General features: G+C 51.5%; 3 protein-coding genes, 3 long non-coding RNA genes and 1 pseudogene across 6 annotated transcripts; 5 read left to right on the top strand and 2 right to left on the bottom strand.

Moving 5' to 3' along the window:
- Window positions 1-9,603: 9,603 nt before the first annotated feature.
- On the top strand, window positions 9,604-10,990 carry LOC132341740 (uncharacterized). Its single transcript, XR_009490297.1, has 2 exons — window positions 9,604-9,716; window positions 10,094-10,990. It is a non-coding gene; the product is annotated as an uncharacterized LOC132341740 (long non-coding RNA).
- Window positions 10,991-23,195: 12,205 nt separating this feature from the next.
- LOC132341735 (uncharacterized) lies at window positions 23,196-25,639 on the bottom strand. Its single transcript, XR_009490292.1, has 3 exons — window positions 25,048-25,639; window positions 24,567-24,684; window positions 23,196-24,189 (listed from the first exon to the last, which is right to left on the bottom strand). It is a non-coding gene; the product is annotated as an uncharacterized LOC132341735 (long non-coding RNA).
- Window positions 25,640-32,749: 7,110 nt separating this feature from the next.
- On the top strand, window positions 32,750-34,448 carry LOC132341737 (uncharacterized). The gene is made up of 3 exons (XR_009490294.1): window positions 32,750-33,174; window positions 33,543-33,660; window positions 34,038-34,448. It is a non-coding gene; the product is annotated as an uncharacterized LOC132341737 (long non-coding RNA).
- A 9,538-nt stretch (window positions 34,449-43,986) lies between these two features.
- On the bottom strand, window positions 43,987-55,808 carry LOC132322445 (E3 ubiquitin-protein ligase BRE1A-like; annotated as a pseudogene).
- Window positions 55,809-70,104: 14,296 nt separating this feature from the next.
- LOC132322444 (serine/threonine-protein kinase PAK 3-like) lies at window positions 70,105-76,438 on the top strand. Its single transcript, XM_059836936.1, has 12 exons — window positions 70,105-70,183; window positions 71,126-71,163; window positions 71,601-71,723; window positions 72,681-72,825; window positions 73,487-73,550; window positions 74,174-74,222; window positions 74,535-74,647; window positions 74,902-75,019; window positions 75,281-75,380; window positions 75,662-75,858; window positions 75,955-76,092; window positions 76,337-76,438. Exons 1-12 carry the CDS (start codon window positions 70,105-70,107, stop codon window positions 76,436-76,438), a joined length of 1,266 nt encoding a protein of 421 aa, XP_059692919.1.
- A 13,269-nt stretch (window positions 76,439-89,707) lies between these two features.
- Window positions 89,708-96,044, top strand: LOC132322443 (serine/threonine-protein kinase PAK 3-like). The gene is made up of 12 exons (XM_059836935.1): window positions 89,708-89,786; window positions 90,729-90,766; window positions 91,204-91,326; window positions 92,287-92,431; window positions 93,093-93,156; window positions 93,780-93,828; window positions 94,141-94,253; window positions 94,508-94,625; window positions 94,887-94,986; window positions 95,268-95,464; window positions 95,561-95,698; window positions 95,943-96,044. Exons 1-12 carry the CDS (start codon window positions 89,708-89,710, stop codon window positions 96,042-96,044), a joined length of 1,266 nt encoding a protein of 421 aa, XP_059692918.1.
- A 23,324-nt stretch (window positions 96,045-119,368) lies between these two features.
- Window positions 119,369-125,702, top strand: LOC132322442 (serine/threonine-protein kinase PAK 3-like). Its single transcript, XM_059836934.1, has 12 exons — window positions 119,369-119,447; window positions 120,389-120,426; window positions 120,861-120,983; window positions 121,944-122,088; window positions 122,750-122,813; window positions 123,437-123,485; window positions 123,799-123,911; window positions 124,166-124,283; window positions 124,545-124,644; window positions 124,926-125,122; window positions 125,219-125,356; window positions 125,601-125,702. The coding sequence occupies exons 1-12, from the start codon at window positions 119,369-119,371 to the stop codon at window positions 125,700-125,702; spliced, it is 1,266 nt and encodes a 421-aa protein (XP_059692917.1).
- The last annotated feature ends 13,604 nt before the right edge of the window (window positions 125,703-139,306 follow it).

Genomic DNA, 139,306 nt, shown 5'->3' with positions numbered 1-139,306 from the left:
CCATAATATCCTGCTGCTCAACTTCCTGGAGAGAAGCTGGCATTTCTTTACAAAAGGGTTCTTCACTAACACTTGGACCCACAAGTGGCTCAGTGATGTCCCTCTAATTCCCAAGTTCTTTCACATCTACAGTTGCCTTTCAGGGATAGACCCTGATGCTCCTCTGATTTCTGTGGGATCCTCTTTGCCTGCCACTTTCAGGAATGAGCTAGAAGAGGCAAGAAAAGGTTCAAGGGAAGGACTTGTGTTTCCTACTTCATCCTGGGTCATTTCATTTAAAAAGTTTTAGACTTGGATTTTCAACAGTGATTTGTCGTTGGCCCAGCCTTCAAAACCTCTCGCCACACTCGTGTTTTCAACACGAAAGATTTTACACTCCAAAATAGTACCTTTCACTGAATTTTAGTAAAAAATGGAATGGGTGAAGAGCCCTCCACTTAATGTTTTTGCTTCATGAAAATGCCATATTGATCCAGAATAAAGTAGATTTATTTGGATACTCCTGGAAACTCCAAGCCTTCCTTCTCCCCTTCCTTTGCTCAGTGCAAGGAAGACCAACATTTCTTATGTTGTGATATTCGTTGCCAACGTGTTTGTTTGAAGATCATGCATTTAGTAATGCAAGTTAGTTAAAATCATCTGATCTGGAATCCCTTCCCAACTTCACAACCCACACACTTCATTGGTGACCCCAGCTGCAGCAGACCTAGACATGTCTTTCACCTGCTTTCTCTGTCGTAATTGACCAGTCCTTTCTCGCTTGGATCACTGGTTTGGTCAAATAAGACTGAAATGCAATGATCCCTTGGAACATGGTGATCTAGTCAGCATATTTTGTATTTTCCCATTCATTAGGCATCAAGACTTTATTCTGACAGGTAATAAATACAGACCTTCAGCATTAGGAGGCAGAGGACAGGAATTCCATTCAAATTCGCTCCTTAGTATTTATTTTATCTTCAGAGTGACTCATGAACCCCTTCAAGTTCAGATAAGCAATTAATGTATCAGTGACTCTTACAGACAGGGAAAAGATGATTGTCAGCAAGCAAAGAATGGCTTGTGTGGCCACACAGCAGGCCCTGCAGTTTCAAAAGAGAATTTCATTACATTTGGTGAGTTTTAGAGAAGCAAACGGAGAACAAAAATCTTTACATGTTTGCAAGTATCATAGATAATTATGCAAGTGCTAATGTGAGAATCTACAGAGTGTCCTGTTAATGATACATGTAGTTGTGCAGGTTTTTCATTTGTTCATGGGTATGTTTGGGAAATTACCCACACGTAAAGGAATTGTTCTAACACTTTGCAGGAATATTTCAATGGGAGGTATATTTATGCTCTAAGCTCTGTGTGCTGTGGCAAGAACACTGATGCCTATATAGCATGGTTTGCTTTTACAAAACACTTTTTTCCCACTCATTTCCAACTTGTTCCCTGCTCTGCTTGGGTCAGCAGAGCAGTGCCACTCTGTCTCCACCTGGGATTTGTCTGTCCCTTTCTTCTTCCTGTTCCAAAATCACCCTTAATCCCTACCTCCCACAGCTCTGCCAAATGATAAAGAAGTGCAGCACCAGTTCATGGTCTCCACACCTGGGCATTATTTGCTGCCCTTTCTGCAGAACCCAGCGGAGATGTGTGGGCTGTGCAACCACTGGGGGATTTCTGTATTTTCACATCCCCATAATCATCATGCATTTAATGCTGCTTCTTCTCCTGAAGTCTCTCTATGTCCATTTACCTACTGCTATTGCTCAGGGTACCCGGTGCTTTTCAGCTGGAGCAGAATTGTTTTAGCAAACATCTGTGTGAATGCTCCTGCAGATACAGTGTGATAGGGGCTTAAGAGAGCTGCATCACACAAAACAACCACAGTGGGCATTTTCAGGAGAATCTGAAGAAGAGGGGATGTCGTTCTTACACACTGGACAACAGCTCAAAGTGCCATACCAGTTACAGAGCACCCTGCAGATCATCCTGTGCTCCTTTGTGCTCGGCCTGAGGTGCCAGTGCTGCTCTCTGGGCTTGTGCATGGCCAAGGAGATCCCTGTGGAGGCCACTCCACAGCCTCATGAATGCACAAGAACTTTAGGACACATATGAGCCTCACACACATGCAAAAAACTCCAAACCCAACTCAAACACCACAGCATACCAAAAACCCCCACACAAACAAAAAACCCGTGGAAATTTGTTTACAGGTTACAACTGATTGTCTCGTGTCACCTCCATTCTGTTTTGCAAACCAGTCTCAATGTTCAGACAGAAGGACAAAGGGAGGTTTTAGCAGGACTGACCAAGTTTTGGTATGGGTGGAGCCTGCTCTCCCCCATCAGAGCCCACTGGCACTGCCTTCCTGCCTGGATGGATGGCACAGCCCCGGCCGTGGCAGAGCAGCCTCCTGTGCCCCCGCAGTGGGGCTCAGCTGCAGTTTAAGCCACTCTTACCCTGCACTGCCCAAGGGCTGCTCTGCCAGCGTCCTCAGCTCTCTCGTGCCCGCTTTCCCTCCATGCTGCCCTGGCAGCTGAAAGCCGAGCTGGCCCAGGGCGTGTCTGAGCTCTCAGCCACAGTTGGCTTCTGCTGCTCCCAGCCTGGAGCTGCCACGCTGGGGAACCCACAGCTCAGAGCTTCACTGCAGTGCAGCAAACAGAGGGCCTGACAGGAGGGGAAAGGGCCCTGAGGTCAGGCAACAGATGAAGGACAAGGGGAATGGAAAAGGAGAGAAGAGAGAATTCACAGGGCTTGAGAGCTGAATCTTCCCTGCATTGTCCTGGATTCCCAAGAGATCAATGGTGTCTGAGTTTAATATGAAATAAAAGAGGTGAAAAAGAATATTGATTAGTTGTCCACCGGCTGTTCTGAGCACTGATGATTTTGGGATCTGCAGGAAAACGGACTATGTCACCACGATAGTAAAAAAAGATACACATGCATATAAAAATATGGGAATCAGAAACTCAAGATAAAAATTCAAAGATCAAATAAACTCTGGCATTTCCTCATTTTGAAAGGAAGGGATCTTGCTACAGGTTTCCTAAAATTCTTCTAGGTACTTTTATATGGAAGACAAGCATACAAAATTCAGAATGGCATTTTCAAAAGCACTACGTCTTCACCGTGTTCGAACAGTTTTCCAAACAGCTGGAGACAACAAAAATATCAAAATTTGGGAAGCTCTCAAGTCCTCTCATCTCAGTCTAATCCTGGAAGAAAATCTAAGTTACGTGTCTTTGGAAAAATAGGTATAATTATATTCTATGAAGAAGGCTTTTGTCTTGTGGGTTTTTTTAATCAGCTTTTTAATACTGGAAAGAAAACTAGATCTTTTTGTGGCCTAGAAAGGTAGCAGAAAAAAGAATTTAACAGACTCTATTCAGAGCTTGATTTTTCTAACTGGTTATTTGTGCTGGAATTGCCTAGCTAGAAACAGCCAGAATTGCTCTAATAGACTGATTTCTTCCAAGGGAGTAAGGAGGACAGGAAAATACAGGTCAGCCAGCTTTGCCTCCATCCCCTGACAGGGGATGGAGTAACTAATCCTGGAAACCATTCCAGACAAATGGAGAAGTTGATTGGGAGTAATGGTTATCCTACCCAATGCCCGTGACAGGACAGCCAGACTGATGGATATGGGTGGAGCAATGGATGATGTCTACCCCAGCTTCACCCAAGCCTTTGAGACAGCCTCCTACAGCAGCCTTAAACACAAACTGCCAAAATGCCCAGCGAGGAAGGCTGGAAAATGGATGAGGGCTGTCATCAGTGGCACAAAGTAGGGCTGGAGGCAAGTCCCGGGGGCTCTGACCCCCAGGGGCTGATGCTGGGGCAGATACTCTTTAATAAAGTCTTCATTCATGGCCCGCCTGGAGGAGCAGTTTACCCTCAGCAAGTCTGCAGAGAACACAAAAGTGGCAGGAGCAGCTGACAGCCCAAATGCTCCTGCCATCCAGAGGCACTTCGCCAGGCTAAAGAATTGGCCTGAGGGGAATCTGATGGAGTTGAAGGAAGGGAAATGAGAAGTCTTGGACCTGGGCAGGAATAACCCCGGGCATCAAGAGGGGCTGGAAAGCGGACGTTTTATCTTCCTTGCCTTGGTGCTTTGGGGTTGCATTGCAAAGCAAAGGCAGCAGGATGACTGCAGCCGGAGAAAGAGAGGGTTTGCGGAGCCGAGCCCGGCCGGCCCCGGAGCCGCCCCGCCCGCGCTGTGCCCGCAGCCCCGGCTCTGCCGCGCTCGTCTCCGCCAAGTCCGGCCCGCGCCGGGGCCGCGCTGGGCGCGCGGGGGCCCGAGCGCAGCGCCCCCCTCAGGCCGCGCGCCGCCGGCGCAGCCGCGGCCGTTGCGCTGCGGGCGTTGCGGCCACAGTCGGCGATCGACGCCATGGCGGAGCTGCCGCTGCCCGCCGGGCTCCGCGCCAGCACCTTCCCCGCCAAGCTCTGGCGCCTGGCCAACAGTCCCCGCGTCCGCTCCGTGCGCTGGGACAGCCGCGCCATGGGGCTGCTCATCGACCGCTCCCTCTTCGAGCGAGAGCTGCTCAGCTCGGGCGACGCCCAGAGGGGCGGTGGCGATGGGCGGGCCCCGCTGCCGCACACCTTCCGGGCCACGCAGTTCCACAGCTTCGTGCGGCAGCTCTACCGCTACGGCTTCCACAAGGTGCCGGGCTGGCTCGGCTCGGCTGCGCCGGGCGATGCCGGGGCCTGGCTTCACTACAGCAACCCCTGCTTTCGCCGCGACCGCCCCAACCTCCTGCTGCGCATCAAGCGCCGCAGCGCGGCCAACAGGCAGCAGCCGGCGGCGGGGCGGGAGGGCCGCCGGCGCCCGCCCTGCGGCTCCCAGCAGCTGCCCGGGGCGCGGCCGCTGCCGGATGGGCGGCACGGGCGCGGTCGCTTCAGGCCGCTGCCCAGGGAGCGGCCGCCGCTGCCGGCCGGGCGCCCGCCCAGCGGCTTCCTGCTGCTGCACAGGGAGCGGACGCTGCCGGACGGGCGGGAGCTGCGCAGCCCCCGGCCCGGCCGCCTGCAGCAGCCCCCCGGGGAGCGGCCGCTGCTCGTCCGGCGCCCGCCCTGCAGCTTCCACCTGCTGCACAGGGACCGGCCGGGGCCGGCCCGGCGGGAGGGGCCGAGCCGCTTCCAGGAGCTCTACGGGGAGCGGCCGCCGCCCGCCGAGCGGGAGGTGCTCGGCATCCCGCCCTGCCATCTCCTCGGGCTCCACGGGGAGCAGCTCCTGCCGCTCGGCCGGGAGGGGCCCCGCAGCCACTTGCAGGAGCTCTACGGGGAGCAGCTGCCTCTGGCCGAGCGCGGCGTACTCGGCATCCAGCCCTGCAGCTTCCGGCAGCTCCCCAGGGAGCAGCAGCCCCCAGCCTACGACCCACGAGGTAGGAAAAGACTTGTAGCCTTGCTTTTGCAAAAGGTTAGGAAAAGTGACCCTTTGAAGTAGTTTTCCATAAGGCTCTCTCATTGTCGGCCAGAAGTTGTCAAGCCTACCGGGAAGGGGCACCTAGGAGGCCAAAAGATTCTCTGCCTGGTTTTCCTGGCTGCTTCCCGTGATGTTTGATCCATGGCAGCACTCGAGCTCTGTGTCTCCCAGCCACATTGTGGAGCCTGACCAATGCGTTTGGATTCTTGTAGCCACCCCGGGCACTTCAGGGCCCAGCGCTCCAGCTGGCAGTGCAGCTTGTGCAGCATCGACGGCCTGCAGCTCAGCACAGAACGCACCTGGGCAGGAGGGATGGTCGCCAGCAGATCTAGGCCTTGCCGTCGAGAAGATGATTCGGGAGATCAGGATGTCCCTGTCTGAAAGATCTCCCTCTGCTCAGGTAATTGCATTGGATGGGGAAAAAGGGGCTGGACTGAGAGCTTTCAAACGTGGTTACATGGTGGAGAAGCAAAGGCTTCTGTAATTGAACTTATTTCATCATGATTTAGTTATTTAATTCTTCTTGCTAAAGAAAGATTTTTGAGAAAGGGAATGAAGAAGAAATGAAAAAGAGGTTTTTCTTGCTGGGAAAGAAGAGAGGAGTGTTTGGAGAATTGCCACTGAAGGCCAAGTGTCCCGTGCAGGGAGGGGCATGCCAGAGGTGCCTCTGTTCCAGCAGCAGGTGTGGGCTGTGCCTCTTTTGGGTGGGAAGGCCAAGGCCAGGCAAGGGCAGGACTGCAGGTGTAGCTGCTGCTGCTGTGTGAGCCCTGCCGTGCGTGTATGTGCTCCCAGAGCCGTGGCTGGGGCTGGGCTGGAGCTGCAGCTCTCTGTCCTTTTGCAGAATATTATACGTGTTGGCCAAAGAATGTCTCTCTTTCTGTTCATGTGCTGACCCTTTGCCTGCAGTACATTTATGATTATGAAGCAGGACAAACTCAAGGTGGGGAGACGGATTTTTTGGATTTACCAATGCCTTCTTCTCAAGTGGCATCACTTTTGTCTTCTGTAAAGTCAGACTTAGCAGTTTACAGAAGCATTTTATTCCGTAATAAAAGAAAACGTTGCAGGTTCAGAACCATCTTTAGGATCTTTAGGGGTCCTGTTGGCCAGACTGTCACAGAAGAGATGAATATTCTGGAACTGGTCATAGTGAGAATATCCTTGTGTCCAAAGGTAATTTGCAGGTGTTTCATTGTGGACATTTACTTCCTCGGTGGAATAGAAACAATACTTGGTTGTCTGGCTTTTCCTGCCTTTTGGGTTGTTATTTTTTCCTGCTGTCCCAATGTCCAGATTTTTGCCCCTGATCACAAATGCGATCCTGGGAATGTCCTGGGTGCATAAATGTTTACCTGGATCATACCCATGGGGCAGCAGCAGAGGGCTCCAAAAAGCACCACCTTGTGCTGGGTTGTGTGAGCGCTTGGCTGGGGGTGGGTGAGACTCCCAGGCAGAAGTGTGTGCTTTGTGTGGGGGTTTGCAGCACCCAGCCCTGGGCAGGGCTGGCAGCGAGCTCTGTCCTTGCTGGCAGCAGGGAGAGCCCCTGGCTTTCTGCTGGCTGATTTCTCCCAGCTCTGGCCTGAGCCAGGGTCAGAGCGTGAGGGCACGTCCCCTCACTTGGTGTCTCCTGGTTTGCTGTGCTCATGTTTTGTCTCAAAGGTCATTTTGTAAGAGCTTCAGTTTCACCTTGGCCACCTGAATCCTGAGTTTAAAAGGCTGCTCATGTGAACCTTGTGTGCAGTGTTCCCTCCTCCGTGCTCCATGTTCTTTGGGAGTGGAGAAGGAGAGTTATCGTATCCCTGATGTGTTTCCAGGAAAATAGTGAGTGATCTTTGGGTTCCTTTCTTTTTGTTTTTCTGCTCAGGACAATGTCAGTGTTGCCCCCGATTCCTCAGGAGGGGAGCCTGTGGACAGAGCTGCAGCAGAGGAAGCTTCATCTGGCACCGAGAGCTGCAGGAACGGTTCCCAGGAGCCCGAGGAGCCTGGTAAGGACAGAGCCCTCACTGGTTTAGAGAGGTGTGAGATGGCTGCTCTGAGCAGGCTTGGTGCTTCCTGGTGCCTTGAGTTCAAATCCTGCACTGGCACAAGCTGCCTTAGCCCTGCCCTCCACGCTTCTCCAGAGGCTCTGGCACTGAGTCCTGTGCCGTGGCAAGAGAGCAGGGAATAAAGCTGACCTTGGGGGAGTTGTGTCACCAAGTCGGGTGTCCCAGCCTTGTGCTGAAGTCGGTGGATAAATCTGCTGCAGGCTGATAGGGGAGGCCAGGCTGAGCAACTCTTGAAGGAATAGGGGAAAAAAAGAGCAAAAAGTCAGGCTAGAAGTCCAGATCACTGACTCGGTGTAGTACCAGTCTGCTGGTATTGGTGCTGACCCACCAGAAAAACAAGGAGCAGAACATCAGAGGCCAGCCAAGTGAAACATCACAGTCAGTCCAGTATCAGAAGGGAAAGCTGGAAGGAGCCCTGATTAGGGAGACCTAAGAGGAGAGAGGGAGCGCTTTGGATCCATTCCTTAGCCAAGCTGGTGCAGCCTGCAGGCCTCGTAGGGAGCTCTGTCCCTCGCAGCCCTTCCTGCCAGAGCCGATGGTCGAGTTGGAGCAGCTGCTGCTCGCTGCAGGGGGCAGTTGGTAGATGGCCCTGGTAATGGAGCTGGTTCATGACTCAGCTCCCAGCAGCCCTCAGCTTCAGGCATTTCAGTGAGGACTGAGGTCTGTCTGTCAGCACAGAGAAAGAACAAGGCTGGGCTTCTTTGTGGCTCCTGGGGCTGTGTGTGTATCAGGCTCTCGTGGGTGCCCTTTGCACTGCGAGTGCTGAGACTTTATTGAGATCCTTCAATGTTTTGAAACACACATTTGAACACTTGGAATGGTCCCTGTTCTTTTAAGGGCAGGCTTCAAATTGCCAAGTGAGAGTCTGCCTTTCAGGCCATCTTTGGCAGTCTCTGATAGAAGAATTGCTGTCCAAGGGAAAGGTGCACAAGGGCCAATATTGACTGAGCGTTCCCTTGGCTTCCCAGATGCCATCTGACCAACATCTCCAGGAGGGCTGCCCTGCATGGCAGGAGGAGACAGAGGAGAGCCCGTGACCATCGGGCAGGTAGAATTCCTCTGTTTGTAAATATGTTTATAGATTGCTATGGTTTTATTTATCAAAGGGTATAATTCTATTTACAGATTAGAGTGTTCTGTTTATATGTGCATATATTGATAGATCTGTAGAGTTAAATGGGGATATGTATTCAGTTAGAGAAGTGATAGATTTTATTATAAATTTATATTTATACATTTTCAGAGTTAAATTTTTATTTGTGTAAAGTTAAAAAAATATATAGATGAAGTTTCATTTAAAAATGAGTATAGTTATATAGTAAGAGGAATATGACTGTTTAGATGTATAGATTGATGGATAGCTTGCTGTTTGCGTAGGCCTAGGCTGCATTTTTACCTCTTTGCCCTCTCAGCTGCCTTTCTCACCTCTTGCTTTTCCCCCTGTGCCCCCTGTGTCCCCTCTCCCTGTGCTGGGTCCGAGCTGGCGGCCGGGCCGGCCAGAGCAGCACTTCCAGCCCCGGCTGTCCCTGGAGCGGTGGGAACTACCGCTGGCCCCAGGCACTGTCCCCTGAGGAGCTGCTGAAGGACGGTGAGACTGAGGGGGCTGAGGGGGCTGAGGGGGCGGTGGCGCTGAAGGGACGGGGAGCCTGAGCTGCTGCTGGGGCTGAGGGCTGTGGGGCAGCCGAGGCCGATGGTGGCACTGAGGTGACAGGGAAGTGGCACAGGCTGAGGGGATGGCAGGTCTAAGGGGGATGGGATGGGATGGGATGGGATGGGATGGGATGGGATGGGATGGGATGGGATGGGATGGGATGGGATGGGATGGGATGGGATGGGATGGGATGGGATGGGATGGGATGGGATGGGATGGGATGGTATGGGATGGGATGGGATGGGATGGGATGGGATGGGATGGGATGGGATGGGATGGGATGGGATGGGATGGGATGGGATGGGATGGGTCAGAAAGGGACTGAGGGGATGAGAGGACTGTGAGGGCCTGAAGAAACTGAAGGGAGCTGGGGGTTCAGTGAGAGCAGGGCGGGGCTGAGGGGATCGATGGAGCCAGCAGGGAGCACAGAGGGCTCCGGGACTGCAGCTCTGCCAGGCCTTGGAACCATTTCCAAAGCCTCCACTTTTTCCCGAGGTGCAAGGAAGAGGTCGAGGACAGCCGGAGACTGACAGGAGCCAGCAGGGAGAAGCTGAAGGCCAGCAGCAGGAGCAGGGAACGGGGACCTGCTGCTGCCACCCTGGAGAGAGCTCGGGTGAGGCCACAGGCCCGGGCAGGCAGGGTGGGGCTGAGGGCGGCGTGGGCTGTGGCCGTGGGCACTGCCCGGCGGGGCAGGAGCGGGCCCTGCCCGTGCTGGGGCCGCTCAGCGCAGCTGCCCCGGCCGGCACAGGGGCTGTCCTTGGCCAAGGCAGCTGTGCCGGCAGGGCCTGGCAGCTGTGCCGCCTGTGCCGGGCTGCCGGGGCTGCGGGACGGTCCCGCCGCGGCTGCGCTCACCACAGCCTGGCCTGCTCGCCTGCTTTTTCTTTCCAGCCCTCCTGGGGAGGCTCTGAGATTTCCTCTCCCCTGATGGAAGTGCAGCTGCTGCCAAGGGAAACGTCCCCGTACTCACTCAGTGTTCCCTTTGCTTGCCAGATGTCCCATCTGCTGTCCCTGTCCAGGAGAGCTGCTCTGCACGGGAGGAGGAGACCGAGGGAGAGGCTTTGAAGATGGGGCAGCTGGGATCCTTCTGCTTTTTGTGCTGTTTAATTATATATGGACTAGCATGGACTAACTAATAATTACATTGATATTTTCATATGTAGCTTGCTATTTGTATTGGTATATTTCTGTATGTATCTTGTTATATTTATTAATGTACTCTCTATGTACGTATGGATATATTCATACAGGTTTGCAGTTACGTATTTGTGTAAATAGGTATCTACTTTTTTATGTATGTTGTAATATCTGTGTTTAGTTATTTTTCCATATGTGTACAGCTTTGTAGGTGTTTATATTTATCAATGTAGTTTTCAGTATATATCTTTTAAAATTAGTGTATTGGTATTTGTATCGGTACAGATGGCTATTTTTATATTTTTAATTGTATATTGATGTATTTGTATTTAAATATATTTACATTTGTGTCCAGATGCATAGCTGTATATTTGTATGAATGCAGTTGGATTGGTATTTAAACTGGTACAGTAATATTTGTATATTTAAAAATAGTTGTGGTTGAAATATTATATATATTTTATATAATCTATAATATTTACTCTATATTTACATCTGTAGATTGTTATAGATTTTTTTTAATATATGTTCATGTATGTATGTATTTAATTCTGTTTAAAGATGTATACTTGCATAACTATTGAATTCTTGTTGGGGTATTTAGAGAGGGAATGCATATTTTTGTATTTCTATATGGGGTCTGCATTTGTAATAATATGTAATAAATTAAGTTGTTAAACTCCTAATTGATCTTTGTGTATAGTGAGTTGTGTATAGTAGAGGCTAGCAATAAATCAAGTTTGGTTAAGTGAACTTGGTATTTGTATATTTTTACATAGACAGGTTGTAATAATCTAATAAATTGCTGGTTTTACCTTAAATTGAGATCTGTTGAGTTCTGTATTGTCAGCATGGGTGTAGCAATTTGTAATGAAGGACATTTTTCAACTGAAATTGATTCTGGTGGATTTGTGGATCAGCAGTGTGACTGTGGCAATCTGCAAGAAATGCCATTTGTCAGCTGCGATGGCTGTTGTGTGATTTGTGCTACCCAAAGCCATGAGCAGATGGAAATGCTGGAGGATTTTGGCCATGGAAATCTCTGGCCATGGCCAGCACATGCCCCACCTGCACTCAGGCTGGGCAAGGGAAGGGCAGATTTGGGCTGGCAGCAGAGCCACGCCTTGGCTCAGAACTCGCTGCAGAGGCCTGCTGAGAAAACTCCGGGACTCCACTGAGAGCAGAACTCCAAGCAGGAGCAACCCTGGAAGGAGCAATCATTCACAAGGAAAAAAAGAGAGAAAATGTGGCCGAGCAGATGTGGGGATACTCTGTGAGTCTGATGAAATGCCCAGAATCACCACTGCCTCGGCACGTCTTCCGCAAAAATATTTTGTTAAAAACTGAACACCTCCCATGAAATACAGATTGCACTTTCCCCTTCACTTCCCTTGCTGTGTGACTGGAGACACTCTCTCCTTATCACTGAGAATTTTTGCCCTTCCGCACCTCCCATTCAATCAAAGATGATGTACTACCTCTTGGCACCATAAATGAAAACAGCCCTGCCCTCGTGGCAGTGTTTGCAAAGCCTTCCCTCCTCCTGTCCCCACGTCTCACGGAACCCTCCCCTGCTGTTGTCCAAACTGTGCCTGAGGTGAGTGAGGGCTCCAGGAGCTCAGGAGGGTGCCAGAGCACCGCCCATGGGAAGGTTTTGCAAGGCTTCCTAAGCACCAGTAAACTCTGGGTTTGCCAATCTTCCCCTGGAATACTGTCCTGCTCAAGAATGATCTTGGAGGGCACTGTGCCTCCAGCTCGCTCAAGTAAAGGTTGTTTTCTTCAAGGCTTGAATAGAGGAAAATGAAAATTGTCAATTTTAGAGTGAAATTTGGGGGTTGGTGCAGCTGGGTTTGCTCCATTATTCCCTGTGGAAATTAGGGAAAAGCTTTACATTCCCAGCAGAAGTTGACTACCGGCCCACACTGACCTGAATGGGGCCCAGGTGGGCTTGCTGCACGCTGGTCCAAGGGAAAAGCTGGAACAAAGTCCCCTTTTACTGCAGATGGAGTCTGCACTGTTGTCTCCAGGGCTGTCTGTGGTAAGACACAGCAATCCAGCCAGAAACTGTGGATATGAGAGTTCCAACAAGCAATCTGCTTCCTGTTCCTGCTTCCAAAGCTTCCTGTTCCCTGCTCCTTGTCGCTTGTACAGGGGACACAAGACTTAAAAGGAATAAGCTGAGCAATCTGTGAACCTTTGGGAATAGATACAGGAGGGAATATGTTCTAACCATAATTTAACAACCCCTTGATAGTCCACATCAATACCCCAGGGATTATATGCAATTCCTTTTTACTGGCAGATGATCTCCCTAACAGAAAAGCACTAAGCCCACCCCGCAAGGGTCCTTTTACATTGGCGTCTATCAGGTGCACAGCAGAGTCCGTGATGGTGACGTCTACTGCGGTGCCCAAGTCCATTCTGGCACTTCCGACTGTTGACTGTTGATTTGAGTGAGCGAAGTCCCCCTCCTCCTCCACGGTGGGAGGCTGAGCTATCCAGGCAGCTCTCCATATTTGTTTCTGCACGCGAGGAGATAATGCATTTCCAAGGTAGTTTCCCTGGAACCAACAATCCTTAGTATTGTGTTTATCTTTTTTGCAGAGAGAACAAAATTTTTTCATAACTGCAAAGCGACACTGACTCTGAACACCCAAAGCACTTAACATTCTTTCCCTCTGCTTTCTTTTGCAGTTTTGAAATCAGTGGCTTTACTGCACCCTGTACTGCAGCAGCTACATAGGATGCCTTTTGCCTTTCTGTAGTCCTAGCCATCAGTTCCAGCATTTCTGTAACATCAGCTCCCTTTTTTTAATGTACCCAAAATCTGCCAAGTTTTATCATTAGCATTGTCAAAAGCCAGCATATTAAACAATCGTACCTTTGTGTCTGAATCCAAATCGGGATGATCATAAATAGCCTCATGCCATCTGTCCACAAATTTATCAAAGTCCTCACTCCCTCCTTGGCAAATTTGTGTAAAAGACTGTGTAACCCATCTGGAAGTGCAAGAATGGCATTATAGGCTAGTTGTTGGCTCATCTGTAAAACTTCATCAATGCTCCTAGCCTGGGCAGTGGCAGTAGCCCAGGGCCCTTTGCCAAGTACCTGTTGTGCTGGTAAACCATACAGAGGATCACCCTGTGCCCGAGGTTGTGCTGCTTCCTGGGCACACTTCTCCTCCCGGCTTTTGTGGAACATCACCTGCTGGTGGGGTGGCATTATAAGCCTGATTAGGGTATGCACATCAGCTGGAATAAATGTGTTAGAGGTAAAAACATACTGCAAAAGTGACTGTGCAAGCTGGGATTTTAAACCAAAATGTGAGATTGCAGCTGTTACCCTCTCTAAAATCTTCCAATCGAAAGAATTGGAAGACTCTACCTGCAGCATTAGTTACTACAGGAAAAGCCTGTATGTCATTTGTGAGAAAAGTCCCTTCTACAATGGCTTCTGTAATAACCCCCTGCCACTTGCCTTTCTGCGCTGCTTCTCTTTCACGGTCGCATTCCAATTCTAATTCCACATTCTTTACAGCATGAGAGGGAGGATTTCGTTTAACCAGCTTGGATGCTGGCTTGGAGACAAAATGAGAGGGTGGCAACCGCTTTCCTGATTGTCTGCCCGAACCCATAATCATTGGCAGATCCATTTTTTCAAAAGAATAGTCTCTTTTGGGGACAACTGAATCCTTTTGTTGAATTACCAATTTTTGCAAATTGTCCACTAAAGATCTTAAATCCCCTTCAACGGAAGTATTTTCATAACAACATCTCCTTCCTTATCCTTTACAGCATGTTTAGTCTCTAAGTTACAGTTATCAGCAGTTTTTTCACTCTGAGTAGAACAGCCTTTTGTTCTGCAGACCCAAAGAGATTTTTGCACTGCGAGTACAAGTATCCTTTGGTCTGCAGACCAACACCTCTGAAGAGGCAGCAGCTTCCTCTTTCTCACGAGGAGCTGGAGGAGCAGTTGGTGTAATGCTGGATGCTGAGCCGAGGGGTTGTGGGCTGCGCGAGGGAGTATCTAAGGCTGTAGAAAACAGTGGCTGAACTGAAGTTGCTGGAAATGCCTGAGGCTTTTCTGACTCAGAGGCAAGGGCAGCACAAGCTGCAGCAGCAGCTTTCCTCTCTGCCTTTAAGGCCTGTAAAACCTCCATGATAGTTTTCCACAAAGTTGCATACTTGGATGCCTCTTTTGCCTCATGCCCCCCCGGATGCAATGCAGTCCCACAACCCTCACCCCACAGCTTCCCATGTCGAAACCTCAAAAGCAGCCTGTGCTCCTGCTATGAGATTATGGTCCCAAGCCCAGTGTAATAGTCCCTTCAAATTGGAAGCATCCTACTTATATTCTCTCTTAGAGAGGATATGTTGGAGGAGTTTGTGAACACCTTCCCTTTCATGTTCAGACCCCATCTCCTCCCTGGCCGCTCACCTTGATCAGGGCGAGATTCAGGACATCTACGACTGGAGCTCCAGTAACCTTTTCCTCTCACCGGGGCAGTGAGGATACTTTTGACCGGCTTCTCCACTCCTCGAAGGCTGGCTCTGATCCTCTGCACAGCAGCCAAATTGCCGTCCTCGAGTCCCTCTCAGGGTTGCACGCGATCTCCCCTGGAAATGTGGGGGGGAAAATGCGGGATGTGGAGGTTCAGGGACATCACACCACAACCAATATGATCATGTGAAACCAAATTTATTATCTCTAAAAAGACTGTATTTGTAATAATTCTCTACTGTCCACACGTCTCTAGCTAATCCATGATTGGTTAACCCTAGCTGTTCACGCATCTAAAATTGGATGCTTATTGGATTATCTAACTTTTCACGCGTGTTGGCTGTGGTTTTCTATCCCACACATGAATTCTCTTTTTTCTTACTTTCCAAGCTCACTGACAAATTTGCTGAGTCCAGATGACTCTTTCTTCTTGTATCTTTTTCAAGGATATACCAACCCCATTTTCTGAATATGTCCATTATTGTTTGTGAACATGTCCATTGTCCATTATCCCAAGCAGGCTGGATTGTGCATCGGCTGAATACGGCCATTGTCCTGCAAAAACTCTCCGATCTGCAACAAATCCTCAACACCTAACTTCAGTGTGTTTGAGCCAGCGCTGTTGGCAGCACTATCTCTGCATCCTGGGACATTTCCTGGTCCCTGTGCCTTGACACTGCTTTCACCTGGGGCTGGGGAAGGAGTTTGGGTCTCTGAACTCGCTGGTGGTGAAAAGCAGGTTCATTTTTGTGAGATGAGGTGATGGTGTTCACGTGTCCCCGTGGCTTAGTGCCCTTTGTGAGCTTCTTACTTGAACTAGAATTTGAGGAGTGTTTAAACCTTGTTGCTTTTTGTTTGTTTTTTTTTTTTTTGGGGGGGGGGGGTTACTACTAAGAGAAACAAGTTGTTGTAGTCCCTGAAATGTTCCGCTTTCATCCTCATGCAAGATAGTGAGGAATAGACTCTTTTCATCCCTTAGGTAATTATTTGCTTTACTATTGCACTGCAGTGAGATAGGATGAATGTAGTATACAAGTAGTAACAGAACATTAAATAAGACAACAATAAGCACAGGAGCAAAAGATAAAAAATGTCTCAAGAATTTACCTAGTAGTTTGAGAATTCATGAATATATACAATGCTTGCAACGATGCTTAGGTCTATTTCTCCTTTCTGATACAGAATGTGTTTTCAATTATTTTGCATACAGGACTCCCTGGGGATGTAAGAACTTGAAGAATTTCAAGTCTGCAGCTTCAGGAATGAGGTAATAAACTTTTGACTCAATTTGTCAACCTGAAAAAACTATTAAGTACCCCACAGCAATTACAACTTCTAGCTACTAGCAGTGCAATAAAAACACAATTGCCCTTTTCCCCCTTAGCATTTTCTCCCTGGCCCTGTAAAATTTTTTTTTGCACCTTGTTTCTTAGTTTGCTTTCCAAACCATTCCATGTCCTCAACAGATCTTGAGAACAGATCTTGAGTAGATCTGAATAATTGAAAATAGGAAATAGGAAATTGAATATAGGAAATCAAATGAGGAATCACACTTCATAAGCTTGGGCTTCTGGACTGAAAACTTTAGATAATTCAAGTAGACATTGCTGAATGCTCAACCTGGTCTGGCAGGCTCCTGTCTCTGAAAGGTGGCAACTGAAACCTCTGTGTTTGCCCAGAAAGGCAAGTTAGGGGATAGCTAGTGAGAGGAATAGCAGATTTGTCTTTACAAACAAGCTGTGGGTCTGCTGGTAGATGAAACTAGCACTGGGAGATAAAAGAAACAATGGGAGGGATTCCACTGAATGATGAATGGAAAAAGAGATTTGCTTTTACAAATCAACTTTAGGTTTGCTGATAAACGAAATTAGACATTGAAAGATGAAAGAAACAATGGGGAAGAAAAACCCCTAAATACCATAAGAATTAAAAAATAAAAGGGAGGGTTATACATTAGAGGGAAATCTTTGGTGTCAGGTGTGTCGGGGAGTCTGTACCTCTCAAGTACCTCAGCCAATGGGGAAAGAGAGAAGGGAAATGGGGCCAGGAATTGAGGATAAAAAGGAGGCTGCATCCTCCAGAAATATGAGAGATCCCAGGAGAATGCCCCATGGTCTCTCTCTTTATTAGAATACAGCCAAAAAGGACTTGTTTGTCTCCTTTTTGGACATAAACCTCTGGTGTTCGGGCACTAGGACCAGACCTGGGGCTGGCATGCTCTGCATTTCCAGGATGGCTCATGGACAGGGTAAGGTGGTATCGGTGCACTCCGGATCAAGCTGTGATTCTATGGTTACTTCAGCAAGAGAAGGTTTTTTCAGAGTGATTCAACCTTCACCCTTGCTATGCTTGCTGTGACATTTGCATCTCTCTTTGGTAAAACTTCAGAAACCTTAATGGTGAAATGTTAAAAACATCAGCAAAAGTCATCATAGTTTGCATGCAAAAATGCATAAGTTTTGACATTTGGGAACTGGAAGGAACTAATTTCTATTGGTGATGATACCAAAGAGGGCAGGTTGGTGTCTTGGAGCCTATGTCTGCTACTCTTGACTGAAAAATACCTTTTGAGGTGGCACCCTATGGCCCTGGATGGCCAGAACCGAGGTCCAGGAGGCTAGACAGGTGTTTACTACTGACTCTTTGACCTTTTAAGCCAAACAAAACTTTAAAATTCTCAGATTTAGTTATTTATAAAACAAAAGAATAAAGGAGAGATGTTGTACACTCTGTGTGTGTGTGACACCTTGAACATACCACATTATAATAACACACTCTCCAAATATCCATTCTTTTTTATGACCATTATCCATTAAGAAATGCCATGTAAAACTTATTTCTTTGTTCAGAAGTACCTCACCTACTGACAACAATTAGAATTGCTTACGGGGCCTCAGTTGCAAATGCAAAACATTCAAAACTCAAACTAATTGGTTACATTAGAAAACACACCTTGCTTTCCTCAAGAGGTTGATTGTGAGCTGTTTCCTGAGCTATTCATGAAAACATCCTGGGGCTGTTTGCATCAAACACTGGGATTTTCTTAGCAGCAAAAGAGGGAAAGTGCCCCATGTGTGGGAAAGTAATTCCCTCACAAAAGATGTGCTTGGGGACTACTTAGGCCAAAAGAATTTAGTTTTAGTTCCATGGGCTGAAGAACTGCCCATCGTCTGCTTTATCAGAAGAAGAGTGTTGAGTCTTTGGTCCCTTCCAGAGCCTTAAATGACTAAAGCTGAAGGGATTTCCCCCAAAAAGCAAGGAGTGTTTTGAGGAGCATGGCCATACCTGTTTGCAGAACTGACCATGGGCTAAGGGAAGGTCCTGCTGCCCAGAGCCAGCCCGAGGTGTCCCTAAGGATTTGTCACATCCTCTGCCTCCTCTGGCAGTGCTGCCACAGAGCACAGCAGGAGGGATTCCAGGAATTTGTCAGCACGGGGAGGCAGAGCGTGAGCTCCTACTGATGTTTCCATCCAGGGCTGGCACTTTCAGGCCCGCAATGACAAATTCTGCAGCTCTGGCTGCACAGTTGTTGTTGGCGGTGATGTGACAGCCTCTGCCACCGAGCAAGAGCGTCTGCAGGGGCAGGATGGTGCAGAGATGCCTCTCAGAGAACGGAGAGAACACCTTCAAACAGCATCTGGCAGAGCTAATGAAGGGCTGGTGAATCCCTTTGAAGGGCATGGGTTATAAAAACCTCTCTCTGTGAAAATAAGAGACCATAGGAGTAAAGAGGGAGTGGAAAGGGGAAGGGAAAGGTAAAAAAAAGAGGAAAAGGAAAGAGAAAGGGAGAGAGGGAGAGGATAGAGTCCTTATAAAAAAAGGATTAGTCCCATATATAGTTTTTTCTTCTTGTCAAGGAACGAGCTCAAATCTCCAGGCAAATATAAAAGGCTACAAGATTGTAGGAGTATGTAAATTACAGTGTTAATGAACCTGACTAGAATTCAGTTTTGACTTCTGAAGAATTAAAGATTGAACAGAGAATGTCACAGCCTCCCCTTTCCTCAGTGATATGTGAAAGGCCAGAAGAAGAAGAGAGAATCTGACTTACACTTACTCTGCTGGTGCCTGCTGAAATCAACATGTACTGAGAAATTATTGCTGTTATTGAAAGACCAGTTTAAGTTACAGGAGGGTCTCTTGCCTTGGTGAGCTCTTGGCCCTCTGTGGTACACCTCACCTCAATGCAGACTTCAGGTGGTTTGTTGTTCTCCTTTTCTTCCTCCAGAACACCAAGAGATCAAAATTATTGGTAAAAACAGGACTTCTACTTTCAGTCAAAGCCAAAGAGAAGCTCTGCAGGGCTTCTTCCTAAATACTCTGATAAAATACTCTGGTGATCTTATCACACCCTCTTCTCAAAACTTTGGCCCCAGATTCTGCTCTGGAACACCATGACTTCCTTGTACTCTGAAAAAGGTAAAAAATCAAACCTCATGAGCTGGTCCTACCTTTAAAACCAGTGTTCCTCCCACCAGAAACTTTTTTCCTGTGCTCTGCAATCCCCACTGTTTATTGCAATAAAATGCATATTTTTAAACTAGGTTTACATAAGTTCCATATGCTTGGATGAGTTTGTATGCCTTTTTATCTATATATGTTTATTACCAGTATCTGCTTATTGCAACATTCCAGGAATCCCTTTTGACTCTTCTCTCCATGTTCCTGCAGAAGGTCAGGTCACTCTGGGTTTCACACCAATAAAAATCCAGGTTGTTCATGTCCTAGGTGTGATGGGCAGGCACAATTTCCCTGCTGACACAGAGACTGAGGACAAACCCCTCTGCTGTCACTGAAAGCAAAAGAAAGGAGGAAGTTTCTGCCCATTGGAAAGTCCCCGTTGGCCTGAAGGACTCTGCCTCTTCTTTCTCAGCAGCAGCTCAGCAGTCGGACACAGAGAAGGACAAGAGAGGGAGGGATGGTTGACTGGTGTGACAGTGTCACAGCACTTGCAAACAAGAGCTGAGTCTGTCAGTAAGATCTCTGCAGAGGCAAGTCCTTGCTGAGGATGAGGAGCTGTGTCACTTGTGCTTAGTTTGCATTGAGTTAAGGGCACGGTGGATTTTCATCCTGCAGGTGTGGCCCCTGTGACAACAGCCTGTTCATCCTTCAGAGGGCTTGTGCCCTCAGGGACAGTGCTGCTCTTGCCAGCACACCACAGTTTGTCCTCATGCCAAAGAGTCCCTGCAGAAATTACTTCCTAAAGTAACATTTTTCTTTTGCTCTCAACCCAAAGATTTAGATTTAGTGGTATAATAGAAACAAATCTTTTTCCCTGTTGTCTATCAGGACAGGAGGAAAATCCTATCGAACCAAGGTAGCAAGGCACTGATTTCACTTTCAGTGTGGAAATGACTTGCAGGAGCAAGTGAAGTAAATTCTGTGCTGGAACAGTGAAGTCCTGCCACCATAAATCAGTGTGGTGCCTGAAGGGTTTTGTAGCAGATTTGCACCTAAGTTGCTGCTCAAGAAGTTTATAAGGTCCAACATAGACCTAAGGTTTGCACAGCAGAGTTTAGGAGTTTAGGCTGAAAGCTAAGGGAGCAGAAATTAAATGGTCTTTCCAACCCAGAAGGCTGGTGAGAAATGTTGGTATTTGTGCTCTCCTTCCTTGTTTAAAGGATAGCAACATGTTTGATGAGATTCTGGAATTGCAGCTAAAAATCATGGCCAGATGAAGTCACGTAAGTGGTTGTTGTGCATTTATAAATGTGGAGGTCAGTATCAGTGTAGCTGCTTCTGGTAATACAAAAAGCTCTTTCAAGACACTTCTTAAGAGAAATGTCTTTTTCCTTTTCACTCTTAACTGGAAAGCCCCTCCAGGATGTACAGCAAACAAGGTATCTTGATGTCTTTTCACAATAACAGAAAACTTCCCCTTTGATCAGCCTGAATTGCACAATTCTCATCACTATTAAAGAATTTCATTTAGTCTCTGCTGTAAATGAGTGATGTCTATGCAACAGGGTTGATAAAGGACAGACCCAAATTAACAAGAGGGGTTTTTGTTACAGCTACCATTACTCATCAAACACTTTAAACAACCCATACCATCGAGCCCAAAGCTAACATGGCTCCATGTTAAACATTTCTGATGGATTACACATCCTTGTGTGAAGATGGAATTAGGATTTAAAGCCAGTATTTCTGCAAATATAAGCATTGTGCAAGAACATTGCATATTCAAAATGGAAACCAAGTATCACCTGTACAAGGTAAATGCTGCAATAACATGAATACACTTCTCCCATCAGGTTCACGGGCAGCTTAACCAATTCTGTGCTTGCAAATCATCTGTTCTGGCATCTTTTTGGGGCCCTGAACTGAGAAAGTCACACCAAAATTCTGTGGGACCATGAAAATTTCTCCAGATACAAACCAGTCTCCAGGTGACATGAGTGACTGCAGCACCCTCCAATATCAGTGGGGGGCCAGGTTTGCTGTGCTCTCTTTGTCATTGTAGGTTTGTAATTCAGACTCACAGAGGGGCTTGGGTTGGAAGGGGCCTTAAAGACCCTCTAGATCAACCCCTCTGCCATGGGCAGGGACACCTTCCACTAGACCAGGTGGCTCAGAGCCCCTCCAAGCTTTGGCAAATACCCAAGGACACCTTTTTCTCTGTTTTGCAAGGTCAGATTTCCATGCTCACCTTCACAGAGGGCTCCAGTTTCACACACAGCATTGCTGGTTGGTCACTCTTATCTCCACAGCCCAGCAGAGATCCTATTTTGGATGGCTCTCCCTGCTCCCAAGGCCCCAGGGACTGGCCACTGCCTCTCCTCCTTCTGCTTTCCCTTCCAGGATCAGAGATTTCCTGCTGCTTCCTCCACGTCTGAGACAACTGGAGGAGATGAGGAACTGAGGAAGTGGCTTCTGACAGAGAGTTGATAACACTAAGCTGGGTATTTTTATCTCCTGCCAGTAAGCTGTCAGGCTGCTTACACAAATTCCTCCTGCTTGGAAAGGGCTGGTGTGAGCAGCAGGAATTGTTGCCGGCTGGAACTTTTCCAAGAGCTGGACCAAAGAAGCATTTTGTGGAAGGCCACCAGCTGCCCTCGGTCAGCAGCATGAGGTGTGAGGTTCCCTTTGAAAGCCATCCCTGCACCAGGACAGCCCGGCCTTCTCCAGAACCCAGAGCACCTTCCAGGCTTTTGGACTGGCCTCGTCCCTCACCCTGCAGAAGCAGGTTGCTGTTGGAACTCTCATATCCACAATTTCTGGCTGGATTGCTGTGTCTTACCACAGACAGCCCTGGAGACAACAGTGCAGACTCCATCTGCAGTAAAAGGGGACTTTGTTCCAGCTTTTCCCTTGGACCAGCGTGCAGCAAGCCCACCTGGGCCCCATTCAGGTCAGTGTGGGCCGGTAGTCAGCTTCTGCTGGGAATGTAAAGCTTTTCCCTAATTTCCACAGCAAGTAATGGAGCAAACCCAGCTGCACCAACCCCCAAATTTCACTCTAAAAATGACAATTTTCATTTTTCTTCTATTCAAGCCTTGAAGAAAACAAACTTTACTTGAGTGAGCTGGAGGCACAGTGCCCTCCAAGATCATTCTTGAGCAGGACAGTATTCCAGGGGAAGATTGGCAAACCCAGAGTTTACTGGTGCTTAGGAAGCCTTGCAAAACCTTCCCACGGGCGGTGCTCTGGCACCCTCCTGAGCTCCTGGAGCCCTCACTCACCTCAGGCACAGTTTGGACAACAGCAGGGGAGGGTTCCGTGAGACGTGGGGACAGGAGGAGGGAAGGCTTTGCAAACACTGCCACGAGGGCAGGGCTGTTTTCATTTATGGTGCCAAGAGGTAGTACATCATCTTTGATTGAATGGGAGGTGCGGAAGGGCAAAAATTCTCAGTGATAAGGAGAGAGTGTCTCCAGTCACACAGCAAGGGAAGTGAAGGGGAAAGTGCAATCTGTATTTCATGGGAGGTGTTCAGTTTTTAACAAAATATTTTTGCGGAAGACGTGCCGAGGCAGTGGTGATTCTGGGCATTTCATCAGACTCACAGAGTATCCCCACATCTGCTCGGCCACATTTTCTCTCTTTTTTTCCTTGTGAATGATTGCTCCTTCCAGGGTTGCTCCTGCTTGGAGTTCTGCTCTCAGTGGAGTCCCGGAGTTTTCTCAGCAGGCCTCTGCAGCGAGTTCTGAGCCAAGGCGTGGCTCTGCTGCCAGCCCAAATCTGCCCTTCCCTTGCCCAGCCTGAGTGCAGGTGGGGCATGTGCTGGCCATGGCCAGAGATTTCCATGGCCAAAATCCTCCAGCATTTCCATCTGCTCATGGCTTTGGGTAGCACAAATCACACAACAGCCATCGCAGCTGACAAATGGCATTTCCTGCAGATTGCCACAGCTGCACTGCTGATCCCCAAATCCACCAGAATCAATTTCAGTAGAAAAATGTCATTTATTACAAATTGCTACACCCATGCTGAAAATACAGAACTCAACAGATCTCAATTTAAGGTAAAACCAGCAATTTATTAGATTATTACAACCAGTCTATGTAAAGATATACAAATACCAAGTTCACTTAACCAAACTTGATTTATTGCTAGCCTCTACTATACATAACTCACGATACACAAAGATCAATTAGGCGTTTAACAGCTTAATTTATTACCTATTACTACAAACGTGGACCCCATATAGAAATACAAAAGTAAGCATTCCATCTCAAAATAGCCTTAAACTAAGAATTCACTAGATAGAGTTATGCAACTACACCCTCTATACATCTTTAAAACTATTTAAATACATACATATAAGCACATATTAAAAAATACATATATAACTAAAAAATATACAGATGTAAATATAGATTAAATATTAAAGTTTATATACAATATATATAAAAATAGATATATTAACCACAACTATCTAAAAATATACAAATATTGCTGTAGCAATATAAACAGCAATCCAACTGCATCCATACAAATATACAGCTATACATCTGGAGACATGTGTAACATTTAATAGAAATAGGTCAATATACATAAAAAAATATAAAAAAAGGCATATCTACTAATAGAAATACCAATACAGTAATTTAAAAAGACATATACTGAAAACTACATCAATAAATATAAACACCTACAAAGCTGAACGCATACGGAAAAATAACTGAACACAGATATTACAACAAACATAAAAAACTAGATACATAATTACACAAAAACGGAACTGCAAACCTGTATGTATATATCTATACGTACATATATACAGAGTACATTAATAAATATAACAACATACGTAGAGAAATACACCGAAACAATAGCAAGCTACGTATGAAAATATCGATGTAAATATCAATGACTGCATGCAAGTCTGTATATCTTCAAACAGCACATGAAGGAGAAGGGTCCCAGCTGCCCCATCTTCAAAGCCTCTCCCTCGGTCTCCTCCTCCCGTGCAGAGCAGCTCTCCTGGACAGGGACAGCAGATGGGACATCTGGCAAGCAAAGGGAACACTGAGTGAGTACGGGGACGTTTCCCTTGGAAGCAGCTGCACTTCCATCAGGGAAGAGGAAATCTCAGAGCCTCCCCAGGAGGGCTGGAAAGAAAAAGCAGGCGAGCGGGCCAGGCTGTGGTGAGCGCAGCCGCGGCGGAATCGTCCCGCAGCCCCGGCAGCCCGGCACAGGCGGCACAGCTGCCGGGCCCTGCTGGCACAGCTGCCTTGGCCAAGGACAGCCCCTGTGCCGGCCGGGGCAGCTGCGCTGAGCGGCCCCAGCACGGGCAGGGCCCGCTCCTGCCCCGCCGGGCAGTGCCCACGGCCACAGCCCACGCCGCCCTCAGCCCCACCCTGCCTGCCCGGGCCTGTGGCCTCACCCGAGCTCTCTCCAGGCTGGCAGCAGCAGGTCCCCGTTCCCTGCTCCTGCTGCTGCCATTCAGCTTCTCTCTGCTGGCTCCCATCAGGCTCTGGTGGTCCTCAAGGTCTTCCATGCAGCTGGGGCAAAAGTGGAGGCTCTGCAATTGGTTCCAAGGCCTGGCAGAGCTGCAGTCCTGGAGCCCTCTGTGCTCCCTGCTGGCTCCATCCATCCCTTCAGCCCCGCCATGCTCTCACTGAACCCCCAGCGCCCTTCAGTTTCTTCAGCCCCTCACTGTCCTCTCATCCCCTCAGTCCCTTTCTGACCCATCCCATCCCATCCCCATTAGACCTGCCAGCCCCTCAGCCTGTGCCACTTCCCTGTCACCTCAGTGCCACCATCGGCCTCGGCTGCCCCACAGCCCCCAGCCCCAGCAGCAGCTCAGGCTCCCCGTCCCTTCAGCGCCACCGCCCCCTCAGCCCCCTCAGCCCCCTCTGTCTCACCGTCCTTCAGCAGCTCCTCAGGGGACAGTGCCTGGGGCCAGCGGCAGCTCCCACCGCTCCAGGGACAGCCGGGGCTGGAAGTGCTGCTCTGGCCGGCCCGGCCGCCAGCTCGGACCCAGCACAGGGAGAGGGGACACAGGGGGCACAGGGGGAAAAGCAAGAGGTGAGAAAGGCAGCCGAGGGGGCAAAGAGGTAAAAATGCAGCCTAGGCCTACACAAACAGCAATCTATCCATCTAAATGTTCATATTCCTGTTACTATATAACTATACGCATTTATAAATGAAACTTCATCTATATTTTTTTTTTGGACACTACACAATAAAAATTTAACTCTGAAAATCTATAAGTGTAAATTTATAATAAAATCTATCACTACCTGAATACATATCCCCATTTAACTCTACAGATCTATCAATATATGCACATATAAACAGAACACTCTAATCTGTAAATAGAATTATACCCTTTGATAAATAAAACCATAGCAATCTATAAACATATTTACAAACAGAGGAATTCTACCTGCCCGATGGTCACGGGCTCTCCTCTGTCTCCTCCTGCCATGCAGGGCAGCCCTCCTGGAGATGTTGGTCAGATGGCATCTGGGAAGCCAAGGGAACGCTCAGTCAATATTGGCCCTTGTGCACCTTTCCCTTGGACAGCAATTGCCCTTCTACCAGGGACTGTCAAAGATGGCCTGAAAGGCAGACTCTCACTTGGCAATTTGAAGCCTGCCCTTAAAAGAACAGAGACCATTCCAAGTGTTCAAAAGTGTGTTTCAAAACACTGAAGGGTCTCAATAAAGTCTCAGCACTCGCAGCGCAAAGGGCACCCACGAGAGCTTGAAACACACACAGCCCCAGGAGCCACAAAGAAGCCCAGCCTTGTTCTTTCTCTGTGCTGACAGACAGACCTCAGTCCTCACTGAAATGCCTGAAGCTGAGGGCTGCTGGGAGCTGAGTCATGAACCAGCTCCATTACCAGGGCCATCTACCAACTGCCCCCTGCAGCGAGCAGCAGCTGCTCCAACTCGACCATCGGCTCTGGCAGGAAGGGCTGCGAGGGACAGAGCTCCCTACGAGGCCTGCAGGCTGCACCAGCATGGCTAAGGAATGGATCCAAAGCGCTCCCTCTCTCCTCTTAGGTCTCCCTAATCAGAGCTCCTTACATCTTTCCCTTCTGATATTGGACTGACTGTGATGTTTTACTTGGCTGGCCTCTGATGTTCTGCTCCTTGTTTTTCTGGTGGGTCAGCACCAATACCAGCAGACTGGTACTACACTGAGTCAGTGATCTGGACTTCTAGCCTGACTTTTTGCTCTTTCTTTCCCCTGTTCCTTCAAGAGTCGCTCAGCCTGGCCTCCCCTGTCAGCCTGCAGCAAATTTATCCACCGACTTCAGCACAAGGCTGGGACACCCGACTTGGTGACACAACTCCCCCAAGGTCAGCTTTATTCCCTGCTCTCTTGCCACGGCACAGGACTCAGTGCCAGAGCCTCTGGAGAAGCGTTGAGGGCAGGGCTAAGGCAGCTTGTGCCAGTGCAGGATTTGAACTCAAGGCACCAGGAAGCACCAAGCCTGCTCAGAGCAGCCATCTCACACCTCTCTAAACCAGTGAGGGCTCTGTCCTTACCAGGCTCCTCGGGCTCCTGGGAACCGTTCCTGCAGCTCTCGGTGCCAGATGCAGCTTCCTCTGCTGCAGCTCTGTCCACAGGCTCCCCTCCTGAGGAATCGGGGGCAACACTGACATTGTCCTGAGCAGAAAAACAGAAAGAAAGGAACCCAAAGATCACTCACTATTTTCCTGGAAACACATCAGGGATACGATAACTCTCCTTCTCCACTCCCAAAAGACATGGAGCACAAAGGAGGGAACACTGCCCATACGGTTCACATGAGGAGCCTTTTAAACTCAGGATTCAGGTGGCCAAGGTGAAACTGAGGCTCTTACAAAATAACTTTTGAGACAAAACATGAGCACAGCAAACCAGGAGACACCAAGTGTGGGGACGTGCCCTCACGCTCTGACCCTGGCTCATGCCAGGGCTGGGAGAAATCAGCCAGCAGAAAGCCAGGGGCTCTCCCTGCTACCAGCAAGGACAGAGCTCGCTGCCAGCCCTGCCCAGGGCTGGGTGCTGCAAACCCCCACACAAAGCACACACTTCTGCCTGGGAGTCTCACCCACCCCCAGCCAAGTGCTCACACAACCCAGCACAAGGTGGTGCTTTTTGGAGTCCTCTGCTGCTGCCCCATGGGTATGATCCAGGTAAACATTTATGCACCCAGGACATTCCCAGGATCACATTTGTGATCAGGGGCAAAAATCTGGACATTGGGACAGCAGGAAAAAAAAAACAACCCAAAAGACAGGAAAAGCCGGACAACCAAGTAGTGTTTCTATTCCAACGAGGAAGTAAATGTCCACAATGAAGCACCTGCAAATTACCTTTGGACACAAAGATATTCTCACTATGACCAGTTCCAGAACATTCATCTCTTCTGCGTCATCACGGCCAACAGGACCCCTAAAGATTCTAAAGATGGTTCCGAGCCTGCAACGTTTTCTTTTATTACGGAATAAAATGCTTCTGAAAACTGCTAAGTCTGACTTTACAGAAGACAAAAGTGATGCCACTTGAGAAGAAGGCATTGGTAAATCCAAAAAAATACCTCTCCCCAACTTGAGTTTGCCATGCTTCATAATCATAAATGTACTGCAGGCAATGGGTCAGCACATGAATAGAAAGAGAGACATTCTTTGGCCAACACGTATAATATTCTGCAAAAGGACAGAGAGCTGCAGCTCCAGCCCAGCCCCAGCCACGGCTCTGGGAGCACATACACGCACGGCAGGGCTCACACAGCAGCAGATACAGCTGCAGTCCTGCCCTTGCCTGGCCTTGGCCTTCCCACCCAAAAGAGGCACAGCCCACACCTGCTGCTGGAACAGAGGCACCTCTGGCATGTCCCTCCCTACACGGGACACTTGGCCTTCAGTGGCAATTCTCCAAACACTCTTCTTTCCCAGCAAGAAAAAAACCTCTTTTTCATTTCTTCTTCATTCCCTCTCTCAGAAATCTTTCTTTCGCAAGAAGAATAAATACGTAAATCATGATGAAATAAGTTCAATTAAAGAAGCCTTTGCTTCTCCGCCATGTAACCACGTTTGAAAGCTCTCAGTCCAGCCCCTTTTATCCCCATCCAATGCAATTACCTGAGCAGAGGGAGATCTTTCAGACAGGGACATCCTGATCTCCCGAATCATCTTCTCGACGGCAAGGCCTAGATCTGCTGGCGACCATCTCTCCTGCCCAGGTGCGTTCTGTGCTGAGCTGCAGGCCGTCGATGCTGCACAAGCTGCACTGCCAGCTGGAGCGCTGGGCCCTGAAGTGCCCGGGGTGGCTGCAAGAATCCAAACGCGTTGGTCAGGCTCCACAATGTGGCTGGGGGACACAGAGCTCGAGTGCTGCCTTGGATCAAACATCACGGGAAGCAGCCAGGAAAACCAGGCAGAGAATCTTTTTGGCCTCCTAGGTGCCCCTTCCCGGTATGCTTGACAACTTCTGGCCGACAATGAGAGAGCCTTATGGAAAACTACTTCAAAGGGTCACTTTTCCTAACCTTTTGCAAAAGCAAGGCTACAAGTTTTTTCCTACCTCGTGGGTCGTAGGCTGGGGGCTGCTGCTCCCTGGGGAGCTGCCGGAAGCTGCAGGGCTGGATGCCGAGTACGCCGCGCTCGGCCGGAGGCAGCTGCTCCCCGTAGAGCTCCTGCAAGTGGCTGCGGGGCCCCTGCCGGCCGAGCGGCAGCAGCCGCTCCCCGTGGAGCCCGAGGAAATGGCAGGGCGGGATGCCGAGCACCTCCCGCTCGGCGGGCGGCAGCCGCTCCCCGTAGAGCTCCTGGAAGCGGCTCGGCCCCTCCCGCCGGGCCGGCCCCGGCCGGTCCCTGTGCAGCAGGTGGAAGCTGCAGGGCGGGCGCCGGGCGAGCAGCGGCCGCTCCCCGGGGGCTGCTGCAGGCGGCCGGGCCGGGGGCTGCGCAGCTCCCGCCCGTCCGGCAGCGTCCGCTCCCTGTGCAGCAGCAGGAAGCCGCTGGGCGGGCGCCCGGCCGGCAGCGGCGGCCGCTCCCTGGGCAGCGGCCTGAAGCGACCGCGCCCGTGCCGCCCATCCGGCAGCGGCCGCGCCCCGGGCAGCTGCTGGGAGCCGCAGGGCGGGCGCCGGAGGCCCTCCCGCCCCGCTGCCGGCCGCTGCCTGTTGGCCGCGCTGCGGCGCTTGATGCGCAGCAGGAGGTTGGGGCGGTCCCGGCGAAAGCAGGGGTTGCTGTAGTGGAGCCAGGCCCCGGCATCGCCCGGCGCAGCCGAGCCGAGCCAGCCCGGCACCTTGAGGAAGCCGTAGCGGTAGAGCTGCCGCACGAAGCTGCGGAACTGCGTGGCCCGGAAGGTGTGCGGCAGCGGGGCCCGCCCATCGCCACCGCCCCTCTGGGCGTCGCCCGAGCTGAGCAGCTCTCGCTCGAAGAGGGAGCGGTCGATGAGCAGCCCCGTGGCGCGGCTGTCCCAGCGCACGGAGCGGACGCGGGGACTGTTGGCCAGGCGCCAGAGCTTGGCGGGGAAGGTGCTGGCGCGGAGCCCGGCGGGCAGCGGCAGCTCCGCCATGGCGTCGATCGCCGACTGTGGCCGCACCGCCCGCAGCGCAACGGCCGCGGCTGAGCCGGCGGCGCGCGGCCTGAGGGGGGAGCTGCGCTCGGGCCCCCGCGCGCCCAGCGCGGCCCCGGCGCGGGCCGGACTTGGCGGGGACGAGCGCGGCAGAGCCGGGGCTGCGGGCACAGCGCGGGCGGGGCGGCTCCGGGGCCGGCCGGGCTCGGCTCCGCAAACCCTCTCTTTCTCCGGCTGCAGTCATCCTGCTGCCTTTGCTTTGCAATGCAACCCCAAAGCACCAAGGCAAGGAAGATAAAATGTCCGCTTTCCAGCCCCTCTTGATTCCCGGGGTTATTCCTGCCCAGGTCCAAGACTTCTCATTTCCCTTCCTTCAACTCCATCAGATTCCCCTCAGGCCAATTCTTTAGCCTGGCGAAGTGCCTCTGGATGGCAGGAGCATTTGGGCTGTCAGCTGCTCCTTCCACTTTTGTGTTCTCTGCAGACTTGCTGAGGGTAAACTGCTCCTCCAGGCGGGCCATGAATGAGGACATTAAAGAGTATCTGCCCCAGCATCAGCCCCTGGGGGTCAGAGCACCCGGGACTTGCCTCCAGCTCTACTTTGTGCCACTGATGACAGCCCTCATCCATTTTCCAGCCTTCCTCACTGGGCATTTTGGCAGTTTGTGTTTAAGGCTGCTGTAGGAGGCTGTCTCAAAGGCTTGGGTGAAGCTGGGGTAGACATCATCCATTGCTCCACCCATATCCATCAGTCTGGCTGTCCTGTCACGGGCATTGGGTAGGTTAACCATTACTCCCAATCAACTTCTCCATTTGTCTGGCATGGTTTCCAGGATTAGTTACTCCATCCCCTGTCAGGGGATGGAGGCAAAGCTGACTGACCTGTATTTTCCTGTCCTTCTTACTCCCTTGGAAGAAATCAGTCTATTAGAGCAATTCTGGCTGTTTCTAGCTAGGCAATTCCAGCACAAATAACCAGTAAGAAAAATCAAGCTCTGAATAGAGTCTATTAAATTCTTCTTCAAATGTCTTCTTCATAGAATATAATTATACCTATTTTTCCAAAGACACGTAACTTAGATTTTCTTTCAGGATTAGACTGAGATGATAGGAATTGAGAGCTTCCAGAATTTTGATATTTTTGTTGTCTCCAACTGTTTGGAACACTTTTCGAACACGGTGCATAAATGTTTGCCTGGATCATACCCATGGGGCAGCAGCAGAGGGCTCCAAAAAGCACCACCTCGTGCTGGGTTGTGTGAGCGCTTGGCTGGGGGTGGTGAGATGCCCAGGCAGAAATGTGTGCTTTGTGTGGGGGTTTGCAGCACCCAGCCCTGGGCAGGGCAGGCAGCGAGCTCTGTCCTTGCTGGCAGCAGGGAGAGCCCATGGCTTTCTGCTGGCTGATTTCTCCCAGCTCTGGCCTGAGCCAGGGTCAGAGCTTGAGGGCACGTCCCCTCACTTGGTGTCTCCTGGTTTGCTGTGCTCATGTTTTGTCTCAAAGGTCATTTTGTAAGAGCTTCAGTTTCACCTTGGCCACCTGAATCCTGAGTTTAAAAGGCTGCTCATGTGAACCGTGTGTGCAGTGTTCCCTCCTCCGTGCTCCATGTCCTTTGGGAGTGGAGAAGGAGAGTTATCGTATCCCTGATGTGTTTCCAGGAAAATAGTGAGTGATCTTTGGGTTCCTTTCTTTCTGTTTTTCTGCTCAGGACAATGTCAGTGTTGCCCCCGATTCCTCAGGAGGGGAGCCTGTGGACAGAGCTGCAGCAGAGGAAGCTTCATCTGGCACTGAGAGCTGCAGGAACGGTTCCCAGGAGCCCGAGGAGCCTGGTAAGGACAGAGCCCTCACTGGTTTAGAGAGGTGGGAGATGGCTGCTCTGAGCAGGCTTGGTGCTTCCTGGTGCCTTGAGTTCAAATCCTGCACTGGCACAAGCTGCCTTAGCCCTGCCCTCCACACTTCTCCAGAGGCTCTGGCACTGAGTCCTGTGCCGTGGCAAGAGAGCAGGGAATAAAGCTGACCTTGGGGGAGTTGTGTCACCAAGTCGGGTGTCCCAGCCTTGTGCTGAAATCGGTGGATAAATTTGCTGCAGGCTGACAGGGGAGGCCAGGCTGAGCGACTCTTGAAGGAACAGGGGAAAAAAAGAGCAAAAAGTCAGGCTAGAAGTCCAGATCACTGACTCAGTGTAGTACCAGTCTGCTGGTATTGGTGCTGACCCACCAGAAAAACAAGGAGCAGAACATCAGAGGCCAGCCAAGTGAAACATCACAGTCAGTCCAATATCAGAACGGAAAGCTGGAATGAGCCCTGATTAGGGAGACCTAAGAGGAGAGAGGGAGCGCTTTGGATCCATTCCTTAGCCAAGCTGGTGCAGCCTGCAGGCCTCGTAGGGAGCTCTGTCCCTCGCAGCCCTTCCTGCCAGAGCCGATGGTCGAGTTGGAGCAGCTGCTGCTCGCTGCAGGGGGCAGTTGGTAGATGGCCCTGGTAATGGAGCTGGTTCATGACTCAGCTCCCAGCAGCCCTCAGCTTCAGGCATTTCAGTGAGGACTGAGGTCTGTCTGTCAGCACAGAGAAAGAACAAGGCTGGGCTTCTTTGTGGCACCTGGGGCTCTGTGTGTGTTTCAAGCTCTCGTGGGTGCCCTTTGCGCTGCGAGTGCTGAGACTTTATCGAGACCCTTCAATGTTTTGAAACACACTTTTGAACACCTGGAATGGTCCCTGTTCTTTTAAGGGCAGGCTTCAAATTGCCAAGTGAGAGTCTGCCTTTCAGGCCATCTTTGGCAGTCCCTGGTAGAAGGGCAATTGCTGTCCAGGGGAAAGGTGCACAAGGGCCAATATTGACTGAGCGTTCCCTTGGCTTCCCAGATGCCATCTGACCAACATCTCTAGGAGGGCTGCCCTGCATGGCAGGAGGAGACAGAGGAGAGCCCGTGACCATCAGGCAGGTAGAATTCCTCTGTTTGTAAATATGTTTATAAATTCCTATGGTTTTATTTATCAAAGGTTATAATTCTGTTTACAGATTAGTGTTCTGTTTATATGTGCATATATTGATAGATCTGTAGAGTTAAATGGGGATATGTATTCAGTTAGAGAAGTGATAGATTTTATTATAAATTTACACTTATAGATTTTCAGAGTTAAATTTTTATTTGTGTAAAGCTTAAAAAAATATATATATGAAGTTTCATTTATAAATGAATATAGATATATAGTAAGAGGAATATGAGTGTTTAGATTTATAGATTGATGGATAGATTGCTGTTTGTGTAGGCCTAGGCTGCATTTTTACCTCTTTGCCCCCTCGGCTGCCTTTCTCACCTCTTGCTTTTCCCCCTGTGCCCCCTGTGTCCCCTCTCCCTGTGCTGGGTCCGAGCTGGCGGCCGGGCCGGCCAGAGCAGCACTTCCAGCCCCGGCTGTCCCTGGAGCGGTGGGAGCTGCCGCTGGCCCCAGGCACTGTCCCCTGAGGAGCTGCTGAAGGACGGTGAGCCAGAGGGGGCTGAGGGGGCTGAGGGGGCGGTGGCGCTGAAGGGACGGGGAGCCTGAGCTGCTGCTGGGGCTGGGGGCTGTGGGGCAGCCGAGGCCAATGGTGGCACTGAGGTGACAGGGAAGTGGCACAGGCTGAGGGGCTGGCAGGTCTAATGGGGATGGGATGGGATGGGATGGGTCAGAAAGGGACTGAGGGGATGAGAGGACAGTGAGGGCCTGAAGAAACTGAAGGGCGCTGGGGGTTCAGTGAGAACATGGCGGGGCTGAAGGGATGGATGGAGCCAGCAGGGAGCACAGAGGGCTCCAGGACTGCAGCTCTGCCAGGCCTTGGAACCAATTGCAGAGCCTCCACTTTTGCCCCAGCTGCAAGGAAGACCTCGAGGACAGCCAGAGACTGACAGGAGCCAGCAGAGAGAAGCTGAAGGCCAGCAGCAGGAGCAGTGAACGGGGACCTGCTGCTGCCAGCCTGGAGAGAGCTCGGGTGAGGCCACAGGCCCGGGCAGGCAGGGTGGGGCTGAGGGCGGCGTGGGCTGTGGCCGTGGGCACTGCCCGGCGGGGCAGGAGCGGGCCCTGCCCGTGCTGGGGCCGCTCAGCGCAGCTGCCCCGGCCGGCACAGGGGCTGTCCTTGGCCAAGGCAGCCGTGCCGGCAGGGCCCGGCAGCTGTGCCGCCTGTGCCGGGCTGCCGGGGCTGCGGGACGGTCCCGCCGCGGCTGCGCTCACCACAGCCTGGCCCGCTCGCCTGCTTTTTCTTTCTAACCCTCCTGGGGAGGCTCTGAGATTTCCTCTTCCCTGATGGAAGTGCAGCTGCTGCCAAGGGAAACGTCCCCGTACTCACTCAGTGTTCCCTTTGCTTGCCAGATGTCCCATCTGCTGTCCCTGTCCAGGAGAGCTGCTCTGCATGGGAGGAGGAGACCGAGGGAGAGGCTTTGAAGATGGGGCAGCTGGGATCCCTCTGCTTGGAGCTCTGTGTAGACATGTCTAGAATTGCACATGAGATGGATTATCATTTGGATATGTACCTATGGGGCTTGCTATTTGTATAGGAATATTTCTGTATGTATGGTGTTTAGTGATGTATGCTGTGTATATATGTATACATACAGATATGTTTGTAATTACATATATGTATGTGTATATATATACAAGTACACATGGATGTTGTTATATCTTTGTGTTTAGTTCTGTTTCCTATGTATACAGTTGTGTTGCTGTTTATTTCTGTTAATGCAGGTATAGGCATATGGGTCTTTAAACTGTTATATTGGTATTTGATAGGTATATATGTCTTTTTTTATACTTTTATGTGTATGCATATGTATAGCTGTATATTTGTATTGATGCATTTGTATGGATATTTAGCTTGGCACAGTGATATTTGTCTGTATTTCTAGATAGGCTTGTGTTATCTATCTGTTTATATATTTTCTTTATAATATGTAATTTTCAATTTATATTTACATTGATATTTTTATCTGTTTGCATATCTCTATGTATTTAGTTACATTTCAACATGTATAGAGTGGTATAGTTGTATAATTCTAACTGTTGTATGTATAATTCTATGAGGTTTTGGTACAGGGCTATTGAGAGGGGAAATGCGTATTTTTGTATTCCTGTCTAGGCTGTATTTCTGTATGTACATTTGTAGTTATATGTAATAAATTAAGTTGTTAATCGCCTAATTGATCTTTGTGTAGAGTGAGTTGCTGTAGAGGTTGGCAATAAATTTAGTTTTGTTAACTGAAGTTAGTAGTTGTGTATTTTTACTCAGAGTGGTAGTAATAATTTAATAAATGCCTGGCTTAAACCTAAATTGAGGTTTGTATAGTTCTGTATTGTCAGTGCAGGTGTAGCAGTTTGTAATAAATGACATTTTTCAGCTGAAATTGGTTCTCCCGTATTTGTGGATCAGCAGTGGGGCTGTGGCAATCTGCAGGAAATGCCATTTGTCAGCTGCGATGGGTGTTGTGTGATTTGTGCTAAATTGGTGTATTTTATTGAATAGTAAAAGAGGCAAAGAGAAATCAAAAGAAAGGAGGAGAAAGAAGTGTGCATGGGTGGTGGGGGGATAGGGAGACAGTGACAGGGCTTTTGTGTGACAGCATTATCACCCATCCAAGGGCCCCAGCCATGTCTCGCTGCTCTCCTCCATCTGCTCTCCTTGGTGGTGAGGGTGCCACACCTCACTGCCACACGTCCCGACGAGTGTGGGATTCCCTGGATTAACAGATGCTTTGGCCAGGTGGGAATGCCCAGGTGCCTCCCTTGCAGAGGGCCAGTTGGACACTGTCCCTTGCTGCACTGGGGGTCTGTGGCATCATGCTGCAGTGCTCTGGTGCAGGGTCTGGGCACCCCTTTGCGGGGCCCTTTGATGGGGCACATCACCCCCTTGCTTGTGGACGAGCTTTCTCCCAGTGAAGGGCCCCACAGCTGGGCTGCTCTGCCCAGCAGAGGATGGGCGGCCACTGCCTCTCACCAGAGGCTTTCCAACACACACCCCAAGCCTCTCTCCCCCCAGGCTTTGGTGCCAGGGTCTGTGTGAACCTGGCAGCTGATAGCCCTGGGGCTCTCATCTTCACCCTGAAGGCATTCAGCTGGTGCTTCCTGAATGCCCCTGAGCTGTTACTTTATCTCCTCTTCATCAGAGAACCCTGCAGGGCCTCTCAGAGCCCCATTCAGGGTGTGGTGGTCATCTCTGCAGCTTTTGTAACACAGTTCTGCTGTAGTAGGCCAAAGTCTTCCCTGAAAATGTTTAAACCACAAAGGATATTCAGTAGTTCAGTCTCTGGCACCACGGAGGACAAATCTGCCCCCCCTCCCACGGGCAGCTCTTTAGGAAGTGCTCCAAGTGTCCCCCTGAAGCTCATCCCAGAGAGCAGAAGCCAGCAGGGATCCGGAGCCAGCTCCGCTGCCTTTGGCAGCACTTTGGCAAAGGAGCTGCAGCAAGGGGGAGGCATCAGTGACTGTGACTGCTGCAGGCTGGGGATGAAGGAAGGGCCATGGCCACAAGTGCTGAGATGCCCCAAAATCCAGGACCGCTGAGAAGCAACAAAGTCTCACAAGCACTGATATGATGGAAGCCCTTTGCGCAAAGGTCCCTGAAGGAACTGCCAGGGGAGTTGCTGCTAAGATCAGCAGGAGCAGAAGGCAGCAGGATCTGCTCCTTTTCCTGGGTCTGTTTCAGGACACAGGCTCTGATGAGCCCCGGACCAAAGCAATCCCATTCTAAAGAGAGGCTTTGCAGTTGAAGTCCACTTGTGTTTAGGGAAAGAAGTTCAGGGAATGAATGATGCCCGTGCCAAAGCACTGGCAGCTAACTGGGGCTCTGAGAGGCAGAGCCTTTAGAGGGAAAGAGAGATCAGGCACTCACATGCCTGAAACTCCTTCAGCTCATTTGTTTAAAAAAGAAAGCTGAGGAAGGGCGAATGCAGTCCTTTGAAAAAATATTGTGTCTAACAAGTCCTGAGGGAAAAAAATGTAGGTAACATTGGCCTTGTTTTCATAGCCTGTCTTCTGCAGAGGAGACATGGCATGTGCAGCTTCCAGGAGCACAAGGCATTGCATGGAACCGTGCACGTGCTCAGCAACTCAACCCCACTGCTGCACTTTGTAAGGACACAAATAGCAGCACTGCTTTTCTACAGAGAAATTCAGGCACAGAGTATAGAATACAGAAGGTCTTTCAGAATGCTACTGGATGTTTGGCCTGACTGAAACCTACAGATGTCAATGTATGTTGTGTTTCTTTGATATTCCTCTGCTAAAGGCAGCAAATATAAATGAGTAAGCATCTCTAAGCTCCTAAGCTGCCTTTCTACACACAAGTGTCTAAAAATGCCTGCAATTGATCTCCTCTGTTCATTCCTTCATCTTATCAAAGAGCACCATGTACGGAACCTCCCTGCACACAGCCACTCCTGGCTTTTGATCTGTGAGCAGCAGGAGAGGCCATGAGTGCTGCAAAATGTTTCCTCCTGCTGCACCCTCCTTGTTGGGTGGAACAGGGGGAGATGGTGCATAAGCCCCCCAGGCAATGGCTTAGAAAAAGATCCATGCAAATACTCTTCCAGCTTGGGAGAGTGAAGATGTACAGCAGTCCAAAACCTTCTGCCCACACAGCAGTCATCCCTCAGCTGTGTGCATGCACACCCACCCACTGTGCTTGCTCTTCTCAGCATCTCAAGGCTGCTGGTTCCACTGAATTGGGATGAACTGGGATGAATTGAACTTGGCAGAGCCACCAGTGGGATGTCCAGCTTGTCATGAACACTCACGTGGCAAGGCATTGATGCCTTGTGAAGGCTGACCTAGACCAGAGACTAGACTGAGCTAAAGAATAAAGCAGGTATTTATTAAGAGGCCTCAAACAGATCCACTTTGGGCAGCACAAGCCAAAATGGCCACAAAAATGGACCACAGGTCATGGGGTCTCATACTTTTATAGGTTTTGGTCCATTAGCATATTGGAGCTAATTGTCCAAGTACAGCTTTAGCCCAGGAAGTCCCATCCTTCTTGTTTCCTCTCTTCAGTCCACTCAACGTTGTTTGTGCTCTTGGGCCTGAGGTCTGGATTGGCTTTCCTTGGTCCCCAGCTGGAGAAGGAATTATTTTGTCTACCTGTTCTGTGAAGAGAGCTTACAATCCCCTAATATGAAGCCTAGACTTACACACTAAAGCAGAACAGAATCTGAAAAACATAAAAGCTAAAACCTGAGGCACCAGCACAAGACAGAGCTCTCAAATCACTTACATTATCAGACGTGCTTGCATTCCTGCTGGGCCCCTTAAGAACTCTTAAAAGCACCAAAGATACAGAAAAGAGGTGGAAAAAATTGGCGTCGTGCTACTGCTGGTATCCTCATGGAGGAAAATCTGTTGGGTTTCTTAAGGTCACCAAAACTACAAAAGCTGCTCAGCAGCAGTAGCCCAATTTAAAATGGTTTTATTGACTCGGTGAAACTGGAGTGCTAACTGTGGACTGGCATTTGTTAAAATCAACTGCCCAGACTTGGAGTCTTCCCATCTTTTATTTTGAAATATGAGAATATAGCTGATCGGCAGAAAAATAAACAACTCTATATACACATCCTTGCTGGGATTCCCTGAGCTCTGTGGAGCATGATCCAGGCAGGGGCTGCTGCTCCTGCCTGAAACCTCCCCTCCAGCCTCTTCTCTCTGCCAGCCCATCTCTTGGAAAACAGCCCCAATCGCCACCTCCTTGAACAAAATGTTCACTTTCCAAGTTCCTTTACTGCAGGCAGGTGAGAAAAGTATCCACCCCTTAAAGCAACTGCTTTCAGCAGTCACAACCCTGAAATATCAACCTCCTTCCTTAACCTGCCCATGGGCAGCTCCCACCAAGAGGCCTTTTGTCCAAGGATAGCCACAGAAGAGCTTGAGGAGGGAGCAGTTTGGAACACAACTGCTTCAGAGTTTAAACCTGCCTTTATCAAAGGAGCACACACCAACCTGTCCCAAAGGGAAAGCAGGCAGGAAAGAGAAGCTCCTCTCCCACAACAGCAACCTCTGTGCTTCCTTCTGTTCCAGCTGGAGAGTGGAGGCCATGGGCTCCACCTCAGTTTGGGAAGGAACCCTGGGAATTGGCCTGATCTGGGAGGGCAGCAAAAGGAAGTTCCCCAAAAAGTAGGAAAAGATTCTCTGGAAGCATTAGATTATGACAATATTTCTGGAGGAAAGCAAACAAACAAACAAACAAACAAAAAAAAAAAAAAAAAAAAAAAAGAGTAATTGAAGTATTTCAAAAAGTCCCCAGATGGAAATTTGTGCCCCAACAGGACAACCCCAAAGTCTCTGTGGTGTGTCAGGAAGCTCAGCAATGAACCTGCAAGGCTTGGATAAACATCACTGGTGTCTGTCCCCCAGAGCACAAGCAGCTCCCCAACGAGACTTCCAGACTAAGGGACAAAGCTTCCCCCTTCAGCTCTCCACAGCAGCTCTAGGGAGTCTCTTTCCTTCTCCGTGAGAGCAAATGCCCAAATCAGGACAGACTAGGAACATGGAAAGGACTAACACTGTAATAAACTTGCACATTGCAACCACAAAAGCTTTCAGAGGCTTTGAAGGACTCAGATTTTCCTGAGCTGCAGCTGAGTAATTTTATTACTGAAAAAAAGTTTTGGGAAAGATTACGTTCAGGGTTCTCTTCTAGCCTCTGCTATGGTCAAATCACAAAAATTTGGTCATTCAAATTCATGATTTGTGCTTTGCAAGAAAACATACTTTCAGGGATAAAAGAATAATATTTCTATGTAACATGCAACAGCAGCCTTATATTTTCCCAGTAGGACGGCTCAGAGTGGAGGTGTGCACACAGACAAGAACAGGCTCTGATGTGGTGTTAACTCTCCTCTCTCTGTTCAGGGCCCATGTGGGGAACAGCCAGCATGCGGTGTGGAACACAGCCAACCTGGGCAACTGCCACCGCCAAAAATACATCTGCACCGATGAGGGGCAAAATGAGGTGACAATCCATCAGCACCAGGACATCCCCCTGCCACAGAGGAGGAGACAGACTCCGCCTTCCTTAACCACCAACGGGAAAGCAGAGTCTCTCAACACTGCGAGGACCTCGGTGCTGTAAGAGCTGACAGAGCTGGAGAAGCAGATCGAAATCATCAAGCAGGAGCTGCAACTTGCCATGGACAGGAAATCAGAGCTGGAAGAGTATGCACGGACAAACAGAACTGCAGAGCCCTAGGCCAGCATATCTGTGCCCTTGCCCTTTTCTTCCTTTCTCCCCTTCCTCTGGAAAATTTGTAACACACTTTTGTAATGCCAGAAAGGGCTGCAAAAATAAACCAGGCAATAAGCTCTTCAGGAGAGCAGAACTGCAGCAGCCCACAGCCACTGCCACCCTCCTGAGTTCTCCTCCTTTCACAGCAAGTTTCTTCTTCTCCTGAAAAACACCAGCCATTCCCAAGGGACAGGAGATACAAGGAGCATCCCAATGAAAGTTCCTCGTTTCTCCCCTTGACAGTACAGTGAGGTTTTACTTTTTCAGCCCTTTCTGTGCATTATTTTAAAAAAAAAAAAAAAGAGAAAAAGATACCAAAGAAAAGGTTTAACCTGTTCATTGGCAGTATGTCCCTTTGTCGGTACATTTTTGTTGTGTTCTGTGTGGCTCTAGTCGCTGTCCATGTGAAGGCTCCTCATGGATGCCTCTTGATGGCAGGTGCTGTTCTGTGTTGGCAGTCCCTTCCCTCCTGGCACAGGCTCACAAGACAAATTCCTGGTAGCAAACCCACCACACACCATTCCCTCAGCTCTGTCAGCACAAACGGAGGTGTGGCTGCTCTGAGGCTGTGGTGAAGGAACTCACCCCGCTTAAAATACCTTGGCAAAACCCAACCCATCACTTCTGTCTGCCTGGGAGCCTAGGCTGGGCTTCCAGCCCCTCCCAGGGAGAAGCCGTGCAAATACTGCACTGACGGGTGAAGGGATGGACTCACAGTGGCACAGGACAAGGATGAGAGGGGAGAGGGGGCACTACTGTAAATCAGTATTTACCTCAAAAAGCAAAATATTTGCCAGTGTGAAACTACTCCCTTAATATTCTCTGTCTTAGGATGACAGTAAGGTCCTTTCTCACAGATGAGGCGACTCAAGGGGCTCTGGACCATGACTTATTCCCATAGCAAGGTCCCATCAAAACCAAAAGGAGTCACCAAAACCACCCTGTGGATGAAGAATGAGAATTGTGGTTTCAGAGGCAATGTACTCAATGGAGCTCTCTCCCTTCTGGGTGATGACGGCAAGGAAGGGTAAGCTGCTCAGCATCTGAATAAACACTGCATCAACCCAACTGACTGTGTTTTTTAAATAGGGTTTCTACCAATTTTTAAAAACCACTTCTCAACACATCCCATATTACACAGAAAAAGAAAGTTTGTAACGCTGCCTCTTAACTGTGGTCTCCCAGATAAATCACCAAAGTAATTTTTACCCTCCCTGTATCTCCAGTCACCTGCAGGGGTTGCCCAGGGTGTTCTTGATTACTTCTGTTGCCTTTCCTTCCCCTCCCTCTCCCCTTTAGATAATCAGATTTCTAGAAAAATTTCTAGCTTTTTCTACCTCACAACCTGCAACATCACTAGTTTAGAACAGATGAGGATTGTTCTTTTCATTAAAACACAAGGAAAAAAGTATTTCAGTCCAATTTTATAATTATTTTCATCAAGGCTTTTATGTCCTTATCTCTACACCCATGAGCCCAGACCGAAAATGGCAATCATACCTTCAACAAAAATGTTGTTCTTCAAAGCTCCAGACACCAAATCCTTCAACAAATCTGACTTCATTTAAAAGCAAAACTAGAAATGGAAACATGTCAACCACCTAATAACTACTGTTCAGCAAGTGTTATTTCTGGTGGTTCTCTGAGGAGCTTCTCCCATGTCAAATGCAGAACAGGGATTGCTCTGAATTACTGCACCACCAGCTGTGCCTTTTCAGAAAAGACCCAAGTGACTGCTGCCCAACAGAGACATATTTTGGCATGTTATTTTCTTGTTCAGCCACTGCTCCAGCCTGATCCCCGGGGGACAGGGGATTGCTGAAGGCCTCTGTGGGAAGGGGAATACCACAGGCACACCAGTGCCTGCAGACTGTGGCACAGGGGAGGATCTGAAGCTGCACGGGAGACTGGAGACAAGGCTCTTCTTTCTTGCCCAAGACACTGAATTTAGAGAATGTTTTCATAAAGAATAACACCACCGCTTCACTTCTTTGCCCCAATACTTACTAGTCCTGAAAAATTTTAAGTGTTTCCATCCATTCTGTTTCTCAGTGGTTTAATTAAAAGCACAGAGAAACTCAGTTCTTTCAGAAATCAGCTTGAAATAAGCTATTACTTTAGAACAAAACCAAGCCATTTTTCTTGCTAAGGGAGGACAGGAGGTTCCAAAAACTCCTCTGTGAAACTGATGCAGATTGTTTGAAGCATCCATTTCCTGCCAGGAGCAGAGGGAAGCCAACCCAGGCAGTGTGCACACTGAGTTCAATTTCAGTAGAAAGGGGATACAAGAGAGGCTGGGGATGGACAGAGGGGCTCTGCAGCTCTGCTGGGGCTGTTCAGTTCAGGCTGCTGCTCTCAGCTGTAAAAGGAACTCTTGCTGCTGTAGCAAAGCTGTGTGAAGATGCAGACAGTTTGTTCCTGAGCCAGGTCCTTGTTGAGATGAAGAAGCATTTGTACCCCAAAATCTACCAGCACCATTACCACACCATTCATCAGCCAACTTGCTGCCAGAACCTGTAATCCCGGGAGCAACTTCCAGGGGAAGGGGAGCAGGTTCTACTCTCATTCCTTCTAACAGTTCTTACACTGTGGCAGGAGCTCTCAGCAGCCCAGGTTCCCCTTGGAAAGGCAGGATGCCGTGTTCCTTCTCACTTTTCAGGATTCCTCATCATTTACAAGGCTTTACTCATATATTCTGAATGTTTTCACCAAGATAATGAATAGTGTAAGAGCATGTGATGAATTCCTTTCACTTTGTATCTGGTATTTCCTGCAGGGAGGGAATGAAGGAAGGCAGGAGATTCCATGCTTCAGGAAAGGGACATCCATGAGACAAACCTCTGACAGGTGCACCTTCCATGCAAGTAAGCTTTACAGGGAAACCACTACACCCTAGGAAGAAATGACACAAATCAACAACTTCCTCTTTTGATTTGAGGAGCAGACTTCCAATGCAGCCTCCAGGTCAGGGAGCACTGAAACTCCAAGCCACATGACATCCCTGACAAAATTCCCAGCAGTCGTGACAAAATGCAGCATCCTGGCGCTCCTGTTGTGTCAGGAATAAGCTGGGGATACAGCCAAAGGGACAAAAGTTGCTCTAGCTGAGCATATTTTGAAAGGAGAGGAAGGAAGAAATCATGTGTCTCTACTGCAGTTTAAAGCTCGTGAGAAACGTTTCCAAGAACTGGACAAAGGATGGGAGAACAGACAGTACCAGAGGCAGCAGTACCAGAAAAATAAACCAAACAAGAGCTTCAGTAAGAATTTGTACATAACAAGGTTAATCTTTGCGGTAAAGCTGCAGCAAAGGAACCACCCAAAGTCCTTTTCTGAGAAGGACAATGACAGCAATGCCTCAGCCTAGGGGAAGGTGAGCACATCAACCAAGGCTCGTCAGTGGAATGCTATTTTCTAAGGGTCTCCAAGATCTCTCCTTTCTCCTCTTCTGGATATTTAGATGTGTGAGTTTGGGCAAGGGTTTCCTAGTGCACCAGCCCTCAGGGGTTCTTGCCCTGGCTCAGGAAGATACACAGGTACCTGAGGAGTTGCTCCACTGAGTCTACAGATTCAGTTCCTTGGCCTCTCTGGGGCCTGTTAATTGGGAAACTCCTCCCTCCCAGGAGCAGTGCCATTCCTTGATGGGATTTAATTAGCAGAGCCCTCAAATGAAGCTCTCACTGATCTCTGCTGCAACTCAGCTTCTATCCCACCTAGGCAGCACTTCAGCTGCATGCCCCCACCTTGGCAGTGTGAAAGCAAGGGATGGGAAATTTCCTCTCAGACACAAAGAACACACAAAAACTGAGGGCAAGACCAAAGGGACAAAGCCAAGAAAGGAATCAAGATCCAGAGCTGTTTCTTTCCAGACCCTGAAGGCCCCTCCCAGGAGACACTGCAGCTCAGGCACCAGAAGCTGAAGGAGGGAAAGGAGGGAAAGGAGGGAAAGGAGGGAAAGGAGGGAAAGGAGGGAAAGGAGGGAAAGGAGGGAAAGGAGGGAAAGGAGGGAGGGAGGGAGGCCGGCTCGGCACCAGCGGGGGCTCTGAGAGGGCCTCAGCCGATGTAGATCCTGTGGAACTCGTTGGCCCCAAAGGCAGCATTGCAATTGGGGCGGACACACAGGGAGACGCAGACACACAGACACACCGACACACACAGAGACACAGAGACACACAGACAGACATATAGACACAAAGACACACCGACACACACAGACACACAGAGACACACAGACAGACACAGACACACACAGACAGACACAGAGACACAGACACAAGCAGATACAGACAGACACAGACACACACGCACGCACACACAGACACACACACAGACAGACACAGACAGACACACAGACACAGACACAGGCAGACACAGGCAGACACAGACAGACACACACACAGACACACACACACAGACACACACACACACACACAGACACACAACAGGAAAAGGACTTCCCACTTTTCCTCACCCACCTGCTCTCCATAGCAGTGAACCCGCAGGACATTGTAATGCTCATACAGCAGCCTCAGCTTCCTACAATGACAGGCCCCTTTGAATCCTGATGCATTCCCAGGCTGGTGAGAGGAACACTCCATCCTGGACTGATTCTGGTCAGGACAGGTAATTCTCTTCAGAGCAGCTCCCATGCTGCTACGTTTTGCATTTTGGAGCAAAACACTGTCAGAAACACAGCACAGTTTTAGCTGCTGCTGAGCAGTACTTACACAGCACAAGACCTTCTGTGTCTCAGGCTGCCCACCAGCAGGTAGGCTCAGGGTGCCCAAGAAGCTGGGATGCCACACAGCCAGGACAGCTGATCCAGCTGGCCCAAGGGGTGTTCCATACCCTACAGTGCTGTGCTCAGCAATAACAGCTGGTGGAAAGGAGGCAGTGGGAAGATGTTCAGAGCTGCAGCATTTATTAAACAACAAGAAGGCCTGATGAAGCTTTGCCTTCCTGGAGATGGCTCGACTCCTGCCTGCCCCAGGAAACAACCAATTAATTCATTTCTCCTTTTGCTTGTATGGACATCTCTGCTTTAACTGTTCAGCTGCCTTTATTCAGCTCACCTGTTTTCTCACTTTGTCCCTTCCGATTCTTTCCCCTTTCCCTCAGTGGGGGAGAGAACAAACGCTTGTGGGCAGCTGCCTGAAATAGATAACCCACACCTCCATCTCCCCACCAGCTCTCATGTCCTCTCTCCTGTTTCCCTATTACCTGTGTTTTCAGTGTCAAAACCTCCTCTGCCAGCTCCTCCTTTTCCTCTTTCAGCAGCCTATGGATCTGGTTGGACTTGATACCTTCTGACATCAGCTGGAAGTTGGCATCATCCTTCTCCCGCAGCTGCTGCATCAGGATGTTCTGCTCTTGCATGTCTTCAAAGGCTTGGCCTGTGACATCCATTTCCAACAGCAGGGCCTCTTCCTCCTGCAGAAGCATCACAGGCTCTGGCCAAACTGTGCCCTGGACCCCCTAGAGTGAGCCTGAACATTTTATTCAGAGACACCAAAGCTAGCGAAGATGGAGGAAGATTCTTGGTGTCAGGGAACACCATTATCCCAACAACCAGGAAAATGAATTCCCTACAAGTCTGCACCACAGCAGAGATACCCTGAAGGTGCAGAGAAAAGATGGTCACCTGTCACTTGTCTGGCAGAATCAGGTTTGACACAGTCCTTGCCAGAGCTGGGCAGAAACCAACACCCAATTCCCAGCAGCTGAACAGCTGTCAGGTAACACCAGGCCAAAAATTCTACATGTGGACAGCTCGACAGCTTCCAACTAACAGGCTGTCGAGCTCCTTCAACTCACTTTGGCCACTTCAGCATTGACAAGGTAGAGCAGTTCTGTTCTACAATAACAAGAATCCAAAGTCTGAGAAAGCACACGTCAGTTCATTGGCTTGCCTCTATCCTGCTGAGGTGGTCCTGCTCTCTCATTGGATTGAGCCTTTTTTAGCAGAAGGATTGTACCACTTCCATGCAAACATATTCACTAGATGAACTGAGGAGGTAGTAATTCTTAAAAAGAAATTGTAATCTCTTTCCCTAATGGCTGATAAAGCAAATTCTCTTCTGTGTGCTTCACCAAGCTCACATGTTTAACTGTTTATTTAATGCTTAATTGTTATCAAACATTTCCCACCATGGCCTGCCTGTGATATCCCAGAGCTGAGGCTGGAGGAGGTTATTTTGCTGGTGGTTCTTTTGCTTGCTCAGTTTTCTTCCCCTTTGGTAAACCAGCACCAAGCTCCCATCTCTGGCCCACACAGATATCAATTCCTTCTCTCTTCCTGGACGTAACCTGAAGGCAGCTCCTCCAGTTGCCCCAGCCAAAAGAGAACTCATCAGGAATTTCTCACCTGCTTAGCCATGGCAAGTTTCTTCTGTAAATATTCAATCTGTTCTTCCACAGCTTGGATCTTGCCGAGGGCATCCTCATCAGCCATCTTCTTACTCTCCTTTTTCTCCTTGTCCTCCAATTCTTTCACCCTCTGCCTCAGTTCTTCAAGCTACAAGAACCAACCAGAAACAACACTAAACACAAGGATATGCCCTGAGCATTGTTCAGAGCCTTTTTTCTCCAAAATTCTCTGAAACGCTCAGGACTGCCTTCAAAGCATGGCAAAAAACCCCAGGTTGTTTTGACAGAGTAGTACAGGCAGATGTACCATTGAGATGGGCTGCAGGCCCAAGATCTTGACTTCCACACCTTTGAAAATTTCACAGCTTCTTTTATCAGACTAGGAACATCAGTCTTCTGCAATTGTACATGGATGGATATGGGCTCAGAGAGCATCTGCTCCTTTAAGGCCATCTGGTCAAGGACCTTCTTCCATACAAGCAGGAGATAACAGGAAAAGGAGGAGGTAAAATAAAACATACAGAGATACAAATTTGGCAGACAAATGGTAAGGGAGGCAGTGATGAGAATGAAACCTGGTCAGTCACACTGACTGATGAGAGCACACAGGAGTGTAAAAACCCTTACTCCATCAAGGTTATCTGAGTGTGGGAGAAGGAGAAAACCCCAAATAAAGTCTACAGAGACACAAACCTGACAAAACAAATACAAAGAGAGGAAGCAAACCTCTCCAGTCACAACAGCTTCCAAGAAACTACAGGAAGCACCTCCAGGAAGGTCAGCTGGGACTTGGTAACTGATGACACTGTAAAGCAGGAATGGCTCCTGAACTGGGACAGCTGTGGCAATCAAGAGCTGCTCAAATCCAGAGCAATGTGCAGGAAAATGGAGACCAAGGATGAACAATTTGGGCTTAGACAGAGAAGGATATAAAAGGAGCCAGTCCCATGGGAAATATGGGCACTCAGTACACATTTGTCTTGCTCAGCCTTGCCCATGATCATCACAGCCTGTCCTGTCCTATCTCCTTGTATCTTTTCCTTACACATTTTCCTAAGTAGCGCCATGTAATTGAACTCTTTACCCCACGTGTGTGTGCTGCACAGAGGAAGTGCTGCCTATAGGTGAGACCTGCTTGTGAAGAAGGCAAGAGGGGCTTGGAACCACAGGGGTCCCAAAGAGAGGGACATGCTGGAACTGAAGGGAGCTGCAAATGGGTCTGTGCTGATGAACCTAGAGATTGTTGTGTGAGTGTGCCTGAACTAGCAACTAGCCCCTGTTTATCCCCAGACCATTCCAATAGCTAAGTGACAGAGCTGAGAAGACAAACAATCCTCAGTTCTGAGGCGAGAAACAACACAGTTCTGCTGCAGAGTACCTGAAAAGAAGTTTAAGTACCACATGAAAAAGAAAAAAGGAAGAGAAATCAGAAATACCTCAGCTTTTGCCTTCTCAGCTGCCATGAGCTGCACTTTGTCTCTCTGCTCTTTGGGGGCAGAGCAATACATACCTAGCAACAGTTTCATCTCCTCCTGGCTCTCCTGGACCTTCCTGGAGAAAGGGAGACAGACCACAGTGAGAACACAGCAGCAAAGCCGCTGTTACACAGCCAGCACCCCAGCCTAGCAATATTCTCTAATCTCCCACATGGATATGGAGTCATCCTTGGGTCATCTTATCCTGCTAATATCAAACAGCAGCTGAATACAGGCTGGAAATAAAACATGTTCAGACACGGGGGTTGAAATGCAAGAAGTGAGCTGGAGATGAAATAGGTATCCTAACAATAAGCTACAAACTATCCACCTCTGCTTTGGGAACCATCCACAAGGGGGAACTGCTGTCTCCTCTATTAATAACCTGCTGCTGTGAACTTCTCTGCTATTGTTATGACAGCAACAAATCAACATTACTTGACCCACACCGTGAAGTATCTGCTTTGGTAATTCATGCTTTAGGCTACTGCCCTGACCACATCACAATCAGATACAGAGGGTGTCAAGAAACTCTCTTGGCTCCAAACTCCAGTCATGCTGATCCTGGAAAAGCAAGACCACGTGAACACCCCAGGCTTGGGCACTGCTCCCACAGGAAAGGGAGAAACAGCAACTCTTACTTGAGCTCAGCCTTCAGCTGCTGGATCACTTCAGCCTCCTTCTTTCTTCCATCTTCATGCTTCCCTTTCTCCTTCTCTTTGGACTCTCTCTCCTTCTCAGATTCCTTCTGCTTTTCCCACTCTCGTTCCTTTTCCTTCTCTTTCTCTTTTTCTTGTTCTCTCTCCTTCTCCTTTTCCTTCTCTCGCTCCCTCTCTCTTTCCTGTCTCTCCCACTCCCATTCCTCTTCATCTCACCTGGCCTTCATCTCATTAACATCTTCAGAAGCAGCCTTGGGAACAGTCCCTTGGGCAGAAGGATCATCAGGCTCCTGCTTGATCTCTGCAGGTTCCTCCTTTGTGTCTTCAGTGCTGGACTGGGACTGGAGAAGAGCACTGCCACCGCGAGAGCGGATCTGGCCTGGAACAGCAAGAGAGATGACCAAGAAAACAAACCTTTAAGTTCTTAGCCAGGAGTCTTCCTCACCCCCTTCTCCCTTGTCTTCCCAGATCCATGCTTCCATGGCCCCTTTTCATGGAGCACCACACAGCTACAGAGGAGCATTTGTTTGGTCAAAGGAAGCAGCAGAGTGCAGAGCTCCACAGAAAATTTCACTGCATCCTGCACAGCGTATCAGAAGGGTTGGTGCTCCTGGCAAGGGTGACAGCATTCCCCCTTCTCCTAAGCACTTTCTCCTCTTTTTTGGCATCTCCTGCTGTGTTACCTTGCTCAGGTCAGACTGGGCCTCTCCCAGTTTGCGCTTGTATCTCAGCACCTCTCCCTTCAGCTGGTGCTTGTGATTCTGGAGGCTGCTGCTGAGGGGACGCATCTCCCGATTAATGGGGCCTGCAAAAGCAGAAACACCTCTGCAACAAACCACACTTCTGACAACCTTCTTGAGGACTTTCATGGAGATGGAAAACAAGCTCAGTGACAATGACAAAGAACAAAATAAGACTATCACCATTTTGCCACGTAACAGAGCAACACAAAACATTTGCAGAAGGAAAGTCATGCCAGTTTTATACGCAACCATCATTCTTTGCAAATTCACAAGCCTTAAGTTCCCATTTCACATTCTTTTTATACCCATGATCCTAAGGGAAACGTGGCCTGTTACAAAAAAAATCTGATTTAAATGCAACTTCAGATGTCATTTATTTCCTCTGATGAAATTTAAGAAATACTGCTTTGCTATCTAGATTGTCCTTACCGACTAGGAAATAAATCTTCCCCCCACAAGTCATTTTTAATAATTCAAAATACCCTGTCATAAACCAAAGCGTTAGCAAAATATATCTATTATGCAGCATCTTATGAAAGAAGTCCGATAACATGGAACTGGCCTCCCGATAAAACAGGTGAAGAGCTTTGTTTGTTGAGATGGGAAGACCTGCCGGAACCAGTATTTAACAGTAACAAAGAATCAACCCATGCATCCCAGTGCACTGTAGCCCCTAATGGACATTGGTGGCTAGGTGGTATTTGTTTTTAGGCACAGCAGAACACCGCCATACCTGCTTGCTCCCTGGCAGCAAGTGTCTGCTCAAACTCTATCCTCAACATCTCATACTCTTTGTGGACTTGTGCCAGGGTGTCCTCCAGCTGAATCACCTCCGTGTGTAGCTTCCTGTGAAGGCTGACCTCATCCCTCTGAGGAGCAAAAAGGAAACAGAACTCGGTGCTTTGAACCTGGAGTATCTCTCACCTCATCAGTATCAGGTACCACCAGAGCTAAATTATTGCCAGCAGCGTCTATTTCCTGAGCATTTGCAGAGGCACACAGAGCCAGCAGTGATGGCTGGGGGCACGACAGAGCTCCCAGGCTGGGGGAGCAGAGGTGTTACCTCCCTCGGCTCCACCTGGCGCTGGTGCGTGGCGCGGGTGCCGTGGAGCAGCGTGCAGGCCTCGTCAAGGTGTGCCTTCAGCTGCAGACTCTCCTTGTACAGAGCAGAAAACTGGGACTGCACGCAGCGGTACTCCGGGCTCTCCTTCACAGCCTCTTCCACTGCCCCTCGCAGCTCATCCTGGGTGGGACACAAGAAAATGCCACAAAAAGGAAAATGATCCCCTTGCCTTTGCATTTGGTTTCTGTCTCTCAAGACAGAACAATAAATCAAGCTGCCACAAGCAAAGACAAAAGTAGAACTTGAATAGCACTGCTGTGAAGTAGGTCCAAGTGATACGACTCAGTACCAACCTTAAAAAGTGTCTGTGCTCTCTTCATGCGCTTGGCTGCTTCTCTCGCACAACCACGAGGGAAGTTTTTCACTCTTGGGTCCTGAAATAGTTTCTCTCAAAGATATGACCTTGGAAAACATAGTAAATTGGAAACACCCAGATCAGTAAAGATGGACACATAGAAAAGTAGGAGAGAACAGAGAAAATGCACATGCAAGTAGACATTAGGTCAGCCTTCTCCCAGTAAAACATAATCACTGAAAGAAAGAGAAATAAAATAAACCCAGAGGTATACAACTGAACTCCTAGGAAAAAAAGTTAGCAAATTATTGTGACTAGCAGCAGTGAAAGAGACACATATATACATGCATTCAGCTTCAAAGTAACAGCAGGGGAAAAAAACCCCTGTAAGCTAAAGACCACTTCTCCCTACACAAACTCATGGGGATAAACAGAATTCAGAGGTGCCTCAAGACAGTTTTCAGCATCAGATCTCTGGATTTAAGTTCGTGAGACAGACATTTCTTGGAACTGGCACTGACCACTAAGATGACATTTGGATTATTCTCTCCACCATATACTTATTTACCACAGCGTCACAGCTTCTTGTGTTACCACTTTTAAAACATCACAGACTCACAGGCTGTCTCCTATTTATCCATCCCCCACAGTGGGGAAGACAGAAATTCTTTGACTCTTTCAAGAGCCTGTCTCCCCACACAAGTTCCCTGATTGTTTCTGTTCTCTGGTTCCACTTGCACAGGACGTGGGGAAAGTGGAAGAGGGATCACTACTTGTAAAGAGATGAAAACAGTTTTAACCAGATCTGGTTAAATGGACTCCAAGGTCAGAACGGGACACGGGCAGGAAACCATCACAATTTCCAGCGCTGGCCACGCGGTGTCACCAACGCACTGAGCTGCAAGTGGAGCCACAGACTCGCTCAATTGTACCTGGAGCAAAGTGGAACACAGCTCAACAGCAGGCTCCAAACAGACGCTGCAATGAGGATTTCTGCAGACACAGCGCTGCAAAGCTGAGGGCAGCCCATCCCACAGAACACCTTCATCCTCACACACCTACACACGTCTCACCTTGAGCTTTTCATTCTGTGTTGTTACTTCCTCAACATCCTGACCTAGTTCCTCCAATTCATGAAGGCGATTCCCAGCAAGCTCTTTCTTCTCTTCCAGCTCTGCGTTCATCTCCTCAAACTGTTGGGATAAACTCCTTGTCAATCCTACTCTTAATGTGTCTCCTGAGAGTGCTAATGAACTATCTGTTCATGCAGTAACAGCAGCTACACCCTGAGCAGTCAGGTAACTTGACCAAGCCAGACAGAGTCTAATTCCACCAGCTGTTTCTTAAATAGAAAACTCATACACTGACAAAATGGCTTGCCCAGAGTCACCCAGCTTTGTGGCACAGGATCTAAAAATTATACAAAATAAGTATCTCAATTCTGTTCAAACTGTGGCCCTTGTTCTCCTTCCATTTACTCTTCCCCTCGCCCACAACCAAGCTCCTGACCTCACATTGCGGGCATTGATGGTGATTGTTCCCCCACAGAGGATGCTCCCAGCTCCATACACCTTGTAGCCTTTGGAATTTATCTGCAAAAAATGCAAGACATTTCCTCGAGACCCAATGAAACACTGACAAGACTGATGCAGCAGGTCCAAGACCAAAGAAGGAGCACTGCAGATTCTCAGCAGTGCTCCCAGCAAAGTCCCAGAGAGGATGTCATACAGCAAAGTCCCAGAGAGGATGTCACACACCAAAGTCCCAGAGAGGATGTCACACACCCGTCCAACACCACCCCCACATCCCAGGGCTCCGGCCGGCGCTTACTCGCTCCAGGACGTCGGCCAGGTGGCGGCTGAGCCTCTGCTCTCTCTTGTGGATCTTGTCAATGTCCCACTGAAGGTCATCAGTCATGGTCTCCAGGACAGACAACCGGGATTCTGCTGTCTCCACCCTCTCTTGCAGCTTGGAGAACTGCAATCAAAGGAGTGCTTCAGCCAGCACATTGCATCGAGCCAGCTTTTCCTGCCACTGCTCTGGAGTCATTTTTCTCTTACTCATCATGTGCTTTTCATCTTTTGCTGTGGTGACAGACTTTTCCGCAATCTGAATTTTACACTGGCTAAATCTCAAGACAGCAACAAAATTAAGACAAAACTGAAAATGGAGAAAGAGCAGGAAGCTGGTAATATCTGGCAGAATACAGAGGCGGCCACCTCAGCTGATTCAAAGCCTTTTTTGGATTTTAATCTTTTCAATCCCTACGTCCATCTGCTCTACAGAGCACCTAAGTGCTCAGAGGTCTAACGCTGTGCAAGACCAGCATAAACACAATTTTTAAATCAACTGAAATCTCTCCAACATATGCTGCTACTAATGGGAATCCTGTAACAGCCAGGATCATCCTGTAACTGATATCATTACACTGTCAAATTACACAGAGAAACCAAGGAACTGAGAATGACAGGAATGTCACCTCCACTGTTCCAGGTGTCTACACAGCCACCTCAGCATCACGTGCCCCCAGTTTCCCTGCTCTCCCCTCTTCTTTAAAAGTTAAATCCATTCAGTTCCCTGACATACTTATATCCTTTCCTTTAGTGATGTAACAAGCAAATCAATCTGATTTCTACAGAAAATCTATCTACAGCTCTCCACAGCAACAACCCTTTTCGTAACTTTCAAACCATGCTCTTCCTGTGCCCCTCCAAGAAAATGAAGTGCCTTCCAATCCATGGGAACCATAAATTATGCTAAGCAGGAGCCTAAAGCAGATTTCTTTCTCTCTCCTGTTTATACCTCCTGAGACATGACTCTGTGCTTCTCCTGAAGAACATCAGCCAGTTCCTGCAGCCGGTCCATTCTTGTGTGACAGGTAGGCATTCAGCTCTACTACTGCTTCTTCCATCAGTGAAATATCTGAAAGGTGCACAAAGAAAAGAAAATTAATGGAAATCAAGTTTTGATTTCTGAACAGCAGGAATTAAACCAATGAAAAATTGTTTTTACTCCTGAACAGCAAAATACAGAGAAATAAGAAAAGAGAAAAGGAGATTTCTGGGTCTAACTTCAGTTTAATTGACCTCTGCCACAGGTGCTTCCTGAGGGCCTGATCTCCATCCACAGAGAGCTTTGACCTGCACTCCATAAGCAAAAGGCTCTGCAGTTTAACAGTGCTGCCCTATTTCTCACCCGTGGGCCATCCCCTCACACCAGAGATCACTTCAGCTGTGTCTGTGCCAGCAACCCAGCATGCCCAGGGACATCCGAATGCTCCCCAAATTCATGCATAAACCTGCTGCAACAGGTGGCCCAGGGTGACACACCAGGCCAACACACCACCACACCATGTGACAACCACAGCACCAGGGTGACAGCTGAAACTAGAGCACCTGAGGACAGCCTCACCTGGCACCAGTGTCAAAGCTACTACCACAAAGTTTTCGACTGCCAGCCAAGGACAGCAACACTTCCCTACACCAATGCCAGACTTGGTCAGAGGACACAGAAGGCACACCGAGCATGAGCTGATATCCCACCCAAGGTTTCTTTCAAAATATTCAAAATCTAACCTTAAGCTAATGCTGTTTTTTCAGCAGCCATCTGAGTCTAAAGTGAATCTGCTACATCAAGTTTTAGAAGACGGTCATTTGGCTTTCTCTGCAGACTCTGCTATGTTCAAAACCGACAGCTACACTAAGTACACCATGCCATGAGATGGGTACAGTTTTGCTTAGGACTCAGCGGGAACTGAGCAGCTTGTTCTTCCTGCCCGTCCTACTAAACCGCAAAGGAGAAGGAGTCCACCATCAGTTCACAATGCTGATTTCACTTCTTTACTTGTAAGCGTGAAACCTTTTATGTCGTGGCTGAGGACAGCTGCCTGAGAAGGTTCAGCTGTGCTCTCTGACTTCTCAGACACATGAACACAGTACTGGCAGAAACAAGCTGCTTCTTAGCCCAACATGCTGGGCAGAGCCCTCAGCATTCAAATACAGAGGTAGATACCATGCACTTCTGGCACATGATCCTTTAGAAGAGGTTTTGATAACAAGAGTTTGGAAAGACAAACAAATTCATTATGGAAAATACATGCACATGAAAAGGATTAGACCTTAATGTCTACAATGTAGGATCAGGTCTAAGGTGGGGGCAGATAGGCATTCTTAAATATCTGCCGCCTTGGTCATACCTCCACTATTCAGCTTGTGAGACAGCACATCCACCTTCTCCTGCAGCTCGTCATACATTGTCACAATCTGGGCAACAGCACGGCGGGAGGACTCCACACCCTCCTGCAGCTGAGATTCTATCTCCTCGCTGGCACTGCTGGCTAGACTGGCCAGGAAGGAGAATGCTGGCCCCAGTCCTTCCCCTGGGAACATAAAAGGTTAAAAAAAAGTGTGTTCTAGAAGGTAGCATATCACTGCTCTTCACAATCACCAAAAAAGTCTCTATCAGCCTTTAGAAATGAACATCAGCATTGTCCACAGCGGAAATCCACTTTTCCCACTCTCCCCAGACAGGTGCCTCACCTCGTTCCCTCTCATCTTTGCACTCCTGATTACTGTCAGAGTCTGGTTTAGGTTCTGGCACCAGCAGTGCTCTTCTTTCAGACAAAAGGTCTCCAAGACCTTGGTCCAGGTTGAAGCATTTAAGGATGATGCGGATCTTTTCATCCAACTGAATGATGGGACAGGCAAGGCAAGACAAGATAAAGAATGGGTGTGAACAAAAGGAGTGCAGTGGTACAGGGAGACAAGAAAACTGTATATGAAGTAACAGAGGCTGTTATCAACCTGATTCCAGTAGCGGTGGATGATCAGCAGAGAGGCCTCGTGGGTGGCCTGCCGACACTCCAGCTTCTCAATGTGCTCCTGCAGCTCATCTTCGGTGGCCTGGTGCTGGTCGAGCATCTCCGCCAGCTTCCGATTCTTGGTCTGCAGGGTCCGGATGTCCAGCTCCTCCTGGGCACAGGCACACAGGCCAGGTCACAGAAGGGCTCATCCTGACCCCAGAGACATTTCTGCCTCCAGATGAAAAAACCTAAAGATGGAGTGGGGCTATGCAAGGAAGACATACCGTTTAAGGAACACCACCAAGTTTAATGGTCTGCACAGCGGTGCCTGAATTTTCAACCCCTGCCTTCTTCTCCGGAGGTGCAGAAGGGCCAGGCTTTCCAGCCGTCTGTTTATTGCCAATTCCAGACATGGTGGCTGAAGTGCACAGATTCCCACCTTCTCCAAGTTCTTCCTGAACATGAAAGAACACTATCCAAAAAAGGCCAAAGACACATTCATGCGGTCAATTTGATTTGGGGTTTTTTACATGCTGATGCATCACGGTAACAAAGAGCCCAAAACAGAGTAGATCATGGAACTAGAAAGATTTTGAAAAAGATTTGTTGGGAGGAATGGATGTAAAGTGGAAGACAGCTAAGGAGGACTGTAAATCGCTAAAGTGACCTTGCAGCTGGGAATAATCCTTGACAAGTCAGTGATCCTCTGGCACAGGCTGACTTGAAGGGTGCCCACATCTCTAATACTGCACCTCTGCCCAGCTGTTGCTTTGGGCATCCCACAAGGAGCAAGGTAACAGACACAATCTACTCCTTGTCTTCTAACTGGGAGATTTTGCCAGCCTGTGCTGACTCACACATTCTGGTCCAACGTTAAGCCGTAAAAGACACCAGCAGGATCTGCACTGCAAGCAGTGACTGGGAAAATATCCACTGCTCTGTAATGCTAAAATTGAAGCACTGTACCTTGTCACCCTCCTTGCAAAAACAATCTTCATCCTCCAGATGAAATCCTCCATCTCTTTTTTGCTGCATTAACAAAAATGATCCAGGTTAGACTTTGGCAAACAACTGAGACAGTGTGTGTGTGCACCAGCTCACTGCACAACAACCAAACTGTTCCTATTGAATCTACACACAAAGCCCGCCGGGCTCAGCGCCAGCACCTTCCCCGCCAAGCTCTGGTGCCTGGCCAACAGTCCCCACGTCCGCTCCATGCACTGGGACAGCCGGGCCCAGGGGCTGCTCATCGACCGCTCCTTCTTTGAGCAAGAGATGCTCAGCTCAGGCAATGCCCAGGGGGCAGGCTCTGAGGAGGCGCAAGCCAGCCCCAGACTCCTTCCAAGCCACGCACTTTGCACATCGGGGGCTTCGTGCGGCAGCTCGACCTCTTCGGCTTCCACAGAGTGCTGGGCTGGGTTGGCTCAGATGAGCCGGGCGATGCCGGGGCCTGGCTCCACTTCAGGAACCTCAACTTTTGACGTGACCACCCCGACCCCCTGCTCCACATCAAGCACCTGACTGGGGCCAACAGGCAGCGGCTGGCGGCGGGGCTGGAGGTGCGCAGCCATCAGCCCAGCCACTTCCAATGGCTCCACACGCAGCGGGCAGTGCCCTCCTTCCCCACCATGCAGTCGCCCAGAGCCGGTGAGACGGGATGGGAGCTGCGGCTGCAGAGGGTGGCGTGGGCTGTGGCCGTGGGCACTGCCCGGCGGGGCAGGAGCGGGCCCTGCCCGTGCTGGGGCCGCTCAGCGCAGCTGCCCCGGCCGGCACAGGGGCTGTCCTTGGCCAAGGCAGCTGTGCCGGCAGGGCCCGGCAGCTGTGCCGCCTGTGCCGGGCTGCCGGGGCTGCGGGACGGTCCCGCCGCGGCTGCGCTCACCACAGCCTGGCCCGGCCGCCTGCTTTTTCTTTCTAACCCTCCTGGGGAGGCTCTGAGATTTCCTCTCCCCTGAGGGAAGTGCAGCTACTGCCAAGGGAAACGTCCCCGTACTCACTCAGTGTTCCCTTTGCTTGCCAGATGTCCCATCTGCTGTCCCTGTCCAGGAGAGCTGCTCTGCACGGCAGGAGGAGACCGAGGGAGAGGCTTTGAAGATGGGGCAGCTGGGACCCCTCTGCTTCGTGTGCTCTTTAAAGGTACACGGACTTGCACACAGACATTGATAATTACATAGTAATAATTGTATATTTATAGATAGTTGTGGTTTGTATATCATTTTTATATATATATAAGGTATATAAGGTATATAATCTCTAATATTTAATCTATATTTACATCTAGATTGTTATAGCTATATATGTAATTTTTTTATATGTGCATATATGTATGTATTTCATTCTTTTTAAAGATGTATAGAGGGTATAGTTGCATAACTCTATCTAGTGAATTCTTACTTTAAGGCTATTTAGAGACGGAATGCTTATTTTTGTATTTCTATACGGGGTCTACATTTGTAGTAATATGTAATAAATTAAGTTGTTAAACGCCTAATTGATCTTTGTGTATAGTGAGTTGTGTATAGTAGAGGCTAGCAATAAATCAAGTTTGGTTAAGTGAACTTGGTATTGGTAGATTTTTACATAGACTGGTTGTAATATTCAAATAAATTGCTGGTTTTACCTTAAATTGAGATCTCTTGAGTTCTGTATTGTCAGCATGGGTGTAGCAATTTGTAATAAATGACATTTTTCAACTGAAATTGATTCTGGTGGATTTGTGGATCAGCAGTGCGGCTGTGGCAACCTGCAGGAAATGCCATTTGTCAGCTGCGATGGCTGTTGTGTGATGTGTGCTACCCAAAGCCATGAGCAGATGGAAATGCTGGAGGATTTTGGCCATGGAAATCTCTGGCCATGGCCAGCACATGCCCCACCTGCACTCAGGCTGGGCAAGGGAAGGGCAGATTTGGGCTGGCAGCAGAGCCACGCCTTGGCTCAGAACTCGCTGCAGAGGCCTGCTGAGAAAACTCCGGGACTCTACTGTGCGCTCAACTCCTGCTCTGTAGATATGCAGGGAATTCAGTCCATGTTTGGTTCTTTTCATACAGATACACACAGAGATATGTAGGCAGCACTTAGAAACCTGTAACATACTCAATTGTGGCAGCTGAAATGGACATTTCTCTGTTTAGATATAGGGTCAGCAGAGTTGTGATTCTGTAGCCACCTTGTAACAGGCAGTGGTCACTGTATCTAAGCAGTTCAGTTCTAGCAATCTGTAATGTATTCCCTTTTAAACAGACATTGGCTTTGGGGCATTTCTCATTTCCATGATGAGTAACCACGTGTCCTGGTTTGGGACAAATTTGGAGGAAAACCTCCAAAAGAGGGCCCCTCCAGAAAGCAAGGCCACACGGGCCCTCCCCCGAACCAGTTTGGGAAAGATTCCTCGGAGAGTAGTGGAAAGAACCTGTTTACTTAACAGACCAAGCACGCCCCAGCACACAAAATGAACAATACTGGACGACACCACTCTTTCACCACTCTGAAAAATGATGACAAATTCAGAAAGTCTCTCTTGCGGCTGCTTGCTCTGTTATCAGTCCCTCCAGCGCTGCTGTAGCTGCTGCAGCCGCCGGGGGCAAACTCTCGGTGTTTCCCAGGTCCCAGTCCGGAGCAGGTTTGAGTAGGTCCAAAAAGTGGAAAGGAGAAACAGTCCAGGAAAAATTTGGACTGCTTAGCTAAACTAATGAATGAGAAGCAAAAAGCAAGAGCAAAGCAGAAGCAAAGCAGAAGCAAGAGCAAGAGCAAAGCGAAAAGCCAAGCAAAAAGCAAAAACCGCACTATGTACTGCCCCGTCTGTGTGTCCCGCCAGCCATGGGGGAGCGGCTGATAGCAAAACCAAAGCTCAACATTCACTCTTCAGAGCCAGTCTTGAAGGTACAGAACACGATATCCAGCATAAACAGAACACACAAATGGGGATACAAGCATCATAACGTCACCCTTGCACACGGGGACACGCAGGGCCCTGCTGCCGTTCTCTTCCGTGCTGTGTTCTGTGCACGGGCAAAGAGGAACAAGGGCAGCTCATGCTGCAAAGGTCCCTGTCCTGCTGGTTCAGTTGCACAGCACCATGGAGTTGAGGGTCGTGCTGAGCACGCTGAAGGTAAGAAGGACCCTGGGTTTTGGAAGAGCCAGCTTGAGTATGCTCTGAAGCCAGCTTTGAGGGATTCCCTGGCAAGCATCTGTGGAGGGCAGAGGAGCTTGCAATGCTGGAAGATTTTTACAAAGAGCTTCCTGAAATCACAGCAATGCTCCATCCATGCACAGGGACAGCAAGAGGGCAGAACCAGAGACCATCATGGTCTAACAGTGAGGCTTGGGTTTGCCTAAAAGCAGCAGCAGCACCAGGGGAGTGGCTGAGACTCAGAGGCGCGACCGTCCCAGTGGCCACCGTGCTGTCCGGCAGTGCCTGCAGGCTCGGTGCGGTTCTGGCAGCTCTGGTCTCCCCGCAAGTGAGGAATCGCAGCCACTGCCTCAGGCCCAGTCAGAAACCAAACCAAGTGAGAGCAGAGGGAGGGGACCCTTCCAATCTCTCTTGGGCATGGCTGCGAAAGAGCCGCTGCATCTTCCTGCCCTTCTCTTTGGTCTGTGCCAGGCCCAAAGCCGGCCAGCTTGTCCTCTCCTTTGCCAAGCGCCTTCTGGGCGGGCAGGAGAAGTGCTGCATGCACGGTGGAGCGTCCCGCAAGGGGCTCAAGAGAGCCTCCTGTGGGAACAGGGCTCTGCTCCCTGGCTGGCAACAGCCTGGCTTGGCTGCCCTGAGCGAGAGGCAGGAGCTCAGGAACGTGCAGAGGCAGCGGGCAGCTCGCCTTCGGAGGGGCCCGGGGCTACACGCCCCAAGCCACGCGTGGAAACAGACTGGACGGAAGGAAGATGAGCTCGAGCTGGAGAGCCTGTGCTGCAAGGAGCACAAGCAATTCAGCCTTGCCAGGGTTTCTTAAGGGTGTCTTGGTGTTCCCCAGGACATGTAGGCATTTGGGGAAATGCCCTTGGAAGGGCGGGGCTTGATTCCCAAGGAAACTGCTTCCCTAGGAGCCCCCAGACAGGTAGGTGCAGCTGCCTCCCTTTGACTCCCTGTGTTTCCTTTAGTCCTTGAGGCCCCTTGCCCTTGGCAGAGGGGCAGGGGAAGGATGGCAAGAGCAGCTTTGGCATCCGCCTGGGCCTGCAGAGACCAAAGCAAGCATCTGCAGCAGGGATTGTTCCCCACCTTTGAGCACAGGCCTGAGCCGGATCCTTTCTGTCCAGCCAAGAGACCCAAAGCTCTCTTGGGGATCTGGGAATTCAAAGGGCTTTATGCATGCATGAATGCCGTCTGCCCTGTCTGCTCTGTTTTAACTCTTGGTAAGATGCATTTGCCTCTTGCTTGCTGGATTGCTGCTGCCGCCACAACACAGAGGAGAAGAACGAGCATGGGAAGGGAACTGCCTGCTGGTGTCCCCGCACTCCTTAGGCTCTGGTCCTGCACTCTTCCATGCTGTCTGTCCTGTGGTGCTGGTGCTCGCTCACTCGCTTGGTTTCACTTGTTTCCTCTGCACAGCTTGGCCTCGGAATGTTTGCTGGGAGCCTGTCTGTCCTACATTCCTATCCGCAGGAAGGCAGCAAGCCGGTGGCAAGGATTTAAGCTGGGCTGCAGCAGAACTGGACCCTGCAGGCGCTGAGAGCTCTCAGCCTGAGCAGGCCACCTACAGGACCGAATGCTAAAGAGGCAGAAGTAGCCAGGGGATACTTTGTTTCAGCCGGAGTGACAATAAAACTCTCAAGAATGCCGAGTGTTGTAAGACTCCCTTCCTTGCCTTGCTCTAGCTAAGTGGCCAGGCCCCTTTCAGAAGCCCAAAGAACGTCCTGAGCCAAGCAGCTTTGCTTGCCTGAACTGGGGAAAGCAAGTGCAGGAAGAGTGGAGAGGAGATGCCTGCGCCTGAGGAGGCCCCTGTGCCCCGCCAGCTGAGAGGTGGTGTAGCCATGACATTTTCTGAAAAATCCCTTTGCCAGGATTTTTCTCCTGAGAGGCTTAGAGGTCTTAGGAAGAAAATGTAAGCAATAACGATCTGCTGCTGTGGAATGCAACAGGTGGCATCTTTGATTGGTCTCATGAGGTTGTTTCTAATTAATCACAGTCAATGGCAGTCCAGCTGTCTCAAGACAGGTGGTACAGTGTAATTGATTTAAAGGATGCTTTCTGGACGGGTCCTCTGGATGAAGGCAGTGGCGATTATTTCGCATTTCAATGGCAAGATCAGGAGACGAATAGGAAGCAGCAGCTCAGGTGGACTTCGTTGCCTCAGGGCTTCGTGGATTCTCCAAATTTATTTGGGCAGGCACTTGAGCAGATTTTGAGTGAGTTTGTACCCACGGAAGGAACAAAGCTTCTACAATATGTAGATGACTTGCTGATCGCAGGGAAAGGGGAAGAGGAGGTAAGGACAAACACAATTGGGCTTTTGAATTTTTTGGGAGAAAACGGATTAAAGGTTTCAAAATCAAAATTGCAGTTCATGGAACCGGAGGTCAGATATCTGGGACATTGGTTAAGAGAGGGAAAAAAGAAATTGGATCCAGAAAGGGTGGCAGGGATTATTGCCTTACCACCCCCGCAGACAAAAAGGGAGGTCCAGCAGCTTTTGGGATTGTTGGGGTACTGTCGGCAGTGGATCGAAAGTTATAGTGACAAGGTGAAGTTTCTCTATGAGAAGCTCACCACAGACAGGATCAAATGGACACAAAAGGATGAAGAAGAGTTTAAGGGGGTTAAGGAAGCGCTCATGGCAGCACCAGTGTTGAGCCTCCCTGATGTCAGGAAACCTTTTCAGTTGTTTGTGGACACTAGCAATCACACAGCACATGGGGTGCTGACGCAAGACTGGGCGGGGATCAGGAAGCCTGTAGGGTACTTTTCCTGGCTTTTGGACCCGGGCAGCAGAGGCTGGCCCACGTGTTTACAGGCGATTGTAGCGGTGGCTTTGCTAGTGGAGGAAGCGAAAAAGGTGACTTTTTGGAGCACTTTTGGTAGTATTTGCTCCGCACAATGTGCGGGGCATACCACAACAAAAAGCAGACAAGTGGCTCATGGATGCAAGGTTGCTGAAGTATGAGGCCATTTTGATTCATTCACAGGATTTGGAATTGAGAACAACGACTGCACAGAACCCTGCACAGTTTCTGTTTGGGGAAGTGGCAGAGAAACTAGTTCATGATTGCGTGGAAACAGTCAAGCTGCAGACCAAGATCAGGGAGGATTTAGAAGAAGAAGAACTAGATGAAGGGGAAAAGTAGTTTGTGGATGGGTCAAGCAGAGTGGTTGAAGGGAAAAGAAAATCAGGATATGTGGTTGTGAACGGGCTGACAGGGAAAGTGATAGAGGCAGGTCCCCTGAATGCAAGCTGGTCTGCACAGGCATGCAAATTGTATGCAGTTCTGAGGGCATTGAAAAGACTGAAAGGGAGAAAGGGAACCATTTTCACCCATTCGAGGTATGCCTTTGGGGTGGTTCATACATTTGGAAAGATTTGGGAAGAGAGGGGGCTGATCAATACAAGGGGAAAAGAACTAATGTATGGGGAATTGATCCGACAAATTCTGGAAGCACTGAGAGGGCCAGAAGGAATTGCGGTGGTCCATGTGAAAGGGCATCAGACAAGAATTCAGTTTCGAACCAGAGGGAACAATCTGGCGGATCAGGAGGCCAAAACTGTGGCACTTATGGTGGTAAGTACCGCAGAGCTTGAAAGAGAAGAAACCCCTGAGGACTCCACTCAGCCCTCCTCAAAGGAAATTAAATGCCATGAAAAGATTGGAGGTGAATTGAAAGAAGGTAAGTGGAGGTTACCTGATGGGAGGGAATTAGTTTCCAGAGGATTTGCTCAGAGGATTCTGCGAAGTTTGCACCAGAAAACACACTGGGGGGCACAGGCTCTGGCAGAGCAATTTCTAAAATTTTTTAGGTGCAAGAGAATTCATGAATTGGCGAGACAGGAGGTACAAGGGTGTTTGATTTGTCAAAAGATAAACAAATCAAGAGCCAGGAAGGCTGCCCTGGGGATTCGCCCCATTGCGTACTGGCCATTTGAAAGATTTCAAGTTGATTTTACTGAATTGCCAAAAGTGGGAAGGTTCAAATTTGTATTAGTGACTGTGGATAAATCGACTCATTGGGTAGAAGCCTTTCCCAGCTCTTGAGCAACAGCCCAGACGGTGGCCAGAAAATTACTGGAGGAGATTGTACCCCAATATGGGGTAGTGAATTACATTGATTCGGATCAGGGAACACATTTTACATCAAAGGTTATTAAGCAAATGGCTGATGCTTTGGGCATTCGGTGGGAGTACCACACTCCGTGACACCCCCAGAGTTCAGGACAAGTGGAAAGAATGAATCAAACTTTGAAGGCAAAGTTATCAAAATTGATTTTGGAAACAAAGATGTCCTGGTTGAAGTGTCTGCCCTTGGCTTTGCTTAATATCCGAACCATGCCTCATTCAGAGACAGGGCTCTCACCATTTGAAATGCTGTATGGGATGCCATACAAGCATGGAATGCCGGTGGGACACCCCAGATTTGAGGATGGTCAGATCCAACCATACCTGGTTGCAATCAACAGAACCTTACAGGAACATTGAAAACAGGGAATCGTGACACAGAGTGCTCCTCTGGGGATCACTATTCACAAAATTCAGCCTGGGGACCAGGTGTTTGTGAAAGTGTGGAAAGAGGCATCGCTCTCTCCTCACTGGGAAGGTCCTTTTCTTGTGCTCCTGACAACAGACACGGCCATTCGGACAGCAGAGAAAGGGCTGGACACACGCGTCTAGGGTGAAGAAATCCAAGCAGCAGGAGGAAGCACCTGACTGGAGGGTCACTTCTTCCCACGGCGACTTGAAAATCTGGCTCCAACGTCCTCATAAATGACAAACAATGAGCGGATCAGTTGTATACTGTCAGATCATGTGTGCTATCCATTCGTGCACTTTAAGTGGGAATATTGTCAAGGGGTTTTTGTGATCCATTGCAGAAGGGGGCAGAGGCCGAAAGGACTGTGCACTCAGTGTTTGGAGGAAGAACTCGAATTGACTGACCGTATCCTGACCTTAGCCACAGGTCTGCGTATCATTGAATTCGATTCTCAGGAGTGGTTTTGTATTTTTCAAAACGGGGTGCGTGGGAAGCTTAGGTCCCAAGCAGAAATTCTAGATGTGGGGTGCCGGAAATCCATCAAAGTCCCTTGCAGTTCCGATGCAGTCAGGGTGTCTCGGTAGGGCGCATTTAAGAGGCGGTATGCGGCTAGGTCTGAGGGCATCTTCCCTGAAGAGTACTCCTGCTGCCGCAAAGATGGTCTTCCTCGCCGCTGGTGGCACCACAGGGGGCGGAGGCAAAGGCAGAGGAGTACGCCTAGTGGGAATCCTGATTGGCCTGAGCCTAGTCATGTGCGGGATGCAGAGACTGAGCACTGAGGTCCCCAGGAACAACGGAAGCTCCGTGGTCGAGTGTGGAAATTGCACTCCAGTGGTCCCAGTCGCTGGGGACGGGGGATCCTCAACATCCCAAGCCCCGGAGGAATGCCCGAACGGAACTAGCAGGTACTCTTGGAAAAATGGTACTCGGGTGAAATTGTGTGAATTGGAAAGCGGGACTTGGTGCATCAATCCCGAGGCAGGGTTAAGGAACAGGCAGTCAATCACGGGTTCCAGAGGAAAAAACGTGATGCAGAACAAATGTCAATCCCCATTTGTCACCAGTGTAACCAAACTGTGTGGGTCGGGGGAAAGACAGAATCAATTTTTATTGCATATCACCAGGTGAACCCTTTGTGCTATGATAGCACAAGGTTGGGGGTATGCACGATGAATGGGAAAATGTATTGGGTAACAACGAAGACGAAATTTGATAACAAAGTTACCGGGAAAAAGAACCCTCTCATATTGGATCTGGCACGAGCAAAGGATGATAGGGCGTGCCTGCAATATGATAGGGTGATTTGTTTTGCAAACAACAAAGATAATGAGGATCCTGGAGGGAAAATGAAAGAAATGATACAAGAAATAAGAAAAAGGGAGTCAGAACTGAGGAAGCAGAGGATTGAACAGGAAAGGTTGAAAACACTGAGTGAACTGTATGAGGCCTTGGAAAAACAATATTCTGATGGGGAATTACCTTCCCCGGACAAGAACTTATTCATTGATCTGATTCAAGAAATAGCAACAGAATTGGGTTTATCAAACTGCTGGATTTGTGGGGGGCTGAAATCTGCTGAGAAATGGTCATGGAAAGGGGAAGGTTTGACTCCTGAGCAACTTCTGAAATGGGATAGCCTGAGGGTCTCAAAATTGATACAGAGGCCTGAGGGGTGGGTTTTGGACCAAAGAGTGATTAGCTCAATTTGTGTCAGCCGGGAAGGGAGAGAATACACTGAAATGGTAGGATACACTCCCTGTGTGTCTACTTTGGTGGTGAATTCTGATTCAAAAAGAAAGGTATGGCTCCCTGCCCCTCCCTTGGGGTATTGGAGTCTGAAAAATGATACAAATTGTGAGTGGGACAAGAGAACAGGATTATGCTGGGTCCAAAGTCTAGGAGCCTACCCTTTCCAATCCTTGGAAAGTGTAAGAGAATTCTGGGGAGACCCAGGGAAGATAGACATTAAATGGAAAGCACTGGATGGGATTTATTGGATCTGTGGAAAGGAGGGATACAGCGAATTACCCCCGAGGTGGAAAGGGTCTTGCACTCTGGGTATGATCAGGCCAGTTTTCTTCACTCTCCCGAGGACGAAAAGCAATCTGTTAGGGGCTCCGTTGTATGAGACCTTGAAAAGGGAGAGGAGGAGTCTGAAGAAGATGATACCAGTGATAAGTGGGGGGCAAGCCTGGGGGGAAGAGGAGTGGCCAGTGGCAAGAATAATCGATTATTATGGGCCGGCCATGTGGGCACAGGACGGAAGCTATGGATATAGGACCCCAATCTACCTACTGAACAGGCTGATCAGATTGCAAGCAGTTATGGAACTTGGATCGAATCACACCTCAGAAGCCCTGGACTTACTAAGTCGGCAGCACACTCAGGTGAGAGCCTTTGTGTACCAAAATCGAATAGCATTAGACTATTTGTTGGCCAAAGAGGGAGGGGTGTGTGGGAAATTCAATGAATTGGAATGATGCATTGAGATTGATGATTATGGGGAAACCATAAGAGGTTTGGCGGCCGAAATTAAAAAGGTGGCCCATGTCCCCATCCAAAAATGGAATTCGATTTTGCAGTCCTCTTGGTGGGACAATTTATTTGATGGAGCATGGTGGAACAAAGTAATATCTCTTGTTCTCTGTTCAGTAGCCAGGATCCTATTCCTACCTTGTCTGATTCCATGTTTTATCAGACTGATCTACTCAGTAGTCAGGGGAATGCAGATTGCAATAGTCCCCCATAGACTCGGAGGGAGCTTCCGGAGGTGATGCATCTAAGATTGTGAGGCTCGGGGAGAGAAGGTATGCCAGCAATGCTGCAGAAGCATTTGCAAGGTTTGAAAGACAATCCAAACAAGAAAGAAGTAGTATAGTATATCAGTCATCCCACAAGATGAATACCGAATAGCGTAAGGAGTACTCCACTTGTGAGGAACCCTCAATGGTGGTGGGTAAAAATAAAAAATAAATAATGTACAAGCATGAATGAAATGGGTAAAATAAATGGAGAGGGATTGTAGTATATGTTGTAGATAATACATGCTTTGGAGATTGTATAAAAATTATAAAGATCCAACCATGCATCTGACCCCCATGGCCAGAAGCAGGGCTTTTCATTTCCAAAAGATTTCCTGGACTCAGCCAGATAAAATCATGACCATTAATGAGTGAATGAGTCTTTCCTGGGTTATCAGCGACCATTTCCAAACAATGTACAGAACATTCACCGAACAACACCTGGGAGAGATTACATCGAAAAACAGGAAACATCTTGGCTACAGCTGAAAGGAAGACCATTTCAAGGAGCCCAGACAGCCATCCAAGCCTATGGACTGACTTTTGTACAGGACTGCATCTGTTTAGTTCCCATTATACATATGTAGGAACATACAGAAATCTTAGGTCATTTCTGATCCAGGTAGAATAAACTGTATATAAGCTGGCTACCTGGAGCAGTTGGTGTGACACTCTGGGGAGACGCTGACACTACCTTAGCTCGACCTAAGTTCACCCAGCATCAAAGTCCGGGGTTGAAACTGTCTTGGCTGTGGTGGTTTATTAATATTTTATTTTTTGGTTGTAGATCTAATAAATTTTAAAAATATTTTTAAAAATTGGCTGCCGACTTGATGATTTATAACACTTGCAAGGCTTCTGATGAAATCCTTGCTTCTATTCCTTTAGTATATTTTTACTATATATTTTTTATAGAAGATGTATCATAAAAGAATAAATCAGCATTCTGAAACATGGAGTCAAGATTCTCTGTCTTCCATCATCCTGGGAGCCCGCTGAACACCAGCACAAGGAGGGAAAAAGGGGATGGATCATCCCCTTTAGGGAGAGCTTCAGCCACGCCCTGAGTTTTAAGACGAGCTTAGCCATAGATAAGAAATGTAATGTTGTGAGGTTTTCTTGGCAAGGCTTTATTTAGTTAGGATTATGGAGCATAGAAAGCTTCCTTCATGATGCGCTGCTTGGATAAAAGAAGAGTATTGCTGATGTGGGGAAGCTCAGAACTCTCCTGGAAGGAGAAAGGAATGGATGGTCATAAGAAGAATGAAGCTACCAAAAGAGAAGCTGGGTTACAGCAGATGTGCTGTGAGCTGTCAGCCTGAACTGGTCACCTGGAGGACAGAATGATGGAGATGTTGACGATGGGGAAGTAAGCAAAAGATTCTCTGTTCCAGCCCTTGGTTTCAGCAGGACTGGCAATAGAAACTCGAAAGGCTGCAGAGGCCTGGAAGGTTCCCTCCCGCGTCACGCTGTGCCTAAGCTGCCCGGTGCCTTGGAAGCCGTGCGCTCCGGGCGCGCTGTCCCGGCTTTGATGGCTTTGCTTGTGAGCGCCCAAGGCTCTCCCCCTTCACAGAGGGTCCCTGCCCCTGCCCCACAGACCCCCTGACAGCTGCCCCACAGCACCCCTCCTGCCTGGCACAGATGGTATTCCCGTGTGCCCTGCTGTCCCTCAGGGCCAGCCGCAGCTCACAGCGGGGCAGGAGGAGGGGCCAGGCCCTGCTTGTCCCCCCTTGCTGGCAACCACTTGGTATTGAAAAGCAAAGGAGGGCTGAAATGGCCCATCTTCCTAACAGTGCCCTCTCCTTAACCTTTGGGGCACCAAAGCGCTCTGCTCAAGGTGCTCTGAGACACTGAGACATCATGCTTCCTTCTCTAAGCCCTCCAATTGGCTGGGGAAGGTCAGCTGACTTGGAAACAGGGAAAATGAGATGCTTTCAAATGGAGGGAACTCTTCTGGGCAACAACTGCAGTGTTTCAGCAAGAGAATTCCAAGGTAGTTCTGGGCCATTCAACTGGTGCATTGATTTTCAAATGCCACCCTCAGCATTCCAAGTGTGAAGAGCCCAGGGTAAAGCTCCGTTCAAGGCACTGAGCTGTCTGTTATCAGAGGACACGTCTGTGCTGGGTCCCCAGGAAAGCAAGCTTAGCCATGGAGTGGGATTCCACGGGTGAACAGAGCTGATTTGCAGAGCAGCTGGGAGCACTTTTTTCCCCCTCCCACCCAGTATTTTCTTCCACTTTCAAGATGCCTCCTGGGTCTGCCTCAAGATTTTGAGAGAGAAGGGAATGACCGCAGCTCATTTGTACTGGGATGTGGCTGCCCAAATCTCGGCAAGGAATCTCACAGGGAGCACGGAGCTTGGGCAAACATCCGTCACCCTGCGGCTTTGGACTGTTCCAAAGGGGCCTCCTTAGGGCTCGACATCTGCAGGCCATTGCAGAGCAGTGAGCTGCAGGCTGCTGCCAGAGCTCCAACACAACACAGGTGTGGCACAAACCACGGCACAGCTCTTCCGGATGTTCTGAGACTTTCAGTTGCCAGAGAAACAGCAAGCAGGACGAGAGGAGCTTTGCGTCAAGAGCTAAGCCAGCGTCTCCCTGCCGCAAAGGGAGGCCGGCCTCCAAAGCGAGTCAGAGCGGAGGTCAGCATGCACCCACGTGCTCAAGAAGCCACTGCAGCCTACAATGCTCCTGGACGTTTATTCTCTTGGCTTCTTTTGCCCCCTTCTTTTGTCATTGAAGAAGGGAGGCTTTTCAGAAGCAACTAAGATGCCACCTAGAAGAAGCACACTTGCTTTTAGTCAAAGCTTTGGGAACCAAAGTCAAGTTTTCTTGGATTCCTTGGATGCTAGGAGGGCTGGCTCATTGTTCTGGCCTCCCCTGGGATGCCGTGAGCAATGCCTTATGGAGCGTGAGGTCATTTTCTGCTGCTTTAGGACTGAGGAGAACTTGCCAGGCCTTTCTTTCGCATCAGCTCTGCAGAGGGGTTGGCTGGCTGGGCACAACAAAGGCAGGGCAGCTGCCATTGTGAGGTCAAGGGAGCGGTGCCACGTCACAGTGCCGTCAGCACAGCGTTGTCCCGGTGTGCACAAGGCCTGCTTGTCCAGAGCAGCTCTTGCGCTCGCTCCCTGCAGGAGGATCCTTGTGATCAAGGCGTTCTCAGCAGACGGCCTGCACCCCGAGAGGAGCCTTGCTTTTCCCTTGGGTGGCATTCAGCGTGCAAACCCGCACAGCGCTGCCAAAATGATCGGGCAAGTCTGTGCCGCGGTTTGCACTGTCTTTTCTCTTGCCTATTCTGCCTACTACGTGACCCAGCTGACTCGTAAGTAAAGGTTCATCCTGGGGCTGGCATCACCTGCCCTTTGCTTGGCTCTGCTCTTAATGCGGCAGTAGTGACCCAGTTGATTTAGGAACAAAATGGCCATGAAGATGCCACCCCTTTGGTCAAGCTCCTGCCAGCAGCAGCAGCTGGAAAGGGGCTATCTGTACTGGGCGGCAGGCACGGAGGATTTGCAGCGTAACCTGCAGCGGTTGCCCTCCCTCGCCGGGAGAGTGCGTGGCTGTGGAGTCTGTCATTTCCTCGGCTTGCTGCTTCAAGCAAGACAAGCTGCAAATTGCAGACTCTGAGGAGAGATCCTCAGAAGCACTTCTACCAACTCTGCGGTTCTCTCCGGGAGTGAAGGAAAGCAGTGTTTGCCCCAAATTCTGCCTCCTGGAGGCCTTGGCTGTGTTACTCGACCCTTTTCTGGTGTGCCATGGCTTGTGATTCCCTCGGCCATGCAGCACAAACTGCAATGCAGTTCGGCTTTGCTGCTGAAGCCGGGAGCAGTTCCTGGGCTGCTTCAGCAGAGAGCTGCCAGAGCAAAGGGGGCCCTTTGTGGAAACTTTCCTGGGCTATCCTCTTCTGCCAATTGATGGGAATTAGTGCATGCCATTGAAAAGAATCTCGAGGTAAAATGCAGGAAAGAGAGGAGGAAAATGCTGCTTGAGCTGCTGGGCACAAGGGAAGCTGAGACTGTTCAGGGACAAGGGACATTTCCATGGCTGTGTTTCTATTTCTCTCCTGGCAAGAGAGGCCCAAATGCAGACAGAGCCTACCCGAGCGTCCTTCTTTTCCTCTTGCTTGCTGTGGGAAAGAGCTGTTCTCCTGGAGGCATGCTGGGAAAGGCAAATGCTCTCTGTTGGGACTGACTGGTGCTGTGGCAGTCGCAGGCACAGGCACTTTTCTAAGGGCCTCTGGTTCCTTTTCCCTCGCTGGCTGCAGGTCACCTGACACGCGGATGGAGACGAGCCTGTCCTTTGGTGAGTGGCAAAGGAAGCTGGGACCTTGCTGGCGTGTGAGAATTGTGTGGCAATTCTGCCAGCTTGGCCTTTGGCAGGAGAGCGCAGTGGAGTGCCAGCGTGGGAGGCTGAAAGAAAGGCCAAGTGCCTGCTGGCATCAGCAGTAGCAAAGGGAGCACTGGCTGTTTGCTGATTTTCCAAGGAAAGAGAAGCCTTTCAAGAGATGAAAGGCAAGTGGGCCAGCTCCAAGGTGTCTTGCTGCTTCTAGGCAGCAGGGAAGTTCAAATGCACAGCAAGATGGAGTAGCACCTGATTCAGCCATCTTCCTGGGCTTTTCATGACTCAGAGTCCCACTTGCATCAAAGTGTATGGTTTGCCCTTCCCTTTCCCAGCTCAGCAGAAAGCAGCTCCTCAGGGACTGGCTCTTGCCTGTCTCTCTCACTTGTGTCTGTCTGCAGGGCTCAACAGCAGGGTCAGCGGCTCCTCTGGCTCCCTCTGTTACTGAGGAAGAGGCTGAAGAGGAGCAAAGGAACATCAAGCCTCCAGCTGTTGTCCCTCCACAGCCTGAACGTGCAGAGCCAGTAAGTGGCAGCTGAGCTTGGCACTGCCTTTGGTGCAGGGCCAAGCTTCAAGGCTTGGATGGAGCAGCCCTCGTTGCTGGCGGCTGAAGATGCTGGGGGCTGCGTGCCTGCAGCGTAGTGCCGCTTCGGGCAAGCCAGGGAGGCCTGGCCAACGGCTTCTGAGCTTTGACCTTCAAGCATCACTTTGCTGGGATGCCGAGAGGGCCTGAGAATGTCTCTTGGCATCAGAGAAGAGGCATTCCATTCTTCCCAGGGCAGAAGTCAGCTCCTTGTGCCCATTGTCAGTGCAGGCTGCCCGTGGTCAGCGGGCAGAGCGGCCCAAAGCCGCAGCTGACAGCCTTGCGGGGTATTTGGGAGCCAGCGGCCCCTGGAGGGCACCTGCCCTCTCCACAGACTAATTAGCTGCACGCACAATGTAGGCTGCGCTGGGCTTCCACGCGGTCAGAGCGGAGTTTGGAGAGGAGATTCCTTGTCAGCTCTGCATTGTAAAGGGCGGGTGCGTCTGGCCAGGGCTGGAAGGCGGCTCCGAAGGGCCGCTCCCTTAAGCCTGACATAGAGAGGGGAAATCCATGAAAGAGATCAGAGAAGGGACATGCTCCGGGTTTCTGAGCAGACAGATGCATGCCAACTCCGGGGCGGTTTCATTGCCCGGGAAAACACAGGAGGAGGAAAGCAGCAAGGCTCAGGGGCCATGCTCTGGTCTCTTTCTGGATCTTCACAGCCCCATCTCTACCTTGTTGCCAGTCTCTGTCAGAAAAGCTGAAAAATGGGGCATGGAAGCGGCCATGAGGGGCTGGATCAAAATAGCCTTTGTGCTTTTCCCATTGCCTTGGAGAAGGGAACACGGGAAAGGGCCCAATGGCTGACGGAATCTTCCGAAGGCCTAGCTTGTGCCCTGCGTTCCGCGGGGCCTCTGGGCCAGCCGCCCTTCTGACGGGAAATCCTTTCTTGTCCCAGCTCAACACCCGCTCTGCAATTCAGCCTGGTGCCGCCGGAGCAGCATGGCCTGCAGCAGCCAGCTCGCCCCCCGCTGCTGGCACTTCATCCAGCGGCGCAGCCCAGCAGCCCGAGACGAGAGAGGAGCAGGGCCCGAAGACACTGAGTACGTCCGGTGTATTTGTCATCTGCCAGAGCCGTGCGCTGTGTGCGTGTCTCGGTGCGGGTCGTGCCAGAAGTTCTCCCCGGTCTCAGAGGCCCTTCAGCCCCTCTGCAGAACCTGTTGTTGTGCTTGGAGGCAGCGCGGGAGCGCTCAGGGAGCTCCTGTTGCCTGTGAGGGCGGCTGGGCCTGGCTTGGCTCTGCCTGGGCTGCCTTCTGTGCCAAAGAGAAAAGCAGAGATTGTTTCTGCTGGAGCAGAAGGCTGGCACCTAGCAAGTGTGTAGGCCCCAGGGAGCTCTCTGGCCCCAGCTGTTTTCTGGCTCTCGTTCTTACTCCTCGTGCGGCTCAGACACTTTGTGCTTCCAGGAGGCCCTGGCAGTGATGGGGGGTGTGACTGCAGAGGCTGCAAAGGCCCTTGCTTACCTCTTCGGGCCCCGCTCTTAAGGGCTCATCATTTTGGCTTATCAAGCTGTACTTCAATGAAATGAAGTCCTCCTAGGAAAGGCCACCTGATGGAAGGTGGAGAAGATGGCCCTCCCACTTGCTGGTCTCAGCAGCTGGAAGCCAAGGGTCCCAGAGCTGCTGGCAGTGGCCCTGCGTTTGGGATGGTCTGGGGAGCGGCGTCTCTGCGTGCAAGTGAGCGCCCTGCCCTGCTTTTGTCTTTCAGGGAGCATTGTGAGTGTGGGCCAGCCAATGAGCAAATACACGGCCTTTGAAGAACTCGGACGAGGGTAAGTGTGTGACGTCAGCTCATTTCACAAAACGGCGGGCCAGGACTTTGGCTGGTGCAATATCAAGTGTGAAGTCAGGCAAGCTCCAGTCATGGTCAGACTCTGGCTTTACCTCCTGTCGCCTGCCAGCGCTGCTCAATCAGAGCAATCCGAAGGCCACATCAAAGACAAGTTGACGCTGGCAATGTCTATCTTGCAACACTGAGGAGCAGGAGCTGGAGCACCTCCTGCCATTGCAGCTTTATGGCCTGAAAGAGCACCTTGCCATCCAAGAAATGTCAGATTCTCCAAGACAGTGTTCTGGCCAGAATTGTTCTCAATTTCTTGACACACACATGCATGCACACCCACGCAAGAAGAGAGTTCCCCTTAGGTTTGGAAGTGACCAAACTGGGCGCGTGCCTTGGAGATTTGCAGCGGCCCTTGGTCTTCATGCTGGACCTTAGTGTTCCCTCGGACACCCTGCCCTGCATTGGCAGAGGGCTCACGGAGTGATGTGCTGAAAAAGAGAGGCCGCAGATGGCATTTTCTAAGGCGTCCAGGCAGCCTGGGCAGATCTCCGGCCTAGGCTTGCTTTCCGTGCCAGGGCTAAAGGGCTTTTTCTGCTGCTGTTTTCTTTCTAGGGGGTTTGGAGCTGTTTATAAAGCCCTTGACATCAGCAGCGGACAACAGGTAAAGTGCCAAGAGCCCCATGGCATTTTGCAGCTCTGGAGTGCTTTGCCCGCTGCTGCGAGCTCTGCCTGCAGCTTTGGCTGGCCGCTCCACGTCTGCAGCAGAGGCTGTTCCGCTGAAGTACCGTCTAGGCTCAGGGTGCAGAATGCACTTGGGATGGGCTTTGGTGCTTCTGCTGAGCTCTGCAGTCTAGAAACCAGGCACTTTGGCACAGCTGGCTGCCCCATCGCACAAGCACTCGCTCCACGTCTGCGTTTGTGATCTGGAGCAGGCTGCGTCTTCTCAAGGTAACCGTCGCCCATGTCATCTTAGGTGGCCATCAAGATCATGTCGCTTGGGGAGGAGATGTCCGAGGAGCTGGCTGCCATTGAAATCCTGGCCATGAGGGACAACAGGCATCGCAATATCGTCTCCTACTTTGACAGGTTGGCATACTGTCATGGCAATGAGCTAGTGCAAGCCAGAAGAGACAATGCCCTTTGGTCAGTGGCAGAGAACGGAGCTGGTGATGATGATTTCTCTGCTCGTCTCCAGAGGGTGGGAGGAGGTTGACCTGCTGTTCAAGAATCTCTTGCGGCACACGTAGCTTGGAGAGCACTGGCAAAAGCCTGGCTCAGGCCCTCGGGTGACTGAGCAGTGGCCATTGCTCTCTGTCCATGCCGTGGTTTTCTTCTTCCAGCTACCTGGTGGATGCAGAGCTTTGGCTGGCCATGGAGTTCATGGACGGCGGCACCTTGTTTGATGTGCTCCGGGCAGTGTACCTGGAGGAAGGACAGATAGGCGCTGTCTGTCGGGAGGTGAGGCATCCCACTTGTGCTTCCCCGGGCCTGCCCAGGACGCTGCTTGTTAGCTGGAGGTTAAGGACAGCAGAGATTTCTTGCTCTCAGCTTTCTTTTGCTGCTGCTGCTGTCACAAGACAGAGGAGAAGCACCATGATGCTGCACCCTGGCTCCCAATTCCCATGAGAAAGCAGTCCATCCCGTTGAGCTCTTTCCTTTCTGGTGGTATGAGATCAGATCCTGCACGTTAACTTTCCCTCCCTCCTTTTTCTCTCTCAGTGCCTGCAAGGACTGCATTTCCTTCATTGCCGCCAAGTCATCCACAGAGACATCAAAAGCGGCAACGTTCTTGTGGGCATGGATGGATCCGTCAAGTTGGGTGGGTATCCCTGCTTGTGTGCGGCATTTGCAGCCTGTGCTCTGGGGCTGCCTTTTGGTGAGTGCCACTCGGCCAGGAGCGCCGCTCGGCCAGCGCGTGAATGGCCGGGGTGTTTTTGAAGTGGCCGATGCCTTCTTTCCCTGGCTCCAGCCCCGTGCAAGGAGTGCTCAGCTGCTCTTTCAGCTAGATTCAGCATCTCCTTGCCAGGCTTGGAGTGGGCAATCCTTTTGGCTGCTTGGCCAGTGGTAGCTGGCTTTGACAGGCTTTGTTGTTCTCCTCAGCTGACTTTGGCCTCTGCGCTCAGCTCAGCCCTGAGCGCAGCAAGCGCAGCTCCCGCGTCGGCACTCCCAGCTGGATGGCACCGGAGGTGGTGAGAGGAGAAGCCTACGGCCCCAAAGTGGACATCTGGTCCCTGGGGATCATGGGGCTGGAAATGGTGGAAGGGGAAGCTCCTTACCAGCGGGAAGCCCGTCTCAGGGTAAGGTGCAGCTTAGAAAGAGGGCTCTGTGTGGAGAGAGCTGATGCGGCTAGCAAAGGAGCAGCTCCAGTGTCCTCTTGCATCCGTGTGCTGTAGGTTTTTGAACTGATAGAAAGGAATGGGACCCCAAAACTGCAGAACCCCAAGCACCACTCGGCTCTCCTGCGCGACTTTCTCCGCTGCTGCCTGCAGGCAGACGAGGACAGGCGCTGGTCTGCCCAGGAACTCCTGCAGGTAAGAAAAAGCAAAGGGCCAAAAAGCCCTGTCAGCTGAGGACGCCTGCATGAAGGGATGAGGAGGAGTGTGGGCCACGGGGCTGAGACGGGTGCCAGGACAGGAAGGCGCAGGAGCACATGCTGCCCTCGATGCTTGCTCTTGGTGTGTCTTTCTGGTAGCCAAGGAGTCCTGCTTGAGCCCATGAGGATGTGATCCTGGAAAGTAAGGCTTCCTTTCTTTGTTTTCTTTTTCCTCTGGGCAGCATCCCTTTGTGACCTCAGGCCATCCTGCCTCCAGCCTGGCTGCTCTGATCACCTCAGCCAAGCAAGTGCAGGAAGATTGGAGAGGAGACGCCTGCGCCTGAGGAGGCCCTTGTGCGCCGCCAGCGGAGAGGAGGGAGAAGGGGATGTGTCATCATCAAGCAGAGTTTCAGCCATGCCCTGAGTTTTAAGAGGAGCTGGGCTGTAGATAGGAAATCAAAGGCTTTTGTAATTTGCTAGTTTAGGTGATAATTTAGCTTAGCTTAGGTTAGTTTAGGTGTAAGTTAGGTTTCATTGAAAGCTCTGTTGGATTTTTTTCAAAAATAAAATTTTTCATTTTAGGTAAAATTTTCAAAAATTTAGGACACATAGGGAGCGACTTGGTAGGACTATAGAAGGTAGCTTAGACAATCAAGGATTGATTAGCTTAGAGGAGAATATTGTTAATTTAGACAAGCTCTGAAGTATCTTTGAAGTAGAAATGAAAGAATTGTCATTATAAAATTAAGCTGTGGGAGGAAAAGCTGGGCTGCCGCAGAACTGGACCCTGCAGGCGCTGCAAGCTGTCAGCCTGAGCAGGCCACCTGCAGGACCGAATGCTAAAGAGGCGGAAGTAGCGAGGGGATACTTTGTTTCAGCTGGAGTGACAATAAAACTCTCAAGTATGCCGAGTGTTGTAAGACTCCCTTCCTTGCCCTGCTCTAGCTAAGTGGCCAGGCCCTTTCAGAAGCCTGAAGAACGTCCTAAGCCAAGCAGCTTTGCTTGCCTGAACTGGGGAAAGCAAGCGCAGGAAGAGCGGAGAGGAGATGCCTGCACCTGAGGAAGCCCTTGTGCCCCGCCAGCTGAGAGGTGGTGTAGCCATGACATTTTCTGAAAAATCCCTTTGCCAGGATTTTTCTCCTGAGAGGCTGAGAGGTCTCAGGAAGAAAATGGAAGCAATAACGATCTGCTGCTGTGGAATGCAACAGGTGGCATCTTTGATTGGTCTCATGAGGTTGTTTCTAATTAATCACAGTCAATGGCAGTCCAGCTGTCTCAGGCTGTCTGCTCAGTCACAAGATTCTATTTTCATTCCATTCTTTCCCTTTCCTTGTGTAGTATATGATGTAGATAATTCATGCTTTGGAGATTGAATAAAAATTATAAAGATCCAACCATGCATCTGACCCTCATGGCCAGAAGCAGGGCTTTTCATTTCCAAAAGGTTTCCAAGACTCAGCCAGATAAAATCATGACCATTAACGAGTGAGTCTTTCCTGGGTTATCAGCGACCATTTCCCGAGAACGTCAGAACATTCACCGAACAACACCTGGGAGAGATAGCATCCAAAAACAGGCAACATCTTGGCTACATCTGAAAGGAACACCATTTCAAGGAGCCCAGACAGCCATCCAAGCCTATGGACTTTTGTACAGGACTGCATCTGTTTAGTTCCCATTATACATATGTAGGAACATACAGAAATCTTAGGTCATTTCTGCTCCAGGTAGAATAAACTGTATATAAGCTGGCTACCTGGAGCAGTTGGTGTGACACTCTGGGGAGACACTGACACTACCTTAGCTCGACCTAAGTTCACCCAGCATCAAAGTCCGGGGTTGAAACTGTCTTGGCTGTGGCGGTTTAATAATATTTTATTTTTTGGTTGTAGATCTAATAAAATTATAAAATATTTTATAAAAATTTGGCTGCAGACTTGATCATTTATAACAAATTGGTGACAGCCCGATGTGATCTGATATTGGGGTCCGGGAACCCCCTTTTTTAGCCCGGGGGGTGCCCCGCTGGTTTTAGCGGCCTGGACGGGAATCGGATTTCGGAACCAATCAGATTCACAAAAAAACCGCAGACCAGAACTGCAGATGATGATTGGAGTCGCGTGCTAACAGAGCCAGGGAAATAAGGGCCCATTCTCGACTCGGAAAGATCTAGAGAGATCTCCGAGATACGAGGTTTTTCTCATCTGTAAAAATCAACATGCACGAAGAATTCCACGCAGGAAAAGGACCTTAAGTATTGCATAGTTGGGTGGAGCGTGATCGGACGCATGTGTGAGACGTGACATTGTCACGGAGCGAGTGCGTAGCCTGCGATTGTGGTTCCGCTATCCTGCGAGGGAAGCGGCCAGTCAAGGGGAAAGCGAAAGGTGCTCGCTCTAAACACATGAGACCTGGGGCTCGGGAAGAGTCTAGGGGAAAAACCGGTCACGTTTGGGATTGGAAGAAGGGAAGCAAGCCTTGAAAGGTCCAGGAATTAGTACACCTTCTGAAACCGGAGGAAACAGGTAAGAAAGACTACCTACAAGTCGACAAGGCGGTCAACTGTCCAACTTGGTCAGGCTGGCGACTTTTCGCAAGTTGGAAAACCCAACGTTGGAGAAAGGATCGGGACTCGAGACGAAAGTCCCAGGAAAACAACAAAAGGTAAGGAAATTCTTAACCTTCTTTGAGAAAATGAGATTGGGAAAAATCAAGGGACAAAAGAAAACCCAGGAAAAAATCCCTCAGGTCCCCAGGAGAGTGTTATCAGAAATACCCTGAGACAGTCCTCTGGGGTGGATGCTGGAACACTGGGATGAGATTCCACAGAGGTGGGGGAAATCCAAAGAAACGATGATTCATTTTAGTATGGAGAAATGGGGGGGGGGGGGGGGGGGAGGGAAATCGGACAGTACGTGGTTTGGCCGATATTCGGCACGTTTGAAAGTTGGACCTGTGAGTCTTTGTTTGACCACGTGAACGGTCGCAGTCCGCGGACCCGGAGGAAATCGAGTATGCAGACATATGGAGGCATGCTCTCCCGAGTCTGCACCCAGAGAGAGCCTGCCTGTGTGCAGCAAAAGCAGGGAGGGAGTGGGAACCATTGGAAAATCTTCAACCACCTTACCTTGTGGCTCCAGAGAACCCAGGTCCCGCTCTGGCACAAGCGGTGCCAGGAATGCCTCTCGAAGTGGGGGTGCTGCAAGTTCAGGCGATTGCATCACCGCCGCCACCAGAACAAGCGGCGGCATCCGCTCCCCCACATGGCCATGCAACTGCAGAGCAGCCGCTGCCACAAGTATCCCCGAAGGCCAAGGAGAAGGGGGCGGGTGTCCCCAGGCACGCTGAACTAGGAGGAGAACGAGGAGGTCGACCGTGAGACAAAGTGGAGATGAGGAGGTAAAACTTGGTATCTACCCCTTACGGGAGGTACCGACGGCCCCAGGGGTGATTGGATATGTCCACAGCCCAATTGACACCAGTGATGTAAGAGCGTTCAAAAAAGAGATGGGAAAGCTGATGGATGACCTGCTCGGAGTAGCAGAGGGGTTGGATGAATTTTTGGGAACAAGTATTTACACTTACGAGGATCTCCAAGTGATCCTCAGATCGTTATTTAAAAATGAGGAGTGAGACATGATCTGGTCAGCTGCGATCAGGGACTGGGAAAAGCGGAACCCGAATGGGGGGGTCCAGGGAGGAGCGGTGGCCAAACCAAAAGCTGTCTTGGGAAACCCAGATGGAAGAGGGGAGGCAGATGATGATAAATCTGTGAAATATGGTGATTCAAGGTATCAGGGAGGTGGTACCGAAGGGGCAGAACATGAGTAAAGTGCTCAGGGAATGCCAAGGGAAGGATGAAACACCTATGGAGTGGTTGGAGAGACTCCGGAAGGGTTTGATGTATTCAGGGACAGACCCTGATTTCCCGGTGGGGATGGTGCTGTTGAAAACTCAGTTTGTGGCGAAATCTTGGGAAGATATTCGGAAGAAGTTAGAGAAAACAGATGGTTGGCAGGAGCAGGGGTTGCAGGGGCTGTTGCGTGAAGCTCAGAAAGTTTACATGCGCCGAGATGAGGAAAGGCAGAAAATACAGGCTAAAGTCCTGGTGGCAGCGGTGAGAGAGGCTCAGAAACAGGAACGGGGAAAGGATGCAGTGAAAAAGGGGTCAGCAAAAAAAACTGGTCCGTCTCCGACTCAGGACAAAGGTTCAGGGGGGCAAAAGCGGGAGTTTGAATGTTATTACTGCAAACAAAAGGGGCACATTAAACAAAATCGCCCCAACAGAGCCAAGGATCAGGCCATGTTTCAGGAAGATTAGAGGTGTCAGGGGCTTTTCAGTTTGGGTCCCAGAACATCTAGGGAGCCCTTGATAAAATTAAAAGTGGGACCCTACAAAGAAGAATTACAATTTATGGTAGATTCAGGAGCAGAGCGGTCAATGGTGTTACAAATACCAAAGGGATGCTCTTTGAGCGATGATTCCATGGTGGTGACAGGAGCAAAAGGGGACCCTTTTGAGGTCCCCATCATAAAAAACATTGAAAGAAGCACAGGAAACAGAAAACACGTTGGTAACATTTTAGTAGCTAAAGGTGCAGACTTTAACTTGTTGGGGCAGGACGTGATGGTTGCTTTGGGGGTTGGGCTGGCGGTAGAAAAAGCACAGCTCAAAGTGAGACTTTACAGCCTCACTGCCCCTGATGAGGAGAAAATAGACCCGAAGGTGTGGTATGTCCTGGGAGAAGCTGGGAGGTTGGACATAGAACCGATTCGGGTGGAAATTGAAAGGCCTGAAGACCCTATAAGGGTCAAACAATATTCCCTCTCCATGGAAGGGAAGAGGGGTTTAAAACCGGTGATTGACGAATTAGTAAAGAAAGGAACATTAGAACCTTGTATGTCATGACACAATACCCCGATTTCAGCAGTGAGAAAACCGGACGGCAGCTTTAGGCTGATTTATGGGCTGTGAATCAGAGAACTAAGACTCTGTTTCCTACTGTGTTGAATCCTTACACTTTGTTAAACAATCTCTCCCTGGAAGACAGGTGGTACAGTGTGATTGATTTAAAGGATGCTTTCTGGACGTGTCCTCTGGATGAAGGCAGTGGCGATTATTTTGCATTTCAATGGCAAGATCTGGAGACGAATAGGAAGCAGCAGCTCAGGTGGACTTCGTTGCCTCAGGGCTTTGTGGATTCTCCAAATTTATTTGGGCAGGCACTTGAGCAGATTTTGAGTGAGTTTGTACCCACGGAAGGAACAAAGCTTCTACAATATGTAGATGACTTGCTGGTCACAGGGAAAGGGGAAGAGGAGGTAAGGACAAACACAATTGGGCTTTTGAATTTTTTGGGAGAAAACGGATTGAACGTTTCAAAATCAAAATTGCAGTTCATGGAACCGGAGCTCAGATATCCGGGACATTGGTTAAGAGAGGGAAAAAAGAAATTGGATTCAGAAAGGGTGGCAGGGATTATTGCCTTACCACCCCTGCAGACGAAAAGGGAGGTCCAGCAGCTTTTGGGATTGTTGGGGTACTGTCGGCAGTGGATCGAAAGTTATAGTGACAAGGTGAAGTTTCTCTATGAGAAGCTCACCACAGACAGGATCAAATGGACACAAAAGGATGAAGAAGAATTTAAGGGCGTTAAGGAGGCGCTCATGGCAGCACCAGTGTTGAGCCTCCCTGATGTCAGGAAACCTTTTCAGTTGTTTGTGGACACTAGCAATCACACAGCACATGGGGTGCTGACGCAAGACTGGGCGGGGATCAGGAAGCCTGTAGGGTACTTTTCATGGCTTTTGGACCCGGGCAGCAGAGGCTGGCCCACGTGTTTGCAGGCCATTGTAGCGGTGGCTTTGCTAGTGGAGGAAGCAAAAAAGGTGACTTTTGGAGCACTTCTGGTAGTATTTGCTCTGCACGATGTGCGGGGCATACCACAACAAAAAGCAGACAAGTGGCTCATGGATGCAAGGTTGCTGAAGTATGAGGCCATTTTGATTCATTCACAGGATTTGGAATTGAGAACAACGACTGCACAGAACCCTGCACAGTTTCTGTTTGGGGAAGTGGCAGGGAAACTAGTTCATGACTGCGTGGAAACAGTCGAGCTGCAGACCAAGATCAGGGAGGATTTAGAAGAAGAAGAACTAGATGAAGGGGAAAAGTAGTTTGTGGACGGGTCAAGCAGAGTGGTTGAAGGGAAAAGAAAATCAGGATATGTGGTTGTGAACGGGTTGACAGGGAAAGTGATAGAGGCAGGTCCCCTGAATGCAAGCTGGTCTGCACAGGCATGCAAATTGTATGCAGTTCTGAGGGCATTGAAAAGACTGAAAGGGAGAAAGGGAACCATTTTCACCCATTCGAGGTATGCCTTCAGGGTGGTTCATACATTTGGAAAGATTTGGGAAGAGAGGGGGCTGATCAATACGAGGGGAAAAGAACTAATGCATGGGGAATTGGTCCGACAAATTCTGGAAGCACTGAGAGGGCCAGAAGGAATTGCGGTGGTCCATGTGAAAGGGCATCAGACAGGAATTCAGTTTCGAACCAGAGGGAACAATCTGGCGGATCAGGAAGCCAAAACTGTGGCACTTATGGTGGTAAGTACCCCAGAGCTTGAAAGAGAAGAAACCCGAGGATTCCACTCAGCCCTTCCCAAAGGAAATTGAGTGCCATGAAAAGATCGGAGGCGAATTGAAAGAAGGTAAGTGGAGGTTACCTGATGGGAGGGAATTAGTTTCCAGAGGATTTGCTCGGAGGATTCTGTGAAGTTTGCACCAGAAAACACACTGAGGGGCACAGGCTCTGGCAGAGCAATTTCTAAAATTTTTTAGGTGCAAGAGAATTTATGAATTGGCGAGACAGGAGGTACAAGGGTGTTTGATTTGTCAAAAGATAAACAAATCAAGAGCCAGGAAGGCTGCCCTGGGGATTCGCCCCATTGCGTACTGGCCATTTGAAAGATTTCAAGTTGATTTTACTGAATTGCCAAAAGTGGGAAGGTTCAAATTTGTATTGGTGACTGTGGATAAATCGACTCATTGGGTTGAAGCCTTTACCAACCCTTGAGCAACAGCCCAGACGGTGGCCAGAAAATTACTGGAGGAGATTGTACCCCAATATGGGGTAGTGAATTACATTGATTCGGATCAGGGAACACATTTTACATCAAAGGTTATTAAGCAAATGGCTGATGCTTTGGGCATTCGTTGGGAGTACCACGCTCCGTGACACCCCCAGAGTTCAGGACAAGTGGAAAGAATGAATCAAACTTTGAAGGCAAAGTTATCAAAATTGATTTTGGAAACAAAGATGTCCTGGTTGAAGTGTCTGCCCTTGGCTTTGCTTAATATCCGAACCATGCCTCATTCAGAGACGGGGCTCTCACCGTTCGAAATGCTGTATGGGATGCCATACAAGCATGGAATGCCGGTGGGACACCCCAGATTTGAGGATGGTCAGATCCAACCATACCTGGTTGCAATCAACAGAACCTCACAGGAACTTTGAAAACAGGGAATCGTGACACAGAGTGCTCCTCTGGGGTTCACTATTCACAAAATTCAGCCTGGGGACCAGGTGCTTGTGAAAGTGTGGAAAGAGGCATCGCTCTCTCCTCACTAGGAAGGTCCTTTTCTTGTGCTCCTGACAACAGACACGGCCATTCGGACAGCAGAGAAAGGGCTGGACACACGCGTCTAGGGTGAAGAAATCCAAGCAGCAGGAGGAAGCACCTGACTGGAGGGTCACTTCTTCCCACGGCGACTTGAAAATCTGGCTCCAACGTCCTCATAAATGACAAACAATGAGCGGATCAGTTGTATACTGTCAGATCATGTGTGCTATCCATTCCTGCACTTTAAGTGGGAATATTGTCAAGGGGTTTTTGTGATCCATTGCAGAAAGGGGCAGAGGCCAAAAGGACTGTGCACTCAGTGTTTGGAGGAAGAACTCAAATTGACTGACCGTATCCTGACCTTAGCCACAGGTCTGCGTATCATTGAATTCGATTCTCAGGAGTGGTTTCGTATTTTTCAAAACGGGGTGCGTGGGAAGCTTAGGTCCCAAGCAGAAATTCTAGATGTGGGGTGCCGGAAATCCATCAAAGTCCCTTGCAGTTCCGATGCAATCAGGGTGTCTCGGTGGGGCGCCTTTAAGAGGCGGTATGCGGCTAGGTCTGAGGGCATCTTCCCTGAAGAGTACTCCTGCTGCTGCAAAGATGGTCTTCCTCGCCGCTGGTGGCACCCCAGGGGGCGGAGGCAAAGGCAGAGGAGTACGCCTAGTGGGAATCCTGATTGGCCTGAGCCTAGTCATGTGCGGGATGCAGAGACTGAGCACTGAGGTCCCCAGGAACAACGGAAGCTCCGTGGTCGAGTGTGGAAATTGCACTCCAGTGGTCCCAGTCGCTGGGGACGGGGGATCCTCAACATCCCAAGCCCCGGAGGAATGCCCGAACGGAACTAGCAGGTACTCTTGGAAAAATGGTACTCGGGTGAAATTGTGTGAATTGGAAAGCGGGACTTGGTGCATCAATCCCGAGGCAGGGTTAAGGAACGGGCAGTCAATCACGGGTTCCAGATGAAAAAAACGTGATGCAGAACAAATGTCAATCCCCATTTGTCACCAGTGTAACCAAACTATGTGGGTCGGGGGAAAGACAGAATCAATTTTTATTGCATATCACCAGGTGAACCCTTTGTGCTATGATAGCACAAGGTTGGGGGTATGCACGATGAATGGGAAAATGTATTGGGTAACAACGAAGACGAAATTTGATAACAAAGTTACCGGGAAAAAGAACCCACTCATATTGGATCTGGCACGAGCAAAGGATGATAGGGCGTGCCTGCAATATGATAGGGTGATTTGTTTTGCAAACAACAAAGATAATGAGGATCCTGGAGGGAAAATGAAAGAAATGATACAAGAAATAAGAAAAAGGGAGTCAGAACTGAGGAAGCAGAGGATTGAACAGGAAAGGTTGAAAACACTGAGTGAACTGTATGAGGCCTTGGAAAAACAATATTCTGATGGGGAATTACCTTCCCCGGACAAGAACTTATTCATTGATCTGATTCAAGAAATAGCAACAGAATTGGGTTTATCAAACTGCTGGATTTGTGGGGGGCTGAAATCTGCTGAGAAATGGTCATGGAAAGGGGAAGGTTTGACTCCTGAGCAACTTCTGAAATGGGATAGCCTGAGGGTCTCAAAATTGATACAGAGGCCTGAGGGGTAGGTTTTGGACCAAAGAGTGATTAGCTCAATTTGTGTCAGCCGGGAAGGGAGAGAATACACTGAAATGGTAGGATACACTCCCTGTGTGTCTACTTTGGTGGTGAATTCTGATTCAAAAAGAAAGGTATGGCTCCCTGCCCCTCCCTTGGGGTATTGGAGTCTGAAAAATGATACAAATTGTGAGTGGGACAAGAGAACGGGATTATGCTGGGTCCAAAGTCTAGGAGCCAACCCTTTCCAATCCTTGGAAAGTGTAAGAGAATTCTGGGGAGACCCAGGGAAGATAGACATTAAATGGAAAGCACTGGATGGGATTTATTGGATCTGTGGAAAGGAGGGATACAGCGAATTACCCCCAAGGTGGAAAGGGTCTTGCACTCTGGGTATGATCAGGCCAGTTTTCTTCACTCTCCCGAGGACGAAAAGCAATCTGTTAGGGGCTCCGTTGTATGAGACCTTGAAAAGGGAGAGGAGGAGTCTGAAGAAGATGATACCAGTGATAAGTGGGGGGCAAGCCTGGGGGGAAGAGGAGTGGCCAGTGGCAAGAATAATCGATTATTATGGGCCGGCCATGCGGGCACAGGATGGAAGCTATGGATATAGGACCCCAATCTACCTACTGAACAGGCTGATCAGATTGCAAGCAGTTATGGAACTAGGATCGAATCACACCTCAGAAGCCCTGGACTTACTAAGTCGGCAGCACACTCAGGTGAGAGCCTTTGTGTACCAAAATCGAATAGCATTAGACTATTTGTTGGCCAAAGAGGGAGGGGTGTGTGGGAAATTTAATGAATTGGAATGATGCATTGAGATTGATGATTATGGGGAAACCATAAGAGGTTTGGCGGCCGAAATTAAAAAGGTGGCCCATGTCCCCATCCAAAAATGGAATTCAATTTTGCAGTCCTCCTGATGGGACAATTTATTTGATGGAGCATGGTGGAACAAAGTAATATCTCTTGTTCTCTGTTCAGTAGCCAGGATCCTATTCCTACCTTGTCTGATTCCATGTTTTATCAGACTGATCTACTCAGTAGTCAGGGGAATGCAGATTGCAATAGTCCCCCATAGACTCGGAGGGAGCTTTCGGAGGTGATGCATCTAAGATTGTGAGGCTCGGGGAGAGAAGGTATGCCAGCGATGCTGCAGAAGCATTTGCAAGGTTTGAAAGACAATCCAAACAAGAAAGAAGTAGTATAGTATATCAGTCATCCCACAAGATGAATACCGAATAGTGTAAGGGGTACTCCACTTGTGAGGAACCCTCAATGGTGGTGGGTAAAAATAAAAAATAAATAATGTACAAGCATGAATGAAATGGGTAAAATAAATGGAGAGGGATTGTAGTATATGTTGTAGATAATACATGCTTTGGAGATTGTATAAAAATTATAAAGATCCAACCATGCATCTGACCCCCATGGCCAGAAGCAGGGCTTTTCATTTCCAAAAGATTTCCTGGACTCAGCCAGATAAAATCATGACCATTAATGAGTGAATGAGTCTTTCCTGGGTTATCAGCGACCATTTCCAAACAATGTACAGAACATTCACCGAACAACACCTGGGAGAGATAGCATCCAAAAACAGGCAACATCTTGGCTACAGCTGAAAGGAAGACCATTTCAAGGAGCCCAGACCGCCATCCAAGCCTGTGGACTGACTTTTCTACAGGACTGCATCTGTTTAGTTCCCATTATACATATGTAGGAACGTACAGAAATCTTAGGTCATTTCTGCTCCAGGTAGAATAAACTGTATATAAGCTGGCTACCTGGAGCAGTAGGTGTGACAATCTGGGGAGATGCTGACACTACATCAGTTCGACCTAAGCACACCCAGCATCAAAGTCTGGGGTTGAAACTGTCTTGGCTGTGGCGGTTTAATAATATTTTATTTTTTGGTTGTAGATATAATAAATTTTAAAAATATTTTTCAAATTTGGCTGCAGACTTGATGATTTATAACACTTGCAAGGCTTCTGATGAAATCCTTGCTTCTATTCCCTTAGTATACTTTTACTATATATTTTTTAAAGAAGATGTATCATAAAAGAATAAATCAGCATTCTGAAACATGGAGTCAAGGTACTCTCTCTTCCATCATCCTGGGAGCCCGCTGAACACCAGCACAAGGAGGGAAAAAGGGGATGGATCATCCCCTTTAGGGAGAGCTTCAGCCATGCCCTGAGTTTTAAGAGGAGCTGTGCCATAGATAGGAAATGTAATGTTTTGAGGTTTTCTTGACAAGGCTTTATTTAGTTAGGACTATGAAGCATAGAAAGCTTCCTTCATAATGCCCTGCTTGGATAAAAGGAGTATATTGCTGATGTAGGGAAGCTCAGAACTCTCCTGGAAGGAGAAAGGGATGGATGGTCATAAGAAGAATGAAGCTACCATAAGAGAAGCTGGGTTTCAGCAGATGTGCTGTGAGCTGTCAGCCTGAACTGGTCACCTGGAGGACAGAATGATGGAGATGTTGAGGATGGGGAAGTAAGCAAAAGATTCTCTGTTCCTGCCCTTGGTTTCAGCAGGACTGGCAATAGAAACTCGAAAGGCTGCAGAGGCCTGGAAGGTTCCCTCCCGTGTCACGCTGTGCCTAAGCTGCCCGGTGCCTTGGAAGCCGTGTGCTCCGGGCGCGCTGTCCCGTTGATGGCTTTGCTTGTGAGCGCCCAAGGCTCTCCCCCTTCACAGAGGGTCCCTGCCCCTGTCCCACAGACCCCCTGACAGCTGCCCCACAGCACCCCTCCTGCCTGGCACAGATGGTATTCCCTTGTGCCCTGCTGTCCCTCAGGGCCAGCCGCAGCTCACAGCGGGGCAGGAGGAGGGGCCAGGCCCTGCTTGTCCCCCCTTGCTGGCAACCACTTGGTATTGAAAAGCAAAGGAGGGCTGAAATGGCCCATCTTCCTAACAGTGCCCTCTCCTTAACCTTTGGGGCACCAAAGCGCTCTGCTCAAGGTGCTCTGAGACACTGAGACATCATGCTTCCTTCTCTAAGCCCTCCAATTGGCTGGGGAAGGTCAGCTGACTTGGAAACAGGGAAAATGAGATGCTTTCAAATGGAGGGAACTCTTCTGGGCAACAACTGCAGTGTTTCAGCAAGAGAATTCCAAGGTAGTTCTGGGCCATTCAACTGGTGCATTGATTTTCAAATGCCACCCTCAGCATTCCAAGTGTGAAGAGCCCAGGGTAAAGCTCCGTTCAAGGCACTGAGCTGTCTGTTATCAGAGGACACGTCTGTGCTGGGTCCCCAGGAAAGCAAGCTTAGCCATGGAGTGGGATTCCACGGGTGAACAGAGCTGATTTGCAGAGCAGCTGGGAGCACTTTTTTCCCCCTCCCACCCAGTATTTTCTTCCACTTTCAAGATGCCTCCTGGGTCTGCCTCAAGATTTTGAGAGAGAAGGGAATGACCGCAGCTCATTTGTACTGGGATGTGGCTGCCCAAATCTCGGCAAGGAATCTCACAGGGAGCACGGAGCTTGGGCAAACATCCGTCACCCTGCGGCTTTGGACTGTTCCAAAGGGGCCTCCTTAGGGCTCGACATCTGCAGGCCATTGCAGAGCAGTGAGCTGCAGGCTGCTGCCAGAGCTCCAACACAACACAGGTGTGGCACAAACCACGGCACAGCTCTTCCGGATGTTCTGAGACTTTCAGTTGCCAGAGAAACAGCAAGCAGGACGAGAGGAGCTTTGCGTCAAGAGCTAAGCCAGCGTCTCCCTGCCGCAAAGGGAGGCCGGCCTCCAAAGCGAGTCAGAGCGGAGGTCAGCATGCACCCACGTGCTCAAGAAGCCACTGCAGCCTACAATGCTCCTGGACGTTTATTCTCTTGGCTTCTTTTGCCCCCTTCTTTTGTCATTGAAGAAGGGAGGCTTTTCAGAAGCAACTAAGATGCCACCTAGAAGAAGCACACTTGCTTTTAGTCAAAGCTTTGGGAACCAAAGTCAAGTTTTCTTGGATTCCTTGGATGCTAGGAGGGCTGGCTCATTGTTCTGGCCTCCCCTGGGATGCCGTGAGCAATGCCTTATGGAGCGTGAGGTCATTTTCTGCTGCTTTAGGACTGAGGAGAACTTGCCAGGCCTTTCTTTCGCATCAGCTCTGCAGAGGGGTTGGCTGGCTGGGCACAACAAAGGCAGGGCAGCTGCCATTGTGAGGTCAAGGGAGCGGTGCCACGTCACAGTGCCGTCAGCACAGCGTTGTCCCGGTGTGCACAAGGCCTGCTTGTCCAGAGCAGCTCTTGCGCTCGCTCCCTGCAGGAGGATCCTTGTGATCAAGGAGTTCTCAGCAGACGGCCTGCACCCCGAGAGGAGCCTTGCTTTTCCCTTGGGTGGAATTCAGCGTGCAAACCCGCACAGCGCTGCCAAAATGATCGGGCAAGTCTGTGCCGCGGTTTGCACTGTCTTTTCTCTTGCCTATTCTGCCTACTACGTGACCCAGCTGACTCGTAAGTAAAGGTTCATCCTGGGGCTGGCATCACCTGCCCTTTGCTTGGCTCTGCTCTTAATGCGGCAGTAGTGACCCAGTTGATTTAGGAACAAAATGGCCATGAAGATGCCACCCCTTTGGTCAAGCTCCTGCCAGCAGCAGCAGCTGGAAAGGGGCTATCTGTACTGGGCGGCAGGCACGGAGGATTTGCAGCGTAACCTGCAGCGGTTGCCCTCCCTCGCCGGGAGAGTGCGTGGCTGTGGAGTCTGTCATTTCCTCGGCTTGCTGCTTCAAGCAAGACAAGCTGCAAATTGCAGACTCTGAGGAGAGATCCTCAGAAGCACTTCTACCAACTCTGCGGTTCTCTCCGGGAGTGAAGGAAAGCAGTGTTTGCCCCAAATTCTGCCTCCTGGAGGCCTTGGCTGTGTTACTCGACCCTTTTCTGGTGTGCCAGGCTTGTGATTCCCTTGGCCATGCAGCACAAACTGCAATGCAGTTCGGCTTTGCTGCTGAAGCCGGGAGCAGTTCCTGGGCTGCTTCAGCAGAGAGCTGCCAGAGCAAAGGGGGCCCTTTGTGGAAACTTTCCTGGGCTATCCTCTTCTGCCAATTGATGGGAATTAGTGCATGCCATTGAAAAGAATCTCGAGGTAAAATGCAGGAAAGAGAGGAGGAAAATGCTGCTTGAGCTGCTGGGCACAAGGGAAGCTGAGACTGTTCAGGGACAAGGGGCATTTCCATGGCCGTGTTTCTATTTCTCTCCTGGCAAGAGAGGCCCAAATGCAGACAGAGCCTACCCGAGCGTCCTTGTTTTCCTCTTGCTTGCTGTGGGAAAGAGCTGTTGCTCCTGGAGGCATGCTGGGAAAGGCAAATGCTCTCTGTTGGGACTGACTGGTGCTGTGGCAGTCGCAGGCACAGGCACTTTTCTAAGGGCCTCTGGTTCCTTTTCCCTCGCTGGCTGCAGGTCACCTGACACGCGGATGGAGACGAGCCTGTCCTTTGGTGAGTGGCAAAGGAAGCTGGGACCTTGCTGGCGAGTGAGAATTGTGTGGCAATTCTGCCAGCTTGGCCTTTGGCAGGAGAGCGCAGTGGAGTGCCAGCGTGGGAGGCTGAAAGAAAGGCCAAGTGCCTGCTGGCATCAGCAGTAGCAAAGGGAGCACTGGCTGTTTGCTGATTTTCCAAGGAAAGAGGAGCCTTTCAAGAGATGAAAGGCAAGTGGGCCAGCTCCAAGGTGTCTTGCTGCTTCTAGGCAGCAGGGAAGTTCAAATGCACAGCAAGATGGAGTAGCACCTGATTCAGCCATCTTCCTGGGCTTTTCATGACTCAGAGTCCCACTTGCATCAAAGTGTATGGTTTGCCCTTCCCTTTCCCAGCTCAGCAGAAAGCAGCTCCTCAGGGACTGGCTCTTGCCTGTCTCTCTCACTTGTGTCTGTCTGCAGGGCTCAACAGCAGGGTCAGCGGCTCCTCTGGCTCCCTCTGTTACTGAGGAAGAGGCTGAAGAGGAGCAAAGGAACATCAAGCCTCCAGCTGTTGTCCCTCCGCAGCCTGAACGTGCAGAGCCAGTAAGTGGCAGCTGAGCTTGGCACTGCCTTTGGTGCAGGGCCAAGCTTCAAGGCTTGGATGGAGCAGCCCTCGTTGCTGGCGGCTGAAGATGCTGGGGGCTGCGTGCCTGCAGCGTAGTGCCGCTTCGGGCAAGCCAGGGAGGCCTGGCCAACGGCTTCTGAGCTTTGACCTTCAAGCATCACTTTGCTGGGATGCCGAGAGGTCCTGAGAATGTCTCTTGGCATCAGAGAAGAGGCAGCATTCCATTCTTCCCAGGGCAGAAGTCAGCTCCTTGTGCCCATTGTCAGTGCAGGCTGCCCGTGGTCAGCGGGCAGAGCGGCCCAAAGCCGCAGCTGACAGCCTTGCGGGGTATTTGGGAGCCAGCGGTCCCTGGAGGGCACCTGTCCTCTCCACGGACTAATTAGCTGCACGCACAATGTAGGCTGCGCTGGGCTTCCACGCGGTCAGAGCGGAGTTTGGAGAGGAGATTCCTTGTCAGCTCTGCATTGTAAAGGGCGGGTGCGTCTGGCCAGGGCTGGAAGGCGGCTCCGAAGGGCTGCTCCCTAAAGCCTGACATAGAGAGGGGAAATCCATGAAAGAGATCAGAGAAGGGACATGCTCCGGGTTTCTGAGCAGACAGATGCATGCCAACTCCGGGGCGGTTTCATTGCCCGGGAAAACACAGGAGGAGGAAAGCAGCAAGGCTCAGGGGCCATGCTCTGGTCTCTTTCTGGATCTTCACAGCCCCATCTCTACCTTGTTGCCAGTCTCTGTCAGAAAAGCTGAAAAATGGAGCATGGAGGTGGCCATGAGGGGTTGGATCAAAATAGCCTTTGTGCTTTTCCCATTGCCTTGGAGAAGGGAACACGGGAAAGGGCCCAATGGCTGACGGAATCTTCCGAAGGCCTAGCTTGTGCCCTGCGTTCCGCGGGGCCTCTGGGCCAGCCGCCCTTCTGACGGGCAATCCTTTCTTGTCCCAGCTCAACACCCGCTCTGCAATTCAGCCTGGTGCCGCCAGAGCAGCATGGCCTGCAGCAGCCAGCTCGCCCCCCGCTGCTGGCACTTCATCCAGCGGCGCAGCCCAGCAGCCCGAGACGAGAGAGGAGCAGGGCCCGAAGACACTGAGTACGTCCGGTGTATTTCTCGTCTGCCAGAGCCGTGCGCTGTGTGCGTGTCTCGGTGCGGGTCGTGCCAGAAGTTCTCCCCGGTCTCAGAGGCCCTTCAGCCCCTCTGCAGAACCTGTTGTTGTGCTTGGAGGCAGCGCGGGAGCGCTCAGGGAGCTCCTGTTGCCTGTGAGGGCGGCTGGGCCTGGCTTGGCTCTGCCTGGGCTGCCTTCTGTGCCAAAGAGAAAAGCAGAGATTGTTTCTGCTGGAGCAGAAGGCTGGCACCTAGCAAGTGTGTAGGCCCCAGGGAGCTCTCTGGCCCCAGCTGTTTTCTGGCTCTCGTTCTTACTCCTCGTGCGGCTCAGACACTTTGTGCTTCCAGGTGGCCCTGGCAGTGATGGGGGGTGTGACTGCAGAGGCTGCAAAGGCCCTTGCTTACCTCTTTGGGCCCCGCTCTTAAGGGCTCATCATTTTGGCTTATCAAGCTGTACTTCAATGAAATGAAGTCCTCCTAGGAAAGGCCACCTGATGGAAGGTGGAGAAGATGGCCCTCCCACTTGCTGGTCTCAGCAGCTGGAAGCCAAGGGTCCCAGAGCTTCTGGCAGTGGCCCTGCGTTTGGGATGGTCTGGGGAGCGGCGTCGCTGCGTGCAAGTGAGCGCCCTGCCCTGCTTTTGTCTTTCAGGGAGCATTGTGAGTGTGGGCCAGCCAATGAGCAAATACACGGCCTTTGAAGAACTCGGACGAGGGTAAGTGTGTGACGTCAGCTCATTTCACAAAACCGCGGGCCAGGACTTTGGCTGGTGCAATATCAAGTGTGAAGTCAGGCAAGCTCCAGTCATGGTCAGACTCTGGCTTTACCTCCTGTCGCCTGCCAGCGCTGCTCAATCAGAGCAATCCGAAGGCCACATCAAAGACAAGTTGACGCTGGCAATGTCTATCTTGCAGCACTGAGGAGCAGGAGCTGGAGCACCTCCTGCCATTGCAGCTTTATGGCCTGAAAGAGCACCTTGCCATCCAAGAAATGTCAGATTCTCCAAGACAGTGTTCTGGCCAGAATTGTTCTCAATTTCTTGACACACACATGCATGCACACCCACGCAAGAAGAGAGTTCCCCTTAGGTTTGGAAGTGACCAAACTGGGCGCGTGCCTTGGAGATTTGCAGCGGCCCTTGGTCTTCATGCTGGACCTTAGTGTTCCCTCGGACACCCTGCCCTGCATTGGCAGAGGGCTCACGGAGTGATGTGCTGAAAAAGAGAGGCCGCAGATGGCATTTTCTAAGGCGTCCAGGCAGCCTGGGCAGATCTCCGGCCTAGGCTTGCTTTCCGTGCCAGAGCTAAAGGGCTTTTTCTGCTGCTGTTTTCTTTCTAGGGGGTTTGGAGCTGTTTATAAAGCCCTTGACATCAGCAGCGGACAACAGGTAAAGTGCCAAGAGCCCCATGGCATTTTGCAGCTCTGGAGTGCTTTGCCCGCTGCTGCGAGCTCTGCCTGCAGCTTTGGCTGGCCGCTCCACGTCTGCAGCAGAGGCTGTTCCGCTGAAGTACCGTCTAGGCTCAGGGTGCAGAATGCACTTGGGATGGGCTTTGGTGCTTCTGCTGAGCTCTGCAGTCTAGAAACCAGGCACTTTGGCACAGCTGGCTGCCCCATCGCACAAGCACTCGCTCCACGTCTGCGTTTGTGATCTGGAGCAGGCTGCGTCTTCTCAAGGTAACCGTCGCCCATGTCCTCTTAGGTGGCCATCAAGATCATGTCGCTTGGGGAGGAGATGTCCGAGGAGCTGGCTGCCATTGAAATCCTGGCCATGAGGGACAACAGGCATCGCAATATCGTCTCCTACTTTGACAGGTTGGCATACTGTCATGGCAATGAGCTAGTGCAAGCCAGAAGAGACAATGCCCTTTGGTCAGTGGCAGAGAACGGAGCTGGTGATGATGATTTCTCTGCTCGTCTCCAGAGGGTGGGAGGAGGTTGACCTGCTGTTCAAGAATCTCTTGCGGCACACGTAGCTTGGAGAGCACTGGCAAAAGCCTGGCTCAGGCCCTCGGGTGACTGAGCAGTGGCCATTGCTCTCTGTCCATGCCGTGGTTTTCTTCTTCCAGCTACCTGGTGGATGCAGAGCTTTGGCTGGCCATGGAGTTCATGGACGGCGGCACCTTGTTTGATGTGCTCCGGGCAGTGTACCTGGAGGAAGGACAGATAGGCGCTGTCTGTCGGGAGGTGAGGCATCCCACTTGTGCTTCCCCGGGCCTGCCCAGGACGCTGCTTGTTAGCTGGAGGTTAAGGACAGCAGAGATTTCTTGCTCTCAGCTTTCTTTTGCTGCTGCTGCTGTCACAAGACAGAGGAGAAGCACCATGATGCTGCACCCTGGCTCCCAATTCCCATGAGAAAGCAGTCCATCCCGTTGAGCTCTTTCCTTTCTGGTGGTATGAAATCAGATCCTGCACGTTAACTTTCCCTCCCTCCTTTTTCTCTCTCAGTGCCTGCAAGGACTGCATTTCCTTCATTGCCGCCAAGTCATCCACAGAGACATCAAAAGCGGCAACGTTCTCGTGGGCATGGATGGATCCGTCAAGTTGGGTGGGTATCCCTGCTTGTGTGCGGCATTTGCAGCCTGTGCTCTGGGGCTGCCTTTTGGTGAGTGCCACTCGGCCAGGAGCGCCGCTCGGCCAGCGCGTGAATGGCCGGGGTGTTTTTGAAGTGGCCGATGCCTTCTTTCCCTGGCTCCAGCCCCGTGTAAGGAGTGCTCAGCTGCTCTTTCAGCTAGATTCAGCATCTCCTTGCCAGGCTTGGAGTGGGCAATCCTTTTGGCTGCTTGGCCAGTGGTAGCTGGCTTTGACAGGCTTTGTTGTTCTCCTCAGCTGACTTTGGCCTCTGCGCTCAGCTCAGTCCTGAGCGCAGCAAGCGCAGCTCCCGCGTCGGCACTCCCAGCTGGATGGCACCGGAGGTGGTGAGAGGAGAAGCCTACGGCCCCAAAGTGGACATCTGGTCCCTGGGGATCATGGGGCTGGAAATGGTGGAAGGGGAAGCTCCTTACCAGCGGGAAGCCCGTCTCAGGGTAAGGTGCAGCTTAGAAAGAGGGCTCTGTGTGGAGAGAGCTGATGCGGCTAGCAAAGGAGCAGCTCTAGTGTCCTCTTGCATCCGTGTGCTGTAGGTTTTTGAACTGATAGAAAGGAACGGGCCCCCAAAACTGCAGAACCCCAAGCACCACTCGGCTCTCCTGCGCGACTTTCTCCGCTGCTGCCTGCAGGCAGACGAGGACAGGCGCTGGTCTGCCCAGGAACTCCTGCAGGTAAGAAAAAGCAAAGGGCCAAAAAGCCCTGTCAGCTGAGGACGCCTGCACGAAGGGATGAGGAGGAGTGTGGGCCACGGGGCTGAGACGGGTGCCAGGACAGGAAGGCGCAGGAGCACATGCTGCCCTCGATGCTTGCTCTTGGTGTGTCTTTCTGGTAGCCAAGGAGTCCTGCTTGAGCCCATGAGGATGTGATCCTGGAAAGTAAGGCTTCCTTTCTTTGTTTTCTTTTTCCTCTGGGCAGCATCCCTTTGTGACCTCAGGCCATCCTGCCTCCAGCCTGGCTGCTCTGATCACCTCAGCCAAACAAGTGCAGGAAGATTGGAGAGGAGACGCCTGCGCCTGAGGAGGCCCTTGTGCGCCGCCAGCGGAGAGGAGGGAGAAGGGGATGTGTCATCATCAAGCAGAGTTTCAGCCATGCCCTGAGTTTTAAGAGGAGCTGGGCTGTAGATAGGAAATCAAAGGCTTTTGTAATTTGCTAGTTTAGGTGATAGTTTAGCTTAGCTTAGGTTAGTTTAGGTGTAAGTTAGGTTTCATTGAAAGCTCTGTTGGATTTTTTACAAAAATAAAATTTTTCATTTTAGATAAAATTTTCAAAAATTTAGGACACATAGGGAGCGACTTTGTAGGACTATAGAAGGTAGATAGCTTAGACAATCAAGGATTGATTAGCTTAGAGGAGAATATTGTTAATTTCGACAAGCTCTGAAGTATCTTTGAAGTAGAAATGAAAGAATTGTCATTATAAAATTAGGCTGTGAGAGGAAGAGCTAGGCTGCAGTAGAACTGGACCCTGCAGGCGCTGAGAGCTCTCAGCCTGAGCAGGCCACCTGCAGGACCGAATGCTAAAGAGGCAGAAGTAGCCAGGGGATACTTTGTTTCAGCCGGAGTGATAATAAAACTCTCAAGAATGCCGAGTGTTTTAAGACTCCCTTCCTTGCCCTGCTCTAGCTAAGTGGCCAGGCCCCTTTCAGAAGCCCAAAGAACGTCCTGAGCCAAGCAGCTTTGCTTGCCTGAACTGGGGAAAGCAAGTGCAGGAAGAGTGGAGAGGAGATGCCTGCGCCTGAAGAGGCCCTTGTGCCCGGCCAGCTGAGAGGTGGAGTAGCCATGACATTTTCTGAAAAATCCCTTTGCCAGGACTTTTCTCCTGAGAGGCTGAGAGGTCTCAGGAAGAAAATGGAAGCAATAACGATCTGCTGCTGTGGAATGCAACAGGTGGCATCTTTGATTGGTCTCATGAGGTTGTTTCTAATTAATCACAGTCAATGGCAGTCCAGCTGTCTCAGGCTGTCTGCTCAGTCACAAGATTCTATTTTCATTCCATTCTTGCCCTTTCCTTGCAAGCCTTCTGATGAAATCCTTGCTTCTATTCATTTACAATACTGCTAATATATCATTTTTATAGAAGATAGATCATAAAAGAATAAATCTGCCTTCTGAAACATGGAAACAAGATTCTCTCGCTTCCTTCATCCTGGGAGCCCACTGAACACCAGCACAAGGAGGGAAAAAGGGAATGGATCATCCCCTTTAGGGAGAGCTTCCCCCATGCCCTGAGTTTTAAGAGGAGCTTAGCCATAGATAGGAAATGTAATGTTGTGAGGTTTTCTTGGCAAGGCTTTATTTAGTTAGGATTATGGAGCATAGAAAGCTTCCTTCATGATGCGCTGCTTGGATAAAAGAAGAGTATTGCTGATGTGGGGAAGCTCAGAACTCTCCTGGGAGGAGAAATGGATGAATGGATGAATGGATTCTTCTTATGACCATTCTTCTTATGAATGGTCATAAGAAGAATGAAGGTAGCCAAGGAAAAACTGGCTTTCAGTAGATGTGCTGTGTCCTGTTAGCCTGAAGCGGCCACCTATGGCCGGCTGGGGGTCTACGTACAAATCAGTAACAGGACGGGACTGCTGTGGAACGTGCCTTGAGCTGTTTTATTTTTCAGCATCACTCTCGCTACATGGTTCTGACAACGGGAAGGTGCCAGCAGCTCACATCCCAGGCAGCAGACCAAGAACTCAATGTTACAACTTACTTGAGAAGCTTTTTGAGCAATCACACAAAGCAGAAGCATATTGACAGTGGTTCCATCCAACTGCTATAGGCACACGTGCCATTAGTTAAGACAATGCCTGCTTATTTCAAATACAATGCCTGCTTGAAAGCCTTAAAAGACAATGCACAGAGCTCCATTATGAAGCTTCAAACTTCCGAACATCTTGCTAGATCAACTTTTCTGCAGCTTAGGAAGTTATCCTAGACAAGCGTTAATACACAGACCATTGTTCTATTTGTCCTTGCTTTTCTACATTTTAAATAATTTTTCTGCTGACCTATCTCATGGCTACTGCTTAGCTCTAATCACAGTTCTGTTGTCTCTGAGGCCTGCCTTTTGCAGCTTTCCCAAAACCCTCTGATTTTGTGGATTCCCACACAGCTGCAGTGCCTGTGCTGCAAGGAGCACAAGCAATTCAGCCTTGCCAGGGTTTCTTAAGGGTGTCTTGGTGTTCCCCAGGACATGTACGCATTTGGGGAAAAGCCCTTGGAAGAGAAGGGCTTGATTCCCAAGGAAACTGCTTCCCCAGCAGTCCCCGGCCTGGTAGGTGCAGCTGTCTCCCTTTGACTCCCTGTGTTTCCTTTAGTCCTTGAGGCCCCTTGCACTTGGCAGAGGGGCAGGGGAAGGATGTGAAGAGCAGCTTTGGCATCTGCCTGGGCCTGCAGAGACCAAAGCAAGCACCTGCAGCAGGGTTTGTTCCCCACCTTTGAGCACAGGTCTGAGCCGGATCATTTCTGTCCAGCCAAGAGACCCAAAGCTCTCTTGGGGAGCTGTGAATTCAAAGGCCTCTATGCACGCATTAATGCCATCTCCTCTAGCTCTTGGCAAGATGTGTTTGCCTCTTTCTTGCTGGAAGCTGCTCTGCTCCAGGGCCAGCAGCGTGCTGGGCTGTGCTGGCCAGGCACTGTGGACAGTCCTTCCCTGAGCACTCTGCCGGTCTTGGTGGGGCCCAGCCTGTCTTAGACACTTGGGACAAGGGATTCCTTCCAATCAGAGGCACTTTGGCTTTGGTGGGGGTGGCCCCAGAGCACTTGGCAGCGTGTCCAAGTGCCCTTGGTGACACAGTGCAGCACGGTTACCATGGAACGGAATGGAACGGGGTGTGCAAGGGCCCTTTGTGACATGTGGTGACGTGGGTGCTGGTGGTGTCGAGGCAACGCCTCAGTGCTTGGTGCACGTGAGGATACAGGACGTGCCAGAGCTGTGCTGTGAGGAGCCCCACACAGCCAGCTCGTTCGTCGCTGACCCGGAGCTTTGCCAAATTGTTCCTCCTGCAGCTGGCCTTGCGGCCAGACTGCGGGACTTGGTGACTCGGAACTTTTCCGAGGCATCTCCCATCCCTGTGGCCAGTGGCCTTGTGGCTAGGCCATAGGACTCACTGACCTCCACTGTTCACGAGGAGTCTCCTGTTCTTGTGGCAGGAGCCCTCGAGAACAGAGTGCAGGACGTGCTGTCCTGTAGCCTTCCGGAGGCTCCTCTGTCTCAGGCACCTGGGAGGCGCGACTGCGGCACTCGCCCAATCAGACCTTTGCTGAGGCACCTTGTCTCCAAGGTGTCCTGGAGGTCTGAAAAGGGGATGGCGGGCAGAGTGCTCAGGCTTTTCCAGGTGCTTCGGGGGAAGAAAAAGAAAGGCCCTGCAGCCTCCCCAGCACAGCAGCCTGCAGAGCCGGAGCAGGTGCAGTCACTGCAGGACGGTGAGTGGCAGAGGCGGGCTGCAGGGCTGGTACCTGCCGCCGGCCTGGCCCCATCCCATCCCTGCCCCTGTGGATGTGCCCATGGACAGGGCAGAAGAGGGGCTGGGACAGCCCCCCGGCGGCCGTGCTCGCTCTCCTGAGCACCTGGGGGCTGTCCCTGCCTGGGGAGCGCAGGGCTGGGCTGTGTTCTCCGGCCTGTTCAGCAGCCCTTCAGCTCTGGCCGCACTCGCTCTTTGCCAGATGCAGGGAAGGATGGGACGCAAGAGCAGGACCCCGCTGGCGGCCGCTTCCGCAGAGCAGCGCAGGTACCTGGGGCCATCCCCACCTGGGCCAGGCCTGCTGGCACTGCTCGGCCCGGCACTGCGCTTGGAGCGGACCATGGAACGTTCCTCTCTTCCCGCCCTTCCTTCTGCTGCAGGCGCTGCGCAGGTTCCTGCGGGTTGGGCGCAGAAAGACCAGCGCCACGGCCAACGAGGGCACGGCCCAGCTGCGGGCAGAGCCTGATGTCAGCTCAGCGTCCCCTGAGCGCACAGCAGACTCTGACCGGGCAACAGCTGAGGGCAGGGCGGAGGCTGTCACAGCCCTGAGTGAGAGCATGGCCACCACAAACACCGGTAGGCCGAGGACGCAGAGCACTTGGGCCATCTCAAAGGCTGACAGCACGCCCACTTGCACTGCGATTCCTGCTCCCACTCAGGATATTTTTTCTTCTCAGCAGCAGCAGGTAAGCAGCCTGGGGCCGGGGCCGAAGGCCTCCCAGGATCGTGTGGCCCCTCAGGCCACGTCTGCTGGGCCCCCTCAGCCATCGAGGCTAGCACAAGGGGGTGGGAAGGCAAGCACTTCTCGGGCGAAGCGGGAGAAGTTGCTGCCTTTGGATAGCACTCCAGGTCTACCCCATGCCTTCTCCAGGTGCCAGCCATGGTGAGGGACATTCACCAGACCCTCGTGTCCCGTGTCACCGTGGACGCTGGGCTGAAAACAAACATCCTGAGCCTGGCTGAAGAGCACCCCGCTAATGTGGTGATGAGCCTCCTGCGCTGTGCCCCGACCTGTGACAGGTACAGAGCACAACTGCCTCCAGAGCTCAGCGCTGGCCGGCCCGTAGGGCCCCACCCCCTGGACGGCCGGTCCAGCGGGGTCTGCCAGACAGGCAGACAGCTCCAGGACCTTGGGACCCCTCTGTTTCCTCAGCCTGCTGCCATGCTCCCCCCCTACCTCTCAGGGCCCGGGGCTCTGTCACCCGGCCCCACGCAGCCCAGCGGGGCACGGTGCTGACGCGCAGCTCTGCTCCCACAGAGCTGCTGTGCTGATGTGGAGAACCATCGGCTCGTCGCCATACGCAGGGCGGAAGGTGCTTCCAGAGCTGCTGTCTGTGCTGGAGGACAGGCCGCAGTGCAGCACCTTCTTCTGCAGCGGGGATAACGAGGCCATCTTTGCCCTGGCTGTGAGTTTCTGGAACTGGCCTTTGCTCAGCCTCCAGATCACCGCTCCGTGCTTTCTCCCTGTCCTGCAGTTCCCTGCCTCTGGCGCTGGGCTGAAAGCCGGCCTAGGGGCAGGCTTGGGGGCAGCAGGCCGGCTGCTTCCACTGCGCCTCCCCTCGGGCCCTGCCACACTGACGCCTCGGCACTGAGTGCTGCCTCGGGCTGCTTTCTCCTTTGCAGGCAACTGTGGTGCTCTGGAAGACTGCCCACATGCCCGAGTGGCACGACGCAGTGGTCTTTTATTCCCCCCACCTGTTTGTGGCTCTGCTCTTCCAAGTTTTTGCCACCACAGAGCAGATGCCAGAAGAGATTGAGAACTTCTGGAGAGCCTGCCGGGAGGAACACCGCCTTCCCACGAAGGCCAACAGGTCTCAGTCGCCCTGTCCTTCCCACGCCCTTGTGGCCAGGGCCAGTGCTCCCGGCGTGACCTGGCCTTTGCTCTGTATACAGGTTTGCAGCGCAGGCCATGAAGGCTCTGCTCTGCCAGCTGGACTTTGAGGAGAAACTGGTGGCTCTGGAGCGCAGGCGGGTCTGGGACACCCTGCTCTGTGCCGACACCCAGAGCTATGCAGTGGTTCTGCTGGCCAGGTGAGACCCCCGTCTCCCCGCCACTGCCAGCGTTTCTGCCCTGTGCCCAGAGTGCCCCACACAGTGCCCGTGGTTGTGGGTAAGAGGGCCTTGTCACCGAGGGCCAGCCGAGCAGACTGGAAAAGGCTGGGAGAGGAGGGTGCCCAGGAGCAGCCGCGTCCCCAAGCGGCCACATCCTCTCGCAGGCTGCTGCAGAAAGGTCACACCTCTGTGAGTCAGTCCTGGCAGAGGTTTGCCTGCCTACCTCAGGGCTTTGCTGCCTTTTTCCCCCTGCCAGGATGTGCCGTAGCTTGACCCCCTTGTCTTCCGGCATCGCCTTGCGCCTGCTCAACCTGCTCATGGGGAAGCAGCCCCGCTGGGATCTGCCCTCCCTGACCTTCTTTGTGGAGGTGAGCCTGATGGCCAGCACTGCCTGGCTGAGCTGCCTCCCAGCTCTCTGGCCTCTGGTAGCTGCAGCCGCCTGGGATGCTGCCCCACACCCGCTGCTGCTGCCTGGGCCCGGCCCTGTGCCGTTCTGGGCTCCTGCCAGCCGGCTGCCCTGACACTGCCCTGTGCCTTTCAGGTCCTGGAGTGTCTGGACTTGAGCCAACACGGTCCCAGGGCCCTGGCGCTTGTGTCCAGGCACCTGCCCAGCCAGTGCAGGGACAGGCTGCGCCTGGTGCTCAGAGGCCTGGTGGTGCTCAGCCAGGAGCCCTCGCTGGTGAGAAGGGGCAGTGGCTGAAGCCGTGCTGGCAGCGTGGGGCTGGGGAAGGCAGACCTTTGGGCTTGGCTGGCCTTTGGCAGCAGAGGCAGCTGCTCCCAGCTCTCCTGCCTCCCCACTTTGGCTGCCCAAGTGCCACAAGCAGCTGTTGGTGCTGCAGCTGTCCTGGGCTTCACAGCACGGCCTCGTCTTGCACACAGGGCGGAGGAATACGCGGCCTGTATCAACACCTGTTGGAGCAGCTGGCAGATTCAGATGCAGACATGGTCGGGATGACCCTCTTTGTGCTCGCACAAGTGCTCCAGGAGAAAGACCTCAGGATAGCCAGCGTCACCGCCCTGGAGCTGGCTGAGCCACTCCTGCCACACTTTGACAATGTAAGGCTCTGTGCTCCCCGCCAAGGGCACTGGACGCTGCCCAGAAATTTTGTGCCTGGTGTGGCTTTGGGCCTCTGCCCTGATGGGCCCGCAGTAGTTGGTGCTGAGGTCTTTTCCTTTCCTCCAGGACAACAGAATTGTGCAGCTGCTCTCCATGAAGCTCTTCTGCAGGGTGATGCAGCTGGCAGTGGAAGAGGGGGAAAAGCCTCTCACGAGAATCGTCAGCCAGAGCCTGCTCCCTCTCTTCTTGCGCTGGCATGATGAGAAGCGACGTGTGGCAAAGGTGAGGTTTTGTGTGATGATGCTGCTGCAGCCCTGGGAAGGCTCTCGGCTGCCTCCTGCCCTGGCAGCTGGCGGGCTCCCACCTCCCCTGGCCTTGGCACAGGGATGGCCTGGGCTCTGGTGCCCTGGGCTCTGGTACCACCTGCGGCTCTTGGCTGCTCTCCAGGCCGCTTTCCAAGCCCTGCTTTGTGCAGCCCGCTTCCAGAGGAGGAGGGACCTGGAGGAGCTGCTGAGGAAGGAGCAGCGGATGAAGTTTGCCGAGCGCCTGGTAAGGAGAGCCAGGAAGCCCCAGCCGCAGGCTGGAGAAGCCTCCTGCCACCAGGGCTCAGTGTGGGGGGCTGGCAGCTGTTCCCCTGCCTAGCGCTGCACCCGGGGCTGCAGCCTGTGCCCCACACGACGCTCCCTGCACCGGGCCACGTGGGCCGGATCAGCCGGTGCCGGGCGCAGGGAGCGCCCGGCCGAGGGGCAGAGCCCGCCCTGAGCCTTCCCTCCCGGCGCTCCCCGCAGCTGCTGGAGGATGAGAGCCGAGCAGCCGAGCACCTGCGCTGGGCCCTGCCGTACCTGCAGAGCCCACAGAAGCCCCTGCGACAGGCCGCCATCAGGTTCATCGGTGAGCCACGAGCTCGGTGTCCCTCCCTGCCCCTCGGCCCGGCTGCTGCCCCGGCAGCGACAGCCACGGCCAGGCCGCTGGAGCCCTGCCCGCCCTCGGTGCTTCCTCTGCCCTCCCACGGCCTTGGGCGGCAGCGCCCGGCGGGAGCCCTGCCCGGGCAGGAGGGCGTGCCGCCATAGGGCTGGCAGCACCCCTGTCGGGCAGCTGTGCCGCCTGGGGCCACCACGGGCTCTGTCTTGCCAGGGGTCGCCGGAGTGCTCACCATGGGGCAGAAGGAGGAGCTCCAGGTCCTCAGTGAGGGTGAGTGAGGCCAGCTGCAAATCCCAGCCCCGCAGCTACAATCCCTGCCCGGGCTACGGAGGGCTCTGCTCCCTGCACGGATGAGGGGCAGCGGGGACAGAGCCCGGACAGCTTTCAGGGACACGGCGGGGAGCTGAGGCTGAAGCCCTTGTCTCCACACCCATTCTGGCCACGGCAAGAGCCGGCTGGGATGGCCCTGGCAGGAGGGATTCCCTGCATTCCTGTAATCTGGCCTCTGACCTTGGCTCTGTTCCTCTCTTTTCCAGCCCTTCAAGCCCTGAGGGAATGCGAGTGCCCCTCCTTCATAAACCAATATATCCAGCTGACGTTCGACGCAAGATCTGCCGAACTTCGTCTGCAGGATCAGAAGAACCCGTGTCCTTTGGCGACCCCCAGCTCCCATTGAAGACGAGACCACCTGCAGAGCTCCAGGCACAGCTCTTGTTGGTCACAGCTGAGCCTGTGGGAAGCTCCAGGAGCTCCTGTCATCTCCCTCCTTCTTGGAAGCTTCCTCCCTCCCTCCCTCCCTCCCTCCCTCCCTCCCCGCAGCCCCCAGGCCCTGCCCATCCCCTTTTTTGCCTCCCAGTCCACCCCTTTGCTTTGCCTTCCCTTAATAAACAGTTTGGCTTTTTCACTTTAAAAGCGTGTCTGTGAAGCTGAAGCAGCACAAATCCTGAGCCCGGGGACACGCAGGGCCCTGCTGCCGTTCTCTTTCACGCTGTGTGCTGTGCACGGCCACAGAGTAAGAAGGGCAGCTCAGGCTGATAGTGGCACCCTAGAAAATGCTAAGATAAACTCTGAAATGTTAAGCCTTGTGTTTTACCTGCCTAAGTAGTAGTAATTAAAGTAATTATTCTGTAATCATAAGAAGAACAAGGAGAAACTGTATGTTCCTAGTCTAAGGTGGCTATGCTTGGTTGAAATCTATGTATACTATAGAACAATGTAAGTTTATTAATTAACATGAACGTTATATAAGGATAGAATATAAAAGCATATCCATCCCGAACCTATGTTGGAGTCAGATTTGGGTCTTTACCCCTGACACCCAGAGCTCTTCAATAAAAGCACCAGCATATAATCATTTCTCGTGATTATGTGCTCCTGAACGCTAACAAGGCTGCAAAGGTCCCTGTCCTGCTGGTTCAGTTGCACAGCACCATGGAGTTGAAGGTCATGCTGAGCATGCTGAGGGAACAAGGACCCTGGGTTTTAGAACAGCCAGCTTGAGTATGCTCTGAAGCCAGCTGTGAGGGATTCCCTGGCAAGCATCTATGGAGGGCAGAGGAGCTGGCAAACATGGAAGTTTTTCCCAAAGAGCTTCCTGAAATCACAGCAATGCTCCATCCCTGCCCAGGGGCAGGAAGAGGGCAGAACCAGAGAGCATCGTGGCCTAAAAGTGAGCTTTGGCTTTGCCTAAAAGCAGCAGCAGCAGCAGCAGCAGCAGCAGCAGCAGAGCGGCTGAGACACAGAGGCGCTGAGTCCCAGTGCCCACCGTGCTGTCAGGCAGCGCCTGCAGGCTCGGTGCGCTTCTGGCAGCTCTGGTCTCCCCACAAGTGAGGAATCAAAGGCCCTGCCTCAGGCCCAGTCAGAAACCCAAGCAAGTGAGAGCAGAGGGAGGGGACCCTTCCAATCTCTCCTGGGCATGGCTGCGAAAGAGCCGCTGCGTCTTCCTGCCCCTCTCTTTGGGATGTACTGGGCCCGGAGACGGCCAGCTTGTGCTCTGCTCTCCCAAGCGCCTTCTGGGCGGGCAGGAGAAGTGCTGCGTGCATGGCGGAGCATCCCGCAAGGGACTCAAGAGAGCCTCCTGTGGGAACAGGGCTCCGCTCCCTGGCTGGCAACAGCCTGGCTTGGCTGCCCTGAGCGAGAGGCAGGAGCTCAGGAACGTGCAGAGGCAGCGGGCAGCGGGCAGCTCGCCTTCGGAGGGGCCCGGGGCTGCGCGCCCCAAGCCACGCGTGGAATCAGACTCGGGGGAAGGAAGATGAGCTCGAGCTGGAGTGCATGTGCTGCAAGGAGCACAAGCAATTCAGCCTTGCCAGGGTTTCTTAAGGGTGTCTTGGTGTTCCCCAGGACATGTACGCATTTGGGGAAAAGCCCTTGGAAGAGAAGGGCTTGATTCCCAAGGAAACTGCTTCCCCAGCAGTCCCCAGCCTGGTAGGTGCAGCTGTCTCCCTTTGACTCTCTGTGTTTCCTTTAGTCCTTGAGGCCCCTTGCACTTGGCAGAGGGGCAGGGGAAGGATGGGAAGAGCAGCTTTGGCATCTGCCTGGGCCTGCAGAGACCAAAGCAAGCACCTGCAGCAGGGTTTGTTCCCCACCTTTGAGCACAGGCCTGAGCCGGATCCTTTCTGTCCAGCCAAGAGACCCAAAGCTCTCTTGTGCATCTGGGAATTCAAAGGCCTTTATGCACGCATGAATGCCGTCTCCCCTGTCTGCTGTGTTTTAACTCTTGGCAAGATGCATTTGCCTCTTGCTCGCTGGATTGCTGCTGCCGCCACAACACAGAGGAGAAGAACGAGCATGGGAAGGGAACTGCCTGCTGGTGTCCCCGCACTCCTTAGGCTCTGGTCCTGCACTTTTCCATGCTGTCTGTCCTGTGGCGCTGGTGCTCGCTCACTCGCTTGGTTTCACTTGTTTCCTCTGCACAGCTTGGCCTCGGAATGTTTGCTTGGAGCCTGTCTGTCCTACATTCCTATCGGCAGGAAGGCAGCAAGCCGGAGGCAAGGAATTAAGCTGGGCTGCAGCAGAACTGGACCCTGCAGGCGCTGAGAGCTCTCAGCCTGAGCAGGCCACCTGCAGGACCGAATGCTAAAGAGGCAGAAGTAGCCAGGGGATACTTTGTTTCAGCCGGAGTGACAATAAAACTCTCAAGAATGCCGAGTGTTTTAAGACTCCCTTCCTTGCCCTGCTCTAGCTAAGTGGCCAGGCCCTCTCAGAAGGCCAAAGAACGTCCTGAGCCAAGCAGCTTTGCTTGCCTGAACTGGGGAAAGCAAGTGCAGGAAGAGTGGAGAGGAGATGCCTGCGCCTGAGGAAGCCCTTGTGCCCCGCCAGCTGAGAGGTGGTGTAGCCATGACATTTTCTGAAAAATCCCTTTGCCAGGATTTTTCTCTTGAGAGGCTGAGAGGTCTCAGGAAGAAAATGTAAACAATAACAATCTGCTGCTGTGGAATGCAACAGGTGGCATCTTTGATTGGTCTCATGAGGTTGTTTCTAATTAATCACAGTCAATGGCACTCCAGCTGTCTCAGGCTGTCTGCTCAGTCACAAGATTCTATTATCATTCCATTCTTGCCCTTTCCTTGTGTAGTATATGATGTAGATAATTCATGCTTTGGAGATTGAATAAAAATTATAAAGATCCAACCATGCATCTGACCCTCATGGCCAGAAGCAGGGCTTTTCATTTCCAAAAGGTTTCCAAGACTCAGCCAGATAAAATCATGACCATTAACGAGTGAGTCTTTCCTGGGTTATCAGCGACCATTTCCCGAGAACGTCAGAACATTCACCGAACAACACCTGGGAGAGATAGCATCCAAAAACAGGCAACATCTTGGCTACAGCTGAAAGGAAGACCATTTCAAGGAGCCCAGACAGCCATCCAAGCCTATGGACTTTTGTACAGGACTGCATCTGTTTAGTTCCCATTATACATATGTAGGAACATACAGAAATCTTAGGTCATTTCTGCTCCAGGTAGAATAAACTGTATATAAGCTGGCTACCTGGAGCAGTAGGTGTGACACTCTGGGGAGACGCTGACACTACCTTGGCTCGACCTAAGTTCACCCAGCATCAAAGTCCGGGGTTGAAACTGTCTTGGCTGTGGCGGTTTAATAATATTTTATTTTTTGGTTGTAGATCTAATAAAATTATAAAATATTTTATAAAAATTTGGCTGCAGACTTGATCATTTATAACACATTGGTGACAGCCCGATGTGATCTGATATTGGGGTCCGGGAACCCCCTTTTTTCCCCGGGGGGTGCCCCGCTGGTTTTAGCGGCCTGGACGGGAATCGGATTTCGGAACCAATCAGATTCACGAAAAAACCACAGACCAGAACTGCAGATGATGATTGGAGTTGCGTGCTAACAGAGCCAGGGAAATAAGGGCCCATTCTCGACTCGGAAAGATCTAGAGAGATCTCCGAGATACGAGGTTTTTTTCATCTGTAAAAATCAACGTGCACGAAGAATTCCATGCAGGAAAAGGACCTTAAGTATTGCATGGTTGGGTGGAGCGTGATCAGACGCATGTGTGAGACGTGACATTGTCACGGAGCGAGTGCGTAGCCCGCGATTGTGGTTCCGCTATCCTGCGAGGGAAGCGGCCAGTCAAGGGGAAAGCGAAAGGTGCTCGCTCTAAAAACATGAGACCTGGGGCTCGGGAAGAGTCTAGGGGAAAAACCGGTCATGTTTGGGATTGGAAGAAGGGAAGCAAGCCTTGAAAGGTCCAGGAATTAGTACACCTTCTGAAACCAGAGGAAACAGGTAAGAAAGACTACCTACAAGTCGACAAGGCGGTCAACTGTCCAATTGGTCAGGCTGGCGACTTTTCGCAAGCTGGAAAACCCAACGTTGGAGAAAGGATCGGGACTCGAGACGAAAGTCCCAGGAAAACAACAAAAGGTAAGGAAATTCTTAACCTTCTTTGAGAAAATGGGATTGGGAAAAAGCAAGGGACAAAAGAAAACCCAGGAAAAAATCCCTCAGGTCCCCAGGAGAGTGTTATCAGAAATACCCTGAGACAGTCCTCTGGGGTGGATGCTGGAACACTGGGATGAGAATCCACGGAGGTGGGGGAAATCCAAAGAAACGATGATTCATTTTAGTATGGAGAAATGGGGGGGGGGGGGGGGGGGGGGGGAGGGAAATCGGACAGTACGTGGTTTGGCCGATATTCGGCACGTTTGAAAGTTGGACCTGTGAGTCTTTGTTTGACCACGTGAACGGTCGCAGTCCGCGGACCCGGAGGAAATAGAGTATGCAGACATATGGAGGCATGCTCTCCCGAGTCTGCACCCAGCGAGAGCCTGCCTGTGTGCAGCAAAAGCAGGGAGGGAGTGGGAACCATTGGAAAATCTTCAACCACCTTACCTTGTGGCTCCAGAGAACCCAGGTCCCGCTCTGGCACAAGCGGTGCCAGGAATGCCTCTCGAAGTGGGGGTGCTGCAAGTTCAGGCGGTTGCATCACCGCCGCCACCAGAACAAGCGGCGGCATCCGCTCCCCCACATGGCCACGCAACTGCAGAGCAGCCGCAGCCACAAGTATCCCCGAAGGCCGAGGAGAAGGGGGCGGGTGTCCCCAGGCACGCTGAACTAGGAGGAGAACGAGGAGGTCGACCGTGAGACAAAGTGGAGATGAGGAGGAAAAACTTGGTATCTACCCCTTACGGGAGGTACCGACGGCCCCAGGGGTGATTGGATATGTCCACAGCCCAGTTGACACCATTGATGTAAGAGCGTTCAAAAAAGAGATGGGAAAGCTGATGGATGACCTGCTCGGAGTAGCAGAGGGGTTGGATGTATTTTTGGGAACAAGTATTTACACTTACGAGGATCTCCAAGTGATCCTCAGATCGTTATTTAATAATAAGGAGTGAGACATGATCTGGTCAGCTGCGATCAGGGACTGGGAAAAGCGGAACCCGAATGGGGGGGTCCAGGGAGGAGCGGTGGCCAAACCAAAAGCTGTCTTGGGAAACCCAGATGGAAGAGGGGAGGCAGATGATGATAAATCTGTGAAATATGGTGATTCAAGGTATCAGGGAGGTGGTACCGAAGGGGCAGAACATGAGTAAAGTGCTCAGGGAATGCCAAGGGAAGGATGAAACACCTATGGAGTGGTTGGAGAGACTCCGGAAGGGTTTGATGTATTCAGGGACGGACCCTGATTTCCCAGTGGGGATGGTGCTGTTGAAAACTCAGTTTGTGGCGAAATCTTGGGAAGATATTCGGAAGAAGTTAGAGAAAACAGATGGTTGGCAGGAGCAGGGGTTGCAGGGGCTGTTGCGTGAAGCTCAGAAAGTTTACATGCGCCGAGATGAGGAAAGGCAGAAAATACAGGCTAAAGTCCTGGTGGCAGCGGTGAGAGAGCCTCAGAAACAGGAACGGGGAGAGGATGCAGTGAAAAAGGGGTCAGCAAAGAAAACTGGTCCATCTCCGACTCCAGACAAAGGTTCCGGGGGGCAAAAGCGGGAGTTTGAATGGTATTACTGCAAACAAAAGGGGCACATTAAACAAAATTGCCCCAACAGAGCCAAGGATCAGGCCATGTTTCAGGAAGATTAGAGGTGTCAGGGGCTTTTCAGTTTGGGTCCCAGAACATCTAGGGAGCCCTTGATAAAATTAAAAGTGGGACCCTACAAAGAAGAATTACAATTTATGGTAGATTCAGGAGCAGAGCGGTCAATGGTGTTACAAATACCAAAGGGATGCTCTTTGAGCGATGATTCCATGGTGGTGACAGGAGCAAAAGGGGACCCTTTTGAGGTCCCCATCATAAAAAACATTGAAAGAAGCACAGGAAACAGAAAACACGTTGGTAACATTTTAGTAGCTAAAGGTGCAGACTTTAACTTGTTGGGGCAGGACGTGATGGTTGCTTTGGGGGTTGGGCTGGCGGTAGAAAAAGCACAGCTCAAAGTGAGACTTTACAGCCTCACTGCCCCTGATGAGGAGAAAATAGACCCAAAGGTGTGGTATGGCCCGGGAGAAGCTGGGAGGTTGGACATAGAACCGATTCGGGTGGAAATTGAAAGGCCTGAAGACCCTATAAGGGTCAAACAATACTCCCTCTCCATGGAAGGGAAGAGGGGTTTGAAACCGGTGATTGACGAATTAGTAAAGAAAGGAACATTAGAACCTTGCATGTCATGACACAATACCCCGATTTCAGCAGTGAGAAAACTGGACAGCAGCTTTAGGCTGATTTATGGGCTGTGAATCAGAGAACTAAGACTCTGTTTCCTACTGTGTTGAATCCTTACACTTTGTTAAACAATCTCTCCCCGGAAGACACGTGGTACAGCATGATTGATTTAAAGGATGCTTTCTGGATGTGTCCTCTGGATGAAGGCAGTGGCGATTATTTTGCATTTCAATGGCAAGATCCGGAGACGAATAGAAAGCTGCAGCTCAGGTGGACTTCGTTGCCTCAGGGCTCCATGGATTCTCCATATTTATTTGGGCAGGCACTTGAGCAGGTTTTGAGTGAGTTTGTACCCACGGAAGGAACAAAGCTTCTACAATATGTAGATGACTTGCTGGTCACAGGGAAAGGGGAAGAGGAGGTAAGGACAAACACAATTGGGCTTTTGAATTTTTTGGGAGAAAACGGATTGAAGGTTTCAAAATCAAAATTGCAGTTCATGGAACCGGAGGTCAGATATCTGGGACATTGGTTAAGAGAGGGAAAAAAGAAATTGGATCCAGAAAGGGTGGCAGGGATTATTGCCTTACCACCCCCGCAGACGAAAAGGGAGGTCCAGCAGCTTTTGGGATTGTTGGGGTACTGTCGGCAGTGGATCGAAAGTTATAGTGACAGGGTGAAGTTTCTCTATGAGAAGCTCACCACAGACAGGATCAAATGGAAACAAAAGGATGAAGAAGAGTTTAAGGGGGTTAAGGAGGCGCTCATGGCAGCACCAGTGTTGAGCCTCCCTGATGTCAGGAAACCTTTTCAGTTGTTTGTGGACACTAGCAATCACACAGCACATGGGGTGCTGACGCAAGACTGGGCGGGGATCAGGAAGCCTGTAGGATACTTTTCCTGGCTTTTGGACCCGGGCAGCAGAGGCTGGCCCACGTGTTTGCAGGCGATTGTAGCGGTGGCTTTGCTAGTGGAGGAAGCGAAAAAGGTGACTTTTTGGAGCACTTTTGGTAGTATTTGCCCCGCACAATGTGCGGGGCATACTACAACAGAAAGCAGACAAGTGGCTCATGGATGCAAGGTTGCTGAAGTATGAGGCCATTTTGATTCATTCACAGGATTTGGAATTGAGAACAACGACTGCACAGAACCCTGCACAGTTTCTGTTTGGGGAAGTGGCAGAGAAACTAGTTCATGATTGCGTGGAAACAGTCGAGCTGCAGACCAAGATCAGGGAGGATTTAGAAGAAGAAGAACTAGATGAAGGGGAAAAGTAGTTTGTGGATGGGTCAAGCAGAGTGGTTGAAGGGAAAAGAAAATCAGGATATGTGGTTGTGAACGGGTTGACAGGGAAAGTGATAGAGGCAGGTCCCCTGAATGCAAGCTGGTCTGCACAGGCATGCAAATTGTATGCAGTTCTGAGGGCATTGAAAAGACTGAAAGGGAGAAAAGGAACCATTTTCACCGATTCGAGGTATGCCTTTGGGGTGGTTCATACATTTGGAAAGATTTGGCAAGAGAGGGGGCTGATCAATACGAGGGGAAAAGAACTAATGCATGGGGAATTGGTCCGACAAATTCTGGAAGCACTGAGAGGGCCAGAAGGAATTGCGGTGGTCCATGTGAAAGGGCATCAGACAAGAATTCAGTTTCGAACCAGAGGGAACAATCTGGCGGATCAGGAAGCCAAAACTGTGGCACTTATGGTGGTAAGTACCCCAGAGCTTGAAAGAGAAGAAACCCCTGAGGATTCCACTCAGCCCTCCCCAAAGGAAATTAAATGCCATGAAAAGATTGGAGGCGAATTGAAAGAAGGTAAGTGGAGGTTACCTGATGGGAGGGAATTAGTTTCCAGAGGATTTGCTCGGAGGATTCTGTGAAGTTTGCACCAGAAAACACACTGAGGGGCACAGGCTCTGGCAGAGCAATTTCTAAAATTTTTTAGGTGCAAGAGAATTTATGAATTGGCGAGACAGGAGGTACAAGGGTGTTTGATTTGTCAAAAGATAAACAAATCAAGAGCCAGGAAGGCTGCCCTGGGCAGTCGCCCCATTGCGTACTGGCCATTTGAAAGATTTCAAGTTGATTTTACTGAATTGCCAAAAGTGGGAAGGTTCAAATTTGTATTGGTGACTGTGGATAAATCGACTCATTGGGTAGAAGCCTTTCCCAGCTCTTGAGCAACAGCCCAGACGGTGGCCAGAAAATTACTGGAGGAGATTGTACCCCAATATGGGGTAGTGAATTACATTGATTCGGATCAGGGAACACATTTTACATCAAAGGTTATTAAGCAAATGGCTGATGTTTTGGGCATTCGGTGGGAGTACCACGCTCCGTGACACCCCCAGAGTTCAGGACAAGTGGAAAGAATGAATATAACTTTGAAGGCAAAGTTATCAAAATTGATTTTGGAAACAAAGATGTCCTGGTTGAAGTGTCTGCCCTTGGCTTTGCTTAATATCCGAACCATGCCTCATTCAGAGACGGGGCTCTCACCGTTCGAAATGCTGTATGGGATGCCATACAAGCATGGAATGCCGGTGGGACACCCCAGATTTGAGGATGGTCAGATCCAACCATACCTGGTTGCGATCAACAGAACCTTACAGGAACTTTGAAAACAGGGAATCGTGACACAGAGTGCTCCTCTGGGGTTCACTATTCACAAAATTCAGCCTGGGGACAAGGTGTTTGTGAAAGTGTGGAAAGAGGCATCGCTCTCTCCTCACTGGGAAGGTCCTTTTCTTGTGCTCCTGACAACAGACACGGCCATTCGGACAGCAGAGAAAGGGCTGGACACACGTGTCTAGGGTGAAGAAATCCAAGCAGCAGGAGGAAGCACCTGACTGGAGGGTCACTTCTTCCCACGGCGACTTGAAAATCTGGCTCCAACGTCCTCATAAATGACAAACAATGAGTGGATCAGTTGTATACTGTCAGATCATGTATGCTATCCATTCGTGCACTTTAAGTGGGAATATTGTCAAGGGCTTTTTGTGATCCATTGCAGAAGGGGGCAGAGGCCGAAAGGACTGTGCACTCAGTGTTTGGAGGAAGAACTCGAATTGACTGACCGTATCCTGACCTTAGCCACAGGTCTGCGTATCATTGAATTCGATTCTCAGGAGTGGTTTCGTATTTTTCAAAACGGGGTGCGTGGGAAGCTTAGGTCCCAAGCAGAAATTCTAGATGTGGAGTGCCGGAAATCCATCAAAGTCCCTTGCAGTTCCGATGCAGTCAGGGTGTCTCGATGGGGCGCCTTTAAGAGGCGGTATGCGGCTAGGTCCGAGGGCATCTTCCCTGAAGAGTACTCCTGCTGCCGCGAAGATGGTCTTCCTCGCCGCTGGTGGCACCACAGGGGGCGGAGGCAAAGGCAGAGGAGTACGCCTAGTGGGAATCCTGATTGGCCTGAGCCTAGTCATGTGAGGGATGCAGAGACTGAGCACTGAGGTCCCCAGGAACAACGGAAGCTCCGTGGTCGAGTGTGGAAATTGCACTCCAGTGGTCCCAGTCGCTGGGGACGGGGGATCCTCAACATCCCAAGCCCCGGAGGAATGCCCGAACGGAACTAGCAGGTACTCTTGGAAAAATGGTACTCGGGTGAAATTGTGTGAATTGGAAAGCGGGACTTGGTGCATCAATCCCGAGGCAGGGTTAAGGAACGGGCAGTCAATCACGGGTTCCAGAGGAAAAAACGTGATGCAGAACAAATGTCAATCCCCATTTGTCACCAGTGCAACCAAACTATGTGGGTCGGGGGAAAGACAGAATCATATTTTATTGCATATCACCAGGTGAACCCTTTGTGCTATGATAGCACAAGGTTGGGGGTATGCACGATGAATGGGAAAATGTATTGGGTAACAACGAAGACGAAATTTGATAACAAAGTTACCGGGAAAAAGAACCCACTCATATTGGATCTGGCACGAGCAAAGGATGATAGGGCGTGCCTGCAATATGATAGGGTGATTTGTTTTGCAAACAACAACGATAATGAGGATCCTGGAGGGAAAATGAAAGAAATGATACAAGAAATAAGAAAAAGGGAGTCAGAACTGAGGAAGCAGAGGATTGAACAGGAAAGGTTGAAAACACTGAGTGAGCTGTATGAGGCCTTGGAAAAACAATATTCTGATGGGGAATTACCTTCCCCGGACAAGAACTTATTCATTGATCTGATTCAAGAAATAGCAACAGAATTGGGTTTATCAAACTGCTGGATTTGTGGGGGGCTGAAATCTGCTGAGAAATGGTCATGGAAAGGGGAAGGTTTGACTCCTGAGCAACTTCTGAAATGGGATAGCCTGAGGGTCTCAAAATTGATACAGAGGCCTGAGGGGTGGGTTTTGGACCAAAGAGTGATTAGCTCAATTTGTGTCATCCGGGAAGGGAGAGAATACACTGAAATGGTAGGATACACTCCCTGTGTGTCTACTTTGGTGGTGAATTCTGATTCAAAAAGAAAGGTATGGCTCCCTGCCCCTCCCTTGGGGTATTGGAGTCTGAAAAATGATACAAATTGTGAGTGGGACAAGAGAACGGGATTATGCTGGGTCCAAAGTCTAGGAACCTACCCTTTCCAATCCTTGGAAAGTGTAAGAGAATTCTGGGGAGACCCAGGGAAGATAGACATTAAATGGAAAGCACTGGATGGGATTTATTGGATCTGTGGAAAGGAGGGATACAGCGAATTACCCCCGAGGTGGAAAGGGTCTTGCACTCTGGGTATGATCAGGCCAGTTTTCTTCACTCTCCCGAGGACGAAAAGCAATCTGTTAGGGGCTCCGTTGTATGAGACCTTGAAAAGGGAGAGGAGGAGTCTGAAGAAGATGATACCAGTGATAAGTGGGGGGCAAGCCTGGGGGGAAGAGGAGTGGCCAGTGGCAAGAATAATCGATTATTATGGGCCGGCCATGCGGGCACAGGATGGAAGCTATGGATATAGGACCCCAATCTACCTATTGAACAGGCTGATCAGATTGCAAGCAGTTATGGAACTCGGATCGAATCACACCTCAGAAGCCCTGGACTTACTAAGTCGGCAGCACACTCAGGTGAGAGCCTTTGTGTACCAAAATCGAATAGCATTAGACTATTTGTTGGCCAAAGAGGGAGGGGTGTGTGGGAAATTTAATTAATTGGAATGATGCATTGAGATTGATGATTATGGGGAAACCATAAGAGGTTTGGCGGCCGAAATTAAAAAGGTGGCCCATGTCCCCATCCAAAAATGGAATTCGATTTTGCAGTCCTCCTGGTGGGACAATTTATTTGATGGAGCATGGTGGAACAAAGTAATATCTCTTGTTCTCTGTTCAGTAGCCAGGATCCTATTCCTACCTTGTCTGATTCCATGTTTTATCAGACTGATCTACTCAGTAGTCAGGGGAATGCAGATTGCAATAGTCCCCCATAGACTCGGAGGGAGCTTCCGGAGGTGATGCATCTAAGATTGTGAGGCTCGGGGAGAGAAGGTATGCCAGCCATGCTGCAGAAGCATTTGCAAGGTTTGAAAGACAATCCAAACAAGAAAGAAGTAGTATAGTATATCAGTCATCCCACAAGATGAATACCGAATAGTGTAAGGGGTACTCCACTTGTGAGGAACCCTCAATGGTGGTGGGTAAAAATAAAAAATAAATAATGTACAAGCATGAATGAAATGGGTAAAATAAATGGAGAGGGATTGTAGTATATGTTGTAGATAATACATGCTTTGGAGATTGTATAAAAATTATAAAGATCCAACCATGCATCTGACCCCCATGGCCAGAAGCAGGGCTTTTCATTTCCAAAAGATTTCCTGGTCTCAGCCAGATAAAATCAAGACCATTAATGAGTGAATGAGTCTTTCCTGGGTTATCAGCGACCATTTCCAAACAATGTACAGAACATTCACCGAACAACACCCTGGAGAGATAGCATCCAAAAACAGGCAACATCTTGGCTACAGCTGAAAGGAAGACCATTTCAAGGAGCCCAGACAGCCATCCAAGCCTGTGGACTGACTTTTGTACAGGACTGCATCTGTTTAGTTCCCATTATACATATGTAGGAACGTACAGAAATCTTAGGTCATTTCTGCTCCAGGTAGAATAAACTGTATATAAGCTGGCTACCTGGAGCAGTTGGTGTGACACTCTGGGGAGATGCTGACACTACATCAGCTCGACCTAAGCTCACCCAGCATCGAAGTCTGGGGTTGAAACTGTCTTGGCTGTGGTGGTTTAATAATATTTTATTTTTTGGTTGTAGATATAATAAATTTTAAAAATATTTTAAAAAATTGGCTGCCGACTTGATGATTTATAACACTTGCAAGGCTTCTGATGAAATCCTTGCTTCTATTCATTTAGTATACTTTTACTATATATTTTTTATAGAAGATGTATCATAAAAGAATAAATCAGCATTCTGAAACATGGAGTCAAGGTTCTCTCTCTTCCATCATCCTGGGAGCCTGCTGAACACCAGCACAAGGAGGGAAAAAGGGGATGGATCATCCCCTTTAGGGAGAGCTTCAGCCATGCCCTGAGTTTTAAGAGGAGCTGTGCCATAGATAGGAAATGTAATGTTTTGAGGTTTTCTTGACAAGGCTTTATTTAGTTAGGACTATGAAGCATAGAACGCTTCCTTCATAATGCCCTGCTTGGATAAAAGGAGTATATTGCTGATGTAGGGAAGCTCAGAACTCTCCTGGAAGGAGAAAGGGATGGATGGTCATAAGAAGAATGAAGCTACCAAAAGAGAAGCTGGGTTTCAGCAGATGTGCTGTGAGCTGTCAGCCTGAACTGGTCACCTGGAGGACAGAATGATGGAGATGTTGAGGATGGGGAAGTAAGCAAAAGATTCTCCGTTCCAGCCCTTGGTTTCAGCAGGACTGGCAATAGAAACTCGAAAGGCTGCAGAGGCCTGGAAGGTTCCCTCCCGTGTCACGCTGTGCCTAAGCTGCCCGGTGCCTTGGAAGCCGTGCGCTCCGGGCGCGCTGTCCCGGCTTTGATGGCTTTGCTTGTGAGCGCCCAAGGCTCTCCCCCTTCACAGAGGGTCCCTGCCCCTGTCCCACAGAGCCCCTGACAGCTGCCCCACAGCACCCCTCCTGCCTGGCACAGATGGTATTCCCTTGTGCCCTGCTGTCCCTCAGGGCCAGCCGCAGCTCACAGCGGGGCAGGAGGAGGGGCCAGGCCCTGCTTGTCCCCCCTTGCTGGCAACCACTTGGTATTGAAAAGCAAAGGAGGGCTGAAATGGCCCATCTTCCTAACAGTGCCCTCTCCTTAACCTTTGGGGCACCAAAGCGCTCTGCTCAAGGTGGTCTGAGACACTGAGACATCATGCTTCCTTCTCTAAGCCCTCCAATTGGCTGGGGAAGGTCAGCTGACTTGGAAACAGGGAAAATGAGATGCTTTCAAATGGAGGGAACTCTTCTGGGCAACAACTGCAGTGTTTCAGCAAGAGAATTCCAAGGTAGTTCTGGGCCATTCAACTAGTGCATTGATTTTCAAATGCCACCCTCAGCATTCCAAGTGCGAAGAGCCCAGGGTAAAGCTCCGTTCAAGGCACTGAACTGTCTGTTATCAGAGGACACGTCTATGCTGGGTCCCCAGGAAAGCAAGCTTAGCCATGGAGTGGGATTCCACGGGTGAACAGAGCTGATTTGCAGAGCAGCTGTGAGCACCTTTTTCCCCCTCCCACCCAGTATTTTCTTCCACTTTCAAGATGCCTCCTGGGTCTGCCTCAAGATTTTGAGAGAGAAGGGAATGACCGCAGCTCATTTGTACTGGGATGTGGCTGCCCAAATCTCGGCAAGGAATCTCACAGGGAGCACGGAGCTTGGGCAAACATCCGTCACCCTACGGCTTTGGACTGTTCCAAAGGGGCCTCCTTAGGGCTCGACATCTGCAGGCCATTGCAGAGCAGTGAGCCGCAGGCTGCTGCCAGAGCTCCAACACAACACAGGTGTGGCACGAAGCACGGCACAGCTCTTCCGGATGTTCTGAGACTTTCAGTTGCCAGAGAAACAGCAAGCAGGACGAGAGGAGCTTTGCGTCAAGAGCTAAGCCAGCGTCTCCCTGCCGCAAAGGGAGGCCGGCCTCCAAAGCGAGTCAGAGCGGAGGTCAGCATGCACCCACATGCTCAAGAAGCCACTGCAGCCTACAATGCTCCTGGACGTTTATTCTCTTGGCTTCTTTTGCCCCCTTCTTTTGTCATTGAAGAAGGGAGGCTTTTCAGAAGCAACTAAGATGCCACCTAGAAGAAGCACACTTGCTTTTAGTCAAAGCTTTGGGAACCAAAGTCATGTTTGCTTGGGTTCCTTGGATGCTAGGAGGGCTGGCTCATTGTTCTGGCCTCCCCTGGGATGCCGTGAGCAATGCCTTATGGAGCGTGAGGTCATTTTCTGCTGCTTTAGGACTGAGGAGAACTTGCCAGGCCTTTCTTTCGCATCAGCTCTGCAGAGGGGTTGGCTGGCTGGGCACAACAAAGCCAGCTGCCATTGTGAGGTCAAGGGAGCGGTGCCACGTCACAGTGCCGTCAGCACAGCGTTGTCCCGGTGTGCACAAGGCCTGCTTGTCCAGAGCAGCTCTTGCGCTCGCTCCCTGCAGGAGGATCCTTGTGATCAAGGAGTTCTCAGCAGACGGCCTGCACCCCGAGAGGAGCCTTGCTTTTCCCTTGGGTGGCATTCAGCGTGCAAACCCGCACAGCGCTGCCAAAATGATCGGGCAAGTCTGTGCCACGGTTTGCACTGTCTTTTCTCTTGCCTATTCTGCCTACTACGTGACCCAGCTGACTCGTAAGTAAAGGTTCATCCTGGGGCTGGCATCACCTGCCCTTTGCTTGGCTCTGCTCTTTATGCCGCAGTAGTGACCCCGCTGATTTAGGAACAAAATGGCCATGAAGATGCCACCCCTTTGGTCAAGCTCCTGCCAGCAGCAGCAGCTGGAAAGGGGCTATCTGTACTGGGCGGCAGGCACGGAGGATTTGCAGCGTAACCTGCAGCGGTTGCCCTCCCTCGCCGGGAGAGTGCGTGGCTGTGGAGTCTGTCATTTCCTCGGCTTGCTGCTTCAAGCAAGACAAGCTGCAAATTGCAGACTCTGAGGAGAGATCCTCAGAAGCACTTCTACCAACTCTGCGGTTCTCTCCGGGAGTGAAGGAAAGCAGTGTTTGCCCCAAATTCTGCCACCTGGAGGCCTTGGCTGTGTTACTCGACCCTTTTCTGGTGTGCCAGGCTTGTGATTCCCTTGGCCATGCAGCACAAACTGCAATGCAGTTCGGCTTTGCTGCTGAAGCCGGGAGCAGTTCCTGGGCTGCTTCAGCAGAGAGCTGCCAGAGCAAAGGGGGCCCTTTGTGGAAACTTTCCTGGGCTATTCTCTTCTGCCAATTGATGGGAATTAGTGCATGCCATTGAAAAGAATCTCGAGGTAAAATGCAGGAAAGAGAGGAGGAAAATGCTGCTTGAGCTGCTGGGCACAAGGGAAGCTGAGACTGTTCAGGGACAAGGGGCATTTCCATGGCCGTGTTTCTATTTCTCTCCTGGCAAGAGAGGCCCAAATGCAGACAGAGCCTACCCGAGCGTCCTTGTTTTCCTCTTGCTTGCTGTGGGAAAGAGCTGTTCTCCTGGAGGCATGCTGGGAAAGGCAAATGCTCTCTGTTGGGACTGACTGGTGCTGTGGCAGTCGCAGGCACAGGCACTTTTCTAAGGGCCTCTGGTTCCTTTTCCCTCGCTGGCTGCAGGTCACCTGACACGCGGATGGAGACGAGCCTGTCCTTTGGTGAGTGGCAAAAGAAACTGGGACCTTGCCGGCGTGTGAGAATTGTGTGGCAATTCTGCCAGCTTGGCCTTTGGCAGGAGAGCGCAGTGGAGTGCCAGCGTGGGAGGCTGAAAGAAAGGCCAAGTGCCTGCTGGCATCAGCAGCAGCAAAGGGAGCACTGGCTGTTTGCTGATTTTCCAAGGAAAAAGCCTTTCAAGAGATGAAAGGCAAGTGGGCCAGCTCCAAGGTGTCTTGCTGCTTCTAGGCAGCAGGGAAGTTCAAATGCACAGCAAGATGGAGTAGCACCTGATTCAGCCATCTTCCTGGGCTTTTCATGACTCAGAGTCCCACTTGCATCAAAGTGTATGGTTTGCCCTTCCCTTTCCCAGCTCAGCAGAAAGCAGCTCCTCAGGGACTGGCTCTTGCCTGTCTCTCTCACTTGTGTCTGTCTGCAGGGCTCAACAGCAGGGTCAGCGGCTCCTCTGGCTCCCTCTGTTACTGAGGAAGAGGCTGAAGAGGAGCAAAGGAACATCAAGCCTCCAGCTGTTGTCCCTCCACAGCCTGAACGTGCAGAGCCAGTAAGTGGCAGCTGAGCTTGGCACTGCCTTTGGTGCAGGGCCAAGCTTCAAGGCTTGGATGGAGCAGGCCTCGTTGCTGGCGGCTGAAGATGCTGGGGGCTGCGTGCCTGCAGCGTAGTGCCGCTTCAGGCAAGCCAGGGAGGCCTGGCCAACGGCTTCTGAGCTTTGACCTTCAAGCATCACTTTGCTGGGATGCCGAGAGGGCCTGAGAATGTCTCTTGGCATCAGAGAAGAGGCAGCATTCCATTCTTCCCAGGGCAGAAGTCAGCTCCTTGTGCCCATTGTCAGTGCAGGCTGCCCGTGGTCAGCGGGCAGAGCGGCCCAAAGCCGCAGCTGACAGCCTTGCGGGGTATTTGGGAGCCAGCGGCCCCTGGAGGGCACCTGCCCTCTCCACAGACTAATTAGCTGCACGCACAATGTAGGCTGCGCTGGGCTTCCACGCGGTCAGAGCGGAGTTTGGAGAGGAGATTCCTTGTCAGCTCTGCATTGTAAAGGGCGGGTGCGTCTGGCCAGGGCTGGAAGGCGGCTCCGAAGGGCCGCTCCCTAAAGCCTGACATAGAGAGGGGAAATCCATGAAAGAGATCAGAGAAGGGACATGCTCCGGGTTTCTGAGCAGACAGATGCATGCCAACTCCAGGGCGGTTTCATTGCCCGGGAAAACACAGGAGGAGGAAAGCAGCAAGGCTCAGGGGCCATGCTCTGGTCTCTTTCTGGATCTTCACAGCCCCATCTCTACCTTGTTGCCAGTCTCTGTCAGAAAAGCTGAAAAATGGAGCATGGAGGTGGCCATGAGGGGCTGGATCAAAATAGCCTTTGTGCTTTTCCCATTGCCTTGGAGAAGGGAACACGGGAAAGGGCCCAATGGCTGACGGAATCTTCCGAAGGCCTAGCTTGTGCCCTGCGTTCCGCGGGGCCTCTGGGCCAGCCGCCCTTCTGACAGGCAATCCTTTCTTGTCCCAGCTCAACACCCGCTCTGCAATTCAGCCTGGTGCCGCCGGAGCAGCATGGCCTGCAGCAGCCAGCTCGCCCTCCGCTGCTGGCACTTCATCCAGCGGCGCAGCCCAGCAGCCCGAGACGAGAGAGGAGCAGGGCCCGAAGACACTGAGTACGTCTGGTGTATTTCTCGTCTGCCAGAGCCGTGCGCTGTGTGCGTGTCTCGGTGCGGGTCGTGCCAGAAGTTCTCCCCGGTCTCAGAGGCCCTTCAGCCCCTCTGCAGAACCTGTTGTTGTGCTTGGAGGCAGCGCGGGAGCGCTCAGGGAGCTCCTGTTGCCTGTGAGGGCGGCTGGGCCTGGCTTGGCTCTGCCTGGGCTGCCTTCTGTGCCAAAGAGAAAAGCAGAGATTGTTTCTGCTGGAGCAGAAGGCTGGCACCTAGCAAGTGTGTAGGCCCCAGGGAGCTCTCTGGCCCCAGCTGTTTTCTGGCTCTCGTTCTTACTCCTCGTGCGGCTCAGACACTTTGTGCTTCCAGGAGGCCCTGGCAGTGATGGGGGGTGTGACTGCAGAGGCTGCAAAGGCCCTTGCTTACCTCTTTGGGCCCCGCTCTTAAGGGCTCATCATTTTGGCTTATCAAGCTGTACTTCAATGAAATGAAGTCTTCCTAGGAAAGGCCACCTGATGGAAGGTGGAGAAGATGGCCCTCCCACTAGCTGGTCTCAGCAGCTGGAAGCCAAGGGTCCCAGAGCTGCTGGCAGTGGCCCTGCGTTTGGGATGGTCTGGGGAGCGGCGTCTCTGCGTGCAAGTGAGCGCCCTGCCCTGCTTTTGTCTTTCAGGGAGCATTGTGAGTGTGGGCCAGCCAATGAGCAAATACACGGCCTTTGAAGAACTCGGACGAGGGTAAGTGTGTGACGTCAGCTCATTTCACAAAACCGCGGGCCAGGACTTTGGCTGGTGCAATATCAAGTGTGAAGTCAGGCAAGCTCCAGTCACAGTCACACTCTGGCTTTACCTCCTGTCGCCTGCCAGCACTGCTCAGTCAGAGCAATCCAAAGTCCTCATCAAAGACAAGTTGACGCTGGCAATGTCTAGCTTGCAGCACTGAGGAGCAGGAGCTGGAGCACCCCCTGCCAGTGCAGCTTTATGGCCTGAAAGAGCACCTTGCCATCCAAGAAATGTCAGATTCTCCAAGACAGTGTTCTGGCCAGAATTGTTCTCAATTTCTTGACACACACATGCATGCACACCCACGCAAAAAGAGAGTTCCCCTTAGGTTTGGAAGTGACCAAACTGGGCGCATGCCTTGGAGATTTGCAGCGGCCCTTGGTCTTCATGCTGGACCTTAGTGTTCCCTCGGGCACCCTGCCCTGCATTGGCAGAGGGCTCACAGAGTGATGCGCTGAAAAAGAGAGGCAACGGAGGGCATTTTCTAAGGTGTCCAGGCAGCCTGGGCAGATCTCCGGCCTAGGCTTGCTTTCCGTGCCAGAGCTAAAGGGCTTTTTCTGCTGCTGTTTTCTTTCTAGGGGGTTTGGAGCTGTTTATAAAGCCCTTGACATCAGCAGCGGACAACAGGTAAAGTGCCAAGAGCCCCATGGCATTTTGCAGCTCTGGAGCGCTTTGCCCGCTGCTGCGAGCTCTGTCTGCAGCTTTGGCTGGCCGCTCCACGTCTGCAGCAGAGGCTGTTCCGCTGAAGTACCGTCTAGGCTCAGGGTGCAGAATGCACTTGGGATGGGCTTTGGTGCTTCTGCTGAGCTCTGCAGTTCTAGTAACCAGGCACTTTGGCACAGCTGGCTGCCCCATCGCACAAGCACTCGCTCCACGTCTGCGTTTGTGATCTGGAGCAGGCTGCGTCTTCTCAAGGTAACCGTCGCCCATGTCATCTTAGGTGGCCATCAAGATCATGTCGCTTGGGGAGGAGATGTCCGAGGAGCTGGCTGCCATTGAAATCCTGGCCATGAGGGACAACAGGCATCGCAATATCGTCTCCTACTTTGACAGGTTGGCATATTGTCATGGCAATGAGCTAGTGCAAGCCAGAAGAGACAATGCCCTTTGGTCAGTGGCAGAGAACGGAGCTGGTGATGATGATTTCTCTGCTCATCTCCAGAGGGTGGGAGGAGGTTGACCTGCTGTTCAAGAATCTCTTGCGGCACACGTAGCTTGGAGAGCACTGGCAAAAGCCTGGCTCAGGCCCTCGGGTGACTGAGCAGTGGCCATTGCTCTCTGTCCATGCCGTGGTTTTCTTCTTCCAGCTACCTGGTGGATGCAGAGCTTTGGCTGGCCATGGAGTTCATGGACGGCGGCACCTTGTTTGATGTGCTCCGGGCAGTGTACCTGGAGGAAGGACAGATAGGCGCTGTCTGTCGGGAGGTGAGGCATCCCACTTGTGCTTCCTCGGGCCTGCCCAGGACGCTGCTTGTTAGCTGGAGGTTAAGGACAGCAGAGATTTCTTGCTCTCAGCTTTCTTTTGCTGCTGCTGCTGTCACAAGACAGAGGAGAAGCACCATGATGCTGCACCCTAGCTCCCAATTCTCATGAGAAAGCAGTCCATCCCGTCGAGCTCTTTCCTTTCTGGTGGTATGAAATCAGATCCTGCACGTTAACTTTCCCTCCCTCCTTTTTCTCTCTCAGTGCCTGCAAGGACTGCATTTCCTTCATTGCCGCCAAGTCATCCACAGAGACATCAAAAGCGGCAACATTCTTGTGGGCATGGATGGATCCGTCAAGTTGGGTGGGTATCCCTGCTTGTGTGCGGCATTTGCAGCCTGTGCTCTGGGGCTGCCTTTTGGTGAGTGCCACTCGGCCAGGAGCGCCGCTCGGCCAGCGCGTGAATGGCCGGGGTGTTTTTGAAGTGGCCGATGCCTTCTTTCCCTGGCTCCAGCCCCGTGCAAGGAGTGCTCAGCTGCTCTTTCAGCTAGATTCAGCATCTCCTTGCCAGGCTTGGAGTGGGCAATCCTTTTGGCTGCTTGGCCAGTGGTAGCTGGCTTTGACAGGCTTTGCTGTTCTCCGCAGCTGACTTTGGCCTCTGCGCTCAGCTCAGTCCTGAGCGCAGCAAGCGCAGCTCCCGCGTCGGCACTCCCAGCTGGATGGCACCGGAGGTGGTGAGAGGAGAAGCCTACGGCCCCAAAGTGGACATCTGGTCCCTGGGGATCATGGGGCTGGAAATGGTGGAAGGGGAAGCTCCTTACCAGCGGGAAGCCCGTCTCAGGGTAAGGTGCAGCTTAGAAAGAGGGCTCTGTGTGGAGAGAGCTGATGCGGCTAGCAAAGGAGCAGCTCTAGTGTCCTCTTGCATCCGTGTGCTGTAGGTTTTTGAACTGATAGAAAGGAACGGGCCCCCAAAACTGCAGAACCCCAAGCACCACTCGGCTCTCCTGCGCGACTTTCTCCGCTGCTGCCTGCAGGCAGACGAGGACAGGCGCTGGTCTGCCCAGGAACTCCTGCAGGTAAGAAAAAGCAAAGGGCCAAAAAGCCCTGTCAGCTGAGGACGCCTGCACGAAGGGATGAGGAGGAGTGTGGGCCACAAGGCTGAGACGGGTGCCAGGACAGGAAGGCGCAGGAGCACATGCTGCCCTCGATGCTTGCTCTTGGTGTGTCTTTCTGGTAGCCAAGGAGTCCTGCTTGAGCCCATGAGGATGTGATCCTGGAAAGTAAGGCTTCCTTTCTTTGTTTTCTTTTTCCTCTGGGCAGCATCCCTTTGTGACCTCAGGCCATCCTGCCTCCAGCCTGGCTGCTCTGATCACCTCAGCCAAGCAAGTGCAGGAAGATTGGAGAGGAGACGCCTGCGCCTGAGGAGGCCCTTGTGCGCCGCCAGCGGAGAGGAGGGAGGAGGGGATGTGTCATCATCAAGCAGAGTTTCAGCCATGCCCTGAGTTTAAAGAGGAGCTGGGCTGTAGATAGGAAATCAAAGGCTTTTGTAATTTGCTAGTTTAGGTGATAGTTTAGCTTAGCTTAGGTTAGTTTAGGTGTAAGTTAGGTTTCATTGAAAGCTCTGTTGGATTTTTTACAAAAATAAAATTTTTCATTTTAGGTAAAATTTTCAAAAATTTAGGACACATAGGGAGCGACTTTGTAGGACTATAGAAGGTAGATAGCTTAGACAATCAAGGATTGATTAGCTTAGAGGAGAATATTGTTAATTTAGACAAGCTCTGAAGTATCTTTGAAGTAGAAATGAAAGAATTGTAATTATAAAATCAAGCTGTGAGAGGAAGAGCTAGGCTGCAGCAGAACTGGACCCTGCAGGCGCTGAGAGCTCTCAGCCTGAGCAGGCCACCTGCAGGACCGAATGCTAAAGAGGCAGAAGTAGCCAGGGGATACTTTGTTTCAGCTGGAGTGACAATAAAACTCTCAAGAATGCCGAGTGTTTTAAGACTCCCTTCCTTGCCCTGCTCTAGCTAAGTGGCCAGGCCCCTTTCAGAAGCCCAAAGAACGTCCTGAGCCAAGCAGCTTTGCTTGCCTGAACTGGGGAAAGCAAGTGCAGGAAGAGTGGAGAGGAGATGCCTGCACCTGAAGAGGCCCTTGTGCCCCGCCAGCTGAGAGGTGGTGTAGCCATGACATTTTCTGAAAAATCCCTTTGCCAGGATTTTTCTCCTGAGAGGCTGAGAGATCTCAGGAAGAAAATGTAAGCAATAACGATCTGCTGCTGTGGAATGCAACAGGTGGCATCTTTGATTGGTCTCATGAGGTTGTTTCTAATTAATCACAGTCAATGGCAGTCCAGCTGTCTCAGGCTGTCTGCTCAGTCACAAGATTCTATTTTCATTCCATTCTTGCCCTTTCCTTGCAAGCCTTCTGATGAAATCCTTGCTTCTATTCATTTACAATACTGCTAATATATCATTTTTATAGAAGGTAGATCATAAAAGAATAAATCTGCCTTCTGAAACATGGAAACAAGATTCTCTCGCTTCCTTCATCCTGGGAGCCCGCTGAACACCAGCACAAGGAGGGAAAAAGGGAATGGATCATCCTCGTTAGGGAGAGCTTCCGCCATGCCCTGAGTTTTAAGAGGAGCTTAGCCATAGATAGGAAATGTAATGTTGTGAGGTTTTCTTGGCAAGGCTTTATTTAGTTAGGACTATGGAGCATAGAAAGCTTTCTTCATGATGCCCTGCTTGGATAAAAGAAGAGTATTGCTGATGTGGGGAAGCTCACAATTCTCCTGCAAGGAGAAATGGATGAATGGATGAATGGATGAATGGATGGTCATAAGAAGAATGAAGGTAGCCAAGGAAAAACTGGCTTTCAGTAGATGTGCTGTGTCCTGTTAGCCTGAAGCGGCCACCTATGGCCGGCTGGGGGTCTACGTACAAATCACCAACAGGACGGGACTGCTGTGGAACGTGCCTTGAGCTGTTTTGTTTTTCAGCATCACTCTCGCTACATGGTTCTGACAACGGGAAGGTGCCAGCAGCTCACATCCCAGGCAGCAGACCAAGAACTCAATGTTACAACTTACTTGAGAAGCTTTTTGAGCAATCACACAAAGCAGAAGCATATTGACAGTGGTTCCATCCAACTGCTATAGGCACACGTGCCATTAGTTAAGACAATGCCTGCTTATTTCAAATACAATGCCTGCTTGTAAGCCTTAAAAGACAATGCACAGAGCTCCATTATGAAGCTTCAAACTTCCGAACATCTTGCTAGATCAACTTTTCTGCAGCTTAGGAAGTTATCCTAGACAAGCGTTAATACACAGACAATAGTTCTATTTGTCCTTGCTTTTCTACATTTTAAAAAATTTTTCTGCTGACCTATCTCATGGCTACTGCTTAGCTTTAATCACAGTTCTGTTGTCTCGGAGGCCTGCCTTTTGCAGCATTCCCAAAACCCTCTGATTTTGTGGATTCCCACACAGCTGCAGTGCCTGTGCTGCAAGGAGCTACCAGCAATTCAGCCTTGCCAGGGTTTCTTAAGGGTGTCTTGGTGTTCCCCAGGACATGTAGGCATTTGGGGAAAAGCCCTTGGAAGAGAAGGGCTTGATTCCCAAGGAAACTGCTTCCCCAGCAGTCCCCGGCCTGGTAGGTGCAGCTGTCTCCCTTTGACTCCCTGTGTTTCCTTTAGTCCTTGAGGCCCCTTGCACTTGGCAGAGGGGCAGGGGAAGGATGGGAAAGCAGCTTTGGCATCTGCCTGGGCCTGCAGAGACCAAAGCAAGCACCTGCAGCAGGGTTTGTTCCCCACCTTTGAGCACAGGTCTGAGCCGGATCATTTCTGTCCAGCCAAGAGCCCCAAAGCTCTCTTGGGGAGCTGTGAATTCAAAGGCCTCTATGCACGCATTAATGCCATCTCCTCTAGCTCTTGGCAAGATGTGTTTGCCTCCTTCTTGCTGGAAGCTGCTCTGCTCCAGGGCCAGCAGCGAGCTGGGCTGTGCTGGCCAGGCACTGTGGACAGTCCTTCCCTGAGCACTCTGCCGGTCTTGGTGGTGCCCAGCCTGTCTTAGACACTTGGGACAAGGGATTCCTTCCAATCAGAGGCACTTTGGCTTTGGTGGGGGTGGCCCCAGAGCACTTGGCAGCGTGTCCAAGTGCCCTTGCTGACACAGTGCAGCACGGTTACCATGGAACGGAATGGAACGGGGTGTGCAAGGGCCCTTTGTGACATGTGGTGACGTGGGTGCTGGTGGTGTCGAGGCAACGCCTCAGTGCTTGGTGCACGTGAGGATACAGGACGTGCCAGAGCTGTGCTGTGAGGAGCCCCACCCAGCCAGCTCATTCGTCGCTGACCCGGAGCTTTGCCAAATCGTTCCTCCTGCAGCTGGCCTTGCGGCCAGACTGCGGGACTTGGTGACTCGGAACTTTACTGAGGCATCTCCCATCCCTGTGGCCAGTGGCCTTGTGGCTAGGCCATAGGACTCACTGACCTCCACTGTTCACGAGGAGTCTCCTGTTCTTGTGGCAGGAGCCCTCGAGAACAGAGTGCAGGACGTGCTGTCCTGTAGCCTTCCGGAGGCTCCTCTGTCTCAGGAACTTGGGAGGCGCGACTGCGGCACTCGCCCAATCAGACCTTTGCTGAGGCACCTGTCTCCAAGGTGTCCTGGAGGTCTGAAAAGGGGATGGCGGGCAGAGTGCTCAGGCTTTTCCAGGTGCTTCAGGGGAAGAAAAAGAAAGGCCCTGCAGCCTCCCCAGCACAGCAGCCTGCAGAGCCGGAGCAGGTGCAGCCACTGCAGGACGGTGAGTGGCAGAGGCGGGCTGCAGGGCTGGTACCTGCCGCCGGCCTGGCCCCATCCCATCCCTGCCCCTGTGGATGTGCCCATGGACAGGGCAGAAGAGGGGCTGGGACAGCCCCCCGGCGGCCGTGCTCGCTCTCCTGAGCACCTGGGGGCTGTCCCTGCCTGGGGAGCGCAGGGCTGGGCTGTGTTCTCCGGCCTGTTCAGCAGCCCTTCAGCTCTGGCCGCACTCGCTCTTTGCCAGATGCAGGGAAGGATGGGACGCAAGAGCAGGACCCCGCTGGCGGCCGCTTCCGCAGAGCAGCGCAGGTACCTGGGGCCATCCCCACCTGGGCCAGGCCTGCTGGCACTGCTCGGCCCGGCACTGCGCTTGGAGCGGACCATGGAACGTTCCTCTCTTCCCGCCCTTCCTTCTGCTGCAGGCGCTGCGCAGGTTCCTGCGGGTTGGGCGCAGAAAGACCAGCGCCACGGCCAACGAGGGCACGGCCCAGCTGCGGGCAGAGCCTGATGTCAGCTCAGCGTCCCCTGAGCGCACAGCAGACTCCGACCGGGCAACAGCTGAGGGCAGGGCGGAGGCTGTCACGGCCCTGAGTGAGAGCATGGCCACCACAAGCACCGGTAGGCCGAGGACGCAGAGCACTTGGGCCATCTCAAAGGCTGACAGCACGCCCACTTGCACTGCGATTCCTGCTCCCACTCAGGATATTTTTTCTTCTCAGCCGCAGCAGGTAAGCAGCCTTGGGCCGGGGCCGAAGGCCTCCCAGGATCGTGTGGCCCCTCAGGCCACGTCTGCTGGGCCCCCTCAGCCATCGAGGCTAGCACAAGGGGGTGGGAAGGCAAGCACTTCTCGGGCAAAGCGGCAGAAGTTGCTGCCTTTGGATAGCACTCCAGGTCTACCCCATGCCTTCTCCAGGTGCCAGCCATGGTGAGGGACATTCACCAGACCCTCGTGTCCCGTGTCACCGTGGACGCTGGGCTGAAAACAAACATCCTGAGCCTGGCTGAAGAGCACCCCGCTAATGTGGTGATGAGCCTCCTGCGCTGTGCCCCAACCTGTGACAGGTAGAGAGCACAACTGCCTCCAGAGCTCAGCGCTGGCCGGCCCGTAGGGCCCCTGCCCCTGTACAGCCTGTCCAGCGGGGTCTGCCAGACAGGCAGACAGCTCCAGGACCTTGGGACCCCTCTGTTTCCTCAGCCTGCTGCCATGCTCCCCCCCTACCTCTCAGGGCCCGGGGCTCTGTCACCCGGCCCCACGCAGCCCAGCGGGGCACGGTGCTGACGCGCAGCTCTGCTCCCACAGAGCTGCTGTGCTGATGTGGAGAACCATCGGCTCGTCGCCATACGCAGGGCGGAAGGTGCTTCCAGAGCTGCTGTCTGTGCTGGAGGACAGGCCGCAGTGCAGCACCTTCTTCTGCAGCGGAGATAACGAGGCCATCTTTGCCCTGGCTGTGAGTTTCTGGAACTGGCCTTTGCTCAGCCTCCAGGTCACCTCTCCGTGCTTTCTCCCTGTCCTGCAGTTCCCTGCCTCTGGCGCTGGGCTGAAAGCCGGCCTAGGGGCAGGCTTGGGGGCAGCAGGCCGGCTGCTTCCACTGCGCCTCCCCTCGGGCCCTGCCACACTGACGCCTCGGCACTGAGTGCTGCCTCGGGCTGCTTTCTCCTTTGCAGGCAACTGTGGTGCTGTGGAAGACTGCCCACATGCCCGAGTGGCACGACGCAGTGGTCTTTTATTCCCCCCACCTGTTTGTGGCTCTGCTCTTCCAAGTTTTTGCCACCACAGAGCAGATGCCAGAAGAGATTGAGAACTTCTGGAGATCCTGCCGGGAGGAACACCGCCTTCCCACGAAGGCCAACAGGTCTCAGTCGCCCTGTCCTTCCCACGCCCTTGTGGCCAGGGCCAGTGCTCTCGGCGTGACCTGGCCTTTGCTCTGTATACAGGTTTGCAGCGCAGGCCATGAAGGCTCTGCTCTGCCAACTGGACTTTGAGGAGAAACTGGTGGCTCTGGAGCGCAGGCGGGTCTGGGACACCCTGCTCTGTGCCGACACCCAGAGCTATGCAGTGGTTCTGCTGGCCAGGTGAGACCCCCTTCTCCCCGCCACTGCCAGCGTTTCTGCCCTGTGCCCAGAGTGCCCCACACAGTGCCCGTGGTTGTGGGTAAGAGGGCCTTGTCACCGAGGGCCAGCCGAGCAGACTGGAAAAGGCTGGGAGAGGAGGGTGCCCAGGAGCAGCCGCCTCCCCAAGCGGCCACATCCTCTCGCAGGCTGCTGCAGAAAGATCACACCTCTGTGAGTCAGTCCTGGCAGAGGTTTGCCTGCCTACCTCAGGGCTTTGCTGCCTTTTTCCCCCTGCCAGGATGTGCCGTAGCTTGACCCCCTTGTCTTCCGGCATCGCCTTGCGCCTGCTCAACCTGCTCATGGGGAAGCAGCCCCGCTGGGATCTGCCCTCCCTGACCTTCTTTGTGGAGGTGAGCCTGATGGCCAGCACTGCCTGGCTGAGCTGCCTCCCAGCTCTCTGGCCTCTGGTAGCTGCAGCCACCTGGGATGCTGCCCCACACCCGCTGCTGCCGCCTGGGCCCGGCCCTGTGCCGTTCTGGGCTCCTGCCAGCCGGCTGCCCTGACACTGCCCTGTGCCTTTCAGGTCCTGGAGTGTTTGGACTTGAGCCAACACGGTCCCAGGGCCCTGGCGCTTGTGTCCAGGCACCTGCCCAGCCAGTGCAGGGACAGGCTGCGCCTGGTGCTCAGAGGCCTGGTGGTGCTCAGCCAGGAGCCCTCGCTGGTGAGAAGGGGCAGTGGCTGAAGCCGTGCTGGCAGCGTGGGGCGGGGGAAGGCAGACCTTTGGGCTTGGCTGGCCTTTGGCAGCAGAGGCAGCTGCTCCCAGCTCTCCTGCCTCCCCACTTTGGCTGCCCAAGTGCCCCAAGCAGCTGTTGGTGCTGCAGCTGTCCTGGGCTTCACAGCACGGCCTCGTCTTGCACACAGGGCGGAGGAATACGCGGCCTGTATCAACACCTGTTGGAGCAGCTGGCAGATTCAGATGCAGACATGGTCGGGATGACCCTCTTTGTGCTCGCACAAGTGCTCCAGGAGAAAGACCTCAGGATAGCCAGCGTCACCGCCCTGGAGCTGGCCGAGCCACTCCTGCCACACTTTGACAATGTAAGGCTCTGTGCTCCCCGCCAAGGGCACTGGACGCTGCCCAGAAATTTTGTGCCTGGTGTGGCTTTGGGCCTCTGCCCTGATGGGCCCGCAGTAGTTGGTGCTGAGGTCTTTTCCTTTCCTCCAGGACAACAGAATTGTGCAGCTGCTCTCCATGAAGCTCTTCTGCAGGGTGATGCAGCTGGCAGTGGAAGAGGGGGAAAAGCCTCTCACGAGAATCGTCAGCCGGAGCCTGCTCCCTCTCTTCTTGCGCTGGCATGATGAGAAGCGACGTGTGGCAAAGGTGAGGTTTTGTGTGATGATGCTGCTGCAGCCCTGGGAAGGCTCTCGGCTGCCTCCTGCCCTGGCAGCTGGCGGGCTCCCACCTCCCCTGGCCTTGGCACAGGCATGGCCTGGGCTCTGGTGCCTTGGGCTCTGGTACCACCTGCGGCTCTTGGCTGCTCTCCAGGCCGCTTTCCAAGCCCTGCTTTGTGCAGCCCGCTTCCAGAGGAGGAGGGACCTGGAGGAGCTGCTGAGGAAGGAGCAGCGGATGAAGTTTGCCGAGCGCCTGGTAAGGAGAGCCAGGAAGCCCCAGCCGCAGGCTGGAGAAGCCTCCTGCCACCAGGGCTCAGTGTGGGGGGCTGGCAGCTGTTCCCCTGCCTAGCGCTGCACCCGGGGCTGCAGCCTGTGCCCCACATGACGCTCCCTGCACCGGGCCACGTGGGCCGGCTCAGCCGGTGCCGGGCGCAGGGAGCGCCCGGCCGAGGGGCAGAGCCCGCGCTGAGCCTTCCCTCCCGGCGCTCCCCGCAGCTGCTGGAGGATGAGAGCCGAGCAGCCGAGCACCTGCGCTGGGCCCTGCCGTACCTGCAGAGCCCACAGAAGCCCCTGCGACAGGCCGCCATCAGGTTCATCGGTGAGCCACGAGCTCGGTGTCCCTCCCTGCCCCTCGGCCCGGCTGCTGCCCCGGCAGCGACAGCCACGGCCAGGCCGCTGGAGCCCTGCCCGCCCTTGGTGCTTCCTCTGCCCTCCCACGGCCTTGGGCGGCAGCGCCCGGCGGGAGCCCTGCCCGGGCAGGAGGGCGTGCCGCCATAGGGCTGGCAGCACCCCTGTCGGGCAGCTGTGCCGCCTGGGGCCACCACGGGCTCTGTCTTGCCAGGGGTCGCCGGAGTGCTCACCATGGGGCAGAAGGAGGAGCTCCAGGTCCTCAGTGAGGGTGAGTGAGGCCAGCTGCAAATCCCAGCCCTGCAGCTACAATCCCTGCCCGGGCTACGGAGGGCTCTGCTCCCTGCGCGGATGAGGGGCAGCGGGGACAGAGCCCGGACAGCTTTCAGGGACACGGCGGGGAGCCGAGGCTGAAGCCCTTGTCTCCACACCCATTCTGGCCACGGCAAGAGCCGGCTGGGATGGCCCTGGCAGGAGGGATTCCCTGCATTCCTGTAATCTGGCCTCTGACCTTGGCTCTGTTCCTCTCTTTTCCAGCCCTTCAAGCCCTGAGGGAATGCGAGTGCCCCTCCTTCATAAACCAATATATCCAGCTGACGTTCGACGCAAGATCTGCCGAACTTCGTCTGCAGGATCAGAAGAACCCGTGTCCTTTGGCGACCCCCAGCTCCCATTGAAGAGGAGACCACCTGCAGAGCTCCAGGCACAGCTCTTGTTGGTCACAGCTGAGCCTGTGGGAAGCTCCAGGAGCTCCTGTCATCTCCCTCCTTCTTGGAAGCTTCCTCCCTCCCTCCCTCCCTCCCTCCCTGCAGCCCCCAGGCCCTGCCCATCCCCTTTTTTGCCTCCCAGTCCACCCCTTTGCTTTGCCTTCCCTTAATAAACAGTTTGGCTTTTTCACTTTAAAAGCGTGTCTGTGAAGCTGAAGCAGCACAAATCCTGAGCCCGGGGACACGCAGGGCCCTGCTGCCATTCTTTTTCACGCTGTGTGCTGTGCACGGCCACAGAGTAAGAAGGGCAGCTCAGGCTGATAGTGGCACCCTAGAAAACGCTAAGATAAACTCTGAAATGTTAAGCCTTGTGTTTTACCTGCGTAAGTAGTAGTAATTAAAGTAATTATTCTGTAATCATAAGAAGAACAATGAGAAACTGTATGTTCCTAGTCTAAGGTGGCTATGCTTGGTTGAAATCTATGTATACTATAGAACAATGTAAGTTTATTAACATGAACGTTATGTAAGGATAGAATATAAAAGCATATCCATCCCGAACCCATGTTGGAGTCAGATTTGGGTCTTTACCCCTGACACCCAGAGCTCTTCAATAAAAGCACCAGCATATAATCATTTCTCGTGATTATGTGCTCCTGAACGCTAACAAGGCTGCAAAGGTCCCTGTCCTGCTGGTTCAGTTGCACAGCACCATGGAGTTGAAGGTCATGCTGAGCAGGCTGAGGGGACAAGGACCCTGGGTTTTAGAAGAGCCAGCTTGAGTATGCTCTGAAGCCAGCTGTGAGGGATTCCCTGGCAAGCATCTATGGAGGGCAGAGGAGCTGGCAATAATGGAAGTTTTTCACAAAGAGCTTCCTGAAATCACAGCAATGCTCCATCCCTGCCCAGGGGCAGGAAGAGGGCAGAACCAGAGAGCATCGTGGCCTAAAAGTGAGCTTTGGCTTTGCCTAAAAGCAGCAGCAGCAGCAGCAGCAGCAGCAGAGCGGCTGAGACACAGAGGCGCTGAGTCCCAGTGGCCACCACGCTGTCAGGCAGCGCCTGCAGGCTCGGTGCGCTTCTGGCAGCTCTGGTCTCCCCACAAGTGAGGAATCAAAGGCCCTGCCTCAGGCCCAGTCAGAAACCCAAGCAAGTGAGGGCAGAGGGAGGGGACCCCTCCAAATCTCTCCTGGGCATGGCTGCGAAGGAGCCGCTGCGTCTTCCTGCCCCTCTCTTTGGGACATACTGGGCCCGGAGACAGCCAGCTTGTGCTCTGCTCTCCCAAGCGCCTTCTGGGCGGGCAGGAGAAGTGCTGCGTCCATGGCGGAGCATCCCGCAAGGGGCTCAAGAGAGCCTCCTGTGGGAACAGGGCTCCGCTCCCTGGCTGGCAACAGCCTGGCTTGGCTGCCCTGAGAGAGAGGCAGGAGCTCAGGAACGTGCAGAGGCAGCGGGCAGCTGGCGTTCAGAGGGGCCCGGGGCTGCGCGCCCCAAGCGACGCGTGGAAACAGACTGGGCGGAAGGAAGATGATCTCCAGCTGGAGAGCCTGTGCTGCAAGGAGCACAAGCAATTCAGCCTTGCCAGGGTTTCTTAAGGGTGTCTTGGTGTTCCCCAGGACATGCAGGCATTTGGGGAAATGCCCTTGGAAGGGAAGGGCTTGATTCCCAAGGAAACTGCTTCCCTAGGAGCCCCCAGCCAGGTAGGTGCAGCTGTCTCCCTTTGACTCCCTGTGTTTCCTTTAGTCCTTGAGGCCCCTTGCCCTTGGCAGAGGGGCAGGGGAAGGATGGCAAGAGCAGCTTTGGCATCCGCCTGGGCCTGCAGAGACCAAAGCAAGCATCTGCAGCAGGGATTGTTCCCCACCTTTGAGCACAGGCCTGAGCTGGATCCTTTCTGTCCAGCCAAGAGACCCAAAGCTCTCTTGGGCATCTGGGAATTCAGAGGCCTTTATGCACGCATGAATGCCGTCTGCCCGGTCTGCTGTGTTTTAACTCTTGGCAAGATGCGTTTGCCTTTTGCTTGCTGGATTGCTGCTGCTGCCACAACACAGAGGAGAAGAACGAGCATGGGAAGGGAACTGCCTGCTGGTGTCCCCGCACTCCTTAGGCTCTGGTCCTGCACTCTTCCATGCTGTCTGTCCTGTGGCGCTGGTGCTCGCTCACTCGCTTGGTTTCACTTGTTTCCTCTGCACAGCTTGGCCTCGGAATGTTTGCTTGGAGCCTGTCTGTCCTACATTCCTATCCGCAGGAAGGCAGCAAGCCGGTGGCAAGGATTTAAGCTGGGCTGCAGCAGAACTGGACCCTGCAGGCGCTGAGAGCTCTCAGCCTGAGCAGGCCACCTGCAGGACCGAATGCTAAAGAGGCAGAAGTAGCCAGGGGATACTTTGTTTCAGCCGGAGTGACAATAAAACTCTCAAGATTGCCGAGTGTTTTAAGACTCCCTTCCTTGCCTTGCTCTAGCTAAGTGGCCAGGCCCCTTTCAGAAGCCCAAAGAACGTCCTGAGCCAAGCAGCTTTGCTTGCCTGAACTGGGGAAAGCAAGTGCAGGAAGAGCGGAGAGGAGATGCCTGCGCCTGAGGAGGCCCTTGTGCCCCGCCAGCTGAGAGGTGGTGTAGCCATGACATTTTCTGAAAAATCCCTTTGCCAGGATTTTTCTCTTGAGAGGCTGAGAGGTCTCAGGAAGAAAATGGAAGCAATAACGATCTGCTGCTGTGGAATGCAACAGGTGGCATCTTTGATTGGTCTCATGAGGTTGTTTCTAATTAATCACAGTCAATGGCAGTCCAGCTGTCTCAGGCTGTCTGCTCAGTCACAAGATTCTATTTTCATTCCATTCTTGCCCTTTCCTTGCAAGCCTTCTGATGAAATCCTTGCTTCTATTCATTTACAATACTGCTAATATATCATTTTTATAGAAGATAGATCATAAAAGAATAAATCTGCCTTCTGAAACATGGAAACAAGATTCTCTCGCTTCCTTCATCCTGGGAGCCCGCTGAACACCAGCACAAGGAGGGAAAAAGGGGATGGATCATCCCCTTTAGGGAGAGCTTCCGCCATGCCCTGAGTTTTAAGAGGAGCTGAGCCATAGATAGGAAATGTAATGTTGTGAGGTTTTCTTGGCAAGGCTTTATTTAGTTAGGACTATGGAGCATAGAAAGCTTTCTTCATGATGCCCTGCTTGGATAAAAGAAGAGTATTGCTGATGTGGGGAAGCTCACAATTCTCCTGCAAGGAGAAATGGATGAATGGATGAATGGATGAATGGATGGTCATAAGAAGAATGAAGGTAGCCAAGGAAAAACTGGCTTTCAGTAGATGTGCTGTGTCCTGTTAGCCTAAAGCGGCCACCTATGGCCGGCTGGGGGTCTACGTACAAATCACCAACAGGACGGGACTGCTGTGGAACATGCCTTGAGCTGTTCTATTTTTCAGCATCACTCTCGCTACATGGTTCTGACAACGGGAAGGTGCCAGCAGCTCACATCCCAGGCAGCAGACCAAGAACTCAATGTTACAACTTACTTGAGAAGCTTTTTGACCAATCACACAAAGCAGAAGCATATTGACAGTGGTTCCATCCAACTGCTATAGGCACACGTGCCATTAGTTAAGACAATGCCTGCTTATTTCAAATACAATGCCTGCTTGTAAGCCTTAAAAGACAATGCACAGAGCTCCATTATGAAGCTTCAAACTTCCGAACATCTTGCTAGATCAACTTTTCTGCAGCTTAGGAAGTTATCCTAGACAAGCGTTAATACACAGACAATAGTTCTATTTGTCCTTGCTTTTCTACATTTTCAATAATTTTTCTGCTGACCTATCTCATGGCTACTGCTTAGCTCTAATCACAGTTCTGTTGTCTCTGAGGCCTGCCTTTTGCAGCATTCCCAAAACCCTCTGATTTTGTGGATTCCCACACAGCTGCAGTGCCTGTGCTGCAAGGAGCACAAGCAATTCAGCCTTGCCAGGGTTTCTTAAGGGTGTCTTGGTGTTCCCCAGGACATGTAGGCATTTGGGGAAATGCCCTTGGAGGGAGGGGCTGGATTCCCAAGGAAACTGCTTCCCTAGGAGCCCCCAGCCAGATAGGTGCAGCTGTCTCCCTTTGACTCCCTGTGTTTCCTTTAGTCCTTGAGACCCCTTGCCCTTGGCAGAGGGGCAGGGGAAGGATGGCAAGAGCAGCTTTGGCATCCCCCTGGGCCTGCAGAGACCAAAGCAAGCATCTGCAGCAGGGATTTTTCCCCACCTTTGAGCACAGGCCTGAGCCGGATCCTTTCTGTCCAGCCAAGAGCCCCAAAGCTCTCTTGGGGATCTGGGAATTCAGAGGCCTTTATGCACGCATGAATGCCGTCTCCCCTGTCTGCTGTGTTTTAACTCTTGGTAAGATGCATTTGCCTCTTGCTTGCTGGATTGCTGCTCTGCTCCAGGGCCAGCAGTTAGCTGGGCTCTGCTGGCCAGGCATCGTGCAGAGTCCTTCCCTGTGCCCTTGGCCAGTCTTGGTGTGGCCAAGGCTGTCTTAGACACTTGGGGCAAGGGATTCCTTCCAATCGGAGGCACTTTGGCTTGGCTGGGCGTTGCCCCAGAGCACTTGGCAGCTTGTCCAAAGGCCCTTGCTGACACGGCACAGCACAGTTACCATGGAACGGAATGGAACGGGGTGTGCAAGGTCCCTTTGTGACACGTGGTGACGTGGGTGCTGGCGGTGACGAGGCAAGGCCTCAGTGCTCCGTGCACGTGAGGATACAGGACGTGCCAGAGCTGTGCTGTGAGGAGCCCCACACAGCCGGCTCATTCGTCGCTGGCCTGGAGCTTTTCCAAATTGTTCCTCCTGTGGCTGGCCTTGCAGACAGACTGCGGGACTTGGTGACTCGGAGCTTTTCCGAGTCATCTCCCATCCCTGTGCGCAGTGGCCTTGTGGCCAGGCCATAGGACTTAGTCACCTCCACTGTTCACGAGGAGTCTCCTGTTCTTGTGGCAGGAGCCCTCGAGAACAGAGTGCAGGACGTGCTGTCCTGTAGCCTTCCGGAGGCTCCTCTGTCTCAGGCACCTGGGAGGCGCGACTGCGGCACTCGCCCAATCAGACCTTTGCTGAGGCACCTGTCTCCAAGGTGTCCTGGAGGTCTGAAAAGGGGATGGCGGGCAGAGTGCTCAGGCTTTTCCAGGTGCTTCAGGGGAAGAAAAAGAAAGGCCCTGCAGCCTCCCCAGCACAGCAGCCTGCAGAGCCGGAGCAGGTGCAGCCACTGCAGGACGGTGAGTGGCAGAGGCGGGCTGCAGGGCTGGTACCTGCCGCCGGCCTGGCCCCATCCCATCCCTGCCCCTGTGGATGTGCCCATGGACAGGGCAGAAGAGGGGCTGGGACAGCCCCCCGGCGGCCGTGCTCGCTCTCCTGAGCACCTGGGGGCTGTCCCTGCCTGGGGAGCGCAGGGCTGGGCTGTGTTCTCCGGCCTGTTCAGC

The sequence above is a fragment of the Haemorhous mexicanus genome, chromosome Z, assembly GCF_027477595.1.
Source record: "Haemorhous mexicanus isolate bHaeMex1 chromosome Z, bHaeMex1.pri, whole genome shotgun sequence".
NCBI lineage: Eukaryota > Metazoa > Chordata > Aves > Passeriformes > Fringillidae > Haemorhous > Haemorhous mexicanus.
Note: the sequence above shows the minus strand (reverse complement) of the source record. Positions and strands in the feature narration are given on the sequence as shown.

Coding starts and splice junctions, on each gene's coding strand:
- LOC132322443 (XM_059836935.1), top strand. CDS start 89,708: ATGATCGGGCAAGTCTGTGCCGCGGTTTGCACTGTCTTTTCTCTTGCC. Junction 90,767..91,203: donor GGAGACGAGCCTGTCCTTTG/GTGAGTGGCAAA, acceptor GTCTGTCTGCAG/GGCTCAACAGCAGGGTCAGC. Junction 93,157..93,779: donor TTTGAAGAACTCGGACGAGG/GTAAGTGTGTGA, acceptor TTTTCTTTCTAG/GGGGTTTGGAGCTGTTTATA.
- LOC132322442 (XM_059836934.1), top strand. CDS start 119,369: ATGATCGGGCAAGTCTGTGCCACGGTTTGCACTGTCTTTTCTCTTGCC. Junction 120,984..121,943: donor AGCCTGAACGTGCAGAGCCA/GTAAGTGGCAGC, acceptor TTCTTGTCCCAG/CTCAACACCCGCTCTGCAAT. Junction 124,284..124,544: donor TAGGCGCTGTCTGTCGGGAG/GTGAGGCATCCC, acceptor TTTCTCTCTCAG/TGCCTGCAAGGACTGCATTT.
- LOC132322444 (XM_059836936.1), top strand. CDS start 70,105: ATGATCGGGCAAGTCTGTGCCGCGGTTTGCACTGTCTTTTCTCTTGCC. Junction 75,381..75,661: donor GGATGGATCCGTCAAGTTGG/GTGGGTATCCCT, acceptor TGTTCTCCTCAG/CTGACTTTGGCCTCTGCGCT. Junction 76,093..76,336: donor CTGCCCAGGAACTCCTGCAG/GTAAGAAAAAGC, acceptor TCCTCTGGGCAG/CATCCCTTTGTGACCTCAGG.